This window comes from Pyrus communis, chromosome 15 (assembly GCF_963583255.1).
Source record: "Pyrus communis chromosome 15, drPyrComm1.1, whole genome shotgun sequence".
NCBI lineage: Eukaryota > Viridiplantae > Streptophyta > Magnoliopsida > Rosales > Rosaceae > Pyrus > Pyrus communis.
In genome coordinates this window covers 12,136,048-12,280,226 of record NC_084817.1, presented here as the reverse complement: position 1 = coordinate 12,280,226, position 144,179 = coordinate 12,136,048, and the positions used below count along the sequence as shown (strand labels likewise).

General features: G+C 38.3%; 4 protein-coding genes, 2 long non-coding RNA genes and 1 other non-coding gene across 10 annotated transcripts; 6 read left to right on the top strand and 1 right to left on the bottom strand.

The window, feature by feature from the left end:
* The first annotated feature begins 2,007 nt into the window (after nucleotides 1–2,007).
* On the top strand, nucleotides 2,008–2,118 carry LOC137718898 (small nucleolar RNA R71). The gene has a single exon (XR_011065978.1). It is a non-coding gene; the product is annotated as a small nucleolar RNA R71 (small nucleolar RNA).
* Nucleotides 2,119–5,352: 3,234 nt separating this feature from the next.
* LOC137717078 (uncharacterized) lies at nucleotides 5,353–5,763 on the top strand. The gene has a single exon (XM_068456391.1). It carries the CDS (start codon nucleotides 5,353–5,355, stop codon nucleotides 5,761–5,763), a length of 411 nt encoding a protein of 136 aa, XP_068312492.1.
* A 27,388-nt stretch (nucleotides 5,764–33,151) lies between these two features.
* Nucleotides 33,152–37,277, top strand: LOC137717918 (protein kinase STUNTED-like). Of its 2 annotated transcripts, none has more exons than XM_068457424.1 (10): nucleotides 33,152–33,588; nucleotides 33,675–33,772; nucleotides 33,985–34,234; nucleotides 34,514–35,236; nucleotides 35,338–35,586; nucleotides 35,712–35,875; nucleotides 35,966–36,045; nucleotides 36,204–36,351; nucleotides 36,448–36,597; nucleotides 36,704–37,277. In XM_068457424.1, the coding sequence occupies exons 1-10, from the start codon at nucleotides 33,423–33,425 to the stop codon at nucleotides 36,944–36,946; spliced, it is 2,271 nt and encodes a 756-aa protein (XP_068313525.1). In that variant the 5' UTR covers nucleotides 33,152–33,422; the 3' UTR covers nucleotides 36,947–37,277. The 2 variants fall into 2 exon arrangements, with proteins under 2 accessions (XP_068313525.1, XP_068313524.1); XM_068457423.1 differs by having other exon boundaries at nucleotides 33,152–33,597.
* Nucleotides 37,278–50,464: 13,187 nt separating this feature from the next.
* LOC137718655 (uncharacterized) lies at nucleotides 50,465–73,111 on the top strand. The gene is made up of 3 exons (XR_011065906.1): nucleotides 50,465–50,575; nucleotides 50,654–50,806; nucleotides 72,744–73,111. It is a non-coding gene; the product is annotated as an uncharacterized lncRNA (long non-coding RNA).
* Nucleotides 73,112–76,235: 3,124 nt separating this feature from the next.
* LOC137718440 (uncharacterized) lies at nucleotides 76,236–80,590 on the bottom strand. The gene is made up of 5 exons (XM_068457990.1): nucleotides 80,460–80,590; nucleotides 78,268–80,023; nucleotides 77,839–78,064; nucleotides 77,355–77,437; nucleotides 76,236–76,970 (listed from the first exon to the last, which is right to left on the bottom strand). Exons 2-5 carry the CDS (start codon nucleotides 79,942–79,944, stop codon nucleotides 76,890–76,892), a joined length of 2,067 nt encoding a protein of 688 aa, XP_068314091.1. The 5' UTR covers nucleotides 79,945–80,023; nucleotides 80,460–80,590; the 3' UTR covers nucleotides 76,236–76,889.
* Nucleotides 80,591–91,973: 11,383 nt separating this feature from the next.
* On the top strand, nucleotides 91,974–97,111 carry LOC137717700 (PHD finger protein EHD3-like). 3 transcript variants are annotated; one of them, XM_068457147.1, is made up of 7 exons: nucleotides 91,974–92,162; nucleotides 92,515–92,819; nucleotides 93,598–93,816; nucleotides 93,953–94,285; nucleotides 95,224–95,313; nucleotides 95,461–95,505; nucleotides 95,837–97,111. In XM_068457147.1, exons 2-7 carry the CDS (start codon nucleotides 92,580–92,582, stop codon nucleotides 96,719–96,721), a joined length of 1,812 nt encoding a protein of 603 aa, XP_068313248.1. In that variant the 5' UTR covers nucleotides 91,974–92,162; nucleotides 92,515–92,579; the 3' UTR covers nucleotides 96,722–97,111. The 3 variants fall into 3 exon arrangements, with proteins under 3 accessions (XP_068313248.1, XP_068313249.1, XP_068313250.1); XM_068457148.1 differs by lacking the exon at nucleotides 91,974–92,162 and adding an exon at nucleotides 92,259–92,323; XM_068457149.1 differs by lacking the exons at nucleotides 91,974–92,162; nucleotides 92,515–92,819 and adding an exon at nucleotides 92,856–93,510.
* An 18,710-nt stretch (nucleotides 97,112–115,821) lies between these two features.
* LOC137716776 (uncharacterized) lies at nucleotides 115,822–118,225 on the top strand. The gene is made up of 5 exons (XR_011065741.1): nucleotides 115,822–116,223; nucleotides 116,765–116,786; nucleotides 116,858–117,424; nucleotides 117,561–117,641; nucleotides 118,017–118,225. It is a non-coding gene; the product is annotated as an uncharacterized lncRNA (long non-coding RNA).
* Nucleotides 118,226–144,179: the final 25,954 nt, after the last annotated feature.

The window sequence follows — 144,179 nt, the reverse complement described above, 5'->3', positions numbered from 1 at the left end:
ATCCTATGCATGCACATGGTAGGGCTTATTCCCTTGATATCTGCAATAGACCAACCAATAACTGATTTGAACTCTTTTAACACCCTAATTAGTTTATCTTCTTCATTTGGGGTGAGGTCAAAAGTTATGATAACTGGAAGAGTTTCAAATTCAGCTAGATATGCATACTTTAGATGTGGTGGAAGTGGTTTAAGTTCAAGTTTTGGTGCCTTAACAGTGGAAGGGGTTAAATGTGACCTCGATGGTTCTAAAGGCTCTAAAAGAGGTAAAATATTCAAAGGATACGGTGCCAATGCTTCCAAGGCAGCTACCTCTTCCATAAGTGCATCTTCTTCATCAAACTCATCTTAAGATTGACTCAAAACAGTTTGTAATGGTTCATTAGATTGTGCCTGCAAGAACTTAGAGAAAACAAGTGAATCAAGCACATCAATGGCATAACAATTAAGAGATGAAGAAGGATGTGAAAGAGACTCAAACACTTTGAATTGAACGGTCTCTCCTAGCACTGTCATAGTGAGGAGTCCATTTTGCACATCAATGATGGTCTTGGCCGTGGCCATAAACGGTCTCCCAAGCAAAATAGGCAACTCTCGGTCATGTATAGGAGCTTCTTCCATGTCCAACACTACAAAATCCGCAGGCAAGATTAGTTTATCAATTTGAACTAGAATATCCTCTACTATACCTCTTGGATATTTCACGGATCTGTCCGCAAGTTGTAATGAGATGGTGGTGGCTTTCAATTCCCCCAAACCTAGTTGAAGGTACGCGGAATAAGGCATTAAGTTGATGCTAGCACCTAAGTCAAGCATCGTCTTCTCTACCTTCTTGTCCCCTATGGTGATGTTGATAGAAAAACTTCCTGGATCCTTGAGCTTTGGTGGAAGTTTTCTTTGCAACACGGCACTTACATTCTCGGACACCACTACCTTCTTATGTGGTCCATACTTCCTTTTGTAGTTGTTTAACTCTTTGAAGAACTTCCCATAAGCTGGCATGTTCCTAATGACATCAAGCAAAGGTAAGTTAACATTTACCTTACTTAGAATATCAAAAATCTCCTTAAATGACTTATCCTGCTTGCTCTTGGCAAGTCTTCCAGGGAATGGTATTGGTGGAGTGTAAGGTTTCTCGGCCTTGTGAAGATTTGGTGCTTCAAACGAGGGAGTAGCATGGCTTGGTTCCTCATTTGGTTTCTCATTTTCTCCTTGAGTAACCCCTGCATTCACATGATCAGATTTATTAGTAACTTCATTGCCAACTCTATTATTGATAACCTTACCAGTTTTAAGTGTAGTGATTGCTTTGGCTTGCTCTTGGTTCCTTTGGAGTATCACGGGTTGGCTTGGAAACTTTCCAACCTCTCTTTGGCTCAAGGCATCTGCAATCTGCCCCAATTGTGTCTCCATTTTGGTTAGAGCCGCCAAATGTTGTTGGAGAGTGCTATTGGTGGTTTGTTGGAATTGCAAGGTATTTTGGGCTAACAATTTAACCGTATCCTCAAGAGTAGGTTTTGGTTGGAAGTTTTGGAATTGATTGTTGTTCTTCCACGAAAGATTGGGATGATCTCTCCAACTTGGGTTATATGTATTGGAATACACATCATTCCTTGGCCTTTGATTGTAAGAATTCATGAGGTTCACTTGCTCTTGGACATACTCGAGGTAAGCCTCCCTAGATGGACATTGATGAGTAAGGTGGCTTGGTATGTTGCAAATGGCACACACTTCACTTGCTTTTGGCACCATGTTGAGCACGGATTCAAGCTTCTTTTCTAGGTTAGCTACCTGCAAAGAAAGATCATGATTAGAGCTTGTTTCATATACTCCAACTCTCTTACCCCTTACATCTTTGTGTTGAGCATTAGATCCCAACATCTCATAAATGTTATATGACTCTTGAGCATTCTTTTTCTTTAAAGCTCCACCTGCTGCATTATCAACAGTTGATTGACATGTTTGGGTTAGTCCATCATAGAAAATTTGCATTTGTAAGTGAAGAGGTAACCCATGGTGTGGACATTGCAACAAAAGGCCTTTAAAGCGCTCCCAACACTCATTGAAAGGTTCTCCATCATCTTGTTTGAAGTTGAAGATTTGTCCCCTTAATGTGGCTGTCTTTTGAGTGGAAAAGAACTTTTCCAAAAACTTCTTAGCCACGGCATCCCATGTGGTGAGTGAACCAGGTACTAGAGTCATTAACCAACCCTTGGCCCTATCTTTCAAGGTGTAAGGGAACACTCTCATCCTCAGATTTGCTTCACTTACTCCCTGTAAAGGTAACCCACTCACAACATTGTAAAATTCTTTAATATGAGCTAAAGGATCTTCATTAGGTAAGCCATAAAAAGAAGGAAACATATGGAAATGTGAAGATTTAAGATCATAGTTTCTAGCTTCTGTGGGCAGCAAGATGCATGAAGGTGAATTTGGTATGATTGGTTGAGCAAAATCCTCCAAAGCTCGAAGATCATCTTGGTTGCCCGCCATCTCTTCTTCTCTTTCCCAATTAAAGTGCTCAGATCCTTCACTTATTGGACTAGACGGTTTCCCTTCCTCTTCTTCACGGACAATGGAGGAACTTGTTGGCACAAAGCTTTCCAAAGTGTTGCCCTTTAACCGTTCAATTCTTTGGCCTAATTCAGCAAGTCTATTTGACATATACTACCTGAAACAAGATAAAACAAGTTTGAATAAAAATCAGAAATCTACTTAAAATGAAAAGAACAAGGTTTAATATCAAAACAAGCAATTATAAGGGACTGAAATCAGTCCCCGGCAACGGCGCCATTTTGATTGATGATTTCCTTCTTCATGCTAGAATATGTTTAGTATAATGGCACAAGTAAGGGTGTCGAATCCACAGGGACTAATTGGACCTATATAATCACTTGTTTTGCAAGAACTCTTTACTAGAGAAATAAAACTAATCAATGTAGGCAGATTTGTTGTTGTACCTTGAAAGCATAAAGAAATGAAGTAAACACAAAATGAATGAATCAACAGCTAATAAAATGAGATAGTACCAATGGAGATGAAGCTAGGGATTCGATTTTACCATTGCTAACCCAAGGCCATGCTTGTTGAATCAGATTATACTCATCCATCTACCTATTTCTTGAGTTTGTTTCACTTAGATATGACCAACCATATGATGTGTGGATTTGATCAAATGTCTCTAATCATGAGCCTAATTGTGATGTGCAACTTTGGTTCCTAATCAAGAATATGTAGTGCACAAGAAACTTTCACAAAACCAAAGGGAACACTCGGCAGGATGTTTGCAAAACATTCCCTTCATTCATTCACATATCCACCAAGATTATGCATGATGTGTGCTTTAATCTTGGCTAAACAACCTGTGGTTAATTCAAATGATGATCAAGCATTAAAATCAACACACTAAGTCACAATTAAATCGGAGAATGAAACAAGAAATAGATAGATTAAATGAGAATTCTGAATTAACTACATGGCAATCTTGCAAGGCTACATCGAATCCCTAGAGAGAGATTAGTTACACTTCATGTTTACAAAAGGTTTGACATAAAAATATATAACATGAGTGAACATAGGATTAAGAAGAAAGAACCCTTGAAGCAAAACTGATGTCGAAATCCCTTAAGAGTTGCCTTCGGTGTTGGTGCTCCAAGTGTGTTGTAAATGAAGGTGGAGCGGCTAAGGTTGAATGGTTTCTGCGAATGGGAGAGTGTATGGAATGGAATGAAGCCGAGAAGAGATTGTGTAGAAATGGAAGGGGATTTGCGGCAAAAGGGAAAGATTGGATGTGTTTGTGGTGTCTTGTGTATGAAAATGAGATGTGTTTTTTGTGTATGAATGCATGGGTTTTTATAGGGGGAATGGGAGAATAAGTGGGTGATTGTTTAAGAGTGAATGTGGTTGTTATGATTGAGAGTGCATGTGGATGAAATAATGATGGAAAAAGAGCTAGGTTGTTGGTGTGTGAATGCATGTGTTGAATGATTAGAGTGCATGTGGGTGAATATGTGGTTGAAATGATGAAGTAGGAAGGTGGAAATGCATGTGTTGAATTGGTGGTGCAATGATGAAAGAGTAAGTGCATGTGTGTGTGAATGGTGGTGCAATGATGAAAGAGTAAGTGCATGTGTGTGTGAATGCATGTGGCTAAGGGTTGTTGATTGGGCTAGAGGTTTTGCATGGCTCAAAGGATTGTTTGATTGGGCTAGGCCTTTTGTTTTATGTCCAAAGTGCATACAAGGCTTTCAAATTTGTCCAACACTTTGGCTCCAAGCATATGCTATCCATTACAAGCCCAATTTTGCTCCAAAATGCTCCAAAATGCATCTTTTTGCTTCCTTAGCCATATGAACCTAAAAACACACGAAAATGGCTTAAACTACTAAAACAACTATGAATTAACAACATAGATGCATGAAAACAAGCTAAGTAAGTCGCCTAAATATGCTCCTATCAAGTACACGGCAAAACATCCAAAGATGGCGTAATACATAAAAAATGTACAAAAGCAACTGAAGGCCTTTCAGACTTACACCTTCACTCAAGTTTCGCTGGCAGAAAATTTCTACGCAGACGTGATAGCCGGCCTAGGTTCCGCCGTCGACCACCAACTTAAACGCTCTATTCTGGTGAAATATCTAAATAAGCCAAACATAGAGGTGGAGCCAACAGCCAAGGTGTCACAAGTTAGTATAACTCCAAATTGGCAAGATTCCATTATAAACTACCTGGTCAATGGCATGTTCCTCATAGAAAAATTGTAGTCTAGAAAGCTCCAAACAAAGGCAACACACTACTACATGTAGAACGGCATTTTCGTCCGAAGATCCTACACTAGACCACATCTCCGAGCCTAGCACCTCTCGATGACCTAAAGGTTCTAAGTTCAATCCACAAAGATGTCTGTGGAAATCACTCTGAAGGCCAATCTTTAGCATAGAAGACTCTTAAAGCAGGCTACTATTGGCCTATTATGACTCAAGGTGCTAAGGAATTAGTACAAAAATGTGACAACTGCCAACGCTATAAGCCTGTACTAACACTACCTGCCAACGAATTACACCCACAGACGAGTAATTGGCCATTCATGCAGTGGGCAATCGACTTGGTAGGGCCAATGTTGTCCACTACTAGGGGCAGAGGCATAATGATCGTGGCAATCGACTACCTCACCAAGTAGGTGGAAGCAAAGCCCATGACAACCATAATACGAACAGACATAAAGCACTTCATATGGAGGAACATCATTTGTTGATTTGGCATCTCTAAATCCATCGTCACGGACAATGGCCCGCAATTCGTAGGCAAAGATTTTTCGAAGTTCTTCCAGAAATATGGCATCAAGCATCACATGTCCACTCTGAGGTATCCCCAAGGCAACGGGCAGGCCAAAGCATCAAACAAGACAATTCTCGACTACCTTAAGAAATCTTTCTCCGAAAAGAAGGGAAAATGGGCAGACGAACTCCCTGGATGTTTATGGGCGTATCGCATAACCAAACGACGAGCAACCGGTGAGACTCCTTTCTCTTTGGCATTTGGTTCAGAAGAATTCATTCATCCCAATATCATTGTGCCAAGTATCAACACTCTACTGCCAAGCATTGAGCAGAATGGAAATGAGATGGCCACAAATCTAGATCTAGCAAAGAAAGAACACGAGAAGGTCATCACCCCGTCACAGCCTACCAGCAACAGCTTATCTCCAGCAATAACAAAAGGGCCAAGATCCAACAGTTCCGGCCCGAAGATCTATTCCTAAGAAAAGCCTTCATCACTGCCCGCAGAAAAGGCTCCAAAAAGATGGATTTCATCTGTGAAGGTCCATACAAAATTAGCATAGTAGGCGGCAAAGATAGTTAAACCTTAACCACCATGAACGACTAAGAGATCGAAAAGCAGTTGAACAACTACAATCTAAGGAAGTACCATGCGCGACCTCCCACTGCATCAAAACCAGAAGACTTAAGCTGCTAGACGGGCACCACCTCGCAAAGCCGAGGATTATCTAGTTGTTATGTAGTTCCTACTTTACAGCTAAGTTTTCGTTCGTTTCGTTCGTTTTTCAATGAAGAATTCAGAAGTAATTTACAACTTGGCTCGGCTACATGCTTATAACAACTGATCACTCATGCACTTCAAAAGAAGACCACGCCCTTCTTAGGGACATATCTCACGAATTGCACCCCATTGGGGACCAACCATGCTTTCCAGTATGAGAGGGTAAACCAATTCCCCAACACCCACATGGGTTTGGTCTCCAATATGGGAGGATAAACTTACACTCCGAATATCCAGATGTGGATGAGTCGGGCTGCCCTAGTGTAACTAGGTGCACGATGGCTTGCACCAGGATTCCTAGAAGTAACCATAATGGTCTTTTTTAGGCTTAGCTAACTGAAGGATTTTGGGTCTCTTGGCTTAATCTGTAGAGAACTAGGCCTCATAGATGGATAAGGCACATTACGCAGTACGCCATATGGATGACTACCTTGGAACCCTAAAGTTGTTACCGAGTGCACTAAAGTAGCCTACAGCTTCGAGAAGACTACCTACTGTTTGCCATTTGAGCAATAAGTCACGCTAAACTTATACAACCACACATTTTTGTGAAAAGTTAAACAAGTTAACGTGTGTATACAAAGCTTTATCCACTACCGACATGCTATGTAGGTGATAAGCTTCACCTCTGCCAAAGCGTGAAATGATCGTTTAAGATTTACACTAATTCCTAGAGTGTTGTGATACTTGTTACACAACCCACGAAATTGGTTACATAAAAAGCAAGGAGTTCTCCTAAACCTTTGCTTACCAAATTCCATACAACCGCGTACTTTTTATACGAAAGGTTAGCGAATTTCATAACCCAAAAATCTTGAGTACATTGTGATGCAGGCCACATAGCTTAAAGGATTAAAGAAAGCCAAGTGGTCACGTAGACTCGTCTGCTTCTAAAAGTAAAGCATCCGGCTGCCATCTCTATGGGTAACAACTTTGTAAAAGTTCTACATCAACACCCATGGCTGCATAGGCTACGCAGACCTATTTGTTTATAGAAAAGTAGCACACCTGCTACTTGCCTAAAGGTCAAAGGTTGGGCATGAACAAAAGAAGCAAAGATAAAGAAAAATGAAGGAAGCAAGTTTATTAAATTTTCTAGCAAAATTGGTAAACAACTAGCAAAGGTCGAAGGAGTTCAAGCAAAGTAAAAAGCAACAAGGAAAACAAATAAAATCCTGAAGGCTACCTAGAAAACTAGTATTTAGCAGCTTGGACATCCCACGACTACTTAGTCACCACACATTCAGTAACCACGACACACTCAGCAGCGGCATCATTCGATGCTTCACCCATAGTTGCTCCAGCCTGGGCACCAACCTCTCCGACTACTTCACCAATGGAAGCCTCAAAAGTAAAGACAAGCAAGTCTTCCGAAGAAATAGAGAAGGTCTCGAAGTCTTTCCCATCAAACTCAAAGTCAAACGGTCTACCAAAGAGATGATTAACATAACCCAGCTTGTAGAAATCGGCTTGACTCTGAACAAGCGAAGCCTCAAGCCTAGCCTTTTCACTCTTCAACTGATAACCTTGGAGTTCTAACACTTGGGGTTCAAGCCTATCAATGACCTTCTTGAAGTGGATCGCTTGATTATAAGTGGCTATCAACTATTCATCATTTGCATAAGCAGTTAAACGAAACTTAAAAAAGGCACACTCAAGATCTTTAATTTGAGGTATGTAACAACCAATCTCTTTATTTGCACTTTCATATTTAACTTGGATCACGTCAAGCATAGTCTTTAAATCAACGATCTCTTGGCGAATGGTCTTAAGCTGCAGAGAAGTGGAGGCAGAGATATTAGACCCTTTCAAAGCGACGAACTTAGATTCCAACCTTTTGATCTTTTCGGCCGAGGAATAAGCTTCGGCTGCCACAGTCCTTACCACCTCATTGGAAGCCTTGGTATCCTCTTAGTCAAAGAACATAGACTTGGCTACTACAATCCCTGTTTTCTGCATCATAGCAAGCAGAGCAGTCCTCCTATATTCGGTTACATGCTTCGCAAAGAAACTTAGGCAAACAACCCCTTTAATGTCATCAACAAGCTTGGCACACGTGTCCATGTCTTCAAGCAGATCTGGCTTCAAAAGTGCACAAATCTTAACAACCTTCTTAGAAACGAGGGGAGTAGGTTTTAGCACCACTCTAGCAGCATAAATTACCTTATTGCTTTTCATAGTGGCAAGTCTCTCCAAAGGTGAACCAGACTTAGCCCCCGACGAACGCTTATCAGCAATCGTACTAGCCACCTTTGGCACAGCAAGCGTCATTGGTTCAAATCTAGCTGCCTTATCTTACTTCCTCTTGGAAGAAGTCAAGTCAATCACAAGCTTATTAGCAACAAACAACCTCATCTTTCTCAGTCGGCATCTCTAAAGCAGGTAGGGAAGACCTCTTTTTCCACCTTCATTCACAAAAGGCACCACGACGGCTATCGGACGAGCGAATGCCTCTACCTTGATTCTCTTTATCTCCTCTCTTGGGGGCAACCCACCTTTCTCCCGGCGAAGAGGGCTACACAGCCAACGCCACTCAAGGTACTCTAAAGGGATACCTAGTGCAACATGAACATTCTTCATATCTGGAGAAGTCTTGGGAGTTAAGCCAAATTTCAAATCTACATTAGTAGATGAGGACAATCAGTAAATCAGAAAGTAGCTCAACAAAAGTACAACGCAGTCTAGAGACTAAGCAGTCTACTTACCGGTGATGAAAATCATCGCAACACGCAACTCAAGGGAAGAATCAGACTCTCATTCTCCATTTATCTCCAAAGTCTCCTTGGCCCAGTCATGATCTACTTTGCTCAAATGATCGAAAAGCCTATGGCAAGATCGCAGCATAACTAATTTTGAAGTGAACAGCCTTGAAATAGCCCACCTTACTTAAAGACCCGCCTTAACGATACAACGGCGGTACAGTATCATCATTCTTGTGGCCTAAAAAAGACATGCTCAAAGAAATTCTATGAAGACACGAGGAAAATTCGTTAGACGGCTAGATAAAAAAAAATAATAATAAGGATAGTAATCGGCGCATCAGGCTCCATGGCCCAAAACCTAAGCCACAGCCCAGATCGCAGGAACCCAGTCACCACGTTAAGTCCCACGGCCTGGTCCTTTCTCTCTCGGCCGACAAGCCTCACGTCATAATTCAATTAGAGGGGAGTTAGTGCCCCCACGCCTCCCTTTCTCACTTTTCACATAGGCCGAAGCCCAACCATCCAACCCAGGAAAGAGGCCTGAGCCTCCCTTCTTCCTATACTAGCACGGGCCCCAACCAAGCCAAAAAAAAAAAAGGAAAAGAAAAGAAGGATAAGGCCCACCCCACCTCAGCCCAGTTCATCGCCAACCTGGCCCATGCCAGGTCCAGCCCAGCGCCTTAGCGCCCTATTAGCTTGGCCCAAGCCAAGCCGCTTCTAACCCAGCCAGCCATCGCAGCACTGAGCCGACAACAGCAAGCCACCCACAGAAGCCATGTCGTGGCTTTCCAGCCACCTTTTCACACCTTCTTGACCCCCGTTGAGCCAAATTTCAAGCTCCAAGGCTCCCAAAAAATTACGAAGACAAAGAAAAATTAATTTTTTCTTACCTTGGTGCGGTGTGAAGAAGAAGAAAGCAACGAAGACGGTCATTTGCACAAGCAAGTGTAGAAGATTGCCAGGGGTAGGGGAATAAATATCCTCTAGCTTTCTTTCTCTTGTAAGGTAGAATGAATTGCTCTCTGAAGTTGATTTAATCATCTGCTTAAGGTGGACTTAAATAGACTTTAGAAGTAATTTATTTCCCTTTCCTAGAAGGATCTAATTTCCAATTAAAGAGGGAATCTACATCAAAATAGGAAACAATCCTATGTTTCCTAAAACAAGAGAAGATCTTTACACTTGCTACCCTTTCCTACAAGCAGCCCAATAGGTGTGGGGGCATTTGTGGAGCCAAAAATAATCAAGAAAATTATGGAGGCGACACATGGACTCATGGGTGAAAAAGACAAAATTACCCTTGAGACACACTGGGATTCCCACGTGCATGCAACAGACAATAACGGCTCAATCGAGGTCAAAGGTGATCAAAATGGTATTTATTCAAAACCGTCTCATCACTCCTCATCAAATCCTCACCCACAAGGGAACTCCCAATTATTCTTTTCAAATTGGGATTAATTACCAAATTAATTGATTAGTTACCAAATTCATTGCAAGATATTATTTGACATAATATATCTTGCAATTAGAGAAAGAATTCCACCATAAGTGGCTGGTCCCTATTTCTCCAAATAGGGCCGGTCACACCCTTATATATAGCCCTATATTTCTCCAAAAACCTAAGTCAAATCTCTTCCAGAAATTCTCTAAACACTTTCTCTCTAAAATTCTAACTTTGGCATCGGAGACTCTTCGGCCAAAGCCTTCCCATTCATCATGGGCACGTGAAGCTCTTAGCCTTGATCTTAGGTGTTATTGTTTTGCAAGTGCATTTTCGTCCAAGGAAAAGAAGGCGGAAATTTGCATCCACAATATGAGCATTATGAGAGGGATTAACTAACTTGTCATTAGAAGGTGTCGTTTGCAAGTCCATTTTACATGTTTTTGTAATGTTGTATCATACTTTCCGAATCTCCTTCATCCAACATTTCCTCTATAGATTAGGAAATATATATGATCATTCATGTTTGGTTCTGTAACTTTTCTAGGATCTTATTTTGTAATTTTTTTTAAGTTTCCAAAAACAATAAGAAAATAAGAAAAGCTATATGTAATCACTCATTATCATTGGTCAATTTTTGTTGAGTGAGTATACGAGTTGTTGGTATGTTGGAGCATATACAGAAAATATGGAAATATACACCAGAGAAGTGCAACAATAATCATTATAAAAAAAAAATAACAACAAAAATGTACAAGAATAATGTGAACTATAATAAATGAGGAAAGAAATACTTATAAACTTGAAGATTAAGACTTGTACAAATTAACAGTTAGTTTTCTCCGAATTACACAATGTCATCATTCATGGTTGATCTTCTTGTTTTAGCTCTGGAGCCTTTATTTATTTATTTTCTCCTTACCAATTTAGAACTCCACACACGGTACATACCTGGTGCGAGAATTATACACGCACAAATTAAACCCTCTTTTTGTCAATTGTAGTATAAGTATAAGTAGGGATCGTTCTGGACCGGGGATTAGGAGGGATTGTTAATCACTTGGATTTGACTCAAAAACGTAAAAACACAAAATAAAATACTAAACTAGACTCAAAGAATGCGAAACTAAACGTTAAAACACTAAGACAAACCAAAAGACTCAAAATGCTTTAAAAACACAAACTAAATTGATTTCTAACTAAATTGAACATTAAAGTAAAAGGGGGATTGAGGTTTGACGAGAATTGAATTAACAAAACAAGTTGTGAAACTAGACAGAATGTAAATATGAAATTGATGAAATGGGATGAATGGATGCTAGCCAAGGGGTTCATCTCCATACATGTTACACTTGCATAATAAAAAGATTTCCAATTGCATTTCAATAAATTATGAAACTCATCACCCCGGGTTAATTAGGTCCGCTTAAATTAACCTTCAAATCTTCCTAACGTTATTGAATTGGATGATTGCATACGACAACCCAAAACATTCCCCACAAGTCCCCTACATGATTGCATAATAGAGATACAAGCAAGAATCATTACGCTCTATGAAGATTATAAGTGTTGACGAGGCATTCGTTACTATGATTGCATGAAACTCGTGCCAAGAATTCATTTAACGCGATTGTTTATAAGCAACCTCCACTACTTGTGAATATAAGTTCATAACGATTAGGTGGAACTCACTTATATTCTAGCGTCATATTCATGCATGAAAATTAAGCGTGCACTCTCAATAAACATACATAAATAAGTTATCAATCAAACGGTTAAACAAATTGAATTCACAACTTATGAAACGCAATTAGAAGTAATCAAATCAAAATGCAAGCATAAACATTTATTTTGAATTACCCCCTAGCTAAAGGGGGTTTAGTTCCTCATAACTTTGAAATCAAAGAAACACCTAAACATTCCAACAACTCAAACTTGAATTGTATGAACGTTTAGGCACTCTTTTCTTCCATTACTCATACGTACAAAACAAAGAGAATTGAATTTAAACTTTGAAATCAAAGAAACACCTAAACATTCCAACAACTCAAACTTGAATTGTATGAATGTTTAGGCCCTCTTATCTTCCTCGTTGTTGTAGCACAAGGTCTAAGGTGAGGTTTGGGGAATTATGGAAATGGATGAGGAATGGTGGAAGGGGGACTCACGGTTTTGGATTCTAAGGGGAAGTGTTTGTGTTAGTTGTGGTGTGAGAAATGGAGAGATGGAGTGGGGAGTGAATGAATTTCTCAATGAATGCATGGGTTTTTATAGGGGGAATGGGAGAATATGTTGTTGATTGTTTAAAAGTGCATGTGGCTCTTATGATTGTTGTGCAATGATGAAAGGCAAAGTGCATGTGCAATGTTGGAGGATGAATGTGTGATGGTGTGATTGAATGATTTAAAGGGGCATGTGGGTGAATTAAAGGATGGAATGCATGTGAATTAAAACTAGAGTGAATGATGATGAATGCATGTGGATTAAAGAGGTGTGAATGCATGTGAAGATGCTAATAAATAATGCATGTAGGGTTAGGAAATAAAATCATAACTTAAAGGGGAATGATTAAAGGGTGTTGAAAGGTTTTGCATGGCTTTGAAGTGATTGTGGATTGGGCTAGGGTTTAAGTACATGAAATGGACCCAAATTGCTCCCCCTTGCATGGCAAGGAATGGTGTTTGTGTTAAGCCCAAGGCAAGGTGAATGTAATTGGGTTAGGGCCATTGTTTTATGTCCTCAAGTGCTTACAAGGCCTTCAATTTCATCCAACACTTGGGCTCCAAGCATAAGCTATCCATCCTTAGCCCAAAAGTGCTCCAAAAGTCTCCAAAATGCATCTTTTTGCTCCTTTAGCCCTTTGGACCTATAAACACACGAAAATAGCTTAAAGTACTAAAATAACTAAAGAAACATAACGTAAATGCACGAGAACAAGCCATTTAAGTCGCATGAATATGCTCCTATCAAATACCCCCACACTTATCTTTTGCTAGTCCTCGAGCAAAACAGAAAGAAAAAGAAAACAAAACCAAACGAAACAAAACAAGTAAAACACAACCTAAACCTTCCAACAACCGTCTTAGGGATTTCCAAAGCACATGACAAGTTAAAAATCATCATTCCCACAGATTTTTGCCATCATTACACTTAAGTACATTCTTAATCATAGTCACCACATACTAGTTCACAATTAAGCATTTAAAACACATTTCGAATGTAGTAACATGCCTTAGAGAAATTGCTCAAATCCTTACAAGATATGCACTCGTTTTTCACACAGATTTTCTGACTACACACCCTACACTAGTTATATGTGAGAAGATTGATGTAAACATGTAGACGAACACTCACATATGTTATAACAAGGAAAACATTTTCTGGATTTAAGATAATGACATGAATATGATCTCATGAATGGAATGCTACTACTTAGAATGAGAACCAGTGATTCCATAAGCTCATATCAATTTCAAACTCCACATTATTGAACACATAACGATCAAGATAGAAGTCAAAGGGGTGTAACGGGGCTAAAGGTGTTTGGCTAACAAAGAAGGTATATGGAAAACAAAGGTTCTTAAAGAAATAGCGAGCAAAGCATTTGAATTAACGTAGAATTCACTTTTGAATGAAAACTCAACTTTTGAACAACAAGGGGGAACAAGCTCTTTTTTTTTTTTTTTTTTTTTTTTTTTTTTTCTTTCTTTTCTCTTCTTTTCTGTTTTTCTTTTTCATATGTTTTTCACAATTTTTTTTTTTTTTTTTTTTTTTTTTTTGACTCTCAAAACATACAAACTTAAGAACAAACTTTTACTCCCCCACACTCATTTTCTTGCAAAATGTACTCAAAAGGAATTCATTTAAGTCATGCTCACTATCTTTTAAGAACAAGGGTACGGATGGTCCTAATCTAGGCTAGGTAAGGGGTGATATGGTTAGCAAAGAAAATAGGTTAAACGAGGCTCAACGGTGTTAAGACTTACAATATATACGAAATATGGGAAGTAAGGCTATTTGGCTATGGTGGCAACTACACAACTTCATCTTGATATATGTTATGCAACTCAATATCATGCTTTGAATGAAACGGATATAAGTTCTAGCATTTAGTTCTATCATGATACAATTGCATTCTAAGTAGCAACCAAGCAAGGAATAATGAGATCATTCAACAACTTTAGAAAACAAAGAATCACAGAAAATAACTCTCCAAAGAAGGTAATGGCTCGAGTCTCACAGGGTTGTAGCGTTTGTTTGAGTTCCTTCCTTCAAGCATGTTACAAAAACGAATTTTTCTTTTATGATTGCATGTGAAGTCATACATTATAACCATAACTAAGCATAAACCAAGAGTAAATCAAACTTTTCTCTATGTATATAACTCTTTTTAACAGTCATGCAATTACAAACCAAATCCTCATCATAACGTTGGAAGGTTCCCTAAGACACAAAAACAACTCAAAACACTCTTTTTAGGCTTTTCAAAAAAATGTTTTTCAAATTTTTATGTGATTTTCGGAGTTATAAAACAAAATACGCTAAAACAGTTTAAAAACACCTTAAAAACATTTAAAACAGCAAGGAACAACACTTGAAGTTATGGGTGATAAAATTCAACGAATTTGCATCAACATACTTAGTTACCCCCCCCCCCCACACTTAAATCAAACATTGTCCTCAATGTTTTAAGCATAGATTCACACAAAACATAAGTAAACACACAAACAACAACTAAACATACTAAACATGGCAGAATGTAATTAACAAAGAGAAGAGTTTAGGGACGCAAATCTGGTTATGGAGTGTAAATTCCCTCTTCTCTTTGTTGATTGCATTGAGGCTTGATCTTGATGATTCCACAGGCTTACTCTCGAACTGGTTTCCGCCCATCATTGATTTTCCTTTGTGCTACTTCTTGAACTGGGCAGCAGGATGGTTCTTTTGGTCTCCCCCGAAGGTCTGAGCTTACCCTTTTGGTCTGTTTCTTTGTTCAATCTTTCCAATTCGTATTGAAAAGGGTTGGAGGATAACTCAGCCTATGTTTGTCTCCACATGCTTCAATGTATCATTTTCACTTGCCTTACTCGCTCCCCTTTGCAGAAGTGGTCCCTTCTCCGGAAGTGTATCAACCGTTGAAGATGACTACTCGAGAGCAACGCTAGGTAAGCAATCAGGAATAGATTCCAGGCAGTTGGCTCCAGATCGGAAGATTGACTCCAAGTGCCGGCTGATTGCTTCTTTTACTTTGCCATGCGAGTAAGAACAAGGACAAAGAAAAAGACAGGGAAAGAGCATGATATGAGATACTTTTGCTTTTGACCTTGATGATATGAGATACCTTTGCTTTGAAGAAGCGGTGAATGAATCAGCACATGCTTCAATCCGCCGTTTCCTCCTGGGTCATATGTACTCCAGGCATCTGGTATCATCTTTGGGGAAGAAGAAAGAATTGAGTATTTTGAAAGGCTTTGCTGGGAGTGCACCCTCAGAGGTGAGGGAGAGTTGGGCATTTTCTTCAGGTTTGCCCTGCCATAAAAGACGAAGGTCGACATATATAGAGATAATATCAAGTGGTGGTACTTTTTACCCTTGTCGACAAACGTTTTGATCCCGCAATTCCGGCTTTTTGAAATAGTGGCGCCTCTTCGATCTTTGAATACGCCTCTTCGATTTCTGAGCAGGCGCCCCTTCGATTTCTGAACGACGCCCCTTCTCTTTCTGAACGACACGTGGTAGTGCAGATGCGGCTCCTTTTGACAAAGCTGCACGCGTTTTCTGAAAAGCAGAGAAAGCGTCGCCGAACTTTGCGCTTGTCGGCTAAAGACGTGTAGTTGCGATGATGGCCTCCACGTGTTTTCAGCTTTGTCAGAAATCTTTTGACAAAGTTGAACGCGTTTTCTGAAAAGCCGAGGGAGCGTCGCCTAACTTACGCCGGAAAATCCGGCTCTTTGAATCGGTGGACGCGTCGCCTTGGCATTTTATAGAGCTATCGATCACCGCCAACATACACACTCTGAAGATTTCCCATTCCTGAAACTCGACTCGGGCCCTTTGTGAAATTTTTAACTCCATCCACCCCTTCTCTTTGAACACTTTTGAAAAAAAATGGCAAACTCATCGAACCTTAGCTTAGATTTGAGTCTCAGCAGCGATCCGGTTGCGCCCCGTCAAGGTAATGTATGGCGCCCTTCTTTTTTATCTTCTAACGGTCCTCTTTCAGGTGAAGACTCTGTGATGCAGGACGCCACAACAGCTACAATAGTAGCTAAAAACCTCCTCACTCCAAAAGATAGTAGGCTGCTGTCAGGACGGTCCGATGAGTTGGCCGTTCAAGAGTCCCTCGCACTTAGTGTTCAGTGTGCAAGCTCTGTGTCCAACATGGGCCTACGCCTGCTTGCCCGCTCCCGTCAGGTGGAATCGTTGATGGCAGAGGTGGAAAGACTTAAGCAAGAGATCCAGCAGCTTAAGTACGAGAATAGAAGTTTGCATGTGCTTGCAAATAACTATTCGTCGGGGATGAAGAGGAAGCTTGATGAGCTGCAAGAATCTGAGGGTCGAATTCACAGTGACCGTCAAAGGCTTGCGTCTTATCTCCAGAGGCACCTTTTTCCTGGGTCATCCAGCGCTTGGCCAAGTATTGAGGCTTGGAATGCTCTAGCTCCGATGCCTCCCGCTCCGATGCCTTCCGCTTCGATGCCTCCCGCTTCTATGCCTCCCGCTTCTGCGCCTTCCGCTTCTGCGCCTCGTAGTGGGACTTCACGCAAACAACCTTTGTGAAGCTCCACCTTTCTCCATGTTTAGTATCTTTCTTTTTTTCTTTTTCTTTTTTTTTTTTTTATTTTTTTTATTAACATAAATAAAATCAAACGGCATGGAATTGGTCCTTGAATGGAAGGTGATACTTGAAGTGAACCGGCATTGGTTTGAATTCTAGTGTAGGTGCCTGATTCAAAAAAAATAGCAAGTTAGTATAAAATCTAATGGAATTTGGAAAAAAATACTTACTTGTTTTGTCCGACAAGAACTCAATGACAAATACCACTCCTTTGAAAGTTTCAGGGATATTGGACTTGGCCAGATTGCAAGTGATGGTTATTACTTGTCCAATGTCATCAAATTTAACTTCTTTGGATTTTGTGGTTTCAAGAACGTCCTCTTTGATGGATTCATGACATTCCCTACTTGTCACCTTTGGAAGGGCTTCCAAGATGTCTTTTTCACCTTCTTCTTCCTTGGAAGTCATGAATCTGCAAGGAATAGGGTTAAAAATAATGAAATTTGGAACAACCATACCTGTATTAGATGGCATAGGAGCAATAGGAGCCTCCGGTAAAGGTGTTTCCACCCTTTCCGTGGGTTGGGTGTATTCCTCTTCCTTGTGATTTGATTTTGATGGTTGAGGGTCCGTTCCAACCTCCTTGTCACTTCTCAACATGATTTCCTTGGCAGTTTCAAAATCTCTCTTCTGATTTGCAATGGTTGAACTAGGGAGTTCGCCTTGGTCGCAAAATTGTCCTTCGAACTCCGTTATCTGCCCGATTTGCTTTTCCAGAGTAGTAAGTAATTGAAAAATCGTATCATTATCATTTGAATTACCTACATTACTTTGGGCAGGTTGTGGTGGCTGCATAGGCGTTGAATAGAACTCCTCATACGACTGCCAATATCCTTCTTGTTGAGCCTCATTGTCTTGATTTTGTAAGCCCTGCACCAAACAAATTAATTCATCAAGCTTTTGGTTATAATTTATTGACGAACTTAAATTTGGTTGGGCATATTGAATATGAGGTTGTGGTGGCTGCCAATATCCTCCTTGTTGAGCATTTTGAGGTTCCCACCACATAGAGTTTGAATGATCACTCCAATCCGAATTGTAAGTATTGGAAAACACGTTATTCCTTGATTGAAGATTAAATATATCAACTCTTTGCATTTGGGACCTTTCCATGAGTTGTGACAAAAGAGAAGCATTATTAAGTGCCATCTTGTTCTTAACAAACAAAACACAAATAAAAAAAAAACTAAATCTAAAAGACAATACAAAAACAAACAATCCAAGGGATTAGCAAATTTTCTAATCCCCGGCAACGGCGCCAAAATTTGGTGCGAGAATTATACACGCACAAATTAAACCCTCTTTTTGTCAATTGTAGTATAAGTATAAGTAGGGATCGTTCTGGACCGGGGATTAGGAGGGATTGTTAATCACTTGGATTTGACTCAAAAACGTAAAAACACAAAATAAAATACTAAACTAGACTCAAAGAATGCGAAACTAAACGTTAAAACACTAAGACAAACCAAAAGACTCAAAATGCTTTAAAAACACAAACTAAATTGATTTCTAACTAAATTGAACATTAAAGTAAAAGGGGGATTGAGGTTTGACGAGAATTGAATTAACAAAACAAGTTGTGAAACTAGACAGAATGTAAATATGAAATTGATGAAATGGGATGAATGGATGCTAGCCAAGGGGTTCATCTCCATACATGTTACACTTGCATAATAAAAAGATTTCCAATTGCATTTCAATAAATTATGAAACTCATCACCCCGGGTTAATTAGGTCCGCTTAAATTAACCTTCAAATCTTCCTAACGTTATTGAATTGGATGATTGCATACGACAACCCAAAACATTCCCCACAAGTCCCCTACATGATTGCATAATAGAGATACAAGCAAGAATCATTACGCTCTATGAAGATTATAAGTGTTGACGAGGCATTCGTTACTATGATTGCATGAAACTCGTGCCAAGAATTCATTTAACGCGATTGTTTATAAGCAACCTCCACTACTTGTGAATATAAGTTCATAACGATTAGGTGGAACTCACTTATATTCTAGCGTCATATTCATGCATGAAAATTAAGCGTGCACTCTCAATAAACATACATAAATAAGTTATCAATCAAACGGTTAAACAAATTGAATTCACAACTTATGAAACGCAATTAGAAGTAATCAAATCAAAATGCAAGCATAAACATTTATTTTGAATTACCCCCTAGCTAAAGGGGGTTTAGTTCCTCATAACTTTGAAATCAAAGAAACACCTAAACATTCCAACAACTCAAACTTGAATTGTATGAACGTTTAGGCACTCTTTTCTTCCATTACTCATACGTACAAAACAAAGAGAATTGAATTTAAACTTTGAAATCAAAGAAACACCTAAACATTCCAACAACTCAAACTTGAATTGTATGAATGTTTAGGCCCTCTTATCTTCCTCGTTGTTGTAGCACAAGGTCTAAGGTGAGGTTTGGGGAATTATGGAAATGGATGAGGAATGGTGGAAGGGGGACTCACGGTTTTGGATTCTAAGGGGAAGTGTTTGTGTTAGTTGTGGTGTGAGAAATGGAGAGATGGAGTGGGGAGTGAATGAATTTCTCAATGAATGCATGGGTTTTTATAGGGGGAATGGGAGAATATGTTGTTGATTGTTTAAAAGTGCATGTGGCTCTTATGATTGTTGTGCAATGATGAAAGGCAAAGTGCATGTGCAATGTTGGAGGATGAATGTGTGATGGTGTGATTGAATGATTTAAAGGGGCATGTGGGTGAATTAAAGGATGGAATGCATGTGAATTAAAACTAGAGTGAATGATGATGAATGCATGTGGATTAAAGAGGTGTGAATGCATGTGAAGATGCTAATAAATAATGCATGTAGGGTTAGGAAATAAAATCATAACTTAAAGGGGAATGATTAAAGGGTGTTGAAAGGTTTTGCATGGCTTTGAAGTGATTGTGGATTGGGCTAGGGTTTAAGTACATGAAATGGACCCAAATTGCTCCCCCTTGCATGGCAAGGAATGGTGTTTGTGTTAAGCCCAAGGCAAGGTGAATGTAATTGGGTTAGGGCCATTGTTTTATGTCCTCAAGTGCTTACAAGGCCTTCAATTTCATCCAACACTTGGGCTCCAAGCATAAGCTATCCATCCTTAGCCCAAAAGTGCTCCAAAAGTCTCCAAAATGCATCTTTTTGCTCCTTTAGCCCTTTGGACCTATAAACACACGAAAATAGCTTAAAGTACTAAAATAACTAAAGAAACATAACGTAAATGCACGAGAACAAGCCATTTAAGTCGCATGAATATGCTCCTATCAATACCCTCTTCCAATATGGAGATATATAATTCACGAATTATTACTCAAGGGTGAAGCCAAGTATAAGGCTACACTGGGCTATAGTCTAGGTATAGCCCTTGTGGGTACAAACCAATTATTCCCTATATTTCACTTATTTTTATGTTCATCTCACTATTAGCCCATGTATTTTTTATTTATTTATTTACTTCATTAACTAAATACTATTTATTTCCTAACAAAATATTTTTTACACTTCATATACTATCCATTTATGGTTAATCGTGACAATAATTACTTACTCTAATAGTGCTTTTAATTCTTTTTAAAAGCAACTCGTTGCATGTTTCAGTTTTTGAATTATTTTATGCATGATTTTTATCTGTTTAAAAAAGTTTTGCAGTGTGTTAACCTGTTTTTGTTTATTTATGTATATATTTGCCATATTAAAGGTTGATGAACATAAAATAATTAGACGAGCTTTGCTTATAAGATTAACATATAGTCATTTTTTTAAAAATCAACTTTTTTTATACTTCTTAGCTAGCCCACTTGTAACATCCGTATGAACTTCGAAGTTAAGCGAGAAGAGGGCTAGAGCAATCCCATGATGGGTGACCCACTGGGAAGTTGCTTGTGAGTTCCCAAAAACAAAACCGTGAGGGAATAGTAAGCCCAAAGCGGACAATATCGTGCTACGGTGGTAGAGCGGGCCCGGGAAGTGAGATGTGACACCACTGGCCGTAAATTTTCTATCTCTGCCCTTATTATTATAAGATAAGTGTGCTCAATGATTTGAGCGTATTCCATTTGATGTTTTTATAGAGATTACAAGTAGTATTTGGATGAAGAACAAACTCTTCAAACCAAGGATAATTTACAGATAATACAAAAGATAAATAACCTATTTAAAATCAAAACACTTGCAACAGATAAGGTTTATCTCAGCCTTCCTGTTTACTGATTTGGTTGCGATCTTCAGGGATTGTTGTGGCAGGAATCGTTGAATTCAAACTTGGTTTATCACACCCCCGCAAGCTGAGCGGTCGCCGGCGAACAGGAAGCTTGGATAGAAGATAGTTAAATCGATAAGTAGACATGCCTTTAGTCAAAAAATCTGCAACCTAATCTTGGGTAGCAACATAGCCCACCTGAAGTTCACAGCAAGTAACCTTCTCGCGGATGGAAGACTGGATTGGAGGCCATGGAAATGGAAAACTGGATTGGAGCCCACCTGAAGTCCACTTCTACATGACGGGTCCGTGCATAGAAGACTGGATTGGAGGCCATGGAAATGGCAGAAATATTATCATACCAGATCTTTTGGGGAGAAAGGCGGAGATGAAGGTCATTAAATAGTTTGCGAAACCATGAAATTGTTGCGGCTGTAATTGCAAGCTGACGATATTCAGACTCCGTGCTGGAACGAGAAACACCTCTTTGTTTCTTGGAACTCTAGGAGACAAGGTTAGAATCAAGGAAGATGCAATATCCACCAGTAGAAATGTGATCATCAGATCTCCAACATAATCTGAATCGGCAAAGGCAGAAATAGTTAGAGATCCAGGTTTATAAACGAGACCATGGTCAGGGGTGGATTTCAAATAACGAAGAATTCGTTTGACTGCAATCTAGTGTGTAGTGGTAGGTTTGTGCATGAACTGGCAAACTTGATTAACAAAGAACGCAATATCCGAACGTATGAACGTGAGATACGGAAGAGCACCGACCACACTACAAAATTCAGTAATGTCTGACAATGGTTCGCCATTATAAAGACTAAGGTGTTTGCCACTGACGGCAGGGTTGGAAACTGGTTTGCAATCAAGCATATTTATGCATGTCAGGTGATCCATGATGTACTTAAACTGAGATAAATGCATGCCATAACTAGACCGATGGACCTCCATGCCTAAAAAATAATGTAAAGGACCAAGATCCTTCATGGAGAAAACAGGACCCATGTCCCGTATTAAAGTATCAATGCGCTGAATATTATTGCCTATGATGAGTAATTAGTAAGTAGATTCGAACTGAACCATGACAGTAAACAAAAAGAAAGGAATCTGCCTGAGAAGTTACAAACCCAAGATGTTCCAAGTCGTTGGAAAAACAGTGAAACCACACCCTTAGGGCTTACTTGAGACCATAGAGAGAGCGTTTCAGTTTACACAAATGTGTTGGAAATTGAGAATCCACAAAACCTGTGGGTTGTTTCATATAGACCTCATCAGACAGAGAACCATGGAGAAAAGCATTTTGTAGGTCCAGTTGTCGAATAGGCCAAGCAAACTGTACTGAAAGAGCAATGATGAGATGGATGGTGGAATGAGTAACCACGGGACTGAATATGTCCCCATAATCTAGGCCAGGTTGTTGATGAAAACCATTTGCAACCAATCGAGCCTTGAACCTGTCAACTGAACTACCCGGTTTCCGTTTGATTCTGAAAACCCATTTGTTGGGAAAGACATTCATGGAAGGGTGGTATGGAACCAATGACCAGGTGCCAGCACATTCAAGGGCATTGAACTCGTCAACCATTGCAGTTCTCCATTCCTGAAATTTGTGAGCCTGAGTGTAACAAGTGGGCTCAGTCAAAACGTTAGTGGTGGAGGTATGGGCATACTTAGGTTAGGTTTATGGATGCCATCTCTGGCACGGGTGACCATGGTATGGAGTGGTTGTGAAGTGGACACGGGTGAAGTGGTGGAGAGGATAAGGGATTGTAAAGCTGGTAGGGTAAATAGACTAGGGGTTAAGGTAGGGGTTATGGTAAATGTACTATGGGTTAATGTGTGGGGTAGGGTAGATGAACTAGGGGTTAAGGCTTGGGGTAGTGTAGGTGAGGATGGAGATAAAAGGACATTGGGAGAGGAAAGTGAGTCAGAAAAGGTGGGGAGTTATGTATTGGAGATGGGAGATAGAGAAAGTTGGGTGTGGGGTAGGGTAGGGGTCGGATGTGATGAGGATGGAGATGTGATGAGGATGGAGATGGGAAAAATAATTCAAGAGGACTAAGTACAGTAGAAGTACTATTAGGTATGGGAGACGCAGGTGGAGTAACACTGGACATTTCTTGAAATGGGAAACACTGTTCATCAAAAATGACATGTTTTGACATAAAAACACGACCCGTTGATGGATCAAGACACCTAAACCTGAGTTGATGAAGTGAGTAACCTAAAAATATGCATGTCTTAGAACGAAATTGAAGCTTATTAGACATGTAAGGACGTAAATATGGAAAGCATGCACACCCAAAAACTTTGAGAAATTCATACAATGGTTCCCATTGAAATAATTTCGTGTATGGAGAAGTGAGATTGAGAACTTTGGTTGGCAGGCGATTGATTAGAAAATTAGCTATATGAAAAGCCTCAGCCCAATAATTTTGAGTCATGGATGCATAAGCAAGGAGAGTAAGTCCAGTTTCAACAAAATGACTATGTTTTTGTTCTGCCATACCATTTTGTTCAGGATGGTGAGGACAAGTATATTGATGATGAATACCATGTGTTTCCAAGTAATTTTTGAAAAGATTATTAATATATTCACCCCCTCCATCCGTTTGAAAAGTTTGAATTTTACGTTGAAATTTGTTCTCCATTTCAGTTTTAAATTTGACAAAAGTGGGAAGCACATCAGATTTTAATTTTAAAGGATATAGCCAAGTATATCGAGAATAATCATCAATAAAAATAACATAGTAACGAAATCCTAAAATTGACAAAGTTGGGGATGTCCATGCATCGGAATGGATGAATTGTAAAGGAAAATGCGATATAGAATTAGATAAAGGCAATTTCTTACTTTTGCCCAGAGGGCATAAATGACAGACAGAAGTTAAAGACTGCCTAGTAAGAGGCATTTGACTAGTGGACACTAAATGCTTTAAAATAAAAGATGATGGATGACCAAGTCTTGAATGCCAGACACAATCATCAATGGCTTTTATTGGAATTGAAACTTGCATATGGCTATAGTCCAGTGTTACTCCGGCCTGATAAAAGGATCTTCCCCGTTCGGATATCCTGAACACGAAAAAAATGTGGGTGAAGGAAGAAGAAACAATCATTGTTAGAAGAAAATTGATTGATAGATAGGATATTTTAAGAAGCATTGGGACAGTATAAGGTATTAGAAAGAGTGTAAGATTTAATGGGAGAGTGTAGGTAGGAGGTTCCTATGTGAGAAATGTTCAAACCTAGACCACCATCAACGCCATTGACGTGATCGAAGCTGGTATACACCTGTGCATTGGTGAGTTGGCCAGGATCGTTGGTTATGTGGGCATTGGCACCGGAATTGAGCAGCCAAGTTGTTGGAGCAGTGGGTGTTAGGGCACTACGAGGAGTCTGAGCAGCTAAAGCCGTGAGGCAAGCATTGGGAACACGGCCTTCATAGGCGGTATTCATGCGATTGTAACAAGTGATGGCAGAATGGCCATTGCGGTAGTAGATTTGGCACCGGAGAGGAGGACGGTCTGCAGAAGAAGGGCCTACACCAAGGACTCCTACACGACCTTAAGAATGACCCGCAGCACTGCCATGAGGGCGAGGAAGAAAACCAGTGCGTCCACCACCGCGGGCACCACCAGATCGTCCACCACTGCGTCCACGGTTGGCAACCATGGCAGTCATAGAAGGAAGAGAAGTGTCTTCAGTCAAAGGAAATGTGAGATGACGTCTTTCAGCATTGAGGAGCAGTGCTTCCAACGCTGCATAAGAAATGGGAGTTTCACGGGCTTGGATAAATGCCATAATATTCTCATACAAAGGGCCAACGTTGTTCAGAATGGTAGCAATCAAATTAGCATCAAACATGGGAGCACCAGACAAAGCTAATTGGTCAGCCAAATTATTAATTTTATCCACAAAGTCAGAAATGCTAAGGTCCCCGCGACGAAGGTTGAGGAGTTCACCATGTAGTTGAATAACGTGATTATGAGAGGAAGGTGCATATCGTTCCTGCAAGGTTGTCCAAGCTTCGGCAGCACTAACACACTTGACAATAACATGCATGACAGGAGGAGAGAGGGAACTGGTGATCCAGGAAAGCACCATCTAATCTTGCTGAATCCAGGGTTCAAAAAGGGGATTGATGACATCAGTAAGGTGACCATCATCATCAATCAAAAAAGGCAGTGGACATTGTGAGACAAAGGGCATGAGGCTTCGACTTCGAAGTAAAGGGACAAACTGGGCGCGCCACAAAGGATAATTGTGACGATCAAGTTTCAAGGGTAAGAAGGCAGAAACATTAGGGAGAGGAGTGGCAGCGGAAGAGGCCATGAGGATTGAGAAGGAAAAATGTCGTGAGACAGTGGAGAGGATGATACCATATAAGATAAGTGTGCTCAATGATTTGAGCATATTCCATTTGATGTTTTTATAGAGATTACAAGTAGTATTTGGATGAAGAACAAACTCTTCAAACCAAGGATAATTTACAGATAATACAAAAGATAAATAACCTATTTAAAATCCAAACACTTGCAACAGATAAGGTTTATCTCAGCCTTCCTGTTTACTGATTTGGTTGCGATCTTCAGGGAATGTTGTGGCGGGAACCATTGAATTCAAACTTGGTTTATCAATTATTACTAGTTGGACTAGCAACGCACAATTTCATAACTAAAGGTTGTGCCAACATAAAATAGTTGGTCTAGCGGCCCACACCTTTCGCATTTGCATGGTAGCCGTCATCATCAAACCTAATAGTATTAGAATAATGAGACCAACATAAAATAGTTAAGATGCTTCCTTGACCAAAGGTTGTGCCTACATTTTGTTTGTTCAAAAATAAATAAATAAAATGATTATTGAAGTGCTTTTATATATCTGAAAGTGTTTTTAGAATAAATGTTTTTGGGTTCTAAAAACACTTGAAGTTCTTCCTGCTAAAAGCACAGGTTATATGTTTCTTGCTGGAAGTACTTTAAATGTTTTTTTTAGAATTAACTTGCATTTTTTAACTAAGATTTGGTTCTAAAAACATTTTATCTAAAAGTATTTTCAATCTTTTAGAAGCACTTGACAAACGAACCCTAGATCTTTGTGATGGTTCCGTTTGGCCAATGGCCACTAATATTATTTATTATCTCATTATTAATATAACTATTTCATTCCCTTATAAATCAATTTAGCATACGTATTATATAAAGTAAATTAATATTAATGTTCTAACTTTTAATACAAACAACGCTATCACAATTTCAAACTAAGTTTTTCAAATTTAAATAATGAGTAATGCTAGAGAATTAAATTTATAAATAAAAATTACAAATTAAATAAGAGAATTTTAACGAAAAGTTCCTGGTACTGTTCACTTTAATGAAAAACCACATTTTTACACTGAAATGTCAATCCTGATACTATTCACTTTACCTTTTATTTTGTCATTATCGTTAAAACTTAAAATTTTCAAACATTTTTCCTATTAAATAATACCTCATCAATAATTTTAATTATGAGCCATGCAAGTAAAGTGATTACAAATTTGGTAAGCTAGACTAGCTGATTGATGGTCGTACCTAACAAAAAGAAAAGGTTTGATAGATTCGCGGGTCGTTCAAATCAAACCAAAAGGAATATAGATAAATGAATAACGATGGTGTAGTGCATCCAATACTGTCACCTCAATGTGTCTGTGTATATATATAGGTCAAAAACTTTGAGCTTGTGGCTCCCGCCAATGTTACACATACACACCCAATATAGCCAGATACTATTACTGTAAACCATGCACTACACATTATTCCCATGTTCAACGAATTTAAGTCACATCCAGAGAGACTAGACTACTTGTTTTTTTTTTTTCCTTTTTCATAGAAGTATAATGAACTTCATTCATGAGAGATTTTTTCAAGTAGAAGGTATTCAAGCAGTATTTTACATGTCCTAATATAAGCAAAAAAAATGATATCTTTTTTTCGTATCTCTCCACTAGTATTATAACACATACAGTACCCGTTTAAGTACCGAATATTTTGAAAATTTTCTCTGTCTATACATGTAATTTGGGAATGGGAATTTTTCGTATGTTATCTTGTCTACCATTACTCCTTAATCAAAAGCATTTGTGAAAATCCAAAGCGTTTCTGGATTAGCAACGGAAGAAGTATTCAAGTGTTTTTTAATGAGTCAATTGAACGAAAATAACGGAGTCCTTGTTAATCCTATGGAGATGGTTAACTTGGTCAGGAAGCAAATCCTTGAATTTCGAGTTGGTCAAGGGGGTAAGAGGGTAGAAACTGGAGAACATGAGACTGGGAACGCAGTGAACTTTGCGGGTCAACTGGTTAGGTGGAGGAGACCAGCGTTTGGAGTGCTAAAGATCAATTTTGATGGGGCTTGGTGTGGGACGACTCGAAAAGGTGGCTATGGGTGGGTACTGCGGGATTTTGCTGGGATGCTGCAAGCGGCTGGAGGTGTGGGAGGCTTGATCTTCAGTACAGCGGCAATGGCAGAAGCTGCTGCAATACGTGCTACGGTGCAGGTGTGTATTGAGTTGGGATGTCAGGATGTGGAGGTTGAATCAGATTCTCGGATGCTCATTAGAATGCTTAATGGGGAATATGCGATTGATGGTACTTTGGAGTGCTTTATTTATGATATTGGGTTGTTGGTATCTCAATTAGGAAGGGTGAGGTTTGTGTTTGTTAAGCAGGAAGGAAATGCCGCTACTCACGCTATGGCTTCATATGTTGCCTCATATGGAGGTTGGGATGCTTTGGGTCCGGAGTTTTTATTTAATATTCTAACGAAAGACGTAAACGTTTCTATTAGTATTTAATAAAGTCTACCGTTTGACCAAAAAAAAAAAAAAAACTTTATTGTGCCTCTAATAAAAGATTTTCTAGCATAAGCAATTGTGTTCTTGTTGATGTTGTTCCAGCATTAAAAATTAAATTCTAATTATTTATAATAGCTTAAAGCTTATGTGGCATTCATAGAGAGAGAAAGATAGAAGAATCAAGTTTTAACTACATATAATGATAGTCATGTGGCCACTTAGTACTATGATCTAATGATATGCTTCTTCACTTGTAAGTGACAGATCTTAGATTCAATTCTCGTCAAATACGAATTTAAACCATATTATTGCTAGCCTATTGTGAGGCTTAGCCCATTCCTCCCACCCCTTTAGTGTATATAATATCTTTTATTTTGAAAAAATGACAGTCATGCAGCCTTCATCATTGACCTATTCCTAATTATTAAAATATAAGATAAATTAGGTTCTCATCCCTCATTTTCACTTCTCATTAATTCAAATCTTTGTTATTTTTTATTTTTGATGACACACCTCGACCAGGGTCGAGGCATGTTGGCCGACACCCGAAAGTGACATAATTAAAAAGGAAAGTGAAGCATAAAAATATGGATAAATTTAAACCAAAGCTAACATTTATTTAATCTAAAGTAGATAGTGCGCAGTAATGGGGAGAACCCATAAAACATAAGTGTTCAGAGAATAGATGACAGTACGACATAAATAGAACATTCAAATCTAGTTAAGGTACTTATTACACAACAAAAAATAAGCTCCTACATTTATTTATGGAAATGTCAGAACTGCCAGAGATTCCTTGTATGTGACAAAGAATTCAGCTAACCAAGTTTTGGAGTGGCCAAAAACAGAAGAGTGAGTGGGCAAAAACAAAGGTTTATAAAACACATTTATTTTTCTGAACACACTAACCCCTCGCCATAAACACATGTATAGTTTCCAGAAAATCATACTACATATAAGTATGAAATCAAATGCAAATCAACAATAATTCCATAAATAAGCTAACCATAATATCGCAACTGTAGCATAAGAAAATCAGATGCTCATCAATCTATGCTAACACACAAGTTAATGCAGAGGGATTCTGACATGACCAGGATTGGGTGTAATCATAATATACGTTCTAGTACTACAATCACGTAAAGACTGGTGCTAGGCGCATCACATACGAGTCGGAGTTGCCTATTGCTACATGTACGATAGGACTAGCACCTACAATGGATCCAAGGTAAACTTGCAGTGCGATGTGAACATATACGTGAAGCCAGGCCCTGGCGCGCGGCGGGTACTACACCGGTGCAAGCATGCATGATGAGCAAGTATAATGTATATGAAAATGCCATGACAAAATATAAATCTCAACAATAATGGCATTTTTAAAATTAAATAAAAGATGGCATGATAGGTGTAAAATCAATCCAAAAGCAATTGTGGAAACTATAAAACTTTATATATAATATATAAAAACAAATGCCTACTCACTGATATGTAATCAGATCGTAGCTTCCTTGCCTTGCTTGTCCACATACCTCATCGGGGTAATTCTCTCCTATATGAGAAACAACTACACTAATTAATTAGAACATACACTAAAAGGCCGGGAAAATCCCCCATAGTTTGCTCAAACAAAGGGTTTAAATATACAAAAACATTCTACACAACGTCACTGACCCGTACACGACAACCACTAGTCGCCACAGGGCCGGATGCGCCCTCACGCGCTGCCAGCTTGTGGCCACATGCTCACCCACTCACAGGCCCTGCCCTTGCATGCACTAGTAAATTCCCAAGGAATATTCCATCAGATTTGACTGAATATTTCGTTAAGTCTAACAGCGTTACCTAACAACGTCAAAATATTCCGTTAACTTTAACGGCATATTCTCCTTCTTCTCTGGTTGTCCTCCCCTATTTGGTTTGCCAGATTCTGGAAAAAGTCGCTAGATTTCTAGAAAATTTTTAAAACTTCATATCTTCTTCATTTCTCAACCATTTTTTATGTACTTTATATGGAAATGAAGTTTATAGAACAAGTCTATACCTTTTGGAAGTCCAAAAAGTGGACGGAAATGGACTGAAATTAGCTTGAAGCTCTCGGACCTATTTTCAACTCCTTGAAACTGCGTGTTTCGACTTTGGCTTAGCTTTAAGCTTGAACTAGAGACCTCGAGGAGTTGTGTGGATGCTTCCAAATCTTCCAAAATCTTGTAACACAAACATGAAGTCGTCGAGGAACTCAGACCCAAGTCGGAGCTCCAAGTTGGAAGCTTAAAACGTCACCATTTTAGGATTGGTTTGTACGGATGGTTATTGCAAAGAAAGGAGACAAAGCGTGAAAGATGAGAGAATGAGAAGATGAGAGAGAGAGGTTTTCTGATTGGACAAAAGAGAGAGAGAGAGAGAGAGAGAGAGAGAGAGAGGTAGAGAAAGAGAGATAAGCTGTCTGATTGGGTGAGAGAAATAAGGAGAGTGACTGATTGGTAGTGAGATAAGGTCACGGGACCCCCTTTTTTTAAAGGGAGAAAGTGATAAGATTTTTGTATAATTCAAGGTACACAAAATCTGTCTTCTTATAAAAAAACAGTAGTTCTAACACTAAATAATTAACACACACGTGTACAATTCTACCCGTAATTAACGTACCTTAACTAAGCATAACTTTTTCGTCACAATTCCGACTTGGGCCTAACTCATGCTCACGCATTCGTAACAATGAGTACTATTTAATTATGATAATAGGGAAAATAAATTAAAAGTCGAATAACTATGTCCACGTCAGGTTGCACTTTGCCAATAAGGGCATAATCGTCATTTTACATACTCAAGAAGGAAATTATATGGAAAATTAGGGACGGATCGTCACATTTGATTAAGGTCCTTTGTCTTTTGTCCACTTTATTATTTGAATATTAAATTATTTACTTGTCATTATATGTTAATTTTAAAATGAAAAACTTCTTAATCATTTCCAAGTATATCTTTTTCTGTATTTTCAATATGTTTCTATTTTTATTTGTACCCATTTTATAAGTTTGTACCAATATTCTTTTTAGTTTTAATTTGCACCAAAAAAATTTAATATAATATGTACCCATATTAAAGAAACAAGGTTTCATTCTATTAATTAGTTGATTAGAGATCAGAACTAAAATAACACTAAAATTTATCATTAATTAAGCCAAAACAAAAATATGTGAATAATATATGGCCAAATAATAAAGTTTTTATTGAGTTTTAACTAAATTATGTTTTATTTTTTACTTTGATATTAAATTCAAAAAATTAATGGTGATAATTTTTTTTTACACTTAGTAATAGTAACCAAATGACATTTTTTTTTTTTTTTGAAAAGACTATAGTGGTTACTGGTTAAAGGATACATTAGAAAGTTAATTGTGTTTGAACCTACGCCTAAGCACAATAGCATAACTCATTTCTACTACTGGTAAATGTCACTTGCAAACGACATTTTCATTTTTTTTTTTTGGTAAAATTGAGGGTCAAAAGACCCAAGAAAAAACTATTAACAAAGCGGGTATGAGGAAACCCAACAACATCCTCTAAGATCAACCTATCCACAAGAGGAGGAGGCTCATATCAAACACATTTTCTTTTCCTCTATAAGAGCAACTCCAACGTTGGAGCCCTCCCCCCAGGCTATTTACTATTCAATCCACCTTATGAACAGTAACTGCCCTTAATGAATAGTAATAGCCCTGACAATAGCCTTTGCATCTCCACCGTTACACTTCAATAGCCCTAGCAATAGGCAATAAAATATTAGTATATTTTTATTTATAAAATAATACAAAATAATTTTAATTGTAAATTTGGGTATCAAATAAATAATATATTGTTACCTGATCCGAGTAATTTTCCCCACTTTGAATATTACTACTAGTTTGTGCCAAGGCGTCTTTCCACGTACTAAATGATTGGCTAGGTAATTTCCAACGACTGGACATCGATTCTTTGGTTCTTTTCCCACCAATTTTCTCAAGATAATTGGTATGAATAAGACTCCACATTTCTCGCAACTGCATCTCATTACCCGTAAGTGAACTATGAGTAACTTCAACCTAGCTAATACACAACGCAACATCTTCAAGAAGTGAACAATTCGTACCTGCACCAGTAGTCATTTTGTTGAAAAAAAATGGATTGAAACTTTGAGACAAAGAAAAGAATGTGATTGAAAGTAGTTGAGAAAATATGAAATTGTTGTGTAAGGTAGATGATAATGAGAACGTATTTATAGAAAAGTAAAAATAATTTTTTTTTTAAAAAAAATTCAGATTTTTTTTTTGAATTTTTTATAATTTTTTTTAAATTTTTATTCAACTAATTAATCTCTGTCGTTGGATATAAAAACATTTGAATTCCAACACTCCAGATTGTGCCACATGTCACAACGGTAACTTTTCTTAATTTTAAAACTATTTTTTCTTTTATTTTTTTTATTTATAAAGCATATTAATATCCACCGTTGATCTTAGATCGAACGGTGGATATTAAATAAAACTTTTTTTTTTTTATCGTTGAGATCGAACGGTCCAAATTAAAGATCCGTTGAGATCGAACGGACCGTGGGAAGCCACGTGGCTTCCCAACGGTAACTGAAAAAGCACTGTTTTTTTTTTCTTCTGATTTTGTGTCGGCGACGCGCACCCACGCGTGAGTGGGGTGCACGTGCCTGACAGAAAAAAAATTAAAAATGGCCTAACGCCAGGCTGACGTCAGCGCTAGCGTCACATCCACTTGGGCTCTCGGGCTGACAATTCTCCACGGCCTCCACTCGGACTCTCTAACTCTGGAGCTGGTCCACAGAGCCTCGGGCCCCTTTTCTTTGGCCTGTCCCCCGAGCACCCAGCAACGTTGGGCTTGCTCTGACGTCCATGTGAGTTGAAGGTGGGCCCAACTCCACAGACCCCACATGACATCCATAACCAAAACCTTAATCACTTGCCGAAAAAGCCATTAAACAATAATTAGCACATGGTTAAAACAGCTCGATCAGAGTGAGTTGAGTTAGCGGTAAAAGTTGGTCCGCCCCCTTCTCTTAACTTTGCTACGCTTGCCCTTTCTTCTGCTGCTCTGCTCTGCTCTCCTCTCTGCCTGCTTCTGCTTTTGCTTTTGCGTCCCTGAAACTGAAAACCAACGCAAACCAACCAAACCCATCTCTCTCTCCTCTCCCCGAGCCTTTATAACCCTCCTGCCATGAATTCCCAGCACCGGCAACGGAACCACAGAGCTGCCGGAAACTGACCGAGAACCAAAACGATCCCGTTTGGACAAACGCACATTGTACTGCTTGAAAATGGGGCAAGAAGGCTGTGGCGGAGGACATGCAGAGGTGGAGAGCTGCGGTGGCCGCTCGGTTGTGGTGGGGGTGAAGCTGGACTCGAAGAGCAGGGAGCTGCTGACGTGGGCTCTGGTTAAGGTGGCTCAGCCTGGTGACCGTGTGATTGCCCTCCATGTGCCCGGTAAAAATGGTGAGTAAAATTTGGTTGAAATCTTTTGGTCGGGTGGAGTGGAAGTTTACTGGTTTTGGTGAATTGGGTAATTGCAGAAATTGTTGATCGAGATGGGAAGTCGTCGCTTCTCTCCCTTGTCAAAGCGTTTGACTCTGTTCTTGCAGTCTATGATGGTTTCTGCGACTTGAAGCAGGTTACTTTCTCGCTATTTTTTGTTGTGGTTTTCGTTAAGATTTTGTTGTCCTTTTGTATAATTTTGTCATACCCTCTGTTTGTTTCCTGAGAAAATGAAAAATGTTGCGACTTTAGAGTGAAAAATTGGAGTTCTAACCAGTTGGAGGGTCGATCATTTTTTTCAGTGCCAGAAAGTTAAAGAGTTGGGATTTCTGTTGAAAACTTTTACAGGTGGATCTCAAGCTCAAAATCTGCAGAGGAACATCTATCAAGAAAATATTAGTTCGGGAAGCGAATTCGTATACTGCAAGTAAGGTTATAGTTGGAACTGCTCAGAACCACCATAAAATCCGGTCATCGACTGCCGTGGCCAAATACTGTGCCAAGAAACTGTCTAAGGATTGTGGGGTTCTTGCTGTAAATAATGGGAAAGTTGTATTTAACAGAGAATGCTCTCAAGCAAATTACGGTAACCCCCAAGGTATTTAGATTTTGGACTTTTGGCTGAAATAATCCGCTTTTGGCATTTGGTTGCCGAAATGATCCATTTTTTGCAGTTGCTGTTATATGATCGATACGTCTTTGATATATGATTTATATGCTGTCGGTAGTTAATTTTGATCATTTCAGCAACCAAAATGTCAAAAGTGGATCATTTTAGCTAATTGCTCTTAGATTTTTCTAGTTTTGGGTTCTTTCAATGGTTTTTTAGTCTGTAATTTGTTTAGGGTGGGCTTCTGAGTTGAGTACTTGTTTGCAGGAAGCGAAGAGCATCGCTGGAACAGTTTGCTCAGTGCATTTCACCGATCAGTGCATAAGTCTTCCAAAGTACTAAAGGAAGGCGGTGACAGTGTGACCTTAAGGGACACATATTGTCAGGTTAATTGTCAAAAATTGGAGCAGGGCTTAGCCAAAGTTTTCTTGGAATGTTCTGAGTCTGTTGCAACACAGAAATGCTCAGTCTGTTCAGGGCCCTCGGTGGATAGTTCTGGTCACCAGTCTGCAGAAGTGTTCTCTGATGACGGTGAAGATAAATCTATGGCTATAGTGCCAGTACAAAAAGAAGAGGCACTAGCAGTGAGCTCAATTTCTATGTTGATCAGAGAATTGCCTGAAGTGAAACCTGGTTGGCCACTGCTTCGACGAGCTGTACTCCCAGAACGACAAATTCCTGAGAGGTTTATGGTCCGGAAGATCTCCATGGTTCAGTGGGCAATGCAGTTGCCCATTAGACAGTATTCAATTGCCAGCAATTTCGATGAAAGGAAAAATAGTTGCGATTCAGATCAACCTTCCTGTTTGAATGGAGAAAGTGGCGCAATTGTTGCAGTGGGTGGCAAGGCAATGATTGCCCCACCTTCACCGGACTACAATTCGAAAGCCCTGCCTAAAGAATTGGAGGGCCTGCATGAAAAGTACTCGGCTACATGCAGATTATTCACCTACCAGGAACTTCAGTCAGCTACATCATACTTCTTGGCCGGTATGTTGTTCAAGAAGTTCATATGTCAAATATCCTATCCATTTTCCCTGATTTCTATTGATTTGGTTTATTCAAAAATATATTTTCCTTTGTAATCCCAGACAACATCATCGGGAGGGGCGGTAGCAGTCAAGTTTATAGAGGCTGCCTTCCCGACGGCAAGGAACTGGCAGTGAAAATCTTAAAACCATCTGAAGATGTATTGAAGGAGTTTGTTTTGGAGATAGACATCATTACTACCTTAAACCACAAGAACATTATTTCCCTTCTGGGGTTCTGTTTTGAGGATAATAATCTTCTCTTGGTTTACGATTTCTTATCAAGAGGAAGCCTTGAAGAGAATCTCCATGGTATGTACTACATATTTCTCTGGCTTTTAGATATTACAATCAAGAGCAATAATTGTTTACTTGCCCTTAATTGCTGTTTGAATTCTAGCTCAATTTACAATTTTTTTCAATGTTCTCCAAATCAGGAACCAAGAAAGATCCGCTTGCATGTGGATGGAATGAGAGATATAAGGTGGCCGTGGGTGTAGCTGAGGCCTTGGACTATCTGCACACTGGCAGTGCTCAATCTGTAATCCACAGGGATGTCAAATCATCCAATATTCTACTGTCTGATGATTTTGAGCCGCAGGTACGTCTGATCAGTTTCTTGCTTCTAAAGATGCATTTGTTTATCAAATTTTCAGTGTTCGTTAATACTATTTCGGCAAGGTTTCTTCAGCTCTCTGATTTTGGACTGGCAAAATGGGTGTCAACCTCCTCTTCGCATATAACGTGCAGCGATGTTGCAGGCACCTTTGGGTTTGTAACTTCATTTCACAGCTTTGCCTTTCATCTTCTCTCTGTAGACTTCCATTTTTCTACAAAGATGAAAAAAAATTCAAATCTAGTTCTTTCTAAAGAAAACATGAAAACTGCGATATACTGATTAGTTAATAACATATTGCATTGTTCTGCAGCTACTTGGCTCCTGAATACTTCATGTATGGCAAAGTAAACGACAAAATTGACGTGTATGCATTTGGTGTTGTACTCCTCGAGCTTCTTTCAGGAAGAAAGCCTATAAGCAGTGACCATCCAAAAGGCCACGAAAGCCTAGTCATGTGGGTATGTCCTCTTTGCCCATAAGGTTTAGCAGTACTCCATGTACCTCTTGATGTTTGTCTCTTAAAAGAAGTTGAATTATTGAAACGTCTTGTACAGGCCAAGCCAATTCTAAATGGTGGGCAGGTATCCCAACTTTTAGATCCGCATTTGGGCAATAACTATGACCAGGGCCCGATAGAGAGAATGGTTTTAGCGGCCACTCTTTGCATCAGGCATGCTCCACGAGCTAGGCCCCAAATGAGCTTTGTAAGTTGGATCTGATCCCTCTTGAGTATCTTTCATCAGTTTATAGCATGCAACGAAAATATCTGAATTAATATTGACAAAATTCTCTGGGTACTTTTGAGCACAGATTGTGAAGCTCCTTCAAGGCGACGCGGATGTGACTAAGTGGGCAAGGCTGCAAGTTCATGCTGTGGAGGAATCTGATGTGCTCGAAACTGAAACATGTCCACATTCAAATCTGCAGTCTCACCTTAACCTTGCACTGCTTGATGTGGAGGATGACTCACTCTCCATGAGCAGCATTGAGCAAACTGTCTCCTTAGAGGACTACCTGAAAGGACGGTGGAGCCGCTCATCGAGCTTCGACTAACGAATTCACTAGCACAATGCTAGTAATTGCACTTCTCCATTTGTGTGATTCATTTGTATATTAATCCCTCACCAAGAAAAAAAGAAAAAAAAGAAAAGTAAAAACAAAGGCTTTTACATGTTGTGTGAGTGTTTGGGTTATAGTTGTTATAGATGGGTTTAGGATGAGAGGTTGTTTGTGTTTGTGCCCTCCTCCTTCCCTAACGGTCATAAAACTAGTCCTTATTTGTTGGACTGGTTTTCCTTGTTGGTGTCTTTTCAGTTTACTTCTTGGTCTCAATTAGACCAAGAGTTGGGAGACTCTTGTAATGTTCAAAGATGAATGTTTTTTTCCTGAGTGAGCAGAAGTCTAAATATACGGCTAAAGGAGAAAAACTTACATAAAACTGTTGCTTACCCCTTCTCTGTCTCAAAAAATTCTTGAGCCAATTGTTTACAATCGTGTATTCATTAATGTCTCTCATTACATCACTATACATGTGATGAAAAAGATACACATGACTATATGTATCCGTGATAAGTTATACTCTTTTTTTCATTTCTGTTATCAATGAAAAAGATTCACATGACTGTATTTATCATTTTTAACCAAAATTTTACCCTTCATTTCATGAGTATCATTTTTTATAACATATTTCAAATATATCCAAAATTACACCTGAAATGACCTAAATGCCCTTAATACAATGACATCCTCTCAAATATTCTGGGTTGGAATTCATAGTTTGGTGATTGGTAAACAAGTTGCGGGCATTGTCGAATTAATGGAGGACACTTGCAAATTCTCACATCTTTCTCTGAAATTCGATCACTAGACCTAATACGATTTCATTTTTCACAGTAGTGATTGATATATCATAATCCATTAATCTTTGTTTTCTTCTCTAATGGCCGGGTTTGGTGGTTATGAGATTAGGATTTCAATATGTCCAGCAAGTCTTTTTTAATCTTTTGATTTGCCCCTCTTGCTACCAAAAAAACATTTGCAGAACTACTGATTCCTATGCAGGTTATTATTGGGGGACAATTTCATTAAACATGATTTATTCCACTATCCCTTAAGAAATTGGACCCAGATGGCAAAAAAACCAGAAACTGAAAATACATGCTGCTTTCCATGGCCTTTCATGGTGTATGGAGATTGGAGAGAATATTTATTTTGCAATGTCATGGGATTTGAGAGTGTTTCATTTCAAGATATTTAAGTCTATTCAAGTTAATTTTTTGCTATATTTGAAATTTTTTATAAAACTGATATTTGTGAATTTGGGGGCTTAATTTTGGTTATAAATCATAAATACTCTAGAAAGAAAGGGTATGCAATGGGTACATAAGACCATCTCCAATAGAGAGGGCTAAAGGTTCAAAAGTCAAAATTGGTTTGATTTGCTCAAAAATTCATCTTCAACCGATAGTTGGACTATAATTTTATGGTGCCCACCAAACCATTATTTGGCCAAAGGGGCACCAGGTTGGCCAAATGTAGCCCTCCTTTTAGCCCTTTTTTAGGGGTTCAGCTCCTCAATCGCAATGATTGATTCAAATTCAATAGCTAGATTTGAAAACATCCAAAGGTAGTGTAACTAAAATAACCAATAAATTGAATGTATAAACTTAAAACTAATAAATTATTGAGAGGGCTATATTTAGCCCATTCGGTTGAGATGGTTTATGAGTATGGTCTGACACTGTTCGTTTAAAAATAATTTTGCAAGCACATAACTACGGACGGGATTATATTTAGCTCTTTCGATTGGAGATGGCCTAAGTTTTTATACTTTTGAGTACATACATACATAATTTACATATAAATTTCTAGCTTACATGAAATTGTTGCATTCCCCCTTTTTCTAAGTTTCAAGATATTCTTGGGCCAGATGAATACAACCGTCTTTCCATATCTCTCATTATGTGTTATTCATGTGATGAAAAAGATGGACACATACAATCGGTAACAAATCAAATTCTCTCTTATGTTGCTTTCATCAGACAGGAGATACATAAAGAGAAAGGGGTATGCGATGGAGATACCACCTAAGTATTTCTACTTTTGAGTACATACATACACAATTACATATAGGTTTCAAGCTTTGTGAACCACAATGTCCATAATCTAACAAAAGAAAAGGGCAATGCAAATGGAAGTCATTATCCTCCCTCCAACTTAGTAATAAACGTTAGTGAACCATACTGCGCTGTTAGATTCTTTTCCAATAACACAAATCACATGGTGCTAGATCTTTCTTATGCCTCCAAAGTCATGGCGGTCTCCCAACAACCCACAACCACCACCACCGCCACCACTTCTGTGGACCAAAATTCCCCATGAACCTCACCGACACCTCAAAACCCATTTTGGTCATGTCCACAACATCCATAAATTTCACCACAAGATATGAAGGTGAAATAAAAGGACTATTTGTTGTACCATGGTTGTCCACTTTGGTTGTGAGTATCACATGCTTGATGAGAGTGCTATTCCTTAGCTGAAATAGAGAGAATTTCCCTAGACAAATAATTGCACCACCACCTCACACTATTAGCAATAAGTTAAATCATAGGCACCAAATGTGACACAAAAGCCACTTAGTACTACGGTCTAATAGTATTTCTCTTAATTTGTAAGTGAGAGATCTTAGATTCAATTCTCGCCAAAGGCGAATTTGAACCACATTATTGCTAGTCTATTGTGACGCTAAATTCACCTTCCCTCCCCCCCCCCCCCCCCAACACAAAAAAAAAAAAAGAAAAAAAAAGTTACACAAAAAAATCCAGTCAAATTATAGGCACCAAATGTAAGAGTATTGTATAAAATGTGGAATATGTAAAAATACGAGTGAAAAGTTATATCACGTGACATTGTTTCAATATCTATGTTTGACACAAAAAAATCCAATAAATTATAGGCACCAAATGTGAGAGTATTGTATAATATGTGGAATATGTAAAAATACGAGTCAAAAGTTATATCACGTGACATTATTTCAATATCTATGTTGGGCAGATAGCTAAATTTTTCTTTTGTCTGAGCGAGCTTATACAAGCACTTTCTCTTAGCTATCTGCCTTTTCCTGCACTATTGTTCGTGGGTTTCCACGGACTTCATCTTGACAGTTGACTTCTATGTCTTACTTGATGGCTATCCTTACTTCGTGGCTATGCTCGCGAAGCTTATCGGATTTGGATGTTGCGTTTGATGAGGTGTTGCTCGGTTATGGGTGAGGATTTAAGTGGATCGGAACTTCAATGTTGGCGGCAGAAGTAGTGGAACTTTCTAGTTGCTATGTTCTGTTTTGCTTTTTGGGCCGAATTTGTTGTTAGGCCCTTTTGTAGTCTATAAGTCATCTTTGGACCCGTGGGTTGTGTATTTGTATGTTTTTTTTTTTGGTGTGCAATAAAAAGTTTGCTTACCCAAAAAATACAAAAGTTTTATTGTTTTTCTCCCAATTAAAGTGATTCCAATTTTCATTAAAAAGAAAAAGTTAATACAATGTAAGGACAACTCACATGGGGAGTCCAAAACAACCAAGCAAAAAGTCTAACCCACATATTGAAATTACACCGAATTAGGACCCTAAGAGCAACACATAAAAATAAAAAATAAAAATAAAAAAAAGATCTAAGAAGGGAAAGCAGCCACCTCTACTAAACCAGCCACACCAACCATCACCACCTAAAAGAAGGACCAAATAAATGAACGAAAAATGGGGGTAAATGTAGGTTGGTGAGGAAAAAAAACTTGAAAAAAGCACTTTAAAAATGTGCTACTGAAGAAGATCCTTTAAGGAGGCACCCTATGAGGTGAGTTATAGGCCTAGGGTCGTGATGAATGATAATTTCTAGAAAAAGAAAAAAGGCATCAATTCTAGACCTGAGATAAGCTCAGAATAAATTAAGACCTACTCAAAGAACATAGAAACACAAGTCCAGAGTAATAGCAGTCGAGAATAAAACCCATAATAAAGAGCAAAAGCGATAACGGGTTGGGGAAAGAGAAAAACATTCTAAAAATTAGGGAATGAAATGTTTTAGGGTTGTTTTTGGGGGAGAGTGCTAAGAAAATTGAAAAAGTTTAAACATTGGTACAGTAATGATAAAAAAAAAAAAATTTGTATTTCTCCGGAATATAAGATAGTTTGGATTTTGAAACTGTTAAACCTTAAAATTTATAATTTATAATTTCAACAATGTTATGAATATGAGAAAATATGTGATTGTGTAAATCCTAGTTAGATTTGGATTCTAGATTGTCCATTATTCTAGTGATTCTTTCCCTATAGGATTTTACTTGGAGGAGAAGGTATACCTTTCCTCTTGGTTTACTATAAATAAAGGCACTGACATAGGGAGAATCATAAAATCCCTAAGAATTCTACAATTTCTCCACTTTCTCTATTGTTGCCGCACCTTCTGTTTCAGATAAAAAAAAATTAATAGTGAAAAAATCTAGTGTATAAACCATAGAACTGACAATTGAGGTTTCTCAAGTTTGACAAAAAGAAAAAATAAACTGAATTGTGAGACATGTCTTGCTTTAGAAGCCGATCAAAATTCAAAACATGTTGTGATCTATTTTATCTGAGGTAGAGAGAGGGTGCGACAATAGTAGAGAGAGTGGGCAAATGGTAGAATGCTTAGGGATTGTTGTGATTCTCCATATGTCAGTGCCTTACAATCTTATAGGGGAAGAATCACTAAAATTTACACAATCACAATTACAAAATATTTATAATACTCACCCTTGAGTGTGTAAATGCTCAAGTAAATGCAACACCAGGTTTGGCAAAGTTGAGAAAGTCGACTTGTCGTCACTAATCTGGGAACATGCTAGTCAGCATAACCAACAAAGGGTGAATTCGAGAACCAAGAAAGGCAACCAATCCACTTGAGAATTCATAGAGATAGAACAAACCTAAATCCATCATACTTTTGAGGTAGTGGAAGATGTCTTTAACACCTGTCTAGTGTCTGCGTGTAGGTTTATTGCTGTATCTCGCTAAAAGATTCATAGCGAATGAGCTGTCCAATTTAGTGCAGTGAGCTAAGTACAATAATGCGTAAATTGCACTAAGGTAAGGAACTTTTGGTTCCAAGACCTTTTCCTCATCGTATTTAGGGCGGAAAAGATCTCGTTTTGGGTCTAGCGTTCGAAGGATCATGAGAGTTCTCGAAGGCTTTGCTTTATCTTCATTAAAATGATGCAACACCTTACGGGTGTAGTTCATCTGATGAAGAAGAATACCATTCAAATAGTGCTCGATCTCCAAGCCTAGAAAACTTCTATTTTTTCCTAGATCTGTCATCTCAAATTTTGACTTTAGGTGCGTAGTGATTCTCTCAAGTGTTTCAAAGTCACGATGAGGTTCATGTCATCGATATAAACTACAAGTATCGCAAAATCAGAATGTGACTTCTTAATGAACATGCAAGGGCATAGTTTGTTGTTCACATATCCTTGACTAGTCAAATACTCACTCAAATGATTGTACCACATCCATCCGGATTTCTTCAACCCGTAGAGTGAACACCTCAATCTGATCAAGAGGGTATTCCAAAGTCTAGAACTATTTGATCCTGTAAATGGAGTCCTCCTGGAACTTTAATGTGGATTTCTGTATCAAAATCCCTGTAAAGATACGTGGTTACCACATCCATGACTTGCATGTCTAGCTTTTTGAAAATAACCAAACTGACAAGGTAGCGAAATGTTATTGCATCCATAATTGGCGAATAAGTTTTGTCATAGTCAATTCCAGGCGTTGAGAGAATCCTTGAGTAAAAAGACGATCCTTGTATCTCAAAATGTGATTCTTCTCATTTTGCTTTCTTATGAAAACCCACTTGTAACCAACATGCTTCACATGTGAAGGTATAAGAATTACCCTGAATATGTTTGACGTCAACATTCATCAATAGTACGGGGTTCAATGTCATCACTCTGCATAATTTCAATAAATATTGCATATGCTAATGCATTGTTGATTAGCATCTCATTCCTTACCCAAATATTATCCAAGCTAACATAGTGGACCAAAATCTCTCGATTTTTGGGAGGTGGATTATTCTCTTCCAGGACACTTCCATAATCTAGAATTTGCTTATGTATCAAATAGGATGAGTAAGCGATGGTCAGATTCACTTTAATTTCACTAGCTTGTGCCATGGATTTCCTCTTTCAAGGGTGTAAATCCTCTGAACCAAGTGGTCTACCACGCTTCTAGGTGGGAGTGGATGATTGGCTGGCCGCTAGAGTGTTGGGAACTCCATGAGGTGGTGTAATTTGCTCAACGCGCCTATGGCGTCCAATCCTTATGGGACACGGGTTCAATGCTCGTACGGTACGTCGATCTTTGCTGGCATATTTACAACTGGTATATATGATCTTGTCACTTTCACTAGATCGGTAAAAGTATCCAACAAGCTTTGAGCAACGCTCTAAAGATCTAGGATTCTTAGCACTTCAATTTCAGATTAAGCTATCCAGAAATCTAAATGAGACATAGTGGGAGTCATACACAATAATTCACATTGTTCTTTTGAAACGGTCACATTCTTATCTCCCCTTAATGGCAGGAAGACTGTCTCATAAAAGTAACAATCTGCGAAACGAGCGGTAAAAAGATCATCTGTCAAAAGTTCTAAGTAACGAATGATTAAGGATAATTATATCCGACATAGATTTCTATCCTTTGTTAGGACCCATTTTTGTACATAAAGAAGCGCAATCGACACATAGACTGCACAACCAAAGTCATGCAGACGTGAGATGTCGGGCTCATATCCAATTACCAATTGAAAAGCGGTATGAGGTTAGGTCGTGAAGGGGCCTCAGGCATACCAACATCGTTGTGGGAAGTATTACATGGCCCAGGTAGGAATCGAAAGTTTGGTTCACATGACCAAAGTCCAAGTGATTAATTGAAGTAATTAACAAACGTTTATATCAGGCTGTTCTGGGTATAAACATGGGATACAAGATTTTCTACTTCAATTCTGATGGACATGCAATAGTCATCGAAGGCTTTCGATGTGAATTCTCTAGCATTATCCAATTAAATCGACTGGATTGGATAATTAGGGTGGTGAGCCCTTACCTTAATAATTTAAGCTAGGAGTTAAGATAATGCATCATTTCTTGTGGACAAGAAACACATGTGACCAATGTGTAGAAGAATCAACCAATACAATAAAGTATCTAAATATTCCACAAGGAAGTTGACCAGACAACAAATGTCTCCCTGAATTCTTTGAAGAATGGAGGATCCATGAGAATCTTGTTTGTAATGGTTTTATAATTAACCTACCTAGTGAACAAGTTTGACATAAGAAATCCTTGGGAATGTAGCCTAATCCTTCAATAAGGAGATGCCCATGTGGAACTTTGAGGATACAGCACATCATACTATATTCAAGATGTCCCAATCGATCATGCCATACCAAAGTTTGATTGCAAGCCCCAAGATAGGTCTGACCACATAATGGCTCCTTATAGAACGGATGGTTGTAGTGTACAATCCAATTGGGAGACACTCTATCTTCTCTAGAGTACGTTTCTAGCCATATTCATAGGAAGTAATGCAAAGAAACTCAACTCCATTTTCTACAAAGGTTTTAGTTTGATATTCGTTCACTCTAGAAAACTCAACAACGCTCTTCCAGAATGTGGAGAATAAAAAGCCTCTTTAATGGTCAAGATAGTACCATTGGACAACATTAGTCGGGCAACACCATACCCCTCAATCAGGTTAGGAGAGCCTTAAAGGGTTATTTTAGGTATGAAATTAGTAAAATAGATGCAATCATGCAAAATGGTGTGCGTGGGTGCACTATCTTCCAAAATACTAACTTCCCCACTAAACATACCTAGAAATAAATTAATTGAATTGATCACAAGTATAAGGAAATTGAAAAAAATTCATGCATTCAGTATTGTTCAAGAAAATAATCCATAAAAACAGACACCAACAAATTAAATATAATGTTCAAAACTTAAACAAAAATCGTAGGGGGTTCGGCCACATAGGGAATTCAGCCAACATGTGGTCCAATGTCTAAGAATCTATTCTTCCATCGGAGCAGTTGCTTCATAAAAGTCAGAAACCACCATCTTTATAGTTTCAGGTTCCACCACTTGAGCAAAGTTTGATTCAAATTTCTGGTGACGAGAATGATACTCAGCTACGACATTGGCAGGAGCTCGACATACACGGGATCAATGGTCATTTGAACCACAACAATAACTCATATTCGCATTCATGGTGTCAAGTGCTTTGCCTTTGTTTTTGAAGTTCAAGGCATCGGGAGCAGGTTGTGGCACCTTTGGTGTCGGGTTTTCCTGGTTCTTTGTTCGAAAACTGTGGGTTCGAATTTTTATGAACTTCAGGTTCGGTTCCTACAAGAAAACACAATATATATGAAGAAATATGAAATAGATAAATGCATGTACGTCTTCAAGGCCTAAGAAATGGGTTGTTGTTGGATTGCGGGCCAACAAAGAAAATGGGTAAAAAATTAATAAAACCCAATAAATAATGTCTAAAAGAATCAGGGGTTGAAAATTGTTGGTGGTCCAAGATTGGACCAAAGACCACATAGGCTGGGTCACCAGAATATAAAAACTGGTGCCTTTATTGTAATACCCAGATTATTTTTAAATATGTACTTTAATTATAAAATTCAAATGGGGAAAATGTGAAATTCCGTTCCTAGATTTTATTATTAAATATTCTGTAGTTGTAATCAGAGTTACGACGTATTTATATTTAACTCGTATATTTGTTCAATAAGTGAAAGGACGAAAATGCCCCTAGTTGGCTAAACATATTTATACGAGGACGATTTTATCCTTATATGCTTCTTAGTATTTCTTGGCATATTTGGATAGAGGGTGATCCTATAAGTTTGTAGGATAAAAATGTTCACGAAACGGAGTAATAACGAAGGAGATATAAACGAATAAAGGCAAGGGCAACATGGTCATTTGACCACTTATCTAGAAGGCTCCAACTTTGCTGGAGCAACCATCTGTGATGCCATGTGTGTGGCTGTGATGGAGAGAGGAGAGAAGAAAAGAAAGAAAGGAGAGAGTGAGTGGGCTAATAGGGAGAAAAGGAAATGAGGGGAAGGAGGGAACCTGATCCCTCGACCTGTTTCCCTTTGCAACCGACCCGACAGAAACCATGGAATCTGATGCTTTCTTTGGCCAAATTCTGGCGAATTGCATTGAGGCACCACCTGAAAAGTTATCGTCGACCTCTTCTCTTCCATTTTCATCAAAAACCAGAGTCAATTTGGCCTTGGTTTCATGATGAACTCTCCAGCGAGTTCGTGGGGTGCATGGTGGTGATTTGCCATTTCTTAAGGTAATACAGTCGACCACCACACTAATAGACTCCCCTTAACCTCAGGAACAAGTCCCATGCATTGGTTGAGGAGTCGGAGTTTGTTTTGGCGTCGAATCGAGAACACCCCATTTATAGGGTTTCTAATAGATGGAGGAAAATTTCAGGTATTTCCCGGCCGAATTGGACTTTGGTTCAGGTACAAATTTTTTTTTTTTCTCACTTAGCTCTATATGCTTGTAAAATTTGGAAATTTTTGGAGTTCGTCGGAAAATTAGGTTTCCGGTCGCAGGAAATTTACGATGGCGCATGGCCAGTGGGCCGATGCTGCCTTTTTACGCTAATTTTGATATTATGATTTCATTTTTGGTATATGTTTGATGTGATTCAATTGTTTGAATCTAGTATTGAATATATTTGTTACTTGAATATTTTCGGAAACGATTTAATTGAATAGTGTATTACGAATGGCTTGATCCCGTTTGAGGGTACGTAGGCAGTCTAACAAGAAGGTTAGATGCAACCATAAAATAACCGAAATTTAATTTTGTGAATAATTGTCAAGGAAAGAAATTTATTTTGGTTAAAAGCGTAAAGATTAACCATGACTTATATTTGGCCGACCACTACTGTTAGCTTCTGAATTAATTTTTGGGTTGTTACATTTATGCCCAAACTTAGGATTAACTTGTCATCCAACATCGCTACAAATTGGTTCGTGGAAGAACTTACGAAGGCTATATCTTCAACAGAAGTCAGCATGACTGTTGGTTTATCAAGTTCGGGGGAGACCTTTGCTGTCTACTCTGATTATGGTAGAGGCACCACCTGGAACTCTGAAAAAGTTAGTACTAATTATGATGAGAATATTATTGTTTCGAATGATGGGAATGTCAATTTTATTGGAAGGCAAGCATCTCCAGATGGTGCCTCTAGACCATTTGTTATTTGTGGCACCAAAACATCTTCAAAGGTTGCAAGTTCAATTGGAGATAGTAAGAGTGTTAAATTTAGGATTAAAAACGAGAGAAAATTTAGGACTCTGTTAGACTCTTCAAGGGCTTCCAACACTTATGTAGAGCCTAGAAATATTTCTGCACGTGAAAATTCTGTGTATACAACAGTAAGTTCATCCCTGAAGGATGCTAGTGCAGAAGTTGCTGTTTCTGGTGTTGAAAGTTTAGATATTAGCTCAGAACCTGATAATGATGGGGTCAGTGTTCTGCGCAGGAACAGCTCACTAGTTGGGATTTGTGAGGCTAAGTTATCAGCTAGAAGTGATGTTAACTCTGATCCTAATGAAACTTCACCGAAGTATATAAAGAGGAAAAAAGTATCCACCTCTCATTTGGTAAGGACTACATCTCAAACCATTGACAGACCTGCAGATAAATGTACACCTTATGTAGAAGCACCTTGGACTAATGATGATACAACACAAGAAGACGAGTTGCTGCTTCTAACATACATTTTCTCTCTGCTACTGCTAATTTAATGCCTTCTCAAGAGGGAAACACTGTATTACTTGAGGATAATTTAGCAGCTGTAGCAGCAGCTAGGCATGCCCTAACTAATGATGGTCTGAATTTTAAGCACCAAGGTGTTGAATCCTGTTCAATTTATGAAGAATCAGTTCCGGATACATCTTTCCTTTGCCCATCACAATCGAGAAACGAGTAGAAAGAGGCTGGTACTCAAGTTATGGTTGTAAGTAGTCATCAGCTTGACATTATGGACACAGAAAGTAACCAGGAAGAAATTTTTGATACGTTTGCAACAGATGAGCAAGTTATGATACATGGCGAGACTGCTCCATGCATCGTTTCTTCAGAGGTCCAGCTTCCAAACTCAAGCAATAAATTATCCTGCACAGACAAGGAATCAAATTATGTCTCTGTTAAGGAGAAATTGCCCGTTGCATCAAATTGTCTGTTGCTATGCGCCAACGAAAATGAAGTATATACTCATAACTCTAATAATGAAGGAATGGAGTTTGTGTGTGATATAGTATCAGATAAGGGTTCTCCAGAAACTTCAATTGATGTGCCTTACTTGCAGTTGTTACCTTGTAGTCCATCAGTTATCAAAATTTCAGATGAAAAAGCTGGTGAAGTTGACCAAAAATTGGATTTGAAGTCTGTGGTTAAAGGTGGTTCAAATGCATCTGCACGAAATGCATTATCAGGTGGTGCCAAATCAATGATGGGGAAGTCAGTAGCTTTGTCATTGCAAGATATCAAAAAGGCAACTCATGGTTTGAATCTTGTAAGCACGGAATCTAGTTTGATGAACTAGCTGGGTCAAGCAGCTACTAGTGGGATTGTGCATGGTTGTCCATATTTTGTCTCTTCTACCTCAATGAAGATTGCCTCTTCAACTCATATTGCAAAGCCTCGAACTTGGCATTGAAATGGTAATCCATCTTCATCTCCTCTTCCTGTAAGTATGCCTTTCTCTAGTATTGTTCCACCCCAAAGGCAGTTGCCACAAAGAAATGGAAAATTTCGAAGTAATTCTTATGTGCATAAAGGTAACAGCCTCGTTAGAAAACCTCCAGTTGCTGCTCTGCAAAGTTCACATGGGTTTAGTTCAGCCATTTATCGGTTGAACTCTTTAGGTATAGATGGGTTGAAGAAGAGTGCAAGATTTGACAGTAGGGTTGATGTGAAAAACCCTTCAAGTCTCATGAGAACGGGAGAAACGAATGCTCCCTTTGATAGGCCGACACCCCAACTACCTATTGCACCCAAATTCTCTCCTTGTACGGCCACCTCTTTCGGGGTTCGTGCATCATCCCCAGTGTCTGAGCCTCTTAGTGGTGAAACCAAGTTAGATCCTATGAATTCTCTGGACACCAAAGATGCACAAACAATTGTCAAGGACTCATCGATAACTTCCAAAAATTGGGAAAATCATAGTGGCCCCCTCAATAAGTTGGAAAACCAGACTGTACTACATAATGGGAATTTGGCACCTCCAAATACCAAGAATATTGTATATGTAAAGCGCAAGTTAAATCAGTTTCAGCAAAGTATGTTGGTTGATTATTAAGGATCTGATGATATGGCAGGAAAATGTATATTTCGCATTGGTTCTGTCCGGCACAAAATGGATCCTTCAAGGCCAACACTTGAAAGGATTTCAGGTGGGCTGCTCTTTATTTTCCGTGCATATCAACTTTCCTTTTCAACATGAGCTTTAGTTATATTTTTTTAATGTTAATTATATAGTTTATGAGCATGTGCGCACACACTGAACACCGTCGTTTCTATTCCTGTTTGAGTTACATACACCCGTATGTTGCAATTCTAAAAGAATATTATAGGCTGATTAATGAGGGTATTGTGTATAGATGGCGAATCCTCAAGCTCTGCTGTGCTCAATCCATAAAAAGATCCCAAGAGATCTTATGTTCCAAAGAGATTAGTGATTCGCAATGATGAGTAAGTTGCTATCATTTATGCCATAACGATAAATTCTTGAAATTAATACAAGCAAATGTGAATGCCAATTGGTGGTGATTGGCAGATATCTAGGGATTGGCAATGGTAATCAGCTTATTAGGAATTTGAAGAAACGAACTCGCATGTTGGCTAGTGAAAGAGTTCGATGGAGCTTGCACACGGCCAGACTGCGGTTACTGTCAGTTTTTTTACAAGATTTGGGAAGTGCATTAAGGATGATGGAAAATGTCCCTATATCCATGACCCCTCTAAAGTTGCAGTCTGCACAAAGTTTCTGAAGGGTTTATGTTCCAATCCCAACTGCAAATTGTCCCATAAGGTTTACCATGTGACAGGACTTCACGTGATCTACAACAGAACTTTGTACATCTTCTTGGACATTTTATCATTTTCTTTTTATTTCACTATTTATATTTCATCTTCATGCAAGTCATTCTTGAGGTACCGTTTGGTACGTGGGACGGGACGGAACGCAGTGGGACGAGGCATTCCGTCCCACGTTTGGTGCGTGAAAAACAGTGGAACGCGCTGTTCCACGGGATGAAATTTGGCTGAATTTTCGTTCCACCTCCACCCCCTGGAACGACTTGTTCCACATCCGTAGAACACAAAATTATGAAATTTTAAGACAAAAATGCCCCTCATATTTTTCAATATTTACACCACCCAAATCACAAAACAAACCCTAAAATTCTATCATCATCTTTCCATCTTCTCTGCCGCTGCCTTGTTTCTCACAGATCTCTCCAACCTTTGTCCTCATCCTCTCTCATAGCCTCTCTTTTCTCTTCCCCACGGAGTGAACTCAAAGCTCTGCATCTCCAGGTTTGATATTTGCATCCAATTCCAATCTCTCTTTTTTTTTTCACAATATTTTCTGATTCAATTGAAACCATGAGGTAGACTATGTGTTCAAGGTGGTACTGATAGGTGACCCTGCGATGGGCAAGTTTCAGATTCTTACCAGATATTATCGAAATGAGTTTAGCTTGGACTCCATGGCCACCATCAATGTCAAGTTTCAGACTTGGACCCTCCTCATCGGGCACAAGAACAGTCTCTCTCTCTCTCTCTCTCTCTCTCTCTTCAGCTGTAGCATACAACCCTTTTTCTTTCAATCTGCTACTTGGGTTCTTTGAATTGATAGATTGCAGTGACAGGAGCATATTCATGCGACTCAATTAGCTTGTTCTCGTGCATTTATGTTGTGTTTCCTTAGTTATTTTAGTGTTTAAAGTCACTTTTGTGTATTTTCAGATTATAAAGCCAAAGTGTGCAAAAAGATGCAAATTGGAGTCTTTTGGAGCAAAAGAGGAATGAATGAGTTGAAGACTTGAAGAACGAGGATTCCTACTTCAACGAGGATTCCTACTTCAACAAGGATTCCTACTTGAAGTAGGAAAGTTAACCCTAGGTTTCCCATTTTGGTAACCTTTCCTAATCTTAAACGTCCGCATTTTCCAGCCACTTTGAAGGCCTTATATGCACTTTAGGACACAAAACGAAGGCCCTAGCCCACTTTCAAACCTTTGCCGTGGGTTTCCCCTTCTTCCCTTCCCTTGCCGTGCAAGGGGGGGCAATTTTGTCCTAGGTTATGCACTTAAAACACATGCTCCTGCCTAAACTAAACCCTAGCCGCACCTTGCAGCCACTTCCCCTTTCAAAATATAACCCTAAGCCGCACCTAAACCCTAATCTTTTCTTGGCCGCACCTTTCCCTTTAATTTCTGAACTTAAACCTATTTCCCTTTCAAATAAAACCCTAGCCGCACCTATTAACCAAATTCCTTTTAATTTTCTGATTTGATTTCCCTAATTCTAGAAGCCTTTGATTTAATTTTAGTTAATAAAAATAAGCTAGGGTTTTATTTTCTGAAACCCTATATAAACTAAAGCCTAGCCGCACCCTAGCTCTCTTTCATTCATTCTTTCATCATTCAGCCACAAAACCTTTCCAGCCGCAGCCACCCTTCCATCTTCTCCCCTCAATCCGTAGCTTCTCCATCCATTCCAGCCACCTCCCATCTCTGCCGCAACCATTCCCACCATTGCAGCCACCATTCAAACCTCCATACACCTTCCACAACCCTTGCCGCAACCCTTCACCTCCCTAAAACCATCTACAACCCAGAAAAACATCCCAAATCATCCAAAAACATCTCTGCCGCAGCAAGGAGAAGAAGAAAGAGGAGCTTGAAACGTGCAGAAATTCAAAGTGGATTCCTTTGGCATTCTAGGTGTAATCAATCTTTTGTTCTCTATGTTTAATTTCAATTTTGTTTCTCTTTTTGTGAACATGAGAGGCTAAACCCCTAGTTAGCTAGGGGTGATCCGAAACCATGTATATGCTTGCAATATAAATTGATTACCTTCGGTTGGAATTTCATGAGTTGTGGATTCAATTTGTTTAACTGCTTGATTGATAACTTATTTGTGTATGTTTATTGAGAGTGCACGCTTAGTTTTCATGCATGAATATGATGCTAGAATATAAGTGAGTTTCACCTAATAGTTACAATCTTATATTCACAAGTAGTGGAGGTCGCTTATAAACGATCACGTTAAATGAATTCCTGGCACTAGTTTCATGCTCATCATAGTAACGAATGCCTCGTCAACACTTATAGTTTTCATGTTGCTTAATGATCTTTGATTGTATCTTTATTGTGCTTTTCACGTAAAGGACTTTTGGAGAATGTTTTGAATTGTGTATGCGATGTCCTATCCAATTCATTAACTTAAGGAGAACTTGAAGGTTAATTTAAGCGAACCTAATTAACCCGGGGTGTTGAGTTTCATGATTCATCGAAAGACCAACTGAAAATCATCTTGTATGCAAGTGTGACATGTGTGGAGAAGAACCTTCTAGCTAGCATTCCATCCATATTTTCATCAAATTCGTATTTACATTCTGTCTTTATTACAATCTGTGCATTTTGTTTAATTTCGTCAAAAACTAAATCCCCCTTTACTTTAGTGTTCAATTTAGTTAGAAAGTGTCTTAGTTTGTGTTTCTAAGTGTTTTGATTCAATTAATCACCCAAATTCGTCCAAATTAGTGTAAGTGCTCAAAACTGCCCAGAATGTGTTTTTAAGGCAGTTTTGAGTGTTTTGGTGCTGTTTTGAGTCTTTTGGTTTGTTTTAGTGTTTTAAGTGTTTAGTTTTGCATTCTTTGAGTCTAGTTTAGTGTTTTAACCTTTGTTTTACGTTTTTGAGTCAGTTTTCAAGTGATTTAGCAATCCCTCCTAATCCCCGGTTTAGAACGATCCCTACTTATACATATACTACAATTGTCAAAAGAGGGTTTTAATTTGTGTGCTTATATATTTTGCATCAAATTTTTGGTGCCGTTGCCGGGGATTAGCAACTTTGCTAATCCCTTGGATTGTTACTTTCTGTTTAGTTTAGTTTGTTAAAGTTTCTGACCTTGTTTTGTTTTTCTTGTTTTAGGTACTAGTGTATGACTCGGAGTTCTCAATCGATTCGTGAGCATATCTTGGACTTTGACAGCGATTTCGAGAGGACTTTGAGACGAAAGAGGAAGCAACACGAATCAAATCCACTAAGCCTGGAACCTGACCTTGAAGAACAAGTTCTAGAAGAGGAAGGAGAGGCCACGTCAAGGATTTTTGAAGAACCACAAAGCATGGCCATGGACAACCGGACACTCAAGGAGCTTTCTGCTTCGGGATTAGATAATGCCACACCTTTGTGTATCCAATATCCCCCACCTGCCCAAGGGAAGACCGAAGAGTTCGAGTTGAAGTCAAGTTTGCTCCACCATATTCCGAAATACCATGGGTTGTCCATGGAGGATCCGAACAAGCATCTGAAAGAATTCGAGGTGGTTGTTCAAGCATGACTCCCGTCAATGTCGATGGAAGTATTTTGAAGATGAAGGCTTTTCCATTCTCTTTAATGGACAAAGCCAAAGATTGGTTGTATGAACTTGCTCCCGGAACCGTCACATCATGGGAGAGTATGAAGAGGGCATTTCTGGATAAGTTTTTCCCAACTTCTCGAATCATCCTTTTACGTAAAAAGATAAGTGGAATTCAACAAGAAGAAGGTGAGTATTTTCCTACATATTATGAACGTTTTAAATCACTTGTTGCTTCTTGTCCACAGCATCAGATGAAGGAGGAGTTACTTCTACAATACTTCTACGAGGGGCTCCTACCAATTGAACGTCAAATGCTCGATGCCTCGGCGGGTGGAGCATTGGTGGACAAGACACCCATGGCTGCCAAGGTTTTAATCGCTAATCGAGCTTTGAACGCTCAACAATACGAAGGAGTAGGCCAAAGAGGACCCCCACGGCAGCAAGTTAATGAGGTAAGTGCCACACCCGACATTCATTCACAATTAGCTAATCTTACTTCCATTGTGTCTCAGATGGCCGAAGGAATGAGGATGCAAGGACCAATAGTATGCGGAGTGTGTTCTATCCAAGGACATGCTTCTGAGAAGTGCCCACAACTCATTGAAAATGGTGGATGGGAAAGCGCAAATGCAATTGGATTTCAAGGCCAAAACCAACCAAGAAACGATCCATATTCTAACACATATAATCCAGGTTGGAGAGACCACCCAAACTTCAAATGGAGGGAGCCCCAACAACCACCACAACAAGGAGTCTTTAGACAACAACCCCTGGGGTTCTTCACTAAGCCATACGCACCCACACATGCTCCACAACAATCTGCCCCAAATGCTTCAGGTACGTCCCTAGACAATGACACACAAATTAAACCCTATTTGTGACAATTGTAGTAATGAAGTAAGTAGGGATCGTTCTAACCGGGGATTAACTAGGGGTGCTAATCTAATTTGAATTGACTCAAAAACACAAAAACTAAAATTTAATTTGGTCGAATTTGCAAGTGTTTATGACTCCAAATGCTTAAAAACACAAAATAAAACAAATACGAATGACTACGACTCAACAAAATATGGGGGGATTGTGGTTGGATGAATTTAAACTAAATGGGCAGATTGTAAAGAAATTAGATTTTAAGACAAAATTATGATGAATCAATGGATGATGGACTAACTAAGGGGTTCTTCTCCACACATGAAATATATGCAACGTAAATCAATTTCCAATTATCAATCCAATAAGTTGTGAACCTCGACACTCCAAGTTAATTAGGTCCGCTTAAATTAACCTTCAGATTTCCCTAAAATCATTGAATTGGATGAATATGCATATCAAGCAAATTATTCCTAACAAATTCTCTATATGAACAGCATGATAAAGATATAAGTTAGAATCATTACGTTCTTTGGAAATCATAAGCATCGACAAGGCATTTGTAACTATGAAAAGCATGATACGCTTGCCAGGAATCTACTTAACATGATCGTGACTAGCAACCTTCACTACTTGTGAATATAAATTCATAACGATTAGGTGAAACAAACTTATATCCTAGCATCAAATTCAAGCATGCAAATTAAGCGTGCACTCTCAATCAACATACAAGAATAAGTTCTAAATCAAACGGTTAAGCAAATTGTATTCAAAACTTATGCAACGATAATTGGAAGTAATCAACTTATTTCACATATATAATCATGGTTTCGAATCACCCCCTAGCTAACTAGGGGGTTTAGCCTCTCATGTTCACAAAAAGAGAAATAAAATTGAATTTAAACATAACGAACAAAGGATTGATTACACCTAGAACGCCCAATGAATCCACTTGAATTTCTGCGCGTCTAAGCCCCTCTTTCCTCTTCTCCTTGTTGTGGCAGAGATGGTATTGGATGATTTGGGGTGAGTTTCTGGGTTATAGATGGATTTAGGGAAGTGTGGTGGTGCGGCAAGGTGGTGGAGTGATGGAGGAAGGTGTGTAAGGTGGCTGCGAGGGTGGAGGAAAGGTGCGGCTGTGTTGGATGGGTGCTGGAATTGGTGGGGAGAAAGTGCGGCTGGAATAAAAATAATGGGTTCTTGCGGCTGTTGGGAGAAAAATAGGGTTAATGATAGATTAGTGTGTATTGTTTATTAGGGTAAATGATGCACGGCCTTTGGGAGAGTGGAGAGAATAATCAAATGGTGGAAGGCACGGCAAAATAATGGGAATTAGTGGAGATGTGTTGGTGGCTACGACACAAAAAGGATTAGGGTCATGGGATGCACGGTCTAGAGGGAATTAGGGTAGAATGGTGAAGAGTGCGGCTGCATGAATTTGGGGTGTCAAGGTGGCTGCAAGGATGTGGATGAGTGAATTAGGGTTGGATGGTGGGATCCACGGCCTATGGTGGAAAAATGGGAGGTGGCGGCTTATGTCAAAATTAGGTTGAAATCCTCATGGAATCACGGCAAAGGTGAATAAATAAATGGGATGGTGGCCACGGGTTGAAAACTTTTTGGTATCTTAGGTTTTATTAATAATGGGATGCACGGCTTTAGGTTTTGGTGATAGGATGCACGGCCAAGGTGGGTAATTTTGGATGCAATGGCTGTTTTGTTTTATTATAAAAATGAAAATAAAATGGAAGGCTACGGATTAAAGGGGAGGATATGGAAAGGTTACCAAAACGGGAAACTTAGGGTTAACTTTCCTACTTCAAGTAGGAAACCTTGTTTGAGTAGGATTCCTCGTTTTGGTAAGAATTCATCGTTGAAGTAGGAATTCGTCATTTCTTCACGTCTTCAACTCATTCATTCCTCTTTCGCTCCAAAAGACTCCAATTTGCATCTTCTTGCACACTTTGACCTTATAATCTGAAAATACACAGAAGTGGCCTTAAACACTAAAATAACTAAATAAACACAACATAAATGCACGAGAACAAGCTAATTAAGTCGCATGAATATGCTCCTATCAAATTCCCCCACACTTAACTTTTGCTAGTCCTCGAGCAAAACAAAACAACTAAAGAATATTTGATAGGAGCAAAAGCTAAGTGTGGCCACCATCGTCTTATTTTCTTTAGTTGTTTTGTTTTGCTCGAGGACTAGCAAAAGTTAAGTGTGGGGGAATTTGATAGGAGCATATTCATGCGACTTAATTAGCTTGTTCTCGTGCATTTATGTTGTGTTTATTTAGTTATTTTAGTGTTTAAGGCCACTTCTGTGTATTTTCAGATTATAAGGTCAAAGTGTGCAAGAAGATGCAAATTGGAGTCTTTTGGAGCGAAAGAGGAATGAATGAGTTGAAGACGTGAAGAAACGACGAATTCCTACTCCAACGATGAATTCTTACCAAAACGAGGAATCCTACTCAAACAAGGTTTCCTACTTGAAGTAGGAAAGTTAACCCTAAGTTTCCCGTTTTGGTAACCTTTCCATATCCTCCCCTTTAATCCGTAGCCTTCCATTTTATTTTCATTTTTATAATAAAACAAAACAGCCATTGCATCCAAAATTACCCACCTTGGCCGTGCATCCTATCACCAAAACCTAAAGCCGTGCATCCCATTATTAATAAAACCTAAGATACCAAAAAGTTTTCAACCCGTGGCCACCATCCCATTTATTTATTCACCTTTGCCGTGATTCCATGAGGATTTCAACCTAATTTTGACATAAGCCGCCACCTCCCATTTTTCCACCATAGGCCGTGGATCCCACCATCCAACCCTAATTCACTCATCCACATCCTTGCAGCCACCTTGACACCCCAAATTCATGCAGCCGCACTCTTCACCATTCTACCCTAATTCCCTCTAGACCGTGCATCCCATGACCCTAATCCTTTTTGTGCCGTAGCCACCAACACATCTCCACTAATTCCCATTATTTTGCCGTGCCTTCCACCATTTGATTATTCTCTCCACTCTCCCAAAGGCCGTGCATCATTTACCCTAATAAACAATACACACTAATCTATCATTAACCCTATTTTTCTCCCAACAGCCGCAAGAACCCATTATTTTTATTCCAGCCGCACTTTCTCCCCACCAATTCCAGCACCCATCCAACACAGCCGCACCTTTCCTCCACCCTCGCAGCCACCTTACACACCTTCCTCCATCACTCCACCACCTTGCCGCACCACCACACTTCCCTAAATCCATCTATAACCCAGAAACTCACCCCAAATCATCCAATACCATCCCTGCCACAGCAAGGAGAAGAGGAAAGAGGGGCTTAGACGCGCAGAAATTCAAGTGGATTCATTGGGCGTTCTAGGTGTAATCAATCCTTTGTTCGTTATGTTTAAATTCAATTTTATTTCTCTTTTTGTGAACATGAGAGGCTAAACCCCCTAGTTAGCTAGGGGGTGATTCGAAACCATGATTATATATGTGAAATAAGTTGATTACTTCCAATTATCGTTGCATAAGTTTTGAATACAATTTGCTTAACCGTTTGATTTAGAACTTATTCTTGTATGTTGATTGAGAGTGCACGCTTAATTTGCATGCTTGAATTTGATGCTAGGATATAAGTTTGTTTCACCTAATCGTTATGAATTTATATTCACAAGTAGTGAAGGTTGCTAGTCACGATCATGTTAAGTAGATTCCTGGCAAGCGTATCATGCTTTTCATAGTTACAAATGCCTTGTCGATGCTTATGATTTCCAAAGAACGTAATGATTCTAACTTATATCTTTATCATGCTGTTCATATAGAGAATTTGTTAGGAATAATTTGCTTGCGATGCATATTCATCCAATTCAATGATTTTAGGGAAATCTGAAGGTTAATTTAAGCGGACCTAATTAACTTGGAGTGTCGAGGTTCACAACTTATTGGATTGATAATTGGAAATTGATTTACGTTGCATATATTTCATGTGTGGAGAAGAACCCCTTAGTTAGTCCATCATCCATTGATTCATCATAATTTTGTCTTAAAATCTAATTTCTTTACAATCTGCCCATTTAGTTTAAATTCATCCAACCACAATCCCCCCATATTTTGTTGAGTCGTAGTCATTCGTATTTGTTTTATTTTGTGTTTTTAAGCATTTGGAGTCATAAACACTTGCAAATTCGACCAAATTAAATTTTAGTTTTTGTGTTTTTGAGTCAATTCAAATTAGATTAGCACCCCTAGTTAATCCCCGGTTAGAACGATCCCTACTTACTTCATTACTACAACAAAAATTTGATGGCTACTAAGTAAGCACACAAATTAAAACCCTCTTGTGACAATTGTAGTAAAGATGCAAGTAGGGATCGTTCTAGACCGGGGATTAGGAGGGATTACTAAATCACTTGGAAACTGACTCAAAAACGTAAAACAAACGTTAAAAACACTAAACTAGACTCAAAGAATGTAAAACTAAACAATAAAATACTAAAACAAATCAAAAGACTCAAAGAATACAAAACACTTATAAACACAAACTAAGACACTTTCTAACTAAATTAGACACTAAGGTAAAGGGGGATTGGTTTTGGACGAGATTAAACTAAATACACAGATTGTAATTTAAAGGCAGAATATAAATATGAATGTGATGAAAATATGGATGAATGCTAGCTAGAAGGTTCTTCTCCACACATGTCACACTTGCATACAATTTGATTGTCAGTTGGTCTTTCGATAAATTATGAAACTCAACACCCCGGGTTAATTAGGTCCGCTTAAATTAACCGTCAAGTTTTCCTTAAGTTAATGAATTGGATGGGTTAGCGCAACGCAATTCAAAACATTCTCCAAAAGTCCTTTACGTGAAAAGCACAATAAAGATACAATCAAAGATCATTAAGCATCATGAAAACTATAAGTGTTGACGAGGCATTCGTTACTATGATGAGCATGAAACTAGTGCCAAGAATTCATTTAACGCGATTGTTTATAAGCAACCTCCACTACTTGTGAATATAAATTCATAACTATTAGGTGAAACTCACTTATATTCTAGCGTCATATTCATGCATGAAAATTAAGCGTGCACTCTCAATAAACATACATAAATAAGTTATCGATCAAGCAGTTAAACAAATTGACTTCACCATTCATGAAATTCCAACCAAAAGTAATCAAATCATATTGCAAGCATAAACATGGTTTCGAATCACCCCCTAGCTAAATAGGGGTTTAGCCTCTCATGTTCACAACAAGAAAAATAAAATTGAATTTAAACATAAAGAACAAAGGATGGATTACACCTAGAACGCCCAACGAATCCACTTGAATTTCTGCGCGTCTAAGTCCTCTTTCCTCTTCTCCTTGATGCGGCAGTGAGGTTAAATGGATGATTTGGATGTTATTTTGGGTTGGGGATGGATTTAAGGAGGTTGGGTGGTGCGGCAAGGTTATGGGGTGGTGTAGGAAGGTGGAGGAAGGCTGCGGCAAGATGGGGGAAAGCTGGAATGAATGGGAAAGCTGCGGCAAGGTTAAGGAAAAATGGGATGGTGCTGCCGCTATTTTTTAAGGGAATTAGGTTTTTGTTTATAATGGGGGGCCACGGCTTTGTTGTAAAATATTAGGGTAAATGGCTGATTAGTGTGTAGAATCAATGAGAGGGGGGGTCACGGCTTATGGGAAGAATCAATGTTTTAGTGTATGGATGCACGGATTGAAGGAGGGAATTGGAGAGAAGGGTAGATGGTGGCTGCGAATTGTGTAGACTAAAAATTAGGTGCGGCTTTTGATTAATGTGAATGGGAAGTATGAATGAAATCTCTAGGGTTAGGAAAAAGGTGCATAAAATGAGACAAAACTACCCCCCCTTGCACGGCAAGGGAAGGGAATTGGGCTAAGGCTTTGGTCTTGTGTACTAAAGTGCATACAAGGCCTACAAAGTGGCTAGAAAATACGGACGTTTAAATTTAGGAAAGGTTACCAAAACGGGAAACTTAGGGTTAACTTTCCTATATCAAATAGGAAACCTTGTTTGAGTAGGATTCCTCGTTTTGATAAGAATTCATCGTTGGAGTAGGAATTCGTCGTTTCTTCAAGTCTTCAACTCATTCACTCCTCTTTCGCTCCAAAAGACTCCAATTTGCATCTTCTTGCACACTTTGGCCTTATAATCTGAAAATACACAAAAGTGGCCTTAAACACTAAAATAACTAAGTAAACACAACATAAATGCACGAGAACAAGCTAATTAAGTCGCATGAATATGCTCCTATCAAATTCCCCCACACTTAACTTTTGCTAGTCCTCGAGCAAAACAAAACAACTAAACTAAACAAAACGAAACAAAACAAACAAAACATAACCTAAACCTTCCAACGTTTGCCTCAGGGATTTCCAATGAAACATGACATGTCCAAGATCATTACTCACATAGCTTTTAGTCTTCCTTCCCCTCGAGCACATACTTAATCATAGTCACCATTCACTAGCTCACATTTAATCAATTAAAACACATTTTGAATGTACTAACATGCCTTAGAGAATTCCCTCAATTCCTCACTAGTTATGCACTCAATTTCCACTCAGATTTTCTGACTACACACCCTACACTAGTTATATGTGAGAAGATTAATGTAAACATGAAAAACTAGTACTCACATATGTTATAACAAAGAACGCAATTTCTAGAGTAATTAAACGTGTTTAGATATGATCTCATGAATGGAACGCTACTACTTAGATGCGAGAACCAGTGACACCATATGCTCATACCAAATTCAAACTCCACAATTGAAATGCACAACACTCAAAATAGAAGTCAAGGGTTGTAACGGGGCTTGGGGTATTGGCTTACAAAGAAAGGTAGGGATAAACAAAAGTTCTTTAAGCAATAGTAAGTAAAGTAATGAAATTAAGACCTAGAATTCCCTTAGAATGCAGAAATCAATTTTTAGACAAATAGGGAAGATTCAAACAACTCTTAGGGCCTAATTCATTGTTTTGGACCCTTACTTCAACAAACAATACTTTTCAACTCTTTTTCGCTTCTTTTTTTTCTTTTCTTTTCTCTTATTTTTTTTTTTTTTTTTTTTTTTTAGCCGTGCCTATGGCACATAACTCACATCCATCATTCTTCCCCCACACTTATTTCCTGCAACACATTAATCAAAAGGAATTCATTGCTTACTATGCTTCAAGAACAAAGGTAAGGATGATCCTAATCTAAGCTAGGTGAGGATAATGCGGGTTAACAAAGAATATGGGCTAACACGGCTCAATGGGGTTAAACTTAAACACAAAATGAGTGAAGGCACACGGCTATTTGGCTTTTGTGGTCACTACAAAACTTCATCTTGAATATGTGGTATGCAATTCAATAACATGCTTTGAATGAAATGGGCCTGAGTTCTAGCATTTGGAACTAAGTGATGAAACGCCTTCTAAGTAGTAACCAAGCAAAGAATAATGAGATCATGCAACGACTTTAGAAAACAATAATGCACAGAATTTAACTCTCCAAATAACGTTTAGGCTCAAGTCTCACAGGGATGTAGCGTTTGTTAAGTTCCTTCCTTCAAGCATGTTACAAAAACTAATTTTTTCTTTTGTGATTACATGTGAATTCGTAAACTATAACTACAAACAAGCATAAACCAAAGAGTATATCAAACGTCCATCCATGTTTGTAACTTCTTTTAACCATCATGCAATTAAAAACCAAATCCTCATCATTGCGTTGGAAGGTGACCTACGACACAAACAAACACACAAAAACAACTCTTTTTGGGTTTTTCAAAACAATTTTTTCAAATTTTTATGGTATTTTCGGATTTTTAAGTCAACAAACTCTAAAACACTCTAAAATAGCTTAAAAACACTTAAAAACAGTGGGAAACAAGTTTAGACATGTTAGGTGGTAATACCCTACGAATTTCATGCAAAAATATCTCAAAACAGAATGTTACCCCCCCACACTTAAACTAAACATTGTCCTCAATGTTTTAGACACAATTGATCACATTACACATAACATAAAGTAAGCAACAAAGGAAAGGGTTTAGGGACGCAAATCTGAGTGTGGAGCGATTCCCAAGTTCGTCCTTTGTTGATTGCATGGGTTGCCTCCCAAGTAGCGCTTGCTTTAACGTCTTCCAGCCGGACGAAACCTTCTTTTAATCTTCACTAGGGCTCACGGCATAGAATGGATCCTTGAATGGAAGGTGATACTTGAAGTGAACCGGCATTGGTTTGAATTCTAGTGTAGGTGCCTGATTCATCAAAATCAGCCAGTTAGTATAAAATGTAATGGAATTTGGAGAAGATGACTTACTTGTTTTGTCCGACAAGAACTCAATGACAAACACCACTCCTTTGAAAGTTTCAGAGATATTGGACTTGGCCAGATTGCATGTGATGGTTATGACTTGTCCAATGTCATCAAATTCAACTTCTTTGGGTTTTGTGGTTTCAAATATGTCCTCTTTGATGCCTTCTACATCTTCTCCAGCCACTACCTTCTCTTGAATCATTCTTCTTGGTGTACAAAGTCCTTTGAAGAATTCAACACCATCTAAAACTTGCTGTGTTGCACCAAGAATTGGAATAGCATTCTGCACCTTTGGGACGGCTTCCACGATGTCCTTTTTACTCTTTTCTTGGTTGGGAATCAAAAACCTGCTAGAAAAAGGGACATTGGGTGGAATAACATCAGAATAACATGAAATTGGGACGTCCTTACTTGTGGTGGGTGGTTTAGAGGGCTTAGGGGGCTGCGGCAAGGGTTGTTCTACCCTTGTCGTGTGCATGTCTTCTTCCTCCTCCTCAATTAGCAGCTCCTCATCCACATCTAGGCTATGTTTGGACATTTTTAGGTCAGCTCCAACCTCCCTAGCACTTCCCAAAGTGATAGCATTATGGATTTCAAAATCTTCCTTCGAGTTTTCAATAGTTGAGTTGGAGAGTTCACATTGCTCTTGAATTTGTTTCATGAACTCCATAATCTGCCCAATTTGCTCCTCCAATTTACCCAACTTCTTGTCTTGATTTTGTTCGTCCTGCGTCAAAGAGGTTAGTAATTGAAAATTTTTATCATTATCCATGGACATACTTGAACTTGATTGGAATTGTTGTGGGGGAGGTTGTGGTGGCTGCATAGGTGTTGTATAGAACTCCTCATATGGTTGCCAATATGCTTCTTGTTGAGCCTCCTTGGCTTGATTTTGTGACCCCTGCACCAAAGAATTTAATTCATTAAGAATTTGATTATAATCTATTGACGAACTTGAATTTAATTGAGCATATTGCATATGAAGTTGTGGTGGCTGCATAGGTCTTGAATAGAACTCCTCATATGGCTGCCAATATGCTTCACATTGAACTTGTTGAGCTTCCCACCACATAGAGTTCGAATGATCCCTCCAATCTCTTTGTGGACATTGTTTGGCTTGAAATCCTTGCTGATATGAAGCACCAAATGTAGGGACACTCTGCATTGTGGTCCTTTCGGCATACGGCGACAATTGAGAAGTAAGATTTGCCAATTGAGCTTGAATGCTAGCAAAATCCATATCTTACTTCTCTAGTACCTAAAATCAAAGAAAGAGAACTAAATCAAATATCAAAAGTAACAACAAACAAAGAAAACAACACTAAGTTAGAAACTAAAATGGAAACAACTAAACCAAAAGGAAAAGAACCAAGGGATTAGCAAAGTTGCTAATCCCCGGCAACGGCGCCAAAAATTTGATGGCTACTAAGTAAGCACACAAATTAAAACCCTCTTGTGACAATTGTAGTAAAGATGCAAGTAGGGATCGTTCTAGACCGGGGATTAGGAGGGATTACTAAATCACTTGGAAACTGACTCAAAAACGTAAAACAAACGTTAAAAACACTAAACTAGACTCAAAGAATGTAAAACTAAACAATAAAATACTAAAACAAATCAAAAGACTCAAAGAATACAAAACACTTATAAACACAAACTAAGACACTTTCTAACTAAATTAGACACTAAGGTAAAGGGGGATTGGTTTTGGACGAGATTAAACTAAATACACAGATTGTAATTTAAAGGCAGAATATAAATATGAATGTGATGAAAATATGGATGAATGCTAGCTAGAAGGTTCTTCTCCACACATGTCACACTTGCATACAATTTGATTGTCAGTTGGTCTTTCGATAAATTATGAAACTCAACACCCCGGGTTAATTAGGTCCGCTTAAATTAACCGTCAAGTTTTCCTTAAGTTAATGAATTGGATGGGTTAGCGCAACGCAATTCAAAACATTCTCCAAAAGTCCTTTACGTGAAAAGCACAATAAAGATACAATCAAAGATCATTAAGCATCATGAAAACTATAAGTGTTGACGAGGCATTCGTTACTATGATGAGCATGAAACTAGTGCCAAGAATTCATTTAACGCGATTGTTTATAAGCAACCTCCACTACTTGTGAATATAAATTCATAACTATTAGGTGAAACTCACTTATATTCTAGCGTCATATTCATGCATGAAAATTAAGCGTGCACTCTCAATAAACATACATAAATAAGTTATCGATCAAGCAGTTAAACAAATTGACTTCACCATTCATGAAATTCCAACCAAAAGTAATCAAATCATATTGCAAGCATAAACATGGTTTCGAATCACCCCCTAGCTAAATAGGGGTTTAGCCTCTCATGTTCACAACAAGAAAAATAAAATTGAATTTAAACATAAAGAACAAAGGATGGATTACACCTAGAACGCCCAACGAATCCACTTGAATTTCTGCGCGTCTAAGTCCTCTTTCCTCTTCTCCTTGATGCGGCAGTGAGGTTAAATGGATGATTTGGATGTTATTTTGGGTTGGGGATGGATTTAAGGAGGTTGGGTGGTGCGGCAAGGTTATGGGGTGGTGTAGGAAGGTGGAGGAAGGCTGCGGCAAGATGGGGGAAAGCTGGAATGAATGGGAAAGCTGCGGCAAGGTTAAGGAAAAATGGGATGGTGCTGCCGCTATTTTTTAAGGGAATTAGGTTTTTGTTTATAATGGGGGGCCACGGCTTTGTTGTAAAATATTAGGGTAAATGGCTGATTAGTGTGTAGAATCAATGAGAGGGGGGGTCACGGCTTATGGGAAGAATCAATGTTTTAGTGTATGGATGCACGGATTGAAGGAGGGAATTGGAGAGAAGGGTAGATGGTGGCTGCGAATTGTGTAGACTAAAAATTAGGTGCGGCTTTTGATTAATGTGAATGGGAAGTATGAATGAAATCTCTAGGGTTAGGAAAAAGGTGCATAAAATGAGACAAAACTACCCCCCCTTGCACGGCAAGGGAAGGGAATTGGGCTAAGGCTTTGGTCTTGTGTACTAAAGTGCATACAAGGCCTACAAAGTGGCTAGAAAATACGGACGTTTAAATTTAGGAAAGGTTACCAAAACGGGAAACTTAGGGTTAACTTTCCTATATCAAATAGGAAACCTTGTTTGAGTAGGATTCCTCGTTTTGATAAGAATTCATCGTTGGAGTAGGAATTCGTCGTTTCTTCAAGTCTTCAACTCATTCACTCCTCTTTCGCTCCAAAAGACTCCAATTTGCATCTTCTTGCACACTTTGGCCTTATAATCTGAAAATACACAAAAGTGGCCTTAAACACTAAAATAACTAAGTAAACACAACATAAATGCACGAGAACAAGCTAATTAAGTCACATGAATATGCTCCTATCACCCCCACGGCAGCAAGTTAATGAGGTAAGTGCCACACCCGACATTCATTCACAATTAGCTAATCTTACTTCCATTGTGTCTCAGATGGCCGAAGGAATGAGGATGCAAGGACCAATAGTATGCGGAGTGTGTTCTATCCAAGGACATGCTTCTGAGAAGTGCCCACAACTCATTGAAAATGGTGGATGGGAAAGCGCAAATGCAATTGGATTTCAAGGCCAAAACCAACCAAGAAACAATCCATATTCTAACACATATAATCCAGGTTGGAGAGACCACCCAAACTTCAAATGGAGGGAGCCCCAACAACCACCACAACAAGGAGTCTTTAGACAACAACCCCTGGGGTTCTTCACTAAGCCATACGCACCCACACATGCTCCACAACAATCTGCCCCAAATGCTTCAGGTACGTCCCTAGACAATGATACACTTCTTAAGTTACTAACTAATTTGTCTCAGGGGCAAGAGAATCAAGCCAAAGCAATGCAAAATCAAGAAAAAAGGGTGGATCAATTGGAGAAACAAATTGGGCAGATTGCAGATTTTGTAGGGCAATTCCGAGACCAAGGCAAGCTCCAAAGCTCTACTATTCCAAACCCAAAGGGAGGGTTCAAAACGGCCAATGCAATCATCTTGAGAAGTGGAAAAGAAGTTGGGGCAGGTCTTAAACCATCCAAAACAGGTCCTAATGACGAAGAGAAACTGCAACATGAAGAGGAGGATGCAAGCAAGCCCACGGCAAGGGTACAAACACCTTTGCCGCAACTACCTAGGCACCCTAATGCATCCAACTCATCCAATTCGGCCACCAAGGGTAAGTTGGTTTCAAATTCGATTAATTCTAACCACATTCCACCCAATGTTCCTTTTCCTCACAGATTTTTGCAAACAAAGAAGGAGGAGCAGGAGAAAGACATTCTTGAGATGTTTAGGAAGGTCCAAGTAAACATTCCTTTACTTGATGCCATTAAGCAAGTGCCCAGGTATGCAAAGTTTTTAAAAAAGTTATGCACAACTAGGAAAAGAATTTCAAACAAAGAAGTTGTGAAAGTAAGTGAAAATGTATCCGCGGTTTTGCAACGAAAGTTACCTCCAAAATGTAAGGATCCAGGAAGCTTTACTATCCCATGCATAATTGGAAACACTAGATTTGAACAATGCATGTTAGATTTAGGTGCTTCTATTAATGTCATGCCATATTCCATGTATGCATCTATGAACCTTGGTGAGTTAAAACAAGATGGCGTTATAATTCAATTAGCCGATCGTTCTAATGTTTATCCCAAGGAAGTCCTTGAGGATGTTTTAGTGCAGGTCAATCATCTCATCTTTCCTGCAGATTTTTATGTCTTAGAAATGGAGGATTCGAGCCATGCTCCATCATTGCCAATCTTGCTAGGCCGTCCGTTCATGAAAACAACTCAAACAAAGATTGATGTGGCCAAGGGAGCACTAACAATGGAGTTTGGTGGTGATATAATTAAATTCAATGTTTATGACTCTATTAAGAATCCTAACGATAGTCATTCTTGTTTTGTCATAGATGTGCATAAGGACATAGGGCCGAAAGGATCCACACTTATCACGAAGGATGTATCAAGAACCACCATTGGAGAAGAACTTGGAGTGATTGCTCTACAACCACCCAATATGGCTGAAAGTAGCCATGGTGACATTGTTGATAGGGCTGCCGATTTTGAGCCTTCACTACAATATGTTTGTAAGTCGTCAAGCCCAATTTCAATTCCCATTTCAAATAATAGGTTGTTACCTTCTGTGGTGCAGGTGACCAACCGATTTAAAGGTGGTGGGAGCATTTACATGGACTTTCGGAACCAAAACACCACCATCAGGGAGGATCACTATCCCCTCCCATTCATTGAGCGATATTATGAAAGTGTTGAAGAGCATGTTGTGGAGGAGATCCCATTGCATGCCGTGGGCTCCAATGGGGAATGAGCATACCATCGTCCGGCTGCAAGACGCTAAAGCAAGCGCTTCGTGGGAGGCAACCCATGCAATCATCAAGGAGAGGATGGCATTTACACTCCATAACCAGATTTGCGTCCCTAGCCTCTTCTCTTTGTTATTTACATTCTGCCATGCTTAGTGTGTTTAGTTGCTGTTTGTGTGTTTACTTTTGTTTGGTGTGATTTTAGGCTTGAAACATTGAGGACAATGTTTGATTGAAGTGTGGGGGGGGGGGGGGGGGGTAACTAATGTTGTTGATGCAAATTTGTGGGATTTTATCACCCATAACTTCCAATGTTGTTCCTTGCTGTTTTTAAGTGTTTTTAAGCTATTTTAGAGTGTTTTAGTGTGTGTTGACTTAAAAATCCGAAAATCCCATAAAAATTTGAAAAATTGTTTTGAAAAACCCAAAAAGAGTTGTTTTTGTGTGTTTGTTTGTGTCGTAGGTTACCTTCCAACACAATGATGAGGATTTGGTTTTTAATTGCATGATGGTTAAAGAAAGTTACAAACATGGCTGGACGTTTGATATACTCTTTGGTTTATGCTTGGTTGTAGTTATAGTTTACAAATTCACATGTAATCACAAAGGAAAATTAGTTTTTGTAACATGCTTGAAGGAATGAACTCAAACTAACGCTACATCCCTGTGAGAGTTAAGCCTAAACGTTTATTTGGAGAGTAATAATCTGTGCATCATTGTTTTCTAAAGTCGTTGCATGATCTCATTATTCATTGCTTGGTTACTACTTAGAAGGCGTTTCATCACTTAGTTCCAAATGCTAGAACTCATGCCCATTTCATTCAAAGCATGTTATTGAATTGCATAACACATATTCAAGATGAAGTTGTGTAGTGACCACCATCAAAGCCAAACAGTCGTGTGCCCTTAACTCATTTTGTGTTTAAGTTAACCCCATTGAGCCATGTTAGCCCATGTTCTTTGTTATCCCATATTATCCTCACCTAGCCTAGATTAGGACCATCCGTACCCTTGTTCTTGAAGCATAGTAAGCATGACTGAAAATGAATTCCTTTTGATTAATGTGTTGCAGAAAATAAGTGTGGGGGAAGGAGTATTGATGTGAGTTTATGTGCCATAGGCACGGCTAGAAAGAAAAAAAAAATGAAAAAGAGTTGAAAAGTATTGTTTGTTGAAGTAAGGGTCCAAAACAATGAATTAGCCCCTAAGAGTTGGTTGAATCTTCCCTTTATGTCTAAAAGTTGATTTCTGCAGTCCAAGTGAATTCTAAGTCTCAATTTCATTACTTTGCTTGCTATTGCTTAAAGAACTTTTGTTTATCCCTATCTTTCCTTGTTAGGCAATACCCCAAGCCCCGTTACAACCCTTGACTTCTATCTTGAGTGTTGTGCATTTCAATTGTGGAGTTTGAATTTGGTATGAGCATATGGTGTCACTGGTTCTCGCATCTAAGTAGTAGCATTCCATTCATGAGATCATATCTAAACATGTTTAATTACTCCAGAAATTGCTTTCTTTGTTATAACGTATGTGAGTACTAGTCTTTCATGTTTACATCAATCTTCTCACATATATAACTATTGTAGGGTGTGTAGTTAGAAAATCTGAGTGAAAATTGAGTGCATAACTAGTGAGGAATTGAGAGAATTCTCTAAGGCATGTTACTACATTCAAAATGTGTTTTAATTGATTAAATGCGAACTAGTGAATGGTGACTATGATTAAGTATGTGCTCGAGGGGAAGCAAGACTAAAAGCTATGTGAGTAATGATCTTTGACATGTCATGTTTCATTGGAAATCCCTGAGGCAAACGTTGGAAGGTCTAGGTTATGTTTTGTTTTTTTTGTTTCGTCTTGTTTTCTTTAGTTGTTTTGTTTTGCTCGAGGACTAGCAAAAGCTAAGTGTGGGGGAATTTAATAGGAGCATATTCATGCGACTCAATTAGCTTGTTCTCGTGCATTTATGTTGTGTTTCCTTAGTTATTTTAGTGTTTAAAGTCACTTTTGTGTATTTTCATATTATAAAGCCAAAGTGTGCAAGAAGATGCAAATTGGAGTCTTTTGGAGCAAAAGAGGAATGAATGAGTTGAAGACTTGAAGAACGAGGATTCCTACTTCAACGAGGATTCCTACTTGAAGTAGGAAAGTTAACCCTAGGTTTCCCATTTTGGTAACCTTTCCTAATCTTAAACGTCCGCATTTTCCAGCCACTTTGAAGACCTTATATGCACTTTAGGACACAAAACGAAGGCCCTAGCCCACTTTCAAACCTTTGCCGTGGGTTTCCCCTTCTTCCCTTCCCTTGTCGTGCAAGGGGGGGCAATTTTGTCCTAGGTTATGCACTTAAAACACATGCTCCTGCCTAAACTAAACCCTAGCCGCACCTTGCAGCCACTTCCCCTTTCAAAATATAACCCTAAGCCGCACCTAAACCCTAATCTTTTCTTGGCCGCACCTTTCCCTTTAATTTCTGAACTTAAACCTATTTCCCTTTCAAATAAAACCCTAGCCACACCTATTAACCAAATTCCTTTTAATTTTCTGATTTGATTTCCCTAATTCTAGAAGCCTTTGATTTAATTTTAGTTAATAAAAATAAGCTAGGGTTTTATTTTCTGAAACCCTATATAAACTAAAGCCTAGCAACACCCTAGCTCTCTTTCATTCATTCTTTCATCATTTAGCCACAAAACCTTTCCAGCCGCAGCCACCCCTCCATCTTCTCCCCTCAATCCGTAGCTTCTCCATCCATTCCAGCCACCTCCCATCTCTGCCGCAACCATTCCCACCATTGCAGCCACCATTCAAATCTCCATACACCTTCCACAACCCTTGCCGCAACCCTTCACCTCCCTAAAACCATCTACAACCCAGAAAAACATCCCAAATCATCCAAAAACATCTCTGCCGCAGCAAGGAGAAGAAGAAAGAGGAGCTTGAAACGTGCAGAAATTCAAAGTGGATTCGTTGGGCGTTCTAGGTGTAATCAATCTTTTGTTCTCTATGTTTAATTTCAATTTTGTTTCTCTTTCTGTGAACATGAGAGGCTAAACCCCTAGTTAGCTAGGGGGTGATTCAAAACCATGTTTATGCTTGCAATATAAATTGATTACCTTCGGTTGGAATTTCATGAGTTGTGGATTCAATTTGTTTAACTTCTTGATTGATAACTTATTTGTGTATGTTTATTGAGAGTGCACGCTTAGTTTTCATGCATGAATATGATGCTAGAATATAAGTGAGTTTCACCTAATAGTTACAATCTTATATTCACAAGTAGTGGAGGTCGCTTATAAACGATCGCGTTAAATGAATTCTTGGCACTAGTTTCATGCTCATCATAGTAACGAATGTCTCGTCAACACTTATAGTTTTCATGTTGCTTAATGATCTTTGATTGTATCTTTATTGTGTTTTTCACGTAAAGGACTTTTGGAGAATGTTTTGAATTGTGTATGCGTTGTCCCATCCAATTCATTAACTTAAGGAGAACTTAAAGGTTAATTTAAGCGAACCTAATTAACCCGGGGTGTTGAGTTTCATAATTCATCGAAAGACCAACTGAAAATCATCTTGTATGCAAGTGTGACATGTGTGGAGAAGAACCTTCTAACTAGCATTCCATCCATATTTTCATCAAATTCGTATTTACATTCTGTCTTTATTACAATCTGTGCATTTTGTTTAATTTCGTCAAAAACTAAATTCCCCTTTACTTTAGTGTTCAATTTAGTTAGAAAGTGTCTTAGTTTGTGTTTCTGTGTTTTGATTCAATTTATCACCCAAATTTGTCCAAATTAGTGTAAGTGCTCAAAACTGCCCAGAATGTGTTTTTAAGGCTGTTTTGAGTGTTTTGGTGCTGTTTTGAGTCTTTTGGTTTGTTTTAGTGTTTTAAGTGTTTAGTTTTGCATTCTTTGAGTCTAGTTTAGTGTTTTAACCTTTGTTTTACGTTTTTGAGTCAGTTTTCAAGTGATTTAGCAATCCCTCCTAATCCCCGGTTTAGAACGATCCCTACTTATACATATACTACAATTGTCAAAAGAGGGTTTTAATTTGTGTGCTTATATATTCCGCATCATGCAGCGATTCCATTAAACTTTATGCTTTTTTGCTTTTTCCTATTTTAGTGAAAGTTCTGAGTTGCTTTTTTGGTGAGCTGTATGTATAGATTGCATTACATCATTTGAAGTTTTTTTTATTTTTTTTCCTTCTTTCTGGGTTGGTTTCTTCAAGTAAATTTTTAATGATGGTAACTGAATTACTTCTCTGTATGCTACATGATAATCACAGTGAGAAAAATTTGTACAGAAAGTTTGGGTAAGATTAATAGTTTTCTATTTATCTGAGAGTTATAGATCCATGTTTTTGAACCTGATAGTGTACTTAATATGTTGTGATAATGATTTGGATATCCACTCGAATGATTAGAAATGTTAAATATCGAGAAATAAATTAGTTATCGGTTTGCATACATTTGATGGCTTTGCATATTGTGTAATATACATGTATCTTACAATATACATTTGACGGCCTTGCATATTCAGCTCCAAGGCGATCAGCGCAAGGCCGTACTGCAGTTTCTCGTTCAGGCCAAGATTGTCAAGAAGGATTAGATCAAGATTCATGGGTTCTGAGGACCTGGAGTCGTAGTCGAGTTTGTTACCGTTGTATTAAGTTTGCTACTACCTCCCAAAACCTCGTGGCTTGTTTGGATGTTCTGGGGTTGTAATAACAAAATTGTCTAGATAATGTGGAATTTTAATGGACTTCTGATGCATGATGCTGGTCTTTGTTAATTTGCTTCCATTTTTGTTGGTTGATGAGGATTTCAAGTCAATTTTATGGGATTTCATTCTCTTTGTTTAAGTTTTGAATGTTTAAACCCTAAAACGTTTAAGCATATATGTAATATGAGTTCAAATATGAACAACTTCAAAAAAATAAAATAAAACGGTCCTATTCCGTTCCACACATAAACATTGTACCAAACAACCGACGGAACAGGGGTAAGTTGGTCATTTAATCGTTTGGTTCCATGCTGTCATGCACTTACCAAAGCTAGAACGGAACAACTGTTCCATTCCATCCTGCGCATACCAAACATAACACAGAACATTCGTTCCGTCCCGTCCCGTCCCATCCCGTCCTGTCCCGTCTGCGTACCAAACGGTACCTGAAAGAATGCTGGACTGTTCTTACTGTTGGCAAGGTGCTTTCTGGTAACATTTTGCTAGTTAATAACCCCCTCTCAAACAATGACGCACTAATTTGGAGTAAGTAAAAGATATCTCCCTCACAGTGTCGGAAGATGCATAGCTATGTCTGTCCATCCTTCGAATCAACTGGAGCCTGCCTACAAGGGCCCAAATGCAAGCTTCAGCACCCCAAAAACCGAACAAAGGAAAAGTAAAGGAGACGAACAAGGGTACAAAGAAATGCTAGGGGACGTTACTTTGTGTCCAAGGATGTCAATGTTCCTGACCCAAGAACAGTGTCTGGAAAGCACCGTGCAGAGAAGTGCAATGACATAATTGTTGACGAAGTCAGCTGATTTCATCACCATTGATGTTAGTGATGAGGAGGAGGCTGGAGAAAGTAATGATCCAATACGGGAGCAGGCTTCATATTGTAACAGCAATTCATCCGAATTAGAATTAGATGATCTTGATGAACTGATTAAACTGGTACGTTTACTGGATAGGTTTAAGACAAATGCGTCCTGACAGTGGCAGCTCAAGAGGGAACAGCATGCGACGAGGTACGTCGTGCAGTAATTAGTTTTTTGTAAATGTGGTTCGATTAATTTTAATTTTCCCAGAGTTTGTTTCTGCAATGGGCGAGTATTGCCTCCTTTGCATAGGAGGATGTTGATGAGTTAATTTTATATTATATATTTAACCCTATTCTTAGCATATTTTGGTTGATATTTGGGAAAAAATTTGATACTTTGAATTGTATTTTCAAAATAAGACTTTCGACTTCATCTGGAGCAAAACATGGTCAAATGGACGAATTTTGGAGTAATTCCAATTGGAGGACGTTCATGAATCACTTTGGCTTGATTGTGTCAAAATATCATATTTTTCTACCAAGCGGTTATTTTCTAACGATAAAATAAAGGAGTAATGCGCTGTGCTGGAATAGTGACGTTTTGGGCTTGACTTGCATTTTTGGAGCCCAAGATGACTTTGGATGATTTTGTGGCCTTCTGGAGATGTGTTCAAAACGTCCTGATCTTTAAAACAAGTTATCTTGGGCTTGGAGGAGATTTGAGGCTAAAACGTGGCTGGACAGTTTCTGTGCAGTTTATCCTAACTTAATTAGGACTTTATGTTTTAATATATTTTATTATTAGTTAGCTTCCTAGTGGAATAAGAGACTTGGTTCTCAGGGATTGTGCGGCTGGCTTTTAGGGAGATATTTAAGATTTTAGTCAGCCCTAGTTTAGGGCTACGCTTTCTTTTATGCAACTTTGGAGACAGAGAGAATTGCTAGGGTTCTTAGAGATTTTCTACTTTTAAGGTGTTTTCATTCCTTTTCTTAATAATATTTTCTATGATTTCAATTATGAATATGCGTAACTAATTCCTTTTGCTAGGGCGAAGCCTTGAGCCTTAGCATGAATATGTAATTTTTATTTAGTTGCTTATGATTGATTGCATGTCTGCTTTGAATTATTAATCACCGTGATTAAAACTATCTAACTGTCTTAATGCCTGATCATTATTAGGATCTTTAAAAAAGTAATTTGATGCAATTTTGGTGGGAGGTCGGTCCCTGAAATTGAAGAATGCTTCTTATGATTAATATGTGCAAGTTCACTTAAGATGAACACCACATCTTAAGGGTTGCATGGTTTTTCAAAGGGTTTTCATAAAGCTTAATAAGTCATGCATGTTTAGATTTGATCTGAATATCACAGACGGATTGCATGTTTGATATACGCTCTATATTGGGGGTCCAAGTAGGCATAAATTAGGAAAATCTAACCTTCAAAGTGGCATGTGTAGATCATAAGTAATTGATAAAAATACATAGAATTGCTAGGTGATGGTGGATCCCTAGTGCTTTCTTAATTTGATTTCTCCAAAACTTTTCCTTTTCTTTCAGCTTTAGTATTGCAGATTGCTTTATTTTTATTAATTAAATTCGTTTTATTAAATTAGGTCATAAAAAACAATTATCTCAAATTTCTATTTTACAATAATTAGTTGGAATTTGGTTTGTTTCAAATTATTTAATAATTCTTATAGAGAACGACCTTGCGAGATCTGTTTGTACTATAATAACCTTGTCATTCTTGCAAGTATTAAAAGAGTTTTCAGCCCATTTGCGTGAGTAGTAAATTCCCTATCAGATACAAAACTCGAAAGAAAAGAGCAGATGCACGAGAGTCCGGTGTACTTACCGGAACCCGGGGCTACGTTAGCCAATTCATCGTCCTCAGATGTACCCGTGGCTGTCCCTTTTGTTATGGACTTTTTTTCTTGGCTAGGGAATTGAGATTATTTGTTTCTTTTAGTTTTTTTTATTTTTTTTATTTTTCCCCTTGTAAATTGTATACTGTACATTTGCTATAATGTCGAGATAAAAAAAAATATTAAGCTCGAAATATTTTTGCATTTTTGTTTTCATTGTTAAGAGTTTTCCCCTGAACCCGAGTTCTCTGAATTTATTTTGGATCTTTTGCTTGGATCGTAAAACTGTTATTGGAACTCGTAAATAGTTATCAAGCACACTTTTAGATGTATTTTTATTTTTTTCTTATGACGATTTCCAAGTGTCAATAACGGCTTCTATAACAAATCAAAAAATCTCCTCAAATAAATGGGTCAATGTCCATCGGGGCCGCCCACAATTGGTCATGTAGGTTTACTCATTTATGTCTGTATTGTGTTTGTGCTCGTGTTCTTATTTGTGTTAACACAAAAGTAGACACACAATACGATATAAGAGAAAATATGATATAACAACTCAATGTTATTCATCAAAAACTTGAGGAGTGTGATTTTATTAGCCTGGTATTAATTGAATGGTTTACATATCAAACCTTACGTGCGAATTTTAATTCATGCAAACATATCATAGCTTAGAAAAGCAAGTTAAATTCTTTTTTTTTCTCTGTATTTGCTCGCCAATTTTGGTTATTAGTCCATGTTTATCTTGAATCCAACCTTACCAATCAAAAAGCAATTGGGGAATCTTGCCGTGAGGTTTTGGACCTCCTGCAATCGCCATTTCTAAGGTGCGGACCGAATTTTACGAGAATTTAGAAACACTCAAACACCCGGTTCTACCGATACACTCGATTCAACTCCTCCGTCCAATTTCAGTCCGCACCTTAGAAGCGCCCATAAGTTGTACATGCGATCACAAACATTAGGTTGGACCATATCCCTCTTTTTCATTGGCCTCAACTGCAGAGAAAGACCATGTTTCCGTTACATTTAGAGTTGTAACTTGGCTTTCAAGGTCTTGTTTCTTATTGAGATATTAACATTTTTATGTGCAGAATCGGGGAGCTCCATTGACAGAGTACACTCTCCGTCTGATCGGTTCGGACATCCAGCACTGCATACGGAAGCTGCTATAAGATGGCGAAATAAAGTACATGGATGCCAGAGCCCTTGACTTCACATATGGTTGGTATTTACCACTCCACAAGCCCCCTTTTCTTATCACAGTTGCCTTCAAGTCTTATCAGATGGCGGAAGCACTTTCAAACAAGATGAGTCGTTCCATGGACAGAAGCTTTCATCTTGGGCCACATTCTAGCGAACATATACAACAGTAACACAAATCAGAAGACCGTTGGACGGGAATCCAATAATCATCAGCTGGGATGCAATGCACCCCACACTGGACCTCACATGCAAAGAGACGCGTGCAAAAGTCATGCACCAACACAGAAACAAGGTAAAGACATGTCAACGTGTGCTTTCACCGCTGTGCTTTCAAGCACACGAATGTACTAATGAAATCCCTCCATTCTTAAAACAGAAGTCTACTTCAATATATGTATAGAAAACTGGACAAAATCCGTACTCAATCCTAACAAAATTGTAATCAGTATATCGCTCTATTAAATGTTAATTAGCAATAAAATAATCCTAGTATCAAGCACAAACATACAACAAAACTTAAAAACAACTAACCTTCAGCCAGTAGAAAAACCCCCGCAAGAGATTCAAAACTCTGGGGCGGTCACCGCGAGCTGCCTTAATCTTTCTCTTCAGGACTGTAAAAATTGAAAACAAATTAATTAAAACTAAAATTCAATCAAATTGAAAGGATACAAACAATATAAAGAAAAGGATCTAAATCCTTGGTACTTTTTGGCTAGGAACAAATTATATACTCTATGTCTGCTTCCGTTCGTCTAACCGTCCAAACATGTATACAAGCAGTGTCAAATGCAAATCCTTCCTAAATATGGAGGAAACAGCAGCCACAAATCTTAAAAAACATTATCTCAACCTACTTTCGTTCAACATATTGATCATTTAAATTTTAGAACCTAACTGATCTATATATTGTTTTAAAATTCAATACAGACAAACAGGAAACAAAATGTTGAAAGACGAATAACAGTAAATTGATGCTACGCTCATTTACTCATTCATTATAAAGAAAACCAACCTATGTGCTGTTTTAGATATGAAGGTCCGAGTTCCTCCTCTATTGGACAGGTTCCACTACGCAGATTTCTGTCGTACCCCAATGGCTTTCGGTGAGTCACTTCTTTCAAGAGCCTTCTATACTCTTCATAGTCATAAGGTCTGTTAAGAATCTTCATAAGCCCATTCCTAAACTGTGAATGACTTGCATCACGAGTTTTAACGCACTGCCCACTGTCTGCATCCACCTATTAATTTGCAAAGCATTGACAACAACCAGCAAAAGAGAAATTTCAGATACTATGAATCAATAAAACTCACTCACACACAGACATACGTGTACTTGCACAAATGCTCATAACTTAGGTGTGTGCGTGTGTGTGTTTGTGTGCGTATGTAACAACATAAAATAGAAAAAACAAACCAAAACAGAAATGGTGGAAGATCATACAGCAGCAAATGATATAAAATTTTTATCAGATGGTTCTACTTTCATTTCAACATCTGGAGAACTCTGTCCATCATTACCAAGTATCACCGTTCTCCCGTTTGGAGGTGAATATAGCATTTTCTCATCAACAAATTGTAAACAACTTAAAACCTTTATATAGTCTTCATCTTCTAATCCACAGTTGCATACTTGCTTGGCAAAATGAAGACCCTCCACGCAAGATCTTTTAAGAGGACTCTCCTTTGTACTACCTTTAGCAACTTTCTCGTTTGCACAACCTTGCTTGGTAAACTGAACAGCCTCCACAGGAGGTGTTTTAATAGTGTGCTCCTCTGTGCTACCATTTGCAGCTTTCTTATCTACATTCTTCTTCTTCTTCTTTATCGAGCTCCTTTCATTTCCCGTAATCACAAAACTCGGGGTTTTTCTATGTTCAGTTTTCTTTTTCATTGGAGAATATTTGAAAGCTTCTGGAGTATACAGAACCCTTAAACTAGGCAATTTATTAAAATGCTCATTTGTCCTATTGAAAACAGGACCCAGATCTACCACTTTTACATTCTTCTTCACCACTAAACTCTTTTTCTTGGGAACAGAATCTTCTAGAATTGCCCTGTTTTCTTTCCTCATATCATACCTAACAGTTCTTGGGCTCTCAGTCACTTCTCGATTCACAGGAAAAGCAGAATTTTTAAGGCAATGTATCCGTTCTCTCTTCGTACCCCTCCTCAAAGTTTTTTGAATTTCAGGCTTCTCTTTCACCTGAGATTTTTTCAAAGTTTCAGGGGTGTCAAAATCCGTCCCGTCTAGTATCTCATCTTCTTCTTCATACTTGATCAGCTCTGATTTCCCATTATCTCCAACAACTTCCAGTACATAAGACTTTCCATCTTGCCTCAAATTTTCCATGAATATCTTATATTGAGGATCCTCATCATCAATACCATCATCCCAAGACATAAAATGAACGTTGTCATCACCATCATCCGCATACCTACCGTTTATGTGGACATCATCATCATCATCCACAGACCTATTGTTTATGCAGGACTTTACACCTTTCGTCAATTTAGCCAAGTGTATCTTATAATCAGGATCCTCATCACCATCGCCAGCAAGACCAACATCTAAAGACCTAACCTCAAAGCTGTCATTGCCATCATCCACAGACCTACCATTTACGTTAACATCACCATCATCCACAGAAATACAATTTGCATTGACTTCATCGTCACCCGAAGACATACCGTTTGCATTGACATCAACATCATCCGCAGACATACCATTTGCATTGACATCAACATCATCTGCAGACATACCATTTACGTTGACACCAACATCACTAACACACATACCATTTTCATTGCCATCATCATATTTTACGACATTGACATCAGAACGATCATTCCGTTCATCCACCCACTTATTGTCAATATAAGCAACATCACCACCATGGTCAGCTAAAAAAATCAAGAATGTCTCATAATCCTCATCCCGTACTAGTCCTTCAACTTGGATACTGCACTTTCTTCTTTTCTTTGTGGCATTGCCGCAGGAATTGGGCTGAAATATCCTTTTGGTCACACGCTCTCTCTTCCTGCACCTCACCGATCCCATACCATCCTCAAAATCCTTCTTTAAACTGTTGAGCTTTCTTATCAACTTAGTCGGCGCCATTTAGCAACAACCAGCACACAAACACAAAAGCTCCTCTTTTGTCTCTCACACTACTTCTACATTATCAAGCTTCTGTTTTCTGAAAACGCAGAAAAAACAAGAAGAAACCAAATCAAAATCAAAACCAATAAGGCAGAAACCAGAACATGCATTGTAACCTACAATCCTTTAACGTCAATGGAAGAGAAACCCCCTGTTTGGCTTCCGAGAAAATGCAGGAAAAAGAAAAACCAGCGAAAGATCCCAATTCCTACACTTTCTTTGAACAATAGCAAAACCCCACAAATAGAAACCTTAAATAAGCAGTAAAGTTTAGGGCCTTCCAAATTTTCTAGGGTTTTCTGAGGAACCAAACAAAGGAAAAACCAATTTTTACACTTTGTGTGAGAAAAATGACAAAAATTCAACATGTGTGAGACTCAAACAAGCATAAAAATAGAGTATAAAATAGGCAGAATAATTCCTCAAAATAAAAAATGCAGAATAATAAAAGAGTAAATAAATTTGGGTTTTACCTCGTTGAAAGAGTTTGCAAGGGTGAGCCCGAACCGAATACTGAAGAGACAGAGAACCCTAACAACCGAAGACACAACTCAGACGAGATCCCAAAGACTTGTGTCCTGAGCTTGTGGACTGACTATACAACTGACCACTTAACCAAAGAAAAAGAACATTTATTTATTACTAAAACAACTTGGTTTCTACATTACAGACAAACTCAATAGAGTCAATAGGATAGGCAACGGTTATAGCGGGTGTGGATACAAATTTCTTCCTTTTGGTCTTGGACAAAATTACAGGTACAAAACAAATAACACCTTAGGTCAAGGCCAAGAGCCTCACACGCCCACGATGAATTTGGGGGTTGGGGGGGGGGGGGGCGGACTTTGGCCGAAGAACCTCCGATGCCAAAGTTAGAATTTAGAGAGAAAAGTGTTAGAAAGTTTTGGAGAATTTTAGCCAGAGTGAAGGCCTAGCTTTTTAGAGAAAAAAATGGGATTCAATATATAGAACATGGCCAGTCCCCTTTGAAGAAAAGGTGGCCGGCCCTTTGGGGTATTTTTGGTGTGTAATGGGTGATAATTGGTATAATGGGTGATTAATTGGGTGATTAATGGATTAATTAGGAATTAATCCATTAATTAGCCTAATTAATTTAATTTATAAGGAAGGTTTTGAAGGTTATGGAATGATTTCCTTGAAGAGGATATGGAGTAAAGATGGATGAGATAAATTTGAACTTGTTACCGATTTTGGGAACTCTTGACTCGGTTGATGGATGATTCTGCACTGCTTGCGTGTAGGAAACCCGATGTATCTCGAGGGTAATTTTGTCCTCTTCACCTAAAAATCCATTTGTCGCCTCTTTATTATTTTTGGCTCCACAAATACCCCCACACCTACTGGGCTGTTCGTAGGAAAAGGCAACAGGTGTAGAGATCTTCTTGCTCTAGGACTGCTTCCTATTTTGATGTAGATTTCTTCTTTAATATGAAATTAGATTCTTCTAGGAAAGGGAAATAAATTTCTCTCAATGCCTATTTAAGGCCACCTTAAATGGGTTGTTAAATCAACTTTGGAGAGCGATTTATTCTACCCTACAAGAGAGAGAAAACTTAGAGGATATTTGTTCCCCTTCCCCTAGCAATCTTCTACACTTGCCCGTGCAAATGACCGTATTTCGTTGCTTTCTTCATCTTCTCCTCGCCGCACTGATGTAAGGAAAACTTAATTCTCCTTATCTTCTTCTTGGGAGGTGCTGCCACGGGGCAGCCATTGGGGTGGTGCGGTACGTCGGCTGGCAGGGACCAGGAGTCGGCTTGTTGTGGGCCAAGGAGGTGGTGTGGCAGGGGCCATTGCTTGTGCTTCTTGGCTTGATTGAAGCCAAAGATTGGCTTGGCATGGGCCAAGGAAGTGGCGTGGCATGGAAAATGGTTTGGGCTACCATGTTTGGGCTGCTTGCCAAAAATAAGGAAACTGCTTGAGTTTGATTTCTCAGCTGCCGTAGATGGAGCAGTCTAGGATAAAGTTGCCAAGATCAAAGCTGTTGAAGATGAAGTGTCGGATGGGTGTTAGGGATTTAGTTTACCCTCTAGCAATTAGTTTATCCTCTCGCACTAGAAAGCAGACCCACATGGGTGTCGGGGAATTGGTTTACCCTCTCGCACTGGAAAGCAATTAGTTTATCCTCTCGCACTGAAAAGCAGACCCATATAGGTGTCAGGGAATAAATTTACCATCTCGCACTAAAGAGCAATTAGTTTATCCTCTCGCACTGGAGAGCGGATCCATATGGGTGTCGGGGAATTAGTTTACCCTCTCGCACTGGAGAGCAATTAGTTTATCCTCGCACACTAGAGAGCAGACCCATATGGGTGTCGGGGAATTAGTTTACCCTCTCAAACTGGAGAGCAATTAGTTTATCATCTTGCATTGGAGAGCATACCCATATGGATGTCAGGGAATTGGTTTACCCTCTCGCACTGGAGAGCAATTAGTTTATCCTTTCGCACTAGAGAGTAGACCTATATAGGTGTCGGGGAATTAGTTTACCCTCTCGCATTAGAGAGCAATTAGTTTATCCTTTCGCACTGAAGAGCATGGAAATCATTGTCGTGAGTGCAACTGAAGAAAGCTAGACTGCTGGGACAACTAAAATAATCATTAGCCTGCCCCTGGTTCTTGGTAGTTGGGCTGGTGTGTCATTCTGGTACTCGTCTGCCCCCGGCATGCCATTAGGCTAAGCTGCTACATTTGTCAGAACATAAGTAGTCTTTATATCCAATAATCTATATGGGGTAGTCCCGTCTGCTTGATCTTGTCATTGAAAAATGACTCGCTCATGTTGGTCATGTCTTATCGGAGCACCTTGTCAATAGCTTCGTTGCGTGGGAAATTGCGCAATCGCTCGATCAGGAGCCGTTTTACTTCTTTCTGAATTTGCCTTTATTGGGAGTGGTAGAGCTCTCGACTGCCCTAGTCTTGACCTGCTGGTCTAAGTTGCTCTTCTACGTACTCGGCTAGTCTATGCCGCGACAGCGGTGTATGTGGTGGATTCTTAGCAGGTGAGGGATTTCGCAGGCTGCTGGTTAAACTTGAGCCGAATTGAGTAACTGCTTATCTCCGCCCTTCATGCTCCCTACTCCGATGTGATATGAAGGATGCTCCTTGCGGGCTTAGCCAAGAATAAACACTTCGCTTAGAAGGTTGCTCATGTTAATTATCGGAGTGTGATCCCAACCGTGAATGTATGCTTATCCGTGGGCCTGGTCGAGAGTGCGCGCTCCTCCACACATTAAGACAGAAGTATACATTATCTCTGGGACCCAATCAAGAGTGTATTCTGCCCAAATACTAGGTTCGTGGCAGGTCGAGTGGCTGTTTGTCGAGACGCTGCTAGAGAGGTTCTTCATTTGCCCTTGTCCTTCTTCGGGACACCGCATCTTCGTGCGTTGCAAGAGCTGGTTCACCAAGGTCGTCTGTTGTGCTAGGACGTTTGTCAACTCTATGACTTGTCGGGACAAGTGTTGTTCGCCATTTAGATTGGAAGAGCTTGGAAAGAATGTTTCTCCTTGAGCAGTGGAAGTGTGGTAGACTCCGGGTGTGAGATTTGAGCTGGGAAATGTCAAATCTGCAGAAAAATATGGTGCAAATGCTCCAGGTTTGATCATCGGTCTGGAAATTTAGAGCTGGGACGGTGAACTAGTCTTGGACCGATTTGGGCTGCTTGGAAGGTCACAGGAGCAGACTGGGTTGCCGGAGCAGGCTGCTCATTGTGAGCAGGTTGGACCACGAGAGCAGGCTGGGCCACAAGAGCAGACTGCTCAGCGGGAGCAGGTTAGCCACGAGAACAGGCTGCTCGGTGAAACCAGGTTGGGCCACGAGAGTGGGCTGCTCGGCGTGTGGCACATGTGGGTGTAAAGTTAGGGCTTGGAGTGACATGGCTTGGGTCATGGTCTTGGTGCTATGAGCCTTGGATGGCACGACTTGGGCTTGCTTTGGTGGCACGGCTCTAGCAGTGGTAACAATGCCATGGACCTCGTTGTGGGTGGCCACCACGACGGTTACCATGGTGGAACATTGTAGTGGTGGTGGTGCCGCTCCCTCTAAGACGTTACTACGTCAACTTAAATCCTTAGTTGAACTTTGCAGTTAAAGAGGTTATGGAGTTAACTCAAATGCTCAAAGATGTGCAGTAGCTCACAAACACAAATGTTAATGTAAATCTAATTGCTTTTGTTCTCATAAAAGTTTGAAATTAGAAAAGTTTCTGCTCTTTCTTCCTCTACCAATTGGTGCTACTATATATATTTTGGTTGTTGTATGGGATCCATCATCTTGTAATTTCAACCATCTAAGCAACATAATCTACATTATTGTATCAAAATAACAAACAATATAATCTGCATGTCACTGCTAAGTACTTATATGTGTATTTTTTATTTTTTATTTTAATTTTTTTTTCTTTCTGAACAAAAATATTATCTACAATGAGGCAGTAGGATAGTGGACTAAGCCTCACAATGAGTTAGCAATAATGTAGTTCCAATTCGCCTTTGATGAGAAACGAAACTAAGACCTCTCACTTACAAGTGAAGAGGAATACCACTAGACCGTCTCCCATTTGCGCATCTTTGTTTGTGCGGTCTATGTGCTGATTATGCACCCTTATGAACAAAAATGGATCCTTTGAGAAGGATGAGAATCTATGTCAGATATGATTCTCTTTCAATCATTTATTACTTAGAACCTTTGACATGCGATCCCTTTACCGCTTGTTACGCATATTGTCAATTTTATGAGACAGTCTTCCAGCTGTTAGGGGAGATAAAAGCGTCACCGTTCTAGAATAATGGTGTGAATTATCATGGATGACTCCTACAATGTCTTATTTGGGTTTCCATATCGCACGGTCTGATTCTAAATCGTGAAGAACCCTAGATCTTCAGAGCATTACTCAAAACTTGTCGGACGCTTTTACCAATCTAGCGAAAGTGACGAGATCACTTACACTAGATGCAAATATACTTGCAAAGATCGATATGCCATACGAATGTCGAATCCTTATCCTAGAAGGATGGAACACCATGAGCACGTTGAGCAGATTGCCCCAACTCATGAATGTGCCGAAGACCGTGGCAGCTAGCCAATCATCTGCTCTCCCCGTATGTGTGGTAAACCCATTGTTTCGAAGGATTCACACCCTTGAAAGAATGTGTGGTAGACCCTTTATTTAATAAAGACCTTTTAAACGTTATAATCCGGACTCGCAAACGGCTTTCGTCTATACGTTCGTGGCAATGATTACTAAGCAAATACTCCAAAAGAATGACTCATACATCTCTCTAAACAATGGCCAACGGAAGTCAAAATCCTTGCCTCTAGGGCATTTTCGTCAATTCATGCTTTTAAAATTTATAAAACGTAAAATTAGGGATGGGTTATCACATAATTTATTGAACAATTATGGAGGCCAAAAAGAGAGAGGAGGTGCGGCATAGAGAAAGAAGAGGGAGATGTGTAATTGTGAAGTGTGTTATATTCCACCCCATTGTGACTTTATTTATAGTAGTAGGGAAGGTTAATTCCTTACCCTAATAGAATTACAACTCTAATAGGATGTTAACTACTAAAGGGAATATTCAAATATATCCATAAATACACTAGAATTTACACAATCACATTCCTAATCTAATAGGACTGCAACAATAAAATCTTTAATGTCAATAAACCTAAAGTAATTGTTTTTTACTTGATTGCTCTATGAATTATAAGTAGTTCCAAATTATGGGCAGGTTGCTCTTACAAGTTACAAGGAACAAGTCGTTGTAATAACCAACAAACATCGACCTACAAAGATTGTTATAGCCACATTAAAATTATTGTTTTAGACATTCATTTTAATTTTGACGGCTTTCACTTAGGGGTGGTTCGGTATGGGATCTCGAATTCCAAACGAAAAATTTTTGGGATGGGAATTTGAAGACCAATCCCAAACCAAAATTTCAATATTCCTGACACACCCTGACCCCGAATGTCTACTAGGACCCCGAATCGAGTTGTGCTGGCCGACACATGGAAGGTGACAAAGCCATAAAGTGTGATAGTGTATAGAATGTGAATAAATTAAAACTTAAAAGTGCTTAAGTACACGAGTGCGCGATGAGCGGGTCTTGACCCATTTCACACGTGATACAGAGTATAGGTATAGTATAGTAAGGTAAGATAATGATTATACCATCATAAGAAGACATCTGTACTGAAAAGTGCCACATCCTCGTTGATACGAACTCTGTTGCTAAAACCTGGAGGGGTGCGAAAATCGAAAATGTGAGTGAGCAAAACAAAAATTTTCAAATCAATTTCCATTACCAAAGGCAGTAACCCCTCGCTGTAACACCTGTATAATTTCCCAGAAAATAACAGGAGTGATTATAACTCAAAACCGTAACCAAAATAACAATCTCACAGCTATGCCATGTCAAATATCTCAACAAGAATAAGTAGCCCAGGTGAAATAAATCAATATGAAATGGTACGTCAGCTGGATCCACCTATTGTGGCCTGTACGGCTGAACCAATAGCTCATCAACATGCTAGCCAGAGTCACCTCACGTGACCTGTACGACTGAATCAATAGCTCATTGACATGCTAGCCAATAGTTTATCAACATGTTAGCCAATAACTCAATAACATGCTAGTCAATAGCTCATCAATATGCTAACCAATAGCTCATTAACATGCTAGCCAATAGCTCAATAATATGCTAGCCAATAACTCAATAACATAATAGCTAATAGCTCATCAACATGCTAGCCAATAGCTCAATAACATGCTAGCCAATAGCTCAATAAGTATACCTGTACACAAGTCACAACCACCTAATGTGGTATGTACGACAGGACTGTGTGTAAATAAATACGCTCAAGTGCTACAATCACGTGAAGACTGTGCGAATAATCGCGGGTCATCTACGAGTCGGAACCACCTATTGTGGTCTATACGACATGATTATGCACCTACCTTGGATCCAAGGTGAGCTCAAGGTACGAGAGGTGAACAACACGTGAAGGATTGTGCCCTGGCCACTGGCGGAAGCACTAACATGAGGGTGCAGGTTTATGAGCTTTAACTGCATTTAATATAACATGTACGACTCATGGGTAACTTGTACGACAAGGTCGGAGTTGCCTAAAACATAAATGTAGTCATGCCATAACTCCATCATTTCAACTATTACCATAAACTCACCTGAACTTACCTGTGTGTCCTGCGTTCACCTTTGCACTTCAAAGCATTCACAATAATTATGTGCAGATAGTATACATATAGATATGTCATAATGCAATCTAATACTCAACCATAACATAGTGTTTCCAAATATATATATACAACATGGCATGAAATTCATAATCTATAATGCCCCACTTCCAAACTATTTATTTTCAGGAATAATTATTGGTGATAAGCCCAACTAGACACTAGTTTAATTAACTATCATTACTTACGTTTCCTTACTTTAGTTTCTTAATTCTTCACACATTGATTTATGACCAACATTTAACCACCAAATCATAAGGTTAAATCTCACATTTTCACCAAGGTCCCTTACATTGCTCAATTCCCCAAACAAGGCTATTATCTCAATTATTTAGTCTCATTTATTATATGGCTGCATCTAACGTCTCGTTAGACTACCTACGTACCCTAAATAGGGATCAATCCATTTGTAGTTCGTACTAGTCTTCCAAAGCATTCACAGAAATTATATGAAATATTCAGTTTATAAACGTTTGTGGAGATGTCAATCTTATATATATATATACACGATAGAAGGGAAAAGACCCACTCACTTTAGGTCAACGCTACAACTCCTAAGCACGAATATCGAGACGTCACGAACGATCCTCACCTAGAACAATTATTCAGTCACATCTCAAAACTCTTATCCATAGACCCATAGTTTACATAAAATACATCCCAATGACGTTCTAGAATGATTTGAGATCCATTGACCAAAAGTCAACCTTCGGTCAAAGATCAACGGTAGGGTCCGCAACCCTACGTAACTGAATCCGGAAGATCCGCATCTCGGATTTCCGATCCAAAACTTCTAAAGATACACATTTAACTTCTAGAACATAATACTAAAGTTTCATTACGATTCAACGGTTGGATCTCCGCCAATTGCCAATTCAAGTGGCGGTCAACGTTTTATTTTACGAACTTACAAATCCAATTTGGGAAGATTCGCACGTCAGATTTCTAATCCATAAGTTTCTAATATCCTCAAATATTACATACCATAATGTATTAAAATTTCGTGATAATCCAATGGTCGGATCATCAATTCATGCAAGGACCTCTTAATGGCCAACTAGGTGGTCAACTATGAAACTATATTAAACATCATAATTTCACTAAACAAATGTCAAATGTGGAATCGGGGCTTCAAAATTAGCCTAGGAAGGTTAGGTGGAGTCTCGTCCCACGCGCCGCCGCGCGTGGTGGTCGGCCACCATGGTTCGTCAGAAAATTCTACTATTTCTAAAAATTCTCAAATTTCACATAAATGAAGATCTCAAAGAGAGGAACAACTTTCATACCTACCACGAAATCCAAAAGTGGACGGAAGATGGTCAATTTTGCCTACGAAACCGGCGGGTGCCTAAAGCTTCCCAGTATCGATTTGTCGTCTGCGGTGGTCCAACGGGGTCAAGGTTGGTTGGGTTTTGCTCCTGGGATGATGGGCTACAAAGCCCAAGTGGTGACATAGGCCATCGCTTTGCCTAAAAAATAAAAAAGGGTAGCTGGAACATCATTAGAATCGTCAACTTTTGTGGCCTTATACTGACACATACAAAGGTTAATTAAGGTGGTTCTTAGGTGGATTTTGTAGAGGGGAATGAGAGCTTCAAGATGGCAGTGGTGGCGTCGAGAAATTCCATCGGAGTTGGCCGGAATCGGCCTTGGAAGTTGGGTGGTCGCAGTGGTGGCGTGCACGGGAAAGCTGGGAGTTTTCTTCCCTTTTTTTCTTCTGATTTCTGATTGGGCTACTGCCCTTTTTCTACCTTTTATCTAATTGGTCCTCCTTAACCAATTAACTAATTTTAAATAACCAACTTCAAACGTTCGTAACTATACCGTTATAATTCGAACTCGCAAACGGCTTTCACCTATGTGTTCCTACCTACGAGTAGTACGTAAATACGCTAAAAGAATAAGTCATACGTTTCTCTAAACAATGGTTAACGAAAGTCAAAGTCCTTGCCTCTAGGGCATTTTCGTCAATTCCCTTGATTAAAATAAATAAAAACGTAAAATTAAGGACATGTTTTCACAATTCCCAATTTTTGGGAATGCTGAAATATTTTCGGTATTTCAGGATGGTTTGGTATTCCCAAATTTCATACAAATTCATATAGCAATTATTCATACCAAGTTAAATTAACATGCAACCAGAATAAAATAAGTAACAAACCCAAAAGCAAAAATATAAGTTACAAACCTAATATGTTCAAAAACTAACAATACAATTTTTTGATTTCGTGTTGAAGAAATAGACACATTTGTAGGAGGTTCATACTGGCAAATGTGGCGATAAAGAGCTATGGTTACTACCTTTGACCACACAAGTTATATTGTTACTAGTAGTTAGCAACAATTAAATGTGGAATAAAACATATATAAATAATATATATATATATATATTATTTATTTTCAGTTCAGTATGGGTTATTGAAAGATTTAGACAATACCGAATCTCATACCAAAATTTTGGGATCGGTTCAGCATTTCATCCCAAAAATTCCGAGAATTTTGGTTTGGGATCGGGATTTTTTTTTGGTTTGGTTCGGGATTTTCGGGATTTTTTTTCTAGCCCTACTTTCGCTCATGTCATTTTTTAAATAGTAAAAATATTTTATTAAGTTTGAAGTGACACCTGCGCTTCCCCCCTAATGCACCTTTCTTTTATCAAATCTCAGGGACTTGGTCTAAGGTCATCTCCAACCGAATGGTCCAGAGGGCCAGAGGGCCGAAAATAACCCGAAAATCGTCTCCAACCGAGGGCTAGGCCAGAGGGCTTTGGAATCTGAGAGGGCTCCACGGAATCGAAGAGGGCTAGAGGGCTGGCCATTTTGTTTTTGCTTATGTTGGATTTCCTGTCGGTTATAACCGACAGGAATTCTTTGAATATTTTTTTTAAACAGTTTTATTATTATTTTTTATTTACAAAAATTTTCCTATAACTTCTATTTTTCATTTTTTTTTAAATTCTATTTTTTTTTCCTATAACTTTTATTTTACAGATTTGTTTCATATTTTTTTTTAAATTTCATTTTTTCCTATAACTTCTATTTCACAAAATTTGTTTCATATTTTTTTTTAATTCAATTTTTTTCTATAACCTCCTAAGCCATTATTGTCACATCCCAGCCCGGGCGAGACCACTTCCCGGGCCCGCTCCACCACCGTAGCACGATATTGTCCGCTTTGGGCTTACCATTCCCTCACGGTTTTGTTTTTGGGAACTCACGAGCAACTTCCCAGTGGGTCACCCATCATGGGATTGCTCTAGCCCCCTTCTCGCTTAACTTCGGAGTTCCTACGGAACCCGAAGCCAGTGAGCTCCCAAAAGGCCTCGTGCTAGGTAGGGATGAGAATATACATTTAAGGATCACTTCCCTGGGCGATGTGGGATGTCACAATCCACCCCCCTTAGGGGCCCGACGTCCTCGTCGGCACATTTCCGGCCAGGGATTAGCTCTGATACCAATTTGTCACATCCCAGCCCGGGCGAGACCACTTCCCGGGCCCGCTCCACCACCGTAGCACGATATTGTCCGCTTTGGGCTTACCATTCCCTCACGGTTTTGTTTTTGGGAACTTACGAGCAACTTCCCAGTGGGTCACCCATCATGGGATTGCTCTAGCCCCCTTCTCGCTTAACTTCGGAGTTCCTACGGAACCCGAAGCCAGTGAGTTCCCAAAAGGCCTCGTGCTAGGTAGAGATGGAAATATACATTTAAGGATCACTTCCCTGGGCGATGTGGGATGTCACAATTATACAACATTAAATTAAATTAAGTAACATGAAACAACATTAAACAATATTAATAACATTAACCAACATAAAAATTATACAACATAAAAAAAAAACATTTAACAACATGAAACTTAAACAACGTTTAAGTTGTAGTTTTTAAATAATAAATTATGTTTGGCCCTATGGCCATTTGACCCTCGGTTGGAGACGTTTTTTGTGACAGGGCTAAAACGAGCCCTCTGGCCATCTGGCCCTCGGTTGGAGACGGAGGCAAATATGGCCCTGTACTGTTCATTAAAATATTAATATCTTGGAGGACCAGAGGGCTAAAACGAGCCCTTTGGCCAGCCCTCGGTTGGAGATGGCCTAATCATGAGGGTAATATATTATCATGGTGACCCTGCTGGGTTGGGTGGCCGGGTTAGCACCCCTTGTTACCTTTGCGAAAAGTTAATACATGAATTGTTTCATTATTCATTATATACGATTCTTGCGAGAGCTGGAAAAACGTCTATGGGTAAACCCTCCCTTAATGTTCGTAATGAAGGTAAGATTGTAAGAGATGATAGTGAAGAAGATGGGGTGGGGAAGTTTGGTTTTTTTCGGTGCTGATTTATAATTGGTTGACGAAATTAATAGGTTTAAAAAGGACTTTTTACATTTAAACTTAACTGAAGGAAAATGAAAATCTCAATTTTAATCAACATTGCTGACAGACTTCACAACATGGTCACTCATTGTGACACTAACTCCACCCTCTTTCTTGGTTTAATACTATCGTTTGTTATAAAAGAATTAACATTGCTGACGAACTTCATAACATGGTCATAAGAAAAAAAAGGTTTTTTCACCATAAGTTTCAATTCAAAATTAGATAGTTACTCATCTCAGGACCACGAGAATAATTTAGCGAATATCAAATGAGCAAGAGAAAAAGAGCTGAATGATTAGTACAAATAAAATCAAGAAAAGAAAGAAAAAAAAACCGTCCGAGTCACAAGCTCTCCCTCTCTCTGTGCTTATGAGTGTTGAAAATTCCCATATAAGAGTAAGAGCAGTCTCATCATACTGAACCAGGTCTCCCACAAGTCACAAACCTCTCGCTCCTCCTCCTCCTCAGATTTTTAGGGTTCCAGTTCTCTTTTGGGCGCTTGAAAACTGTTCTTTCAGGTCAGCTTTCTTCCTTCTCACTCTCTCTTTTGCCCTTTCAGTTTGTTCTGAATTTTGTTATTTGTGTTTTCTGTTTGTTTATTGTGAACTTTAAATTTTCAGTTTGCTCGATGTAAGCAACATATTACGTTTAGATGATTCCAAGATTTGGGTTGGTTTAGGTTAGTTGAGTTTTACATTTATTTCTAAAGAAATTAAAAGCAAGACTTTGAAGTTTCGTATTTTCTTGGCTAGCTATTAAACAATGGGGGATTTTACTGTGGCTGGTTGGTTGTGTATATCTTGTGGCCTTTTTAGTTTTTGGGTATCTGAAATTTTCCTACTGCTGCAAAAATTGGAATTTGGAACGTAGGTGGGTGCTGCGAAACCCTATTTTTCACGCTGTGAAGTGTGATAAAATTAGGGGTTTGATTTGCAATGGGAGTCGAAGAAGGAAACAGCAATGACGATGGTATGGAATCCAATAAAGAATTTGAATGCTTGAAGAGTGAATCCAATGGATTTGGAAATTGTAATGACATTGCCAAAGGCAGCTCTGGTGCAAGTGAGGGTGTTCAAACTTATAAAAGGCGGAGGCAGGCGAGGTTCCGTTGGGATAGCAGGTCACAGGATGATGGGGGAGCTGATGTGGAATCATCGAGTCAATTAGCAGACCAGGTGCTTCCTCTAGCTCTTGCTCTGTGCTAGTATTTCATGTTGACAAAAACCATATTCTTTATTAATACAACAATTTTGTAAAGCAGGTCTGTAGTATTCTAGTGTGTTCGCTGATCTCCCTTCTCCCTTGTAATTTTTTGTGTTGAGTTTTAACAGAATTCGACTTGAGCAATGGTAAGCTGTACTTAGTTTAGACAGAAGAATTAGCTTATGAATCGCATCCTTATGAAAAATTTACAACAAGGCTCATAAATTTTGAGCGCCCAATGAGTTTTTTAGTTTTTTAACTTAGAACAATGAAGACTTGGGGAGGATCACAAAGAGGTTGGGATATGAACAAGTTAACTTAACCATCATTACTTTTCTCATTAACGTATTTGAGAGCTCATTAGGCTATTTAGTGGGCACTGTTAGTAGGAGGAAAATGAGAGATGTTTATTTTTCAGGGATAAATGTGAAACATAGTTTATTGATTGCAAGTTGAATTTTTTTGCTTTATTATGGGTAATCATTTTACTTGAAGCTTTGAAACTGTGATTAAAAATTGGAGCAATGTATGAGCATTCTTCCCTGGATAACGAAGACCTCATTGTGGTACTTTACAATATGGCTAATTTAGCTATGATGAGCTACAAATGTGATGCAATCTACATTGTTCTGGAATAAAAGATTTACGTACACACAGATATATGTATGTCTTCAGTTACCATTCTTGTAATCCAGCCAATTGTACTATTTGGTCCTTGTTTTCCTCATTCACTATGTTTGATTTCTGCAGCGTCTAAAGGAACCAGTGCGCACAGATATACACAATAACTCTTGTGAGCAAGTCCATGTTCGCATGAATAGTTCAGATGCACGTTCAGATAGGCACTGGACAACTTCCGTACTGGAGAACATGTATGAGTCACTAGGTGATGATGAAGGTGGTGTACAAGTGTGCATCCGAGAAGCGATTGCGCATTTTCGAGAGGTTGATCACACAACACGAGTTAAGGTTTGTGCTGCAACCAAGAGTCCATGTGTTCTACATATGATTGTAGATTGACAGGCTTATGGTCATTCCTTTCATACCTTTGAGTTTCAAAACAACATGATTTTTAAATTTTCTGTTATATTTATTGTTTTTGCAGGAATCTAGTCATCATAATGAGGATAGGCACCGATACTGTTTTCTTACACGGTCTATATTGAATAGATCTCAAAATGCCGCCAGCAGGCATTCTGGTGTTATATCTAATGGATCTTCAAATAAATCAAATCATCATACAGTTACTGCGATGTGTCAGCATGCTTTTTATAATGTTTTAGTTTCAGAAAAGTTTGCCTCTTTGTGCAAACTGCTGCTGGAAAATTTTCAAGGAATCAAGGATGACAACATTTTTGACTTTAGTCTTATAAACTCAAGGATGAAAAGGGGAGATTATGAGCACTCGCCTATGCTCTTCTCAAATGATATGCAACAGGCAAGTTGGATAGTCTTATTTTGTAGCTGTCATGATAATGAATGCTTAATTTTTGCTTAATATCATGGTCTGAATGTAATAATATGGTGTGTCAAGATTAGATGGTTAAGTCCGTTAATGATTATGATTCCCAGAATGGTTATGATTTCAAAAGAAATGGCACTTTATATGGTTATCATTTTGGGAATGGTTATGATTGTTGTATTTTCAGAATGCTCTCCATTAACTGGCTGGAGTTGAAGGTATTGGTTGGTGAAACCTGTTTAAACATTATGTCTCTGAATTCAATGTCTGCTGAAAACGCACAGTCAATTGGTTAATCTGCTTTAGTAAGGCGTATCATGTTTATGGAGTGAGATTTACTGCTCTCTACAAATACAGATTTAAAATCCGTCTTCGCGAAAACACTCATTAGCTCCAATTCATTAAAAGGTGATTTCGATAGTAAAATGATTGGGAGGCATGATTGATCTCATCACATGAAATATTTATGAGTGAAAAAGATTCTGTAAATGTAAAGTACCAGAAAGCTATGCATACAAGCAAAGGTTTGGGTATTAGTTTGGACAGTCTTGGCATATTAATGTTCCCAAATAGCGTATGGCTTATAATCTTTATATCCCTGCTTTTAGTTTCTTGCAACGTTTTGGTGGTCGTAAATTTTGTTGGCTAATGTATGTGTCATGGTGAGGCACAGGTACCTGGAGACAGTGATCGCTTGTGGTTGCTTTCCTTTTGAATGACCATCTGTCTGATGCTTGATAGATGATATATGATATATGATTCTGATTTTCTTTTTCTACATGCATGTGAATGGTATACACTTTGGAACTCTCCCACCTGTTTCACTATTTATATGTTAAAGTCTGAATTGTCTTATCATACTCCGTCTTCTTTTTTGTGTCAATTTACATATTCCAAACTTGAGTGTTCTGCAGGTATGGAGAAAGCTTCAAGTGATTGGTACCAACTTGATTTCTCTTGCAAAAAACCTCTCGGATGTGTCAAGGGCTTCTTACAATGAACAGGTTTTGTGATTCAGTTGAGAGATGTCTAGTCCATATACCTGAAGATTTAGTTTATAGAAATCTATTAATTCTAGAAATAACTTATTGTATATTCACTCTCTGGTGTTGTAAGGCTGATCTCACAAATTATTTTATCTGTCATCTCAGGTGGGAGGTTTAGTCCACAATACAATGAAATATGGAAAAAATGAGGTACAAGAGTTTTCTATTGCCTATTTTCCTCTTGCTTACTTGTCACTTGTAGGAATTTGGCCTCTTTCAAGTTTCATGTGATTTGTCGTTCACCAGAAAAAAAAAATAGTGATTTGTCTAATTATTGTGATGAGATGCGTCACCTGACAATGAAAGAATTCTGAAAACAATTTTCTGGGTACGACATGTCTGGCTAAATGCATTGTCATTGTCAATGTACTTTGGTGTCTGGCTAAATGCATCTCAGTTATTATGATTATGATTTTTGTTTTTTAAGGTATTGATCAGCCTAGTTTTTAGGAGTATTCTAACTTTTGTCACTTTAAAACAGTTCTACCCCTTGGGATCTGACTTTCACACTAAACTGAAGCAAACAGAGGATTGTTGTGTGCACAGTGTATGCACTTGCAGGTGCTGCGGATGCTGTGCAAATGGGAAGGATTGTTTAGTATGTGATTCATGTGAGGAGATGTACCATATCTCTTGCATTGAGCCTGCTGTCAAACAGATTCCTCCAAGTTGGTATTGTGCTAGGTGCACTGCAAGTGGTCTTGGATCATCCCATGAGAACTGTGTCGTCTGTAAGAAGTTGAATGTGGCCAAGACTCTAGTTGATGGAGTTGGAGGTGAAAGTGTTGCTACAGACGAAGAAACAGTCAATGAGACAGGTCAAAATTCAAAATTGAGTGCAGATGATGGAATCCAACTATCAGAAGAAAGCAAAGAAATTTGCAAGACTTGTGGACTTGTGGTAAAAAACGGTGAGAGGTTGAGGATATGTGGTCATCCATACTGCCCCAAGAAATACTACCATATGAGGTGTCTGACAACTAACCAGTCAAGATCGTATGGTCCCCGATGGTACTGCTATTCTTGTCTATGCAGAAGTTGTCTCACTGATAAGGATGATGATATGATTGTGCTTTGTGATGGCTGTGATCATGCGTACCACCTCTATTGCATGGAACCACCACGGACCTCTATTCCTGCTGGAAAATGGTTTTGCAGAAAATGTGATGCAGGAATTAAGGCCATACGCAAGGCAAGAAAGGCTTATGATAAGAAAGAAAAGACAGAGAGAGAGAAAGATGAAGGATCAAGGAAAGAAAAATGTGATGACAGGGAATCAGAACAAGGTAGAGGGGGTATGGAGGTGCTTCTCTGCGCCGTCAATACTCTAGATGATGAAGAGGTTATGAAGAGTAAAAAAGAATGAGACAATTTTCTGGGGACGACATGTTTTTGTGAGTAACGATTTTGATTTTTGTAGGTCTATCTCAAGGCTACGAAGTCTGTTAGTTTTCGTTGGAGGCGATATTTTGGTAGGTTATAAATTCTGTTAGATTCTGCTTATTTTTGGATAACTCAGCGAAAGACAAGATACCAAAATGGCTGTAAATTTAGTTTCTTTGTTGCTAAAAGTGCAGTTTAAGAAAACAGCAACTCGGTAAATGATCATTTTAACAGCCAACATTGAACAAACTGGTGGTTTCTACTTTTGTAAGTACTTAGTTTTGAAAGGTATCAGAAAGTAATTTTCGCGCTTATGTTGTAAAATGATGAAAGCTGATAAAATTTCGATAACTAATGGAACACTTTTTGAACATTTTAAGTTTCTTATTGGGTCTTTCTTGTGGTTTTATATTTTGGTACATGAAGCTTGATATAACTTTTGGAAATGCTTCTTTGTACACGAATCTGTTCTTTGAGATTCTGTTTGGTGGACATGGACTGGTATTTCATCCTTACTACAATACTTGTGATTTTTTTTGTTTTTTTGTTTTAGATTTACTCTTTTATATAATTTCGAAGTCTATTTTATTGCATTTTATTTCTTGAAAAGTGTCCATATTATAAGTTTACTGCCGGCCCTTTGGAACCAAATTTTTAGTTTTGGATTGTACTCATCGTTGGTTGTAATATTCTTTGTAATCATAATATTCTTAAAATTGATATTTTTTTTATATGGATGACCTTGTTGGCCGAATCTCCTTAGTAACTTTGGTTTACTTTGTGAACAATTTTCTATGTTCTTGGATTCAAGTCGGTGTTTGTTTTAGTTTCTGGATATGTTAGTGATTTGTCCTCGAATATGAGTTAATTGAACTATGCTTCTCGTGTACATGTGACTAAATTCAATTAACACGTGATTAGGTATGAATGTGGAAAAGAAAGTTGTCTAGATAAATGTGACGTTGGGAACACTAACTTTATATCTAAATCACATCTCTAGCAACGACTTCAAGTCTATATAACTTGATGAAGAGTATTGGTACGCTCCTCATTGTATGAGCAATACTGAATTACCATTATAGAGATATAATCTCCCTGTTTGGGTAAAACGTCGTTGAGTTCTAAGGATATTTGAGAGAACAATAGAATGAAATATCTTGAACAATAAAATGAAATATCTTGCACCACCTTCAAAAATGAGCTTGAAGCTTTGTTTTCGGGTCGATGGGCTGCTTCCCAACTGGACGTGCCACATATGGTTGGCCTGGAGCTGGATGATTCGAGCGGTTCACTTGCTTTAGCACGACCATTTGAGACACTTAGGTCAAACACTGATGCCATGATGCACTTGGAGTAGGATCTTGTGCCTACAAGCACACTAAGCCAATCCTACTCGTGGAAATTGAATTTCCTACATGATGTTTTAACATCTCTAATTAAAAAAATAAAGCATTCTCCCTTCTCTCTCCATTCTCACATTGTCTCTCACTCTCTTTCTCTTTCTCTCTCCTTCCATTTTTAAAGCAAAAAAAAAAAAAGTTCACATATATTTTATGTGTGCCCATATGCTAGTTATCCCATAAAGTCTGGAAGACTAGATAATGTTGGAGAGTTTATTGATGATGTTTCAATAAGTATTGCATGTTTTTGGGTTGAGATTGAACACCAATTCTCCATGTTCACCCTAAAATAGCCTCACAGAGCAAAACCTTGGTGAACGCACCAAGCTTTGGGTTTCTGCCTAGGGCTATGCAAGAGTATGCAACTATGTTAGTCCGCATTGAAACCCAATGCCACCCAACCATTTATGGCGTTACAATTGGTTACTGGGTGCGAACTTGCGTTTTGTACTTGCGCGTTTTGAGTGTCCACTTTCTGTGTCAAGTTGTGCCGCCGCAAAGTACCAATATGGGTCTTCACAGAGAAGGTTGTGAATCTTTGTCGATTACGATTCTCCCTTACACTAGTTGTTTAAAGCTCTTGCAAGAGATCTTTTACCGTTCATTTGCAGATTGTTAGTTCAATGAGACAGTCTTCCGGTCATTGGAGGAGATAAGAACATCAACATTCCTATAAAACTGCGTGAATTTGCGTGAATGTTGCCCATTATGTCTGATATTGGATCCCCGTACTCCATAAGTATGATAAGCAAGCGCAATGAATTCTAGCTTTCATAATGTTTCTCCATACGCATTCCTATGAACTATCTAAAGTGACAAGATCATATATCAGTTGCAAACATCCTTGCAAGGATAGACGTACATAACGGACGTCGAGTCAACATCCCCGAATGATGTGCTACCTCTAAGGGATGGTTTGGTTGCCCTTGTTGAATGGTCTTGTACAATGGTTGATAGCCAAGCAATCTATCTTGGCTTGAAGCACGACATATCACTCGGTTCATAAGATTCACTTCTCTAGAAAATATACATCACACAAAATAAATCCATACTTGATCGTTATCTCAATCATTTCCATCTCATGAGATTAATCCGGATTACTCCCGAAACTTGAAGTTCTTGGCCCGAGACTTGAAGATTGGTTCAGCGTTTTGATGAGATATGGAATTGGAATGAGATTATCATCAATGATGTTTTCACTAATATGGTAGCTACCGACAAAAATGAAAAGTGATGATGTCGAACCGTTTTTCATTTATTAGTGACAATGTAGAATTGATTGGACAACTGAAATTACAATCTGGGTTAATTCCTTACCAAAGTATGTTCGGACTTTTTGTTCCTACATTGCCCAAGGTAACCCTGTTGTGTTATAAGTGGGAAAAGAAGCATAATGAGATGAATGAAATAGTGCGATGTAATGAACGCCTTACAACACAAGGTTTCTCTCAAACGCCCTGTGATTGATTGCAGCATTATGATTGTGGTATAAAAGTGTTTCTCCATGGGGATATTGATATGGAGATTTACATGTAAATTCCTGAAAGATTACATAGACTGGCTCAAATAGTTCCAATACGACCACTTTCTTAACTCATTTGAGCCGTTCACTTTAAGGATTGAAGCAATCCGGGGGATGTGGTATACCTGTCTAAGTGGTTATTGGATCAACCAGGGATATGAAATTATGCCCTTGCACGTTAAAGGAAGAAGTCTTATTCCAAATTGTTAGAGTTAAAATTTATATTGTTGACATGAATCTTACTAAGACTTTGGAAGGGTTTGAGAAAATTGCCTCATGCCTGAAGACAGAATTTGAGATGAAGGATCTTGAAAAACTCGTTTATGCCTTGACCTGCATTTCAAGCGTTGTTTAAAGGGTATTTTGGTCTACCAGTTGAACTATACCCCAAAGGTGTTACCTTTGAGTATACCTATGATCTTCCATACGCTATATGCAAATGAGACCCTTAAAGAGGTTATGGAATATGAAGTTCCATATCTAAGTCTAACTTTGTCCTTTGTTGTACTTAGTTCATTGCTTTAGATAAGACATCTCCTTCACTATTGATATATTAGTAAAGATGAAGCACTGCGCCTACATGCAGCCATTAAATTGGTATTAAAGACATATGTTCTCTACCTTGTAGGTACTACATTTGGGCTTATCCTCGTGCATCTTGAGCGGATCCGATCCCTCGATCCTCAGAATGATGCTTATCTTGTTTATTATGTTGATGCTGGTTACTTATCAAACCCGCACAAGGCACATCCCCAAATGGTTTTGTCTTTACCTTTAGGGAAATCACAATATCTTAGAGGCCCATGACATAGACCTTAGTTGCAAAATCTTCGAATTGATCCAAGACACACCCTCACTATGCCACACGTGAGACATGCTTAAGAGCTTTTGTTGAGCATATTCGAAGTACCTGCTATTTCCATTCATTGTTGATTCTTAACGATGATCCATGAAGACTATCCCATATGTATCAACTAGACCAAGACATGATACATCTCACAAAGTCAACGCCAAGACATATTGCTTCTACATTACATCAACAAAGCATCATGATATTGAAGTCAAGCAATCCAATTCTAGAAATCCTTGTCGACCTCTTCACGATGTCACTGTTGAAGTCTACCTTCCAGAATCTTGTCCGACGAATTGGTATGCCTAATTATTCATATGCAATGCTTGTAGTTCTCATTTGGAAGTTTTGTCAAACTCAGGGGAGTAACCAGAAGTATACTTACTTGATCTTAATGTACTCTTTTCCCCTATGATTAAGAGTATTTTTCCCATTGGGTTTTTTTTCTACTTAACGAGGTTTTAACGAGACACCCATCCTAAGCAGATCATACCCTTGTGAGCTTGCTACTTGAGTCTAGAAGAATTATAGTTTTGACCAAATGCAACTTCTCACATTTCTTCTTAGTCTATGAGTTTTTATCCCACCTTGGGTTTTACCATAGTGAGGTTTCATGAGTTTTACCTTTTATGCATTCTTCAGTTGATTTGAGACTTGCATTCACTCATTGTTGCTGACAACTTGATCAACTGAGGTTACTTCACCACTAAAGACCTGATGCGCCATTTACTTGAGTATTTACACACTCAAGGGGGAGCGTTGCAGTCCGTTAGGAATGTGATTGTGTAAATCTTAGGAAATCCTTATAAGATTCTACTATGTCTTATCTTTAGATATTATCCTATTAGAATTGTAATCCTATTGGGGTAAAGAATTAACCATCTCTACTACTATAAATAAAGGCACAATTGGGGGGGGGGGGGGGGGTGAGAAAACACACCTTAGAATTCACCAAATTCTCTCCATGCTTGCCGTACCCTGTTTCTCAATCTCTCTATAATTCTTCAGTCAAATAGGCCTATAAGTATATGTTTTTGTGATATGTTTACAATTTTTAGTCATTAGGTTTTCATGCATGCATTTTGAAAGCTGTAGACCTGCAATTGAAATCTATTCCATATATTTAGCGGTGTCAATTAATGGGATAGTTTCATTTTAATTGCAACACGCAGCAACTAATTTTGTAGGTATCAACTTCTACTTAGTTGGCTCATAACTTTGAGATCAAACCATATTTTTATCTATCCATTTATTTATTCTATTAATATTTTTGCTAGCCCTCAAGTCCATTTCTACTATAAAAGGACTTCCATTCATTCATTTATTCAACTCCACTAGAAACGTAGGTTGGCTGCAATGCATGCATAGTCCAGATTATACAAATGAATGTATATATTATATGCATGTATGTATATGTATATATATTTATATATACAGAATAGAAAGTGAGGGGAAAAAAAAAAGAAAGAAGACGAGTTTAGGGGTAAAGGGTTCGATATGTACAGATTGTTAGCAGACTTGTCTTGTCGGGATTCTAGCTATCAATCTAGGTGATTGGTTCACATAATGTGTAACGAAACTTCTTATTTTTTTTTATAAATGAAAATAAACTATTACAGGTTTTATCTATTTATACATCTCTATCTACTTCAAGTCAAGCATGTTTATTTCATGTAAAAACTTTCGATATGCATATATACATTCTACGTGGAATTCTTTGAGATGTTCATAGAGCATGAGAACCTTAGTGTTGGGTTATCCGATGGATAAGTATATGGCACGCAGGGACATTAGGGCAGAATGACCAATATAGGGGTCACGTGGTGAGCTACATATTATGAAGGATAAACATGCGAAGGACGTGTGATATGGAATTATGTGGCTAAACTTTGATATTATTATCATATTTTATAGTGTGGGTAAAATAGCAAGCTTGATAGCATATTATATATTCTACTCACTGGGTGGCGGTGGTTGTTGCTCACCCCTGATCAATTTATTTTACAAATGAGTTATTTGATAAGACAAGTACTAAACAGGATGAGGTTGTAATAGACGAGGAATTTAAAATTTTTTATTATTATTTTGTACACCTTGTAAGGTTTTTCGGATTTATTGAATAAAAGAAGTTTGTTTTTGTTTTTATTTTTACATTTTTAACTCGAGCACCAGGCGCAGGGTTATTCTTTCACCAACCCCAAGTCCGGGGCATGACAAAAGGTCTCTTTCACGACTGGTATAAATACAACTATCTAGGGTTCGTCTCTTGTAGCGCAATTGCATTCTAATTCTCTTACACCACTTGAGTCTCATACTTGCTTAGTAACTTGACTGTTGGATAGCCTTTGGCCGGCACACCACCCCGGTCTTAGGCTATTGTTCACGGTTGTTTGTTGTTTTATAGGTTACTTGGATTTGTGCCTCCACCATCAACAACAGTGCGCGAATTCGGTTCCAACAATTTCATTGGTATTTAAGAAATGCTAAAGGATAGATTCCTTAAGAATGAAGAAAATTCAGAGTAACAAATGGAAACGTAAATGATTTAGATTATGAAACTAATATCATGACCATCATTGGATATCTCTTTACTATGATTAAAGGAATAATTAGATAGAAACACTAAATGTAATGACTCTAGTGTGTTCCATTATGAATGTAATATATATCGTCATTAAGAAGATTACAACATAGTTGTTTGGATGGGAACGTGAATTTATGAACTCTCCATTACGACACTAATGGGGTGATACCTCAAGCTAGGGAATCAAGGTATTATCAAGATTTGAACACAATTAAGAGACTAACACAAATGATTTAGAATCATGTATAATGGTGATGTCATTAATCTCAAGGTTGCTTCTATGGATAACATATAGATATCCACTGTCTGGGTCTATTACTCAGCTATCTTTGAAATGACTTCTGAAGAGGTATTATCACCGAACACATGGCTGATTGGCTCTAGTGCATGTGGGAGATTTTTGAAAATGTGCCTTAAAGCCAATCATAAGATGATACTTTACAGACATTTTTAAACTAAACTAGTTCACTTTAAGGGAAAAAATTATTGTTTATAGCTATCTCGTTAAATGTCATACACTTAAACAATAAGTCCAAGGGATATCTAACTAAGAGAATGTGATCTAAAGAAGTTAGAATCATGAGACCTTTCTCGTTCATACACATTCATACACATATCCTAAATATTCCTAATCATAGGATTAAGAATTGGGTATTGGCAATCCTGATAGATCACATACTATGTCTTCTCCATATGGAGAGTGACTAGTCTCTAGTCATTGGTGTGGATGACACCAAGGAAAGTATATGGGTGCTCAATAGAAAGTGAGTAACTGAACGTGATCAATAATGAGTTCTCATACTCATGTCACATGAGAACTCATAGTTGGGAAAATACAAAGTATTCATTTGACATGGGACTTCATAGTTGCCTTGTGGTTAGGTCCTTCGTCTTTGACTATGTTAAGGGTATTCCATTTGAGGATGTCCATGACATAGGTGGGGTTAAGATACTTAATCATGTGGTCATGTGAATGTATAACAAGGGGTCTCCAACCTTCAAACTGTTTAGGGAGAATACTCTGTAATATGATTAAAAATCTCTGGCCAGAGTATGAATGAGATTTAGAAAGTCGTCCCAAATCACATTCAAGGTAATCATATAAACAAGATAATCACATTGGATAGATATGAATAACCTATCAACCAACTAATGTGATCAAAAGTACTTATTTAAAAAAGGGCTATACTGTGTTGTAATCTTAAACTAAATAGGTTTTCTAACCTCTTCTGATAGCTTGGATAGCCATGACATACTTCTAGGTGCCATTCATGGTTTGTGGAAGCCTTGAAGATGAAAAATCACTAAAGGGAAAATTGTAAGTAAATTTTAATTCAAAATCGATTAGTAAGAATTCTAATCGCCCACTGCTTTGCTAAAAGGAACATCACACATCGTGTAAGGTAGTTATTAAAGGATATAACGAAGGTGAGTAAGAACAATTAAATAGTTTAATAATATATGCTTAAGATTAATTAATTAGTTATTTAATCATAAGAAAGGTTCACATTGCGCTTTAGTTAGATTATGATTTCGGGGCCTAAATGGGTTTTGGTCCACAATGCCCATTAAGTTTAAGTTGTATGACAACTAAAACAAAATGAGGATTAACTCAATAACATCTAACGAGTCTGGCCATAGAGAAAGGGAGTCTGATGGTGGACTTATTACAAGTTTGTCACTCACTTGGAAAAAGGTATAATGACAACTTTATAGCCTTAACCTCATTAGGGCTTCTAAGAGGCAAAAAGAGGAAACACAAAGCTCTCTTGCTCTCTAGGAGGCCAGCCATGTAGGAAGGGGATACTAGCATCTTCCTCTTCCTACATCAACCATCTTTTTCCTCAATCCTTCCTTGGTGTCAGAACTTAGAGGCCTCCTCCTTTGGTGGCTTTTGGAGAACTTATTCCTCCATCAAAATCCAAGAAGACAAGGAACCAAGAAGCAAAGTTCCTACATCCATATCCATGGAGCCAAGGAGCATGGATGCAAAGGAATGAAGGCCCTCTCATGGGAGATTATCCTTTGCTAAGCAAATAGATGATTCAAAGGAATAAATAAATCTCTACTCCCTCTGTTCTTTTGAGTTGAGTCTTGGTTCACCAATATTTTAGGCTTTGAATTTCAAGGTTTAAGTTTTGTTTTAGAGTGTATACAAGCATGCTTTCACCATTTAATTCTTAAATGCATGTAATATGTTACTCAATGAACTTGGTTTATCAAAAATGTTCCTTCAAGTGTTATCAGAGCCTACGTCTAGTAGCTGATGAACTCTTTTGAGTTTTGTCATTTGAGGATGTTTTGGGTATTTTCTTTTTGGTGAAAAATGTTCATGGAGCTCATATGGGTTTTCATGAATCTTCTTCATCATTCTTGTTATGTTCTTCATGTTCATAGCAAGAACAAAAAGTTTGGTAGTTTTAATCCAAAATTACATTGTGTGGGACCATGAATTTCTAAGGTAGGAATAAGGCTAATTAGAATATAGCTACCTCATAATTCTAGTCATAAACTTGACAGCTTCGAGAGAAGCTGGACTAATGGAGCAGCGGTGCCACCATCACCCTATTTCATGGCAATTGGCGAAGTTCGAGTGACATTGCTAGAATGACCATACTTATTTTGCAACACACGGGATTTGATTTTGAATGGAATAAGCAAGATCTCAATATGTTTTGGAAATCCTGCAATTTAGGATTTAACGTGTTCCACAAGTAATCACACTCCTAAAGAGGATGTAATATCTACTTCTAGATATCCTTTAGGATTCTCCCAGCTTAAAACAAGGATTCTATTATAAAAAGGTCTTTTATTATAAAAAGGTCTGTCCTGACTAGTATAAATACACCTTTCTACGGTTCATCTCTGTTAACGCAATCTTTGCACTCTAATTCTGTTGCCCATTGTTTAAGTCTTATACTTGTTTATTAACTTGGCCATCGGAGAGCCTTTGGCCGGTACACCTCCCCCTGGTTTTAGGCTTGCTCACGGTTGTTTGTTCTTTTACAGGTTACTCAGATTTGTACACTTCCACCACAAGTGGCGACGCACCAATTTCATTCCAACAAATGATGCTTTCATTGAAAGTGAACATCTATTCATCTCAACATAATCACTTAACCTCCATGGAAACTCTTCACAGATAATCGCCCGACAGAAGTGCCACGTCCCGTTCAACGTTGATGCTTTCTTCATGAATTAAGTGTGGTCGTGTTGAAGATATTTGCATCTGTAAAGGACCTTCGAATAAGCTCTCAGGCTAAAGAACAGACGAGACTCGCCAGACTCAAGGCACGAGTGAAAGACAACAAAGATACCATCTCTTGCCTTAAAGAGCCAATTGTCCAGGCGATGCTTACTCAGACTTCGACATGAATTGTTGGCTTAAGCTCCGACACACGACCCCAAAGGCCTGCTCCTAAAATGTGACACAGGAAGACTGGAAAGGCAAAAAACCTTCACCCCAACCCGATGCTTTGGGAAAAGCCTAGTCTCTAAAATCAATCGCATTCGTGGAAACCAGGTATGCACGAGAAGGATGCGAAAAGAAAAGAGGGAAGCACATGGGAAACCTTGAATGGTGGTGTTGGCCAATGAACCACCCTTATGGATCCTAGCGCCATGATGTCCTCCGACCGAGGTTTAGAAGGTGCTTACTCCCCCTGTGACGTCACTCTTACCATTAGACTGCAAATTTATAATGCTATGGTTATTCAAGTTTTGATAGATAGCAAATTAGAAGAAAGTGTCCACTTTAAAGTAGCAGTTGACAGAATAGGCTTCCTCATTAATGTCAACAATAGGAGAGCTGCCCTCTACATAGTCAATGGCACCATAGTGCAGACCCTGGGAACGATGAAACTGATAATCCAAGAAAAACCGTAGACTTTCCATGTCATGGAATACCTATCTCCTTACAATGTTATTCTTGGCCGAAATAGATTACACAACATGGGAACCACCTCACCCTCAACCAACCATCAGCTACTTCATTATCCAGCTCTAATCAAAATTTACAAGAGGCATAATGTTAGAAAAGGTAGGGAAGTTGAAGAATCGACGTCAAGAAAGAGAGCCTCCACCACTGAAAGACAGGTTCCTCACAAACACTTACAGATCACCCAAACACGCACTAACCAAACTACATGCTGCTTGATTCCTTTCCATCTTGAATGCATGACTCCAGACGAGACTAGGTCTAGCTATGAAATAGTAGTGGTTGTTAAAACCCATATTGATGTTGTGCAACATCCTGAGTCCTTGAATACCTAGGTTGGCTCTATACCACTGATTTAGTAATTTGAAGTAGGTGATAAGTCTGAAGGCTGCAGTGGAAAGATTGCAAATGGCTATGTTATAGCACAACATGATGCTATTTTAAGAAATCAGAAAGAGGGAAACATAGACCCAAGTCCAAAAACCAAGGGTAAATCTTGGTGCAGCGACACAGAGGATCTGATAGTACTTGGAGTGCAGTGTGAATATCTTGACTCGGCTCCCACCAAACTTTACATTAGCCCAAAAGATCTCGATGGTTTTCAACGAAGGTTTGACCTTCCTCCTAGTTTACAAACCTTTGTTAGTGGAAGGTTATAGGGTGAAATTTTGGGTGATTTGGAGATCTTGCTTAAATAAGCTATGGGTAAGGCTTCGAGAAAACAAGGAGAATTTTTGAATTGGTAAGATGAGAAAGTTGCAGCCTTTTTTTTTTACAATGAATGCACCTAATGATACCCCGATTTCACTGAATACATTCCCTTTTCTTTTAGTGGCCAAGGAGTGACTCTATCTCTTGTCATAGGATCCCCAACATACATGTCTAGGATTGCTCCACCGACAAGAAGGGCTTTAGAAAATTATTTTCCCTATTTCAAGTGGCTTGACAAATTAAATAATCCACCTGGGTATTTCGGCTCACCGGCACATTACAACGCAGCGTGAGATGTCCAATAGGATCACTCACCATGGGCATTTCGGGTAAATCTCCCAACTTTTCGGAAACAGCTATTGGGATATTTGCACCAAAAAATAAACTTGATTTGTGCAAATTTACTTGTTGTCTAGAAACAGAGCAGTAAGCCTTTAGTAATTGGACCAAATTACTACAATTTTTCCTATTTGCTTTTAGAAAAAGCAGCATGCCATCAGCGAAGAAAATATGAGAGATGACAAGGCCGTGTGGGTTCATTTGCACACCCTCCAGTTGTTTCCCATCAATAGCCTTTTGGATCATCCGAGACAAAACCTCATCGACAATGAGAAATAAGTGTAGGGATAGAGCGTCCCCTTGACGAAGGCCTCTCGAGGAAGCAAACTTTTTCCCTTGCTGTCGTTGAGGATAACAGCGAAATTTACAGTGTTGACACATTCCACCACATAGAATTAAACCCCATTTTTTCATAATCACCTCCATAAAATCCCACTTTACCTCGACCATAAAGTTTTTGCATATCTAGCTTGATTCCATGCTTAAACTTGCATTTGGTCTTCCTGAGCTTAAGCAAATGGAAAAGCTCATGGGCAATCCAAATATTGCCATGTATTTGTCTTCTCGCCACAAAAGCATTATGCATAGGAGAGATGAGATCCCGAAGTAAGGGCTTGAGTATATTTGCTAACACCTTGGATAAGACTTTGTAGGAGTAATTACAAAGACTGGTTGGTGGGACTTGCAAAACGGACTCCAAGTTTTTAACTTTCGGAATCAGCATTATATATGTAGAATTTATCCGACTTGGGTTATCATCCCCACTCACAAGTTCCCGAACCAATTCATTAACTTCCATGACAATATTCTCCCAACACGAGTGATAAAAAACACCTTAAGCTATCCGACCCCAGAGCCTTAAGCCCCTTATTTGGAGCGCTGCGGCTTTAATCTCCTCTACCGTGACCCTCGTTGTCAGGGTCTCATTCATATCTTCAGTGACCATCATGTTGATGCAATCATATACTGACCCTTAATTCCTTCACCTCGAAGAAGTCAATAGGTTGATGAAGTGATCATAAACCAAATTCCTTACCCTGCACAGGTTCTCTTCCCATGTCTCATCATCCTCTTTAATTTTCAACACCTAGTTCGTCCTTCGACATTGCAAAATGGACTCATGGAAGAACGAAGTGTTGGCATCACCTTCCTGAAGCCATTTTACTTGAGACCGTTGTTGCCAAAAACCTTCCTCTTGTTCCTACAGTTTATCAACCCTTTTAGACATCTCCTTGATTTCTTCTATGCTTTCTCCCCAATCATGTTGCAATTCCCCAAGTTGCCATAGAATATTACCAATTTGAGTGCCTCGTATTTTAAATTTCTTTCAACTTTGATGAGTTGTGATTGACATCATTGATCTTTTTCTGTCATCTATCGAGCATATCCCCTTCACAGCGCCTCTCCCAACACTTGCTCACCAACTCTTTGCATTATTCTTTCTTTGATCAGAAGGCTTCGAATTCAAAAAGTTTTTTTTTCCTTTTCTAATCCCCAGCTCACACTGTATATGACTGGACAGTGATTTGAACCTAAGATCGTACCATGGGTGATAGTAGAGTTCGACCAAAAATCCTGCCATAATCTATTGGTAAGACTCCTATCAAGTCACTTATTCACCAGATCACCGTTTCTTATACCTCTCCATGTAAAGGTTGGGTTGTTGAAGTCTAGATCCATCAGCTCCGTGGAATCCATAAACTCTGCCAAATATCTGGGACGATTATAGAGCACCTTAGCGCTTTCGTATTTCTCAAAATCCCAAATAAACTCATTGAAGTCGCCGTCACATAGCCAAGGGAGATTAGAAGGGACAAAATGACAATTCATCTACCCCCAAAACTCTACCTTCTCCGCACTATAAGTACCATAAACCCAGTAACCCACACCCAATTCTAACCACCCACATTGCGAACATGAGCATCAATTGTGTGCTTTGAGGAGAAAATGACATCAACCTCCAACAAATCATCCCACCACAAACTTAGACCACCAGCTTTCCCAATTAGAGGTACATTAAAACCTCACGAGTACCTTATACATCTCTTAACACCATAAATTCTATGATATTTCAATTTTATTTTTGAGAGAAAGATTATAGAGGGCATATACTTTCTAATTAGCCCATGTAGGGATCGAACTACCGTGTCCGACCCCAAACCATGACAGTTCTAGAAGAGATGTATTGGTGAACGTGCGATTGTTGAAGGTAGCCACCACCATCTTGGGAAGACCTTCCCACTCTTTTAGCAATGATTGCTTTCTTTTCTGACTCAGAAACCTCCTCTATATAATCCCACATGTCCTAGTATTCGATTGATACTCATTCCTCTGAAGCCACTCTACAGCTATTCCCTTTCTTTCATCCCTACTCTTAGTGCTCTTAACCTTCTTTTATGAAGATTGGACCATTTCCTGATCTTGTTGGTCAACGCCTTTTTTTATGGTGCTACCCCTAGTCTCTTTATTAGGAAATTACTCTATCTCCCTCCTTTAAGCGTCAGCCAGAGATGTTGAGAAGATATCTTTCTTTCTTGTTTGCTCCATGGCTACATTTCACCCTTAAGAAAATGTGAAAGCTATTGTTTTGCCGATATGACCTAGTCCTCACAAATTGTTTTGCATATTTACGTCATCATGGAGTTCTTGAATCATGACTGTTGGATTTCTTGCTTACCTATGTTACAAACTCAGGATGTGAGATTGTTGAGAACTCAAAGGCTCATAACCCATAAAAATGGAGAGTGCTTCTAGTCATTATCCACTGTGATTGATCAAACACCACTTCTTCCTTTTTTTGTCTAGCATGTGCCATCTATTCTTCCATTTTCTTGTCTTGTGTGCCTCCTCATTATATATGGGACCTACAGAGCTGCTACCTTCTTCCAAACTCCTACCCTATTTCATAGCTCTCATGCTTCGTGAGGGTTTGAACTAGCGACACTTCTCATTACTCATGCAAGCCTTAGTTCCCTTAATCCAACAGTCAGAAATCTAGGGGACTCTGCCACATCCCGAATTGGCGCCGTTTTAGTCCAGCCCTCGAACCCAACAACATCTCCCTTGGTCATTTAGAATGAGCATTCATTATTTGTGTGACCGATCCTCTCACATCAGTAACAAAAATTTTGCAACCTTTCATATCGAAACTCAACCCATGCATCCTTATTTTCCCTTGGGAACCAACAACTAGTAGTCAAAGGGTTCAAGGTATTAACTTTTACCTTAGCATGAAGGAACCGGCTAGCTTTGGATGGATATTCGAACTACGAAAACTCACCAATTTTGTTAGAAAGACGCCTGGTAGAGTGGTGTGTTAGAGCAATATTAGAAATATGAAAATAATAAAAGAATTTCAATGATAATAATCATCAAGAAAATCACAACATAAATGTGTAGAAAATTAATATAAACAACGTAGAGAGAAAGTAAGTAAGATTGACAAACTTGGAGATAGAGGCTTGCATAAACGCAATGTCCTAAAAACATAATTTCACCCCTACTCTTGTGCTTGTAGTTCAGTAGGCGTCCGTCTTCTAGGATTCAACAATCTATAATCTGAAGTTGAAGCACTTCAATATTTGGACTCTAGTGAACTTTATATATTCTGTACTCTCAAGACACGACTTAGAATTTGACAAATGAAAAACAAGAGAAACAAAGTGGGGAAACCCCATTTCTCAAGAGTAAGAATTAACTCTAGTTTTCTTTATTTTAATACCAATGGTTTCATAGGTTTATATAGAATCCAATTTCTACTTATTAAAGGGATGTAACTTTTCATCTATAAGTTTACCTCACTTATCAAGGGAATACACCTAAACAACATAACCTTTCTAAGAAATTGGTTAACATTATTTTTCATTCAATTATTAAAATTATATATTACAACATTTCCTTATAATATATAATTTCCAACAGTTCCCCACATGAATGAAAAATTAGGAAGAAATTGAGAGTACAGGTAGACAAGAGATACATCGGGAGAGTTATCTTTTAGACTTGAACCTACCCTTGTGAATACTTATCGGATTTCTTGGTGACGTAGTGAATGTGGAAGATCTTGAACTGTTCACTGCAACAGTCAACTGAGACAATAAGTAACACACATCATTTATCCTAACATATTACGGTTTATACGATTGTGTTCATTTTGGTCCTGAACAAATCTCGGATTCATGATATCTTTAGAGAATTTAGCCAACTCATTCTCATAGAAGCAACCAACTTATACCCTAACATAGGTGATCACTAATTTAGAATAGTCTGCTATATTTCTCTTATTTATAAGATATCATTGTCATTAAGTATAAATATACACCCTAAAACTTCTACAGACAATGCACTTCTTCCACCATAGGAATAAGATATGTAATGTGTTAACTTTTTTGAATCATGCCCAACCAATTTGCCTATTGAACTTAGACCATAGGATCTCTAATCAACTAAGTTATGTTTCCGCCTGACTGATTCATTAGTTATGTTTGCTTTAACCTCATTCCCGTCGATGATTAACTTTCTCTCTACTCTAACCTTTAATAATTGAATCCAATACTAGGTTGACTTAATAGTGTACACAATCCATCTTATAAAATTATATTTCAGTAGTTGTTTTCCAATGTTAAGTCCTCGAAACATAGGTTAGAACTTATTCAATAATTTGCTAACACTTGGAAGTAGACTTCCCCCACATTTAAGGTGTTTGTTAGAAGGTCTCTAACCTTGTCATATCTTAAACAATTACTCATTACAAGAGATGACATCTTGAATGTCATTCAATTAGCAAATTACTTTTAACCAACCCCCACAAGTCTTTCATAATTGTGGTTGCTTTTAATGGTATCACTCAATTGATCATTTTTCGTACTTTAAGAAGTAGGAAGCAATGAAGACTAGTTACTATCCATTTTTGGAAAAGCACTTATTGGTCGTCATCCTTTAGTTTATAAGCTTTCAAAATTGTCATGGGTCTCAAACCTCCACACAGGAATGTTATCTCCCTTTTTGCCCTGGCCCCCACAATTCAATCGTCATCTTTCTAGGACAATGTTAATTAATTTATCTGAAATGAATTTTGGGTTTCTCAAAAAACTAATACTCTTGACTCATGGAAATACTCGGTTTGTAGTTGTCATGACATAACTTGTCTCGAAAAGCAGTAGGCCATAATCATTCTTGGCACTACAAAGCTACATCTCTATGATTTATGGAACCACGTTCTATAATGCTTTTCTCATTCAAATGATGCCAAATGGTGCATCATTTTAACAACCTTGAACACCATCTGGTGATGGAGAGAAACCATATCATCAGGTTCTTCAGCCCCAAAGTCCAAATGGATTACATTTTCCCTCTTTCTGATCATTAAGTTTCCTCAATAAAAACCGATCATTAATCCTTCTTAGTGCCAAATCACAAAAAGTAAATATTACCGCAAAAAAAAAAAAAAAAAAACCCGTTGTTTACAGTATAAACAACTTTTCCACCAACTGGTATAAGAATGCACAAGAAAATTCATCATGAACCATTGACGATTTCTGAATTCCTCAATGAGTGAAGACGTCTATTTTCCAAGAATTCTCAAGATTGAACAACATATATCATTCCTTTCTGCGAAAGAAACTTTATGCATGAACTGGGCATGATTCCCAGTACAAAATTGACGTCAAATTCAAACCCAATACAACAGTGTGGTCATCTCTAATTAACCAGATAATGCATATTTTGTATCATATCATTTGTTTTCTAACAGAAGAGTAAACATCAAACATGGCCTTTGAAAAGATATCTCATATGCAAACGAATTAACAAAAAATGATATGCCTCGTTTTAGGAAAGCTTTTATGTATTGCAAATGTATATGGTGGTGGTCCAAAAATGTTCATATCAGTTCGTGCATAAAGGACACACAAATGATAGAATAGTCTGTATAAAGCCCAACAGGCTTTAAACATTAAAGACCAAAACTTCCCTAGTTATCCTCATAACCAACACTAGTATATAAATAGAATGTAACCACCAAATGAAGGCATGCATAAATGTCCAAGTCAATCTAAATATGAGTCTAAATGCTGCAAGTTAGTTGGTCTTTAGATAGACAAATGAGTTAATAATTGTAAATTCCTTTTTATGACACTAATGATAGAAATTGTGTCCGCTAAATATTAATAAATAATAAATCACTGTACGTCCCATTGGGTTTTCAGATAGACAATATATCTTAGTAATTAAAAATTATTTTTTATGACACAAATGTTCGAAATTGTGTCTAGTAAATATTAATAAATAATAAATCACTCTATAGCAAAAGACTAAGTTGGCACAATTATGGATTTGTGCTTTTATTCTAGTATAAAACGTCCACACTCCTTTGCTAATTTGTCTACGGAAAATTAGAAGGTTGCTTCATACACTTGTGTTTCTTTTGAATTTGATCAAGTTCTACATCATTGAGAATGGGGGAAAGGCGACGTCACAGAGTTAGAATTGGAACTGAATCTCCAGCATCACATTTGTTTATTGCTTCAAACATTACAATAGCAAATTCCACAACGAATCCTCTAGCTCAGTGTCCACGACAACCTGTTAATGACAGGGGCATACCTTGTTCTATTGATAATCAGTTCATTCTTACTACTGTTGCTGATGGTCAACTTGGCTACGCATTACCCTCCAGTAAAAGATGCGTACGCGCACCTCAAGGACGTGTATTGCCAGCATGGGCATACCCGGGTAGGACAGAACAATACCTTATCAATTTGGTTTCTATTGAAACAACAACTGAAGAGTCTACTAGTTCTGTCGTTATTATTGAAGAAGCACACACAGTTATCAAGCACAAATTTGTCCTATAGGCCCACCTCTCCAACATATGAACTCATAAAATATGCAGAATGTTACCGTTGAGATTTTAAGCAGCGATGACGAGGACAACTAATATATTTTGTGTTATGTCATATTTTATTGGTGTGTGAAAATATAATTATCTTATGATATGCTAGACTCATGTTCGGTCCTTTTATCAACTTATGTAGTATTACAATATAATAATGTTTTCTTTCTAATTGGCCCATGATATAGATACTCCCAGTATTATGTATTTTTTGGTTTATAATTATATTTCCCGTCTGGTTTATACCGCACAATTCAATGAATTTACAGCGTAGCAACGCAAACCTTATGACATGTTACTAGTAAAATAAAAGAAAAGAAAAACGAAAAGAAAAAAAATATAAATAAAAAATGCTTGCACATCTGGGCAAAGGAAAAGTCCTAATCCACAAAGAAAAGTGCTTTCATACTTCTGCTTCAGCCACAAAGAAACAAGAAAACAAATTAAAAAATGCTTTCATACTTGCCCTTCATCCACAAAGAAAAGTTCTAATCCAAGCCTGCACATCTGTACAGAGGAATCATAAATACAAACACAAATTCTGAACGGGCGGTGGTTAGTTCCTACTCAACTCCTCATTTTGCTCCAAATCGCACATCTGATGTGGCTTTGTTCAGGTATTTGAATTTTATATATGGTTTAATGTCAGCAATGGAATTTTTTAATTAATTTGCAATGACACTGTAAGTGTAATTGGGTCCTACAATTTAATATATTTAAAATAAAGGTAAATTTTTTGTGCCCTTTGTTTAAAATAATGTTTTAAACAAAACACTTTCCTCAATCTTCACGCCTTAGTCTCTCCCCATTTCCTTCATTTCACATCTCTGTCTTGCCCCATTCAATGTTTCAAACCCAGCCTCTCCTCAATTCCTCTGCCTCTCCTCTCTCTATGGCTCTCCCTTTCCCAATCGAACCGAGCCTCTCTTCAACCCTAGGCTCTCTCTTCTATATTTCCCCAAATTTTGCTATTTCACTCTCTCTCTGTCTCTCTTGCCTCTCATCTCAATTCTCAAGTCACGCAGAAACAAAATTTGAAAATCCTTCCCCTTCAAATTTCACACACACTGCGAATAGGTAGGTCTCAACTCAAGTCTTCAGTCGAGTTCACACATTCTCACAGACTCTGCAAATCCTTCTCCTTCACATAGAATTTGCAAATCAGTCGGCCTCAACTCTCATCTCATCCCCAGTTCCCCTTCAGTTCAGTGCCTGCATAATGTGATTCCTTCCTCTCCACTTCGTTCAAGGTAAAATGGTAAACTTTAGAACTTGTATTGATTAATTTAGTTAATAATTTGTGATTAATTTTAGGGTTAGGGTTAGGGTTTGTTTGAAACACAAGGGAACTGAGCTTTTTTCTCTTTAGGGTTATAATCAAAAGGGGATTTGATCTGGTTCAGATTCAAACAGACCCATTTTTGTTGCGATGCTCAATACAGTTTAACTTTTTTGAAGCTAGCTTGCTGTTATATGTCAAATATACCAGAATTTTGTTCTTAGAAGTTTTGGCTTAGACTGGGACTTAGGCATACTGGGACATTATTCTTGATATTTATTCAGAAATCTATTGATTTATAGTCTAGATAAACTGATGATCCTTTCCAAATCTCTAGGAAGCTAGAAGTGATGAACCATGGACAAACAAAAACAACCTGACTAGAAATAATCAGTTGACTTTTAGTGAGATTTCATATGCAGGTCAATGCCATGTTTAGTTGCACATTTGTGAATGCTCTATTTCTCAAAATTTTCCAACAATTAGACTCATTTTCTTCTTTCCGTTTGCAGGTATATTGATGATGCATACTAGGTATGTGGTTAAAGTAAGCAACTCACTTTGACCCTAAATAATATGCATACTTACATATTTCATTGGTTCAGGTCATGAACTGAACTAATGTGTTATCTCATACCTAGAAGTTAATTTTACAACCCGGAGTGAGGAATATGAATCTTTGATATGGCTGATATGGAATTTGTAGGTATTGATTTTAATTAACTCTTTTTAGGCGTAATTTTGGACTGATTGTGTTTTGAATTCGACTATATTTGTTTTGGCTTCTGATGACTATATAATCAGTGTGTATCTGATGAACGAATATTGTAGTCTATGTTAGCTGAGTGGGTAATATTACAATATATGTTTGTGACATTGGGATTGTGATGCAGGTATAAAACCGGCTCCTTGCACTGAATAATTAAAAAAAAACATCAGTGTATTTCAATTTTGTGACTCACGTGATTCCTCCCAAACTTGATTATTTGTATGCCCCAAATTTCCATGTGCCATACTAATTGACTGTGATTTAGGAGTACAAATTTGCATCGATGGGTGTTTATGTGTTCAGAACTGATGTCCTACTTAAGCTATTAAGGTGGAGCTATCCTTCTTGCAATGATTTTGGCTCCGAGATTATTCCATCAGCTGTGGAGGAGCACAACGTCCAGGTGAGATGGCTCCTTCGATAATAGTTATTTTTTCTTATAGTTCATCTTCGAATATAAATATATAAGCAATTCCCCCAAGTTTGGTTTGGATTTGGTAATTGAGTCACTGAGTTACGGAATACCCTTACATGATCAGGCATATCTATTCAATGACTACTGGGAGGATATTGGAACAGTAAAGTCTTTCTTAGATGCAAACTTGGCCCTCACAGAACAGGTTGGTAATACTTGCACTGAATCATTCCTGCTCTTCGATTAGATTTTTTTTTCTCTTCGTGCATATGTGGTAACGGTTACTGATTATGTCTAGAGTCCGGAGTTGAACTTAAGGTGAACTACCCTTTCTACGCATTGGTAACAACAGGCTACCAGAGACCAATATGTCAATCATGAAATATTTCAAGCGGCAGTTAGAATGCGCTTGGAAACATAAGCATGCTGGTGTTACGAGCTCTGATCACATTTGGTTATTTTAAATCGATTTTCAGGATACTATGAATTCTCAATGTTGATTGGATGATTGGGTAGTTAAACATCATTGGAAATACGTGATCCTTTCTCTTTTTCATTTTTCCTTTGGTTTGGATTTCAGGAAGGTGATTGCATAATCCACGGAGCTAGGCAAAAGGGTAAAATCAGTTATGGGTGGCTATATGTAGGAATGCATGGATACATTAATAGGAAAATCTCATTATTTTGTTGGTCTTTTATCTTGAACACTTGTAAACATGTTCTTTATGAGGAATATTTATGTAGTTTCATTATAGACATTCCATTTCTACTATTGGATTGCTTTTTACAGCCGAGACTGCCATCTTTGATTTTCTGAAAATTTTAAATTTTTGGTTTTATTTCAAAAGTTTACATTTCTATTATTTTTTTTTTTAAAATAGAACCTACTGGGCACAATAACGAAAATAAAGCAAACATGGATGGAAGTTTGTCAAAACATAGACACAAAAAGGCCTTTATTTGTGCCTGCCTCTTTGAGCACCAAACAATCTATTGTGCCCTTTTAGCAAAGGTGACGCCTATAGAGGGCACATATGTTGGTGCTTTTTGGCCTCAAAGGGCACAGATAATTTATTGCGCGCAATGGCCATTTTTGTTGTAGTGAAAATTAATTAGCCCGTCCTTCCATTTGCAGGTCCTTGGTATTATTGCAACACAATAAAACAGAGAATGATTCGCAGCTCTTGCAAAGTGAAACCATGCAGTATTAGACACGAAATAAATCTTTCAAAGAACAAAACCTTTTTCAAATAAACCAATTAATTTGGGACCCTGCGAATCCCCTCTTTTTCCTATAATGTGATTCTGATGCACGTATTTCCTAGCTCAATGAGAAAGGGTCGAACACAGATGAGGTTTGTTGGCCAATAACAGGCCTAGTCTGGCTTCAACTTTTTTAAACCGAAGTTTCAACTTGTAACATTAAATGTGTGTATATTAAAATGTAGAACTAATCACTTAGTTCAACAATAAATAAATAAAGTTGTAGAACACCCAAAATTTGATAGCTAAATGGGCAAAAGGAAGATATTGTTGTCCAAGTCGCACTCAGTAAGTAACCCAATGTAAAGGAGGCCGATCCATTTCATCACATTTTTCTATATCACTTTTGATGCAAATTATAAGAGAATCTTTAAAAGAGATACCAAAATGTTTACATTAGTAGTAACAATCGAAAAGACAATATTTGTGTTTTCCAATTGAAATATTAATTCTTATGTGGCAGAACTTGGATTGACAACAAAGGTTGTTGCGGTCAACTTCGAATCTATTTTTAATTGATTAATAAATGTTTTTATCCATTTTTAGTATTTTTTTTTTTGTTCTAAAAATAGTTATTACAATTATGAAACGTGAATAAGGTGATAAATAAGAGTTTAATTTGACATATCCGGAGAAGATTGAAAAACTTCAAAAAAGATCAAAGTGTATCATAGGCTTTCAAATTTAAATGTTAGATTCAAATTTGACATCTCCTGTGAAGATGCTCTGAACCATTAAACTAACCTACTATTAGAGAATACATAGGTTAGTTGGTTATAACAATGTGTTCACTCTTCGTCCTAAGAAATTAAGATTAGTGGTCAAGATATTCGCTCTGTAAAATGAAAAAACACATGGCTAGCACTGAATCTAAAATGGCTATTTCTCTTTTTTATCTTTTTTATCTCCCTAACTTTTGGAGTGTTGAGTTCTTTTCGGTACTACATATATGATATGAAGCTGGTTAGAATTTCATAGTGGATAGTCTGGATGCTACCATTGTTTGAAGTTGTAGGAAAAAGTTTGGAGTGAAGAAGATGAAATGTTTCTCAAACCATAACATACAATTGTAATGATGGATAATTATGAGGTTAACCCATCTAATCAAGTTGGGCATGGGCGGGTTGGAGTTGATCTAACCCAAATTATACCCCTATATGAAAAAAAATTGAATGTATCTAAATCTCAAAGTTAAAAGCTCACGTTGATATTTCCGCAATATTTACGGTGAGACTTTACCTGTAAGATCCCACATCACCCAGGGGAGTGATCCTTATATTTATATTCTCATCCCTACCTAGCACGAGGCATTTGGGGAGCTCACTGGCTTCGGGTTCCATGGGAACTCCGAAGATAAGCGAGTAGCGCGCGAGAGCACTCCCATGATGGGTGACTCATTGGGAAGTTCTCGTGTGAGTTCCCAGAAACAAAACCGTGAGGGCGTAGTCGGGGCCCAAAGCAGACAATATCGTGCTACGGTGGTGAAGCGGGCCCGGGAAGTGATCCCCCCAGGCCAGGATGTGACATTACCCACCTCGGTGAAAGTATAGCTTTATTCGAGTATTTAAAATTTTGACCTGTATATGCATTATGACCAAATAATTTGAGTTGTGCAACTGATTAATTGTCCTATTGACTAGAGTTTTCATTAGGCCCGACCTTGGCCTAGTGCCAATAGTGTGCCTGTCCAAGGCCCAAATCTGATCGGGCACCAATTTTTTTTAGTAGTAGATATGTGTGTGTGTGTGTGGCGTTTCTAAGGGGCAGACCATCCATGCGGACAAGGATTTAACGGCTAAGAATGGACAAGCTCACGCGTAGAACCGGGTTGTTGTGACCTGGTGGATTTAGAAAATTTTCAAAATTTTCTTTCAGTTGGTATCTTTTCTTCTGTTTAATGGATAAAAACAGGAGCAAGTGGGAAAAAGGGGCTGGGTGTTGTGTGTGTTGAAAAGGGAAATAGTGGGGAAGAGAGGCAAAGAGAGGGAATTGGAGTTTGGAACGGATTTGAGGTGGATTAAAGCTAGGTTGCAGCTGCGTCCCGGTAGTCCAATAACTTTAATTTTGTTTTTGTTCAGTTTTTTACAACGAGTGAGGGGTAGATTAAGGTTTTCTCCGCTTGGTGTGTTTTTTCATGAACATCTGTCCGATGATGGTTTCATATATTGTGACAAGCCTTCATTACCTATAAGGTTCGATTGAGCAATTATGACACCACAACAAAACATAAGGGACAATTTCAAATATTGTCTGAAACATTGTTTCAATATATATAAGTGCAGTTGCTCGTGGATCGGCTGCTTCTTCCTTATCTTCCATCGCAAAATTCTCGATGTAGCTACAAGATCTGCCATCTTGCAGTAACGTAAGGGCTTCTCAAGTTGGGGAATTTTTTCGTATGCCCACACCTGCACGTATTCGTCAATAAATTATACTTACTTACATTAATAAAACTAATATTTCCAATGAAAGCAACATATATTACCTGAAAAGCATACGAAAATCCTTTGTATCCCCATCTGGATTGCTGCTCCCTCTTTGTTCCCCTAACTTCTTTTTCTTCCTCCTCATCACCCTTGCCATCCTCCTCAACTCCACCTATACCTCTCCTTGAAGTAGCAAATAAGAAGTTGTCATAGAGTTGTTCAGCGGAGATGGAACTCCATGCAAAGCTGTTGAACCTATCCATATCCTCCATGAAGTAGAAATAGTCTAGATTCACAGCAACATTGTTCTTTGCCCCTATCAATACAACATCGACAAAGTATACCAACCTTAGCTTGAAGGCATCGTCCTGGTTCTTCCACTCCTTAAACACCCTTTCAGGCTAGCCGCAAGTTAGGTATTTTTTTTTTTTTGCTAACTTTCTTGGGGACGGTCTTCGCTTTACCTTTCCCCTTTTCATTCCTCCCCTTGCTACTTTAACCTACCAACCCTAATTTCCCGGGAAAATACTCCTTCAGCAACCTAATCCTTTGTGGCTCTACCTTTATGTCATGGGGTTCGTCACATCGTAGCCCGATAATGAGGCATAAGTCCTGCTTTGTGAACTGGGTCAATTCACAACCTATTAAATAGGGCAACCCCTCTAGGTCACTCTTTGATTTCCCACTCTATAGAGAGACAATTTGTGGACCAATTGCCCACTGAAGGTCAATTCATCCATATTCTAATGGTGGCCAAAGCATGTTGCCCCAAAGGCACCAAGCTCTGCCTCATTAAACTTCTCCCTAATCAATCATAACACATGGGGGAGCTTGGGATAGGTTGTTAACCCTTCCCCTATATGCTTCTTCTTCTCTCATTGCTAGCTAAATACCCTAGACTACCATATCATGTGCACATAACAATACACACACATCAACAATGAATGGTACATAACCTAATAACAACCTGCCACCAAAGCTTCATAGCTTTTACTTCTGCTATTAACAGAGCATCATTACTTAAGCAATTTCAATTCCACCATACAATTAACAATAATTTAGATACAAAAATCAATCCCTACCACCATAAAATTAATATAATTCAGATACAAAATTCAATCCCTACTCAAAACTACAACTTTACCAAAACAACAGATAACACCTTTGCATCTACACAACCCGTCAACATAGCTTCATAAGTTCACAACTTGCCTTAATTTGTAAAAAAAAAAAAAAAAAAAAAAAAAGAAAAAAAGTGACACATATCGACAAATCTAATTATATCCATGAACATGCATAATTAACCTCACACCAAACTTAATTTATAATGCTTAACATAAATAACTACATGAAATTCTAGGGTTCCATTTTCAAAACCCACCAAATTTGAAATTCACTGGGGCAATAAAATAAGAAAATTCTTATCGTAGAAGCAGTCTGAACCCAACTCAAATGAAGTGAAAAACACATCTTTTCTTTGGAACCCACTGCATAGCCTCTAACCAAAGTCCCTTGATTTTCTTTACTGCTGTTTGGAAATTATGTGATGCCGGACAACATAACCACATACCAACTATAACTGGGTTTGGAATAGAAAGCAAGTTTTTGAACAGGGATGATGTTTTCGATGGCAATGATATTTGAGAAAAAGCGGGAGAGGGAGTGTTTCTGTAAGAGGACAAGACTTAAGACAGAAAGTGTTGATGTTAGGGTACATTTTAAATCCCAAGAAATTTTGAATTCATCTCGGATACCATTTTAATTAACTAATGGATCATTTATGACTCAGTTTCATCCTACGCTCATTCCCATGGAAATCGTTTTCAGCCATTCAATTTTCATTGAACGGACCACATTCCGTCAACACGCGCGGTCTGCAAAGTGTTGTCCGCGCCTTAGACATCGCTATATATATATATGTATGTGTGTGTGTGTGTGTGTGTGTGTGTGTATGTTGTAGGCATAATTTACTTGAACAATTATGCAAGCTAAAAAGAGAGAGAGGGTGCGGCATAGAGAGAGAACAAACAAGGCAAGCATCATTCCGAGGATCAGGGGGTTGGATCCGCTCGAGATGCGTTGGGATTTGCCCAAATTTGTAGTACCTTCAGGGGATGTCTTTAATACCAATTTAGTGGTTGCGTGTAGGCGTTGTGCTACATCTTTACGAATAGATCAACATCGAAGGAGATGTCCTGTCTAATACAATGAACTAAGTACAACGAAGTGCAAAGTTGAACTTAGTTATGGAATTTCGGATTCCATAACCTTTTCAAGGGTCTCATTTGCATATAACTTATGGATGATCATCGGTATACTCCAAGGTAACACATTCGGGGTGTAGTTCGACTAGTAGACCACGGTACTGTTAGAACAATGCTTGAACTTCAGGTCAAGGCATAAACGAGATTTTCTAAGATCATTCCTCTCAAATTCCATCTTTAGGTGTGAGGTAGTTTTCTCAAGCTCTTCTAGAGTCTTAGTGAGATTCGTTTTAACGACATAAACTGTAACTCTAGCAATTTGGAATAAGACTTCATAGTTTAACACACAAGGGCATTCATTCAATCCCTGACTGATCAAATAAGCATTTAGATGGGTATACCACATCCGCTAGATTGTTTCAATCCATAAATGAAAACCTTAAACAAGTGAAGAGGGTGTTCTGTGGTTTGGAACTATTTGAACCAGTCCATGTAATTCTACAGGAACTTACATGTAAATCTTCGTATCTATATCCCCATGGAGAAAACACTAACCACATTTCATAATGTTGTTATCAATCATAAGACATTTTAGAGAAACCTTGCACCGTAAGGCGTGTGTCATATCGTACTATCTTATTCATCTCATAACATTTCCTTTCCCATTTGTAACACAATAATGTTATCTTGGGCAGTGTATGAACAATAGGTCCAAAATACACTTTGGTAAGGAATTTTAACCTGGATTCTAATTTTGATTGTCTAGTTAGTTCTACATTGTCACTTAATCAACATAACACTGTTTGATATCGTTACTTTTCATTTATGTCGGTAGCTACCATATAAGTGAAAACATCATCGATGGTAATCTCATTTCAATTCCATTAACTCATCCAAACTAGTATACTAGACCAAGAACTTCAAGTCTCGATAGTAATCCGAATTAATCTCATGAGATGGAAATGATTTGAGACATAGATCAAGTATAGATTCATTTTGTGTCGTGTCTTCCTCTTCTAGGGAAGTGAATCCTATGAACCAAGTGATTTGTCGTGCTCCAAGCCAAGACAAATTGATTGGCTATTCGGCGATGTACCAGACCGTCCAACAGGGGCTTCCAAATCGTCCAAGAGGGGCAGCACACCCTTCGGGGATGTTGACTCGTCCGTTGAGTATGTCTATCTTTGCAGGTATGTTTGCATCTGGTATATGATCTCGCCACTTTAGCTAGATCAGAGGAATGTGTCTGGAACAACATTTTAAAAGATATAACACATTACACTTTCTTGTCACACTTGTGTGGTATGGGAATCAAGATGAGACATAATGGGCAACGTCCATACAAATTCACACCGTTCTTACATCCTCCTAACTGCGAGAAGACTATCTCATTAAAGTGACAACCCGCAAATGAGCGGTAAAGAGATCACATACAATGGCTTTAAGAGAGCTAGTGTGAAGGAGAATCATAATCGACAAAGATTCACATCCTTCTTTTAGGACCCATATTCGTACATTGTGGTGGTGCAACTTGGCACATGGAATGCAAACCCAAATGCGTAAATACGAAACGTCAGGTTTGTACCCAGTAACTAGCTATAACGTTAAATAGGTTGAGTGGCAATGGGCCTCAAGGCAGGCCAACAAAACTACGTACAAGATTGCCTAGCCCTAGGCAGAAACTGAAAAACTTGGTATGTTTAGCAAGGTCCGGGCGATCATTGAAATCACGCTTTATGATCCTTAGGCGAGGCTATTTGGGGTGAACATGGGAATTGGATGTTCAATTATAAACCCAAAATACATGCAATACTTTATAAAAAAACTGTCAATATAAACTCTCTGGCATTATTCAGTCTCCCGGACTTTAAGGGATAAGTAGAGTGGTGAACCTTTAATTGGCCAAAGGGTTTAGCAGCAATATGTGTGGACAAACATGTGGCCAACTTGTTGATTCATCAACCAAAACCATAAGTATTTATATGGTCCGCATTTTGGTTGGATTAGCCCACGTATATTCCCTTCAATCTACTGTGAAAAAAGGAGATTTCGTATCTTTGCGAGGAATGATATAGAAAATTAATTTCCCTAATGAGCAGGCTTAACAAAGTGTGCTTGTAGGCACAAGATCCTTACTTTGGGTAAGGAGATGCGTTGTAGCATCATTGTTCAACCTAAGTGTCCCAAATAGTCGTGCGAAAGCAAATAAATTGCTCAATCACCAAGTTCCAGCTCGGCCACATATGGTTTGTTCCCAATTAGGAAACAACTTATTGGCCCCAAATTAAAGATTCAACCTCATTTTTGGAGGTGGTGCAAAGGTATTTCACTCTATTTTCTTCAGTGGTTTCATTCATGATCATCGCCGTCTCTGACATGGTAATTCTGTACCATTCATACAACGAGGAGCGTGCCAATGCTCTTAATCAAGTTGGTTAGATCTGAAGTCGTTGTTAGAGATGTGATTTAGGTATAAAGTCAGTGTGCATAGTATTGCATTCATCCAGACAACTAACCTTCCCACATTCGTACCTAATCATGTGTTTAATTGAATTCGATGACATGTATACAAGAAACATGATTCAATTAACTCATATTCGAGGGCAATATCATTAAGATTATCCATAACTAAAACATACACCAAACTTGAATCCAAGAACATAGGAAAATGTTCACAAAGTAAATGGTTTACTAAGGGGATTCGGCCAACAAGGTCATCCATGTCAAAGTTCTGCTTTTCCAACGATGTTTAGTGGAGCAAAATTAGTCTCACATATTGACTACGAGAATGGTACTCCTCAATGATATTGGTAGGGGGCACAAACAGGTGCATAACCAATGATCTATTCCATCGAACGGAAGTAGATTTTGCAGGGTTAAGATTTGGAAATATTATCCTTTATTCTTGAAGTTTTAGGTCTTAGGTGCCAAGGATCACACTTTGGGCGTAATGCCACACCTTGGCATGCCCTGATTCTAACATAGGCTGTAAAAACAAACTCAAAATTTGATTGCGACAGAAACATACCTAAACTTGGGTTCGGTAAGCTCCAGTCGAAGCTAGAAGCGTCTGTTCGGTAGGCCTCTGCCGAAGCAGAGCAATACCATTCGGTGCATTCCTGGAGAAACAGGGTACCACCATTTGTTGGGCTTTGACTGAACTGGGTTAAGCCATTTGGTAGACTCCAGCCGAACTGGGCCTATACCGTTTGGTAAACTCCAGTAGAAGCTAGGTTTATACCCTTCTCTCACATTTATGGTAGTAATCAGATCTGACAATTTGGCAAACTTCCACTTTCTACACTTGTTGCTTTAAGAGTGAGTTAGAAACAAGGAAGGATGAGAAAAAGTATTCTTCATTCGAAATTTAATCAGAATTATAAACATCAGAATTGTACTCATTCATGGACGTAATCATGGTGTGCTTCAGGCAATGTCTTTCATGATTAGACGGTCCATAAAAGCGAGCCAAAGAGCCATGAAATCCTCGTTCGGGAGATACTTTTGTTTGTAATGCTTCGGGCATAAGTCTTCAGATGAAGATCATGGCAGAGGCTTATTCAGCTTTTCCATGCCATTGTTGGCTACAATGGTTTCTCAGCTACTTGATAGTCGAGTAGAGATTCACGTCTTGTACCCCACATAAAGTGGTTTCTATTAGAAACATCCAAATCAGGAAAATTGACCTTGCGACGACTCGACAATCCATAGAATTAGAGGAAAATTGACTTGTAATCATGGTGTGCATGAAAGTTAGAACATTTGAGTTCTAAGACATGGTTTTCATGAAAAACATCGGGTTTTCATGGGTGTATTTGTTTTATGAAATCTTCAGGTTTCAAAGGCACTAAATTTGGAATTACAGGTTCAATTTAGTTTATGAACATTTAGTTCATAAAAGAGAGGTTCCTGCAAGAACACAAAATGCAATATGCTGATTTTAATGAAGTGCATTTGAGTTGCTTCAGGAACTCAAGTGTGAGCGCTTTGGGACTACGAAAGGATGTCAACGGTTCAAAGAAGAGAAATAAATTATTGAATCATTAATGTCTAAAAGTGATCTTCAAGTTAATAATTTTGGATTTCTTGTCAGATTAATGGAATGGTGGTCACTTTTAATTAATTCAATAGATCGGGACCATACGGGGTCAATCTTGGAAGCAAAATAATGACATGCGGGTCATATTAGCTTTAATTGGCAATGGGCCAAGTGACAAGTGAATTATAGCTTAATTAGCATTAACCAATAATGTCCCAAAAATTATAGGAGCATGGTTATGAATTGGGGATGCCAAAATGTGGCATTGGGTCGAAAAAGGTACGCATCTCGTATGTAATTGCTGACTATAATGGGTCACGGCCTTTCAGCAAAAATTGCAAGCTTTTGGGCTCGGGTCATGGCTGCATGTGGCAACAAGCCGAGAGAGAGCAAGGCCCAGCAAGTAATGGTTACTAGTGGGCTTGGAAAAAACGGGCTGAGCTGGAGGGAGCTAAAAGCAGGCCAGGCTTGAGTGAGGCCCAACAGTGCAAGGCTACTGGAGATGGGCCGAGGTGTGAGACCTACATCGTCTACGTAAGATTCTATATTTTTTGTGTAACATGTCGTTGAAGATCTTCTGCATTACCCGTTGATATGTAGCCCCAGCGTTCTTCAAGCCAAAGGGCATTACCTTGTAGCAGTGGATACTTTTTTGAGTGCGGAAGGCTATTAGTTCCTCGTCTTTGAGAGCCATGTATATTTGATTGTATCTAGATAAGCCATCCATGAATGATAATGTCTCGTGGCCAGTGGTGACGTCTACCATGATTTTGATGATTGGTAAGGGAAAGTCATTCTTCAAGCAAACATCATTGAGGTCGCGGAAATCTATGCAAACATGTATTTGTCTAGATTTCTTAAGGACAATGATGATGTTGAAGATCCATTTAGGGTATTGCACCTTTCAAATGAAGTCTACTTTGATTAGCTTGTCAATCTCGACCTCAATTTGTGGGATGAGCTCAGATCGATAGCGTCTTTGAGTTTCCTTTATCGGTCGCATTCCAGGCTTAACTGCAAGACGATGCACGGCGATGGTAGGGTCAAGGCTGGGCATTCCTTTGTAGGTTCAAGCAAAGACGTCTTTGTACTCCAAGAGCAATTGGTAGTATTCTTCGATCTCGTTCGTACTTAGTCATGTACTTACAAAGATAGGCTTCGGTTCCTCGCTTATGCCTAAGTTGAGCCCCTTGAGATCATCAACCGCGGCTTGCCCCCCCATCCTTAAGCTGTGGTGACACAGCATCAATGTCTTCCTTGGGGATTTCATCTTCTTCGTCGTCTTAGATTATGATGTGGAAGATGTCTTGGACTTTCTCTCCAGTGCCGTCCCCTTGGGCTTGTTTGCGTGAAGATTGGCCAGTGTGGATGATGGTGCGCCTCTTTACCTTTAGTTGTCCTTTTGTATCAACTTTCAAGGTTGCTTGGCATTTCATCCTTAAAGGAATCAAGCTTTGAATGTCGTCTTTTTCTGCTAGATCGTCGAGCTTTTCTTCCTTGGGCATTGTCTTCCTCTATCTAGAAGACTTCTTGGTTTTTTCAAGTTTTTCGAAGGTCGACCATCACGGAGAAGAGCTAGACGAGTTGCTTTGTTTCTTAGGTTTTGACAACCTTTCGAAAACAGAGCTTTAAGGTGTTGGCATGTTAAGTCTTTTGAAAACAGAGGTTTAGTCTTGACCACCAATGTGATCAAGTGCCAAAATTCTAGGTATTAAACAGTTTAGCCTATCGAAGATTGATGTTTAAGGGGTGGGTTTAGGCTTCTCTTGACTTTGTTCAATGCTCACGCTGATGTGTTGAGCGCTAGCACTTTTTGCTTTTCTTGAAATCTTCACGGGTGTATTTGGTGTGCAATTAAGTCCAGCTTTGTTGTTGTCAACTCCGTAACCATACTCCTTCAACTTTTTCTGAGTCTCAGTGAGGTTACGTTCTTTGTCATTGACGGTGTTTGCATTCTTCTTTCCAAGATTTGAAGATAAGGCGAAATCATACCCAGCCTTTGACATGAGTTTGTACGCATTTGGGTCGAAACCTTTTTTGATCCTCTTGGTTGGAAGAGAGCTTGGTTTTGCCCCCTTTGGTAAGGGTTTTACAAAACCTTGTGGTGGTTTTGAAACTTTAGCGTTGCCTTACTATGTCAGAGGTAATACTACATTTGTCTTGAGTAGCTTTACATCATCCTTATTCAGCTGTGTGTCAGCTTTGCTTGTTCTAGTTACGAACGAAAAATGCCTATTTTTTCTTCTCAATATTGGGATGTATCTGAAGACGGGTGTGTTTGGTCCTTTTGAGGGCGTCACACTCCCTTTGGTTATGATGGGTTTGGCAGGCTCATCGTCGTCTTTACTTAAAGATGGCACGACTTTCCCTTCTTGTTTCTTGGGCATGGCTTGCCACTCTTGTTTCTTAGGTGCAGCTTTGTTTATGGATTTCATTTCTTTTGGAAAAGCTTCGGGCACCATTTCTTCATCCATGTAGAATTTGGCGTCTGCGAAGCATGATTCAGCTTCGGTGAATGGCTTGGGATCGCCTTGTATCACCTTCACCCCTTCTTGATAGAACTTTAGGCATTGGTGGGGGTGGATGGCACCATTCTATTCTCATGGATCCAAGGCCTTCCTAAGAGCAAGTTGTAGGAAGTTCTTACGTCAATCATATGGAATAGCTTGCTTAACTTGAGTTCGCTAATGGTCATCTCGACTCGGATCATACCCATTGCTCTTTGTCCTCTTTGGTTAGAACCTTGAATTAAAAGGCGACTTTGGGACAGTTCATTCACCTTGATACCGATTGTGGTCATTGTTGACTTTGGCATGATGTTTATGGCTGACCCATCCTCCACAATCATGCAGTTGATTTTGTTCTCTCTCACGTACTTAGAGACAGAAAGGATGGTTGTGAGGCTATGACCCTAGTAGCAAGTGGTGTGAAAATTAACTTGACACACAAATTAAACCCTATTGATGACAATTGTAGTAGATATGTAAGTAGGGATCGTTCTAAACCGGCGATCAACTAGGGATGCTAATCAACACAAATAAGACCCAAAAACACTAAACTAGACTCTATAGACTCAAAACTAACTTAAAACACTTAAAACAGCAACAAACAATAAAAAAGACTCAATTCTAGACCTACCAAGTGGTTTTGACGAAAATACAACTTAACTTGACTCAAAAGACTAAAAGAAAATAGATTTTGACTCAAATAACAAGACTAAATGAAAGGGGGATTGTTTTTGACGAATTTAAAACTTAAAACATAAACTTTGTAGAAAACACTTTGTAAAAACGAATTTGGGTGAATTAAATGGGTGAAAGGCTAGTTAGAGGGTCCTTCTCCACACTTGATATATGCATACAAACCAATTTCCAGTTATTATTCCTTTAGACTATGAATGACAATGCCCCAAGTTAGTTGCATCGCACAACTAACCATTAGATTTTCCTTATTCCATTGAATTGAATGAATACGCATTACAACCAAATTATCTTTCTCAAGTTCTTTGCATGAAACGAATAACAAAGATACATATCAAAAGTCATTAAGTTTTGTGAAAATCATAAGCATTGATAAGGCATTCATCACTATGAAACGCATGAGACTCATACCAAGGATTTACTTAATACGATTGTGACTAGCAACCCCCACTACTTGTGAATATAAGTGAATAACTATTACATGAAAATCCTTTATACTCTAGCATCAAATTCATGCATGCAAATTAAGTGTCGACCCTCAACCAAAACACATAAACAAGTTTTAATAACTTAGATAAGCAAATCACATTCAAGACTTAAGAAACAATAACTGGATGTAATCAATTCATAAGCAACGTATAATCATGGCTTCGAATTCACCTCTAACTAAAAAGAAATTAGTTCCGCATGTTCATCATAATTGAAAACCAAATTAACATAAACATCAAACTAAAACTAAGGATAGAAAGAACCAAGACACGCTCCACACATGCACGGCACTCCCTTAGATAGCAGATTGCACAAGTCCTCCTCTCCTTCCTTGCTTGCGGCACTAGGGTGATGTGTTGTGAATTGTGGTGTTTGATGAAAGTATGAATGAATGAATGAGTGAATGGATCATTTGAATGGTGTGGCAAAGGCTTGTATTTATAGGGCTTAGACCCTAGGGAAATTAGATTAGGGTGTGGTAGAAATTAGGTGGGAAAAAGTTTGCACAATCCTAGGAGAAAAGGACTAGGATTCCACGGTAAAGACCAAGGAAGAATGGGAAAAGGATTGCAGATTCTAAAGCTTCTAGAAGAGGGAAATGCGCCACTTTTTAGGGATTCTAGAAACAATGTGTTTTGTGACAGAAATTGGACTTCTAGAAGGTATAAGGGGGTGCGGCACCAAATTAGGAACAGATAGGGTGTTCTAGAAAGAGTATTTAGGGCAGATTCCTAGACCTAAAGGGACAAGACACACGACATAGGTGTAGGATATGAACTACAACTCCCAAACTTTGAAGGAATGGTGTCTATGCGGCATACAAAGGGATGAGGCTTCTAGAATCTGAATTATGTGTTTAAATGTACATCTAATCCCTTCTAAATAGCTAGAACTATGGCACAAACTGATTTGGATAAGATAGGATAGGATAAGGTTGGTTAAGATAAGGTAAGATAAGGTTGGATAAGGTTCCTTATTTCTTGCTATTTCCTTATCTTCTTTGCATTTGAACTTCTTTCTGCAGATTTGTAGCCTTTCCTAGCCTCTCTTGACTTTAATTTCGTCCATCCACTTTGCTCCATAGTTAAGCTATCTAATCCATGCCCAAAACTGCTCCAAATAGCTTCAAAATGCACTTTCTTGCTCATTTTGCCATTAGGACCTACAAACATACAAAAATAGCTTAAAAGACTATAATAAGTAGTAATTAACTAACTAAATGCAAGGAAACAACATAACTAAGTAGCATAAATATGCTCCTATCAGCAAGTCTTCGTCAGTGAAGTTGATTGCATCATGGGCGGCACAGCATGTGGCATATTCATGTGGTTGAAGCTTCAAGTCTTCGTCCTTGCTTTCTTGCACTTCGTGTTTGTCGGGACTTGCTACGACCGCTACTAGTTCTTTTTGCATCTCTTTGGGCAATTGTAGTGCCTCCTAGATGCTAAAGTATACCGACAGGCTTTCTTTGGGTGTGAGAGTTTTCTCTTCCTCGATGGCAATAACTTTGCCTTTTGAGGGTTTTTCTATCTCCACTTCAACCATGTGACAGGCAGAGGTAGTGCACTGTTGGAAGAAGTCTCTCGAGAAGTACTCGTGCTAGAAGACGGGAATGCGTGGCTCTTTCTCCATAGGTTCCCTAGCATATGTTGGCTTAGCAACTCTTACGATTCTTTTGGGCATCCTATTATTACAGCGGCAGTGCTTTCTCCCTTGTTCCACCTTTGGCCATGTGGCTTGTGGTATTGGCTTCCTTGTCTTTTTGTAGGTCACTAAAGTCCACCCTTCTTCATCGTCAGTAGGTGCATTTTGGTCATTTGCCCTCAGCGATGGTTGTACAGAAGGTCCCGTGCAGCTTGTGCATGGACGGAAGTGGGCATGCGTCACTTGGAGAGGCATCGGATTGAAGGATCCAAACACAATCGTAGTTGTGTGAGTTGTGGCCGTGTTTTCAAGGTCAAGCTTAATTTGCCCTTATTGTGCCAGTTTCATGATGAGCTCCTTGAGGACGAAACATTTGCCAACCAAATGACTCACGATACGATGGTATTTGCAGTACCTAGGATCGTTAACGTGATTTATCTCTTTGGGGTGCTTGTATTCAGGCAGCTCAATTACTTTCTTCTCCAACAGGTCGTCTAGAAGAAAGTACTTATCTTCTCCAACAGAGTCCGAAAAAGGGTACATCTTCTACTCCAGTTCCCTCAAGGTGTATTTGTACTTATCTTAGGTATGAAAAGGCTCACCTTTCTTCATCTCCTTCATTTTGTTTTTGGAGGAGATCTTGATGGGATTGGATGATGTCTTAATAGTGGTAGTGTTAACAGTAAAAGCTTCCTTGGAGGGCTTCTTCCCAGTCTTGTCCACCTTCAGAGCAAACACCTTGTCCTTCTTGAAGTCGGTGATCGGCTCATTTTTCCCATGATTGGAGATACTTAACTCCATGTCATGGGATCGAGTTGCCAACTCCTTAAACATTCTTGGTTTTATGCCTTGAAGGATGTAATGTAACCCCAATGCATGCCTTGAATGCACATCTCAATGGCGGTGGTTTCAAAAAACCGATCTTTGCAATTTAGACTTAATGAACGCCTTGATGTAGTCAACGACAGGTTCATCCTTCCATTTCTTCGTACTTGTCAGCTCCAACATGCTTACGATGTGGCGAGTACTGAGGAAGTGGTTGAGGAATTCCCTTTCAAGCTTATCCTAGCTGTTAACAGATTCGGGCTCGAGGTTGTTGTATTAGTCAAAGACATTACAGTTTAGTGAGCACAAGAATTGCTTGATGAGGTAGTCTCCCTCCATCCCAGCGTAGTTGCAAGTTTCGATGAAATGGGCAATAAGTTGTTTAGGATTGCCTTTTCCATCGAATTGCATGAATTTTAGCGGCTAGTACCCTTTAGCATCCTCAAGGCTTTAAATATAGTAAGGAGTTATGTGAGCTCCTTTAGTACTACGTCTTGATGGTGCTAGTGATCATCTCTTGCAGCTGCTGGATAGAGAGAGCTTTCATGAGCGCTGTTGCTTGGTCCAACTTCTCCTTGACATTTTCTATTGGAAGCTCATCATCTTCGTCAGTTTCCTTCTTTTGCATATCAACCTTCGGGTCGTGGTCTGCTTTCTTGTCATGCTGCGCCTCTAGACGATTAACAAGTGCAGCAATTTGAATGATTGCTTTAGGTTTTGAGCTTGAAATGATGCATGGATAGTCTTCACCTCAAGTTTAGGGTTGTGGCAAAGGTGATGTTGATGTAGGACTTTGTTGATTCGAGGTTCTTGGCAACTTGATCTTGAAATGAACGTCGTTACAAGTTTTGAGCTTGCAACAAAGTCTTGAAGGAGTTGGCACGAGTGCTTGTTGATTCTTCAAGGGGAGTGCTTCAGCTTTAGTTGTACATTCTTTGAAAAGAGGTGTGGCAACGTATTCGTCTTCAAAGAATTTTTTTGTAGAGGTTCTTCTCAATGTGTAATTTTCGACCTCTTTGTGTGTCTTGGGCCCTTGTATTTATAGACTTCCAAAGCCATGCCTTTGGATGGATTTGGCTTCGATTTGTGTCTTAATTTGTCCATAGGAGAATTTAGGCATGTTTTGTGTCTTAATTTTAGCCACATTACTCATATTGGCCGAAATTTATAGGCCTTGTTGCCTATTTGTGAGCAATCTTCAATTCTTGCTTATTTTGTGAAGATGTTTTGGCTTTCTTTTCGGTTTTGAGAGAGTTTGGACCCCTTGCCGATTTTAAGGATTTCTTCCCCCTTTTGCCGAGTTTTGGTGTTTTATTCTTCCTTTGCTTGATTTATGCCACATGTTATTGATGACTTGTCCATTTGTGATGAGTTATATGCTACGTGGAGCTTTGTGATGCGTCATTTGTATGCAATGAAATTTACATGTCTACAGCCATATGCTTAGCCTTGAGATAGCTCTCTTGGATGAATGAATTATTATTGACGCAGACGCCATGCTAAGACACTTTTTGGTTTTTCTTATTCTTCTTGTACTTAATGGATATTTTATTATTTGCTTAGACTAGATGTAAGGTTAAGTTGATGATTAAAAGTACTTGGTTACACTCGGACACCTTACGAACAATCATATTAAAGAAAGAACGAACCCTAGAACCTGAATTGAATTGTTCTTACTAAGTTATCTAATGACATAAAATTGGATTGATATGGTGAAATCGGATACCTAGTGTTTCAACTATTGTTTTCAGAAATTATTTACACAAATTCTCTTTTTAATTTACTACACTTTAGAATACTTGATCGTGAATCAACTTCTCTTTGGTTAATTATTTGAATTTCATAGTTTAGTTGTTTTCTTTATCTTTATTCTTGTGGGTACTACTTAATTGGACTTAATTAGGTGACCTTACAAATCTCTGTGGGTATGACACTCGTATTTGGTTGCTATACTATCATATCAATTCGTGCACTTATGAGAAATATAATTTATTCATCAGTTATCAGTTTACTAATTGATCATTTTGGTATTTATCGAAAAACTAAATAATCATGTTTCCTCTTTCAAGAACTCTATTGTTCAATGTTAATAATGACATACTCTTGTGTCTGATTTAATCTTTTGAGAATCATTAAATATCCAACAAAACGGATTATTTAATATTGTTCTAAATGATTGTTTTTGAAAAATTAGAATTCTAATTTGTATGGTAAATACTTTTGTCCTAAAAGGAATTTCAGGAAATCACTCACCAACTATAAATTAGTATTATAGCAAATCATAAAGTACTTCTAACATATATTCATCTGGCCAAGGCTATTAAAACTATATGTATTTTGTGTATTTTCTGTTTTGGCTAGCAATGCAAGTATTTTCTTCACATGATTTGTTTATGCCCAAAGATGTAACCCTCATGCAATTTGTAGTTGGTTCGACTCATCTACAACTCAATTACATCCATGATGTATTTTATAGAATCAAGAATGAAATAGTTAAATGTGCCAATGTTTTGCCTTAATTTTCTTTGGATTCTAAATTGATTAAATTTTTGTTGAACAATGATGTTATTGAGATATCTAAATTAAGTGTTTATTTTAATCGACTTTGTTTTAGAGCTAAAACATAAATTTGAGTTTGGATTCTCTTATAGGGTTTCATTTTAATTTGTGAAACGTTACAAGCCTCAGCTGCAAAAGAGGGTACATCCGATCGAAATCTTTCCATGCCTCACCATCTGCAGGACGCCTCATCACATCATCATCCACCTGACTTTCTTTATGCCATCTCATGTCACTTGCAGTATGCATCGACATATACAATCGTTTCAACCTTGGCTTTAGTCGCAAATAACACATAACTTTCTGTGCAATCTTCGTCGATCTATTCTGCTTTGAAGCTCGACTCGTTACATAACAAGCATTTGTCCAATGCTTTGTTCTCTTTATAGAACAATATACAATTATTTTTGCAAGTATGAATTTTTTCATAACCCAATTCCAGACCATTCAACACCTTTTGAGCACTTTTATGATCTTCCGGCAAACTATTGTCCTTTGGCAGCATTCTCTTGATAACCCCCAAAAAATGGTCTAAGCACTGGTTGGAAATTCGACACTTTATTTTGTCATGCATCAACTCCACAATGGCAGTGAGCACCTAATAGTCTTCGCATCTCGGTATAATTCTTGGTTCGCACTTTTTAACAGTTTTTCATATTGTTCGAAAGCTTCACTGTCCATTGGTTCATGCACGTCATCATCCCCTCCCTCGTTCATATTAATCGAGGGAGACTGAGCAAAACAATCCATTTAAAGGAATTCTGGCTTCTTTGCATGACGAAACTTTTGTCGCACAAAACCATGGAGTAAATACCCCATTCAACACTTTCACTAAACAACTAGTAGTCTAGTAAATGTGTGAGCCTTTGCGCGACGAAATATTTGTCGTGCAAAGTGACACATGCTGTACCGGTTTTTGGCGCCAAAATACAGGCATTCGTGCATTTGTTTGTGAACCTTTGATCGACAAAGGGTTTCTTTTTTTTGTCACGCAAAGTCATTTTACGCGACGAAATATTGCGTCGCACAAGCTTTTTGTCCCATTACATTATTTATGATGAAGTTGCGCAATGAAATTATATATTTGTCGCGCTAACCTATTTAGCGCAATGAGTTTGCTTTTGTTGCATAAAGTCTGGTCGTGCAAATAGTTTTTCCTACTAGTGAAAGGAATTTTGTTACCAACGTTGTTGAGTTCTTTTGTGAACTACTTTTGTATTGAAATATATTTTCATATTTTTAGTTCGACTATTGTCAGCTAATGTTTTGACTATTAGCTCTTGATATCATAACTTTGTTAGTAAAATAGTATTGTGAGTTAAGTATGCATGTAATCATGGAGTGCAAGGAACTGTTCAATGTGTGCCTTGTTTTATTTTGTTCTGCATTTAGTCTCAAAGTGACAAGTTACTTGAAAGGTATGATTGCATACCTTAGTGGACTCAAGTGATCACCATAGATATTTATCTCGTTGAGGTATTCTCATTGACATTCAAGTGGGGCAATGTAAAACCATTTTGTGAATGGCAATGAATTATGCTGAGAATTATTGAGAGATTAGTTGACTTGGCATACAAGTTAATGAAATCTCTAGGACTTTCGGTGCCTTAAGGAAATAAACATATTGGAGTCCTAATTACATGATATCGATTAAGGACCTTTATTAAGTAAATACAAGGAATGAGAGTCATGATGGGACTCTAATTGATTTGACATGATTTGGGTTGATATCCTTTCCAATAATAGGAAGGAATTGGTTGAAACCCCTAGCTATAAAACCAAGGAGCAGTCCCTGCTTCCATACCAACTGAAACTCATGAAAACTAAAAACCTATTTCAATAGTAGAGTTCATTGAGAGGTACTGGAAGTAGAAGACTACTTCTACTTTGTTCGCAAGGATCAATGGCTTCATCTTCATAACCATGTGTTCCGTATTCTACAGATAAGTTTAATATAATTAGTCAATCTCTATTTTACATTGATTTGATTTATTCGTGATCCTAATGTCTTGTTGTGATTTCAGAATATGCCCTATATGTACATCATTGCCGCTTGACCCAAATCCAAACCAACGAAGACAAATAAAATATCAAACACGAACCAAGTAGGAGATTCAATTTGCATATGGTCATGCATCAAGTTGTGAAAGTTATATGATAGGAGCATATTTAGGCAACTTAGTTAGCTTGTTTTCTTCCATTTATGTTGTTAGTTCATAGTTATTTTAGTATTTTAAGCTATTTTCGTGTGTTTATAGGTTCATTTGGCTAAGGTAGCAAGAAGGTGCATTTTGGAGCAAAATTGGACTTGGAATGGATAGCATATGCTTGGAGCAAAAGGAATGGACGAAATTGAATACTTAAAGATGTTAGGACTCCTAATCAAAGAAGGATTCCTAGTCAAAGAAGGATTCCTACTTGAAGTAGGAAAGTTAAGCCAAGGTTTCCTATTTTGGTTTGACTTTTCCTAATCCTAAAAGACTTATGTTCCAGCAACAGTGAAGGATTCTTATGCATTTTAGGACACAAACCAAAGATTCCTTGCACTAACCTAGTCTTTGCCGCACTATCCTTAACCTTTTCTTCCAAAATTTGTCACATATCTTCCTTTCCCTATATGTGCCGCACCCCACATTCCCTTATTCCCCCTTTCCTTGCATTAAAACACCTTTCCCTTTCTCCCTAGGTGCTGCCACACCTTTTCCTTTCCCTTCCTCTTAGGATTCTGATTTGTTACCCTTTTGTTGGAGGATTTGGAGTCTTAAAACCTTCCCAAATTAATTAATTAAGGCGTTAACCTTTCTCCCTCTATTTATACATAATCTGCCGCACATATTAAACTCTCTAGATATCCATATTCATTCTCTCCATTCATTCAGCCATCATCCACCCTCTACCACCATCCAACCTATCCATCCATCACCATAATTCATACCCAAACACCCTTGTGCCGCAACAAAGAAGGAGAAAGAAGAGAGGAGAAGCCTTGGACGTTTTGGCCATTCAAGCTTGGATTGTTGGAGCGTTTCTAGGTGTATTCAATCTTTGTTTTCAATGTTTAATTTATATTCTCTTTGTTTTGTTGTAAACATGAGGAGCTAAACTTGTTTTAGCTAGGGGAGACTTTGAAACCATGATTATATTTGCAATATGAATTGATTAATTCCAGTTGTGACTTCATAAATTGTGAAGCAATTTACTTAACCGTTTGATGGATAACTTATTCTTGTTTGTTGATTAAGGGTGCACACTTAATTTGCATGCTTAAATTTGATGCTAGAATATAAGGAATTTCACATAATCGTTACAAACTTATATTCACAAGTAGTTAAGGTTGTTTTCACAATCATGTTAAGTAAATTCCTAGCATGAGTATCATGATGTCATAGTTACAAGTGCTTTGTCAATACTTATGATTTTCATAGAACGTAATGATCTTTGATTGTATCTCTATTATGATGTCATGTAGGGAACTTTTGAAGAATGCTTTGGGTTGTCGAATGATGTCATCTAATCCAATAACTAAAGGAGAATCTGAGGGTTAATTAGTGATGTCACGGTTAATCTGGGGTGTTGAGGTTCATGGTTTATTGGAAAAGCAACTGGAAATCAATTTGAATGCAAGTGTGTCATGTGTGGAGAAGGACCCTCTAGCTAGCTAATCACCCATCCATATCCCCAAATTCGTCCAAACTTCATTTAACTCTTTTGGTTACTTGTTTTTATCTTAAATTCGTCAAAAACCCAATCCCCTTTACTTTGTTGAGTCAAATCTGTCATAAAGTGTGTTTTTGAGTATTTTGAGTTAAAACCAATTCTATTTTCGTCCAAATTGAGTCCTAGAGTCTAGTTTGAGTCTTTTTTATTGTTTTGTGTTGTTTTGAGTCTTTTAAGTTTGTTTTGAGTCATATAAGTTTAGTTAAGAGTCTTTGAGTTTGTTTAAGTGTTTCTAAGCATATTTTTGTATCTTTGAGTCAGTTCTCATTAGATTAGCAATCCCTCCTAATCCCTGGCCTAGAACGATCCCTACTTATATCTATATTACAATTGTCAAAAAGATGGTTTAATTTGTGTGCTATCTTTTATCACATCATTATATATGAAAACAAAGATGTAATCTTTTATTGAACACAGAGAGACTTCAAACTGGACTTGTAAAACCATATCATTGAATACAGCTAGAGTGGCAATACCTCTCTTCCATGAAGCCCCTTCATCGTTTGCAAGCAATCCATGTCAAATATATAATAGTTCTCTAAGGCATGATTTACATTTTTTGTCCTAATTACTCTTATGTAGTTGCTGACTGGTGTTCCAAAGGTATAAAATCTCATGCTCTAACAGCCCATCCTTTCATTGGTGTCCGGAAAGCCTGCTAACGCCCACTATTTAGAACCTTCAGCTTAAACATGTGTCATTTTGACAATAGGCAACAATAATAATAATTGCATAAAAGACTAACTGATAAGCAAGAGAAGCCTTTAGAACGTTGAACACCAAAGCAACGAACACAACTGCAAGAGCTTGCACAACCAATCACCAGTAACCCCAGATTGAACATACACCTTTATTAGAATAAACAAAGCAAGAAAACAATTAATCACAGTGTACCGCAACATTATATTTTATTATGATATTCTGTATTTCTGAATAGCATGAATGTTTTTAGGATTTGATGTGTTCAATGAGACGATGAGACAAAAAATAATAATAATGGGAAATAACAGACTTTTTTATTAAACTTTTTCATAGATTCATTGGTGAGAAAAAATGCTTTTAATAAAAATAATCTCCACCAGCATTTGGTAGCTTTCAAGACAATAAAAGAATGTTACCTTTCATGTTAAACAATTCTTGGCATTGAATTGAATAGATCCAAATTAAAAATTTAAGTTCCACGGAGAGAAAGACACATTGACTTGTTTCACATATGTCAGTGGAATTATAAACTCCCCAACATCCATGTCTCCAATTGACCTAGAATGGCATAACCCCCTGACCAACAATGAAGAGGACCAATCCTATAAAATTACAAAGCATATATTCAATTAGCAAATCCAGAGAACTATAAAAAGTGATGAATGTATTGATTTTTAGTAGATACATACTCCTTCACATTTTCTTCAAGTCTATGATCAACAGTTAAGGTGGAAACATCACCACCCTGAGCATCTAAGATACAACGGGAGTCTCCTACTAATACAACTATCACAGTCTATCCATCAACTATTACAAAGGTGGCTATTGTTCCACAAGTTTCACCTAGCGACAACAATAAGAGTAGAAAGAATTAGTACGTTTGTCCTGAAAAATATGAGAAAAGACAGAAAGAAAATCAAACACTAAGCAAGTTGCAAATTCCATACCTCTGCTCTGAAAATCCTTATCAATCTTCAAAAACCCAGCAACCAAGGCTTGAGGTAAAGCTTGGAGCCACTCCTCCCTTCCTAGACCATGGGGAATATCACCCAACACATACTTTAACAAATTCTCCCTTGTATATACTGCTTTTGCATTTCCATTGTACCCCTTAAAGATCTCAGAATCAATAAAAGAACGGTATTATACTTGATTTGTAGTATATTTAATCCCTTATTGAGTTTTTCTTTTACTTCATCTTGATCACATTGTTTGGTTTGATAGTTTATTCATGTTTACTATCCAATGTGATTTTCTTACTTATATGATTACCTTGTATGCAATTTGGAACAACTTCCTAAATCTCATTCATATTTTGGTTAGACATTCTTAGTCATAAAATAGAGTAATTCTCTCTGAACGGTTCGAAGGTTATATATCCTTTGTTGCGCATTCACCAATACGAGCATATTTATGCAACTTTGTTAGCCTATTTCCTTGCATTTACTTAGTTAATTTCTACTTATTAGAGTGTTTTAAACTATTTTCGTGTGTTTTCAAGTTTAAATGACAAAGTTGTCAAAAAGTGCAATTTGGAGCATTTGAGAGCAGTTTTGGGCTTGGAATGGATAGCACATGCATGGAGCAAGGTGGATGGAAGTTTTTGAAGATCAAAAGAGGTTAGGAATGTGTTCAAGAGTTGAAGAAATTAATTCAAGATCAAAGAAGATAAGGAATTAGCTAAAAGGAAAGAACATTATCCAAAATGACCTTATCTTACGTTATCTTATCCTAACCTTATCCTAATCTACCTTAATTCCAGCTGCAAGGAGGACATCTAAATGATATTAGGATACCTACAAATTAGGTTTCTAGAAGCCAAGCCCTATCCCTAAAAGGGTGCCGCATCCACCCCTTCTAGAAGCTATGTTTCCTGCCGCAAGGACCATTTCTTTTCCTCCCTGGAATCTGAATGAGAAGTATCCTTTTTCCTTGTTGATTTGGAGTCCTAATTCCCCTCCTTCTCAACCCTTTGCCATGCCTTCCCCTCTCCCTATAAATACATTGTGCCACAGCAATCATGGATCATCCATCTCTCACCACAATTCGCACCACACATCCATCATACATAGAAATCTCTCTAGTGTCGCAGCCTTGCAAGGAGAAAGGAGAGGAAACCCTTGGAGCCCTGCCCTGCCATTCAAGCTTGGATTGCTGGAACGTTTCTAGATGTATTCTATCTTTTGTTTTCAATGTTTAATTTAAGTTATCTTTGTTTAAGTGCGAACATGAGGAACTAAACTCGTTTTAGCTAGAGGTGGATTCAAAGCCATGAACATATATGTGAAATGAATTGATTACATCCAGTTATTGTTTTGTAAAACATGAATGCGATTTACTTATCTATTTGATTGATAACTTATTCTTGTATGTTGATTAAGGATGCATACTTAGTTTGCATGCATGAATTTGATGCTAAACTATAAGGGAATTTCACCTAATCGTTATCAACTTATATTTGTAAGTAGTGGAAGTCACTAGTCATGATTGTGTTAAGTAAATCCATGGCAGGAGTATCATGCAGTTCATAGTTACGAATGCCTTGTCAATGCTTAGGATTTTCATAGAACTTAATGATCTTTTATATGTATCTCTATCATGCAGTTCATATAGGGAACTTGATAAGAATAATTTGATTACGTCGTTGAGTCCAATTCAAAGAATTTAGGAAAATTTGATGGTTAATTTGTGTAGTTCACCATTAACTTGGGGCATTGTCGTTCATAATTTATAGGAATAATAACTCGAAATCATTTTGTAAGCATATGTTTCATGTGTGGAGATGAACCCTCTAGCTAGCCATTCACCCATTAAAACAATCAATTTTGTCCAAAGTTGTTTAAAGTCTTTAAATTTGTTTGCTTTTACTTTAAATTCATCAAAAACCACTTCCCCCTTTATATTTCGTGTCTTTTAGTTAGAATTTGTTCAAACTGGTTTCTTTTTAGTGTTCTGAGTCAATATAAGTTAGAATTCGTCCATACACATTGTTTCGAGTCAATTTGTTTGTTTTGTGTAGTTTTGAGTAGTTTGAGTCAGTCTTGAGTCATAAGAGTCTAGTTAAGTGTAATTGAGTCTAATTTGAGTAGATTAGCAGTCCTTCATAATCCCCGGCCTAGAACAATCCCTACTTTCACATACTACAACTATCAAAAAGAGGGTTTAATTTGTGTGCTAGTTTACATCACATCATTCATCTACCTCCATAATTAAGTAGTTTACCCAACTATGTCGTGGAAACCCTTTGATTGACTGCCTTTGACACAATCAAAGATCAAGGAGCTAACCACAAGATAACTACGATGCCTCAAGTCAAATGACTATTTTGCATTATCCCAACCATGAGCTCTCATGTGACATGGGTATGAGAACTCCTTGTTAATCGCGTTCAGTGAACTCATTCTTTATTAAGCATCTACACACTTGTCTTGGTCTCAATCACGCCAATGACTCAAGACCAGTCACTCTTCCAGAGAGAAGACATAGCATGTAGCGATCTTAATGGACCGTCAATCCCCAATTGGCAATCCTATGATCATGAATGTTTAGGAGATGTGTACGAAAACAAACGGTCTTATGGATCTAAATTCTTTAGATCACATTCTCCTAATTACATATTGCTTGGACTCATTGTTTAAACTTATAACATTATATGAGACTGCTTTAAACAATAAT

Excerpts from the sequence above, each read along its gene's own strand:
- LOC137717078 (XM_068456391.1), top strand. The coding sequence starts at position 5,353 with ATGTCCACTCTGAGGTATCCCCAAGGCAACGGGCAGGCCAAAGCATCA.
- LOC137717918 (XM_068457423.1), top strand. The coding sequence starts at position 33,423 with ATGGGGCAAGAAGGCTGTGGCGGAGGACATGCAGAGGTGGAGAGCTGC. Across the intron at positions 34,235-34,513 it reads AAATTACGGTAACCCCCAAG|GAAGCGAAGAGCATCGCTGG; the intron begins GTATTTAGATTT and ends ACTTGTTTGCAG. Across the intron at positions 35,587-35,711 it reads CCTTGAAGAGAATCTCCATG|GAACCAAGAAAGATCCGCTT; the intron begins GTATGTACTACA and ends TCTCCAAATCAG.
- LOC137718440 (XM_068457990.1), bottom strand. The coding sequence starts at position 79,944 with ATGGCGCCGACTAAGTTGATAAGAAAGCTCAACAGTTTAAAGAAGGAT. Across the intron at positions 78,065-78,267 it reads ATTTTATATCATTTGCTGCT|GTGGATGCAGACAGTGGGCA; the intron begins GTATGATCTTCC and ends GCAAATTAATAG. Across the intron at positions 77,438-77,838 it reads ATATCTAAAACAGCACATAG|TCCTGAAGAGAAAGATTAAG; the intron begins GTTGGTTTTCTT and ends CAATTTTTACAG.
- LOC137717700 (XM_068457147.1), top strand. The coding sequence starts at position 92,580 with ATGGGAGTCGAAGAAGGAAACAGCAATGACGATGGTATGGAATCCAAT. Across the intron at positions 92,820-93,597 it reads CGAGTCAATTAGCAGACCAG|CGTCTAAAGGAACCAGTGCG; the intron begins GTGCTTCCTCTA and ends TGATTTCTGCAG. Across the intron at positions 93,817-93,952 it reads ATCACACAACACGAGTTAAG|GAATCTAGTCATCATAATGA; the intron begins GTTTGTGCTGCA and ends TTGTTTTTGCAG.